Source organism: Orbicella faveolata, unplaced genomic scaffold (assembly GCF_042242905.1).
Source record: "Orbicella faveolata isolate gen_17 unplaced genomic scaffold, um_ofav_v1 contig_15, whole genome shotgun sequence".
NCBI classification, from domain to species: domain Eukaryota; kingdom Metazoa; phylum Cnidaria; class Anthozoa; order Scleractinia; family Merulinidae; genus Orbicella; species Orbicella faveolata.
In genome coordinates this window covers 7,311,725-7,433,620 of record NW_028301542.1, presented here as the reverse complement: position 1 = coordinate 7,433,620, position 121,896 = coordinate 7,311,725, and the positions used below count along the sequence as shown (strand labels likewise).

Here is a 121,896-nt window from a genome sequence, read left to right as displayed (position 1 = left end):
GAAGAATGGCAGAATAATTAGCATAAATTGGCATTCGCGTAAATGTCATTGCGTAAGTAGTAAAGACTATATCTTGGGGAAGAAAGAAACTAATTTGACAGGAGGTAAAGGTAAGGTAAAGTCTGCATACGAGCCAAGTGGCCCATCAGGCCGGAGCCTATCCCGGTTTCTGTAGCATGAAGCGATTAGGAGTATTTCTACTCCCCCCTGGATGGGATGCTACTCCATCGCAGGGTTACCCCCAGCATTAAGATCGCTGGTACCCATTTATACACCTGGGTGGAGAGAGGCACTGTGCGAGTAAAGTGTCTTGCCCAAGAACACAACACAATGTCCCCGGCCAGGGCTCGAACCCGGACCGCTCGATCCGGATACGAGCGCACTAACCATGAGGCCACCGTGCCTCCCAAAAAACAACAAAATTGACAGGAGAAGTATCCGAAACTTTGTTTATGCCTACGTTTTGGTTCTAGATGATATTTCTTGCTACGAGAAAACATATTCTTTGATAAGGTTTCGCCACAGTCCCAGCAAATCGAAAATCGAGTTTCACTTCATAATTACAAACCAACTATTCGAGTAGTATATAGGGTATTAGTCAAATACCGTTTTGAAGCATATTCAATTTTTTTTCCTGTTTTAAGCCTCCCAGCGTTAACAACCATCGCAAGCTCGGTTGTTAACGCTGGGAGGCTTAAAACAGGAAAAAAATTGAATATGTTTCAAAACAGTATTTGACTAATACCCTATATACAACTACGGGGAAGGGGGGAAGGGGAGGGATTCCTATTAGATAGAAACGACCCCGCTGTTATACCGCTCGAACAGCGGCAATGGTTCGAGGAACAAACAAGTGTGCGTGGTTGATGCGGAGCCGGAAAGAAAACTGCGGAAAGAGCTGTGTCGGCGCTTATTGCAGGCAGCACAACTACCAACTCAAGAAAGGAATGAAAATTCCTGCCCCGTGTGGCAGCTGTGGAGTTGGGGTTTTGTGTGATTACTGTCTTTGCATTTCTTGCGGCGGGAGCGCGCTAAAACACCGGCTAATCCGCAAACACAAAAAAGCAAAGAAAACTTTTGAACTTGTTTTGCTTGAGTTCAAGTCAACCGTATTAGAGAAATGAGCACCTTAAGTTATATCGTTGATGTCATGTCTGATGTTGCCCAAAAACTTGAAGAAATTCTGAAAGAAGAGTTTGCAAAATTTGATCCAGCAACGTTGCAGTATTTAGAGCAATTACTTTCAGAAAACGAGCCAGCTGTTAGAAAGATTGTTCAGAACGTGCTGGATGAACCTATTTCCCAAGAAACGGAGAAGCGTTTGCAAAAACCTTTACTTCCAAAACCTTACCAACCAAGACCCCCTCCCCGGCAAAGAAAGGTGAAAAAAAGCAAGAGCTTCTGAGGGAGTACGACCCTTATCCTGCACAGAACATCCGAACAGTGACAGACTACCAGAATGAGATTCTGGGCCTGTTCGATGATGCAAGACATGAGGGGGAAGAGAGTAAAGGATGGCGTTATATTCGATGGCGCTTCATCAGAGGTCTGGAAAAAGACCTAACAACAAACTTTATGGAAAAAAATCGAGAAAATGTTGACACATCGTTTTACCTGAGGCATGTTTTCTCGTATCAGTTGCGCAACATTGAAGATTGAACGGTGATTCTGTACTACACAAACCACGGCTCACGTTGGATAAACAGACTGGCAGAGGCAAAAGAATGGCTGAGTGAAGAAGAGACGAAACGCCTGGACCATGACAAAATCGAAAGACCATCAACAAAGTGGGAGTTTGTAAGCTTTTTTAATGTTGACCTGAAGGTTGTGATTGACCGTCAGCCGTTGTTGGGCGCAGGCTCTTTGCCGGACTGGCTGCGCAACCTTGCCCATGGCGGGTCAATGGTGGCTTTGGACACGTATAAAGACAACTTGTGTCTTTGGCGTTGTATCGCTGTGCACCGAGGAGCGCGTGTCGATCGAAGCACAAAAGCAGCCCGCGGTCTAGCCAAGAGTTTCTTCAAACTCAAAACCATGCCGACCGACTGCCCAAAAACGTCTCTGGATGAATTAGACAAGATTGAAAGGCATCTGAATCAAGGTACAGCTTTTTCGGACTGGCTCGGCATCCGGGTGTATGAGCCCGAGAGTGGGGAAGAAGTGGTATGGCACCTTAGACGAAACCCATCAGCTAGTTTGAAGAACATTCTGACAATCGGTATCTACGAAGGGCACGCTTTCGTCATCAAAGATATTGCCAGGTTGGCCAAAATTTATGCATGCACGCATTGCAGAGCGAGATTCATACAAGTTTGCAGTCTCCAACGTCATTTCCAAACCTGCAGTGAAGGAAAAACGGTAATCGATTGCCCGGGGGAAAGGGTCGAAGCCCCGCAGACAGCTTTCGAGAAAGCTTTCTATCCGGTGGCTTGATCGAGAAGCCAAGCGGCGGAAAATCCACATTCACCACGCAAAGTGCAGGCATGGCGGCGAACGTTGGGTTGAGCGCGCGCCTGTCGACGGGTACAACCACGCAACGAAGACTGTATTTCAATACCATGGCTGCCACTGGCACGGGGGTCGAAAATGTTACCCGCAAGATCGCGACAAAATCATTGACGCAGCAACCAAACGCGCGAAGATAGGTACCAAGCCACAATGAAACGCACAAGATTCCTGCAAGAGGCCGGGTACCAAGTTATCGAGGCATGGGCGTGCGAAGTTGGGAAAATCGTCGCTGATCCACCGCGGGCCGAAACAAAAAGCTACCCGCGCGCGATCTTGTACGATTTCGAGGCGTATGGCGATAATAATCATCGGAAGGAGCCGACGCCCGCGCTCACGATAGAAAACGCGCACGTGCCAATTTCGGCGAGCGTTGGCGACACCCTTGAAAGAGAGCCCACCCACATCTGTGAAAGAGACCCCGCGGAGTTGGTCCGCAAGTTTATGGAAGAGCTGGAGAGACGCGGAAAAAACACCCGGGCTCAGGTGCGAGCGGAGTTTGTACCAGAAGACGTGTACCTGCTTCCAAAAGCGCAGCGACAAAAAATCGAGGAATAGTGCAACCAGGTTCCTGTCGTCGGGTTCAACTCAGGCAGTTACGATCTGAATCTGATCAAAAACCACTTCGCTGGCCGCCTTGCGGAAAAATCGCCCAAAGTCAGAGTGGCAAAAAACGGGAACAAAACCATGTTCTTGCTCGCATGGGGATTCCGTTTCCTTGATATCATCAACTACCTTGGGCCGGGGACGAGCTACGAGAAATGGGTGAAAGCCTAGAATGTAAGACAGTGAAATCCTGGTTTCCATACGAATGGTTTCACACCCCCGAAAAGCTCGATTTCCCTGCGCTCCCAAAATACGAGGAGTGGTATTCGAAGCTAAAGGGCGAATACGTTCTCACGCGGAATGAATGGGAGGGGTGTCAGCGATTGTTCAAAGAAAAGGGCATGCGTACCTTCTCAGACTGGCTGCGTTACTACAACAATCTTGATGTGGCTCCCGACCTTGAGGCTCTGGAAAAGATGAGAAACTTCTACACCGAGAAAGGAATCGACATTCTGAAAGACGCTGTCAGCATCCCAGGCTTGAGTTTGCATTACTTGCTCCGGGGAGCGGTTGAGCGTGGCGCGGAGCCTTACAGCCCGGGCAAAGAAGCGTATGAGATGCTGAAAGAAGCTGTTGTCGGGGGCTCGAGCCTTGTTTTCACAAGGTACAGCGAAGTTGATGTCACAGAGATAAGGTCTCATCGAATATCAGAACCGCGTCTTTGCAAAAATATCCATGGTTATGACGCCAACGCCCTCTATCTTTCGACCATGCTCAGAGAAATGCCTTGCGGGAAGGAAAGGGTCGTGCACTACAGCGGCGAGTTCCAGGCGGAGGCGGCTCCTGTACTAACGCACAGGCTCAAAGAAGGAAGCTGGTTTGGATTTGCCGAAGCCGATATAGAGATTCCGGAGCGCTTGCGTCCAAACTTTGAGGAGATGTGTCCTTTCTTTTACAACAAAAAAGGTACCTATCGAGGTTCTACCGAAACATATGCGCGATTACTTAACTCGAACCGGCAGAAAGCGCGGAGACGGAAAAAAACTTGTGGGGGCGCTGTCTGCAGAAGGGTTGTTGGTGTACGCCCCTCTGCTGCTGTGGTACGTGAACCACGAGGCGGTAGTCACAAAGGATTACAGAACAATCGACTACCAACCGGCCAAGATCTTCCCCTGGTTCGTGGAGCAGGTGACGGAGACGCGTCGGAAAGGAGACGTGGATAAAAGCAAGGCGCTGCTCGCTGAAGTGTTCAAACTGCTAGGAAACAGCGCGTACGGGAAGCTCATTGAAGCTTTGTAGCGGCAAACAAACGTGATTTACACCAAAGACGAGAAGGTAGTCGACAGAGCCTTGCGAAGCGCGTATTACTCTGATCTTAACGAGATCGGGCAGGCGCATGAGTTGGAAAGCCGGAAGCCTCAGATCACAATCAGACGACGGCCGTTTCAAGTTGGAATCGCTGTCTATCTGCTGGCAAAGCTGCGGATGCTGGAGTTCTATTACGACTTTCTTGACAGGTATTTCGACAGAAGAGATTTTGAGCTGATCCAGATGGACACGGACAGTAACTACATGGCTATCTCTGCAAAACGTCTCGAGGACATTGTTCGGCCGGATCTGAAGCCAGAATTCGAGGTGCAAAAAAAGTGTTGGCTGGCTTGGGATAAGTGGAGCGGCCGCACCCCAGGTCTCTTCAAGCTTGAGTGCGAGGGCAGCCGGATGATCGCGCTCTGCTCGAAGTGTTATTACGTCGACGAAGCAGGAGGTGAAAAAAAGAAGTTTAGCACGAAGGGGGTGACGAACAAGCAAAACGAGATCACGTGGCAGCGTTTTAAGGCAGCGCTGGAAGGCAGCAAAGATATGGCAACCAACAGAGGTTTCAGGATGCGGGACGGGCAAATGATCACATACGAGCAGAAGAAGCTGGGGCTGAGCGCTTATTACGACAAGCGGTGGGTGCTACCCGATGGGATACACACCGAACCAATCGAATTTCACATTTAGTTCACGTCAGCCGGAGGAAGAGTAGTGTTTGGAGGGACAACCACCAGTTCTTCACGCACGAAGCCGCGCTTGGGACCGTCGTGCAAATAGTAGAGAACTGGTTGATTCTGTTTGGTAAAAGATCTTTCAATGCTGAAAACTTTCAAAGACCACATTGGATCCGTGGCTCTTTTTACACCGCCTTCAAGCTCTCCGGGCTGGTAGAGATAACGAACTTGGACAAGGGAGGGGAGTATTTTTTCGCTTTTTCCAACAGGCCTTGAATAAGATGTCGATGGCCTTGCATAAGCAGCTTTTTCTTTGATGGTAACGGCAGGTTTCTTGCCGATAAGGCTTGTTACCTCGTTGTTCAAAGCCGAAACAACTTCTGGAAGTCTTTTGACCCAGGAAGTGGACCGCTGGCCCTCAGGGAGTCGCATTTCCGCGGCGTACTGGTGCCCGAACAAGCGCTCAGCCAGGGTGCGATTGAAACGTTCAACAATGGCCTGGTCGCGGTGAATGTCAACGCGCCCGCGCCGGATATATGTTTTGTGCTTGTCCATCTCTTTTGTGACAGCGCCCATGAATTCGCGCCCGGGGTCAACCTGCAGCATTTCAGGCCATTTCAGAGGCGCGCGCTTGTAAATCTTCTGAAAGGCCTGGGCGACCTCAGCAGAATTTTTCGAAGTCAAGGATTTGGCCTCTTCGTAGCGGCTGACCACGTCGACAACGGTCAGCGCGTATTTGAAAACTTTGCGCCCACGGGGCAGTTTGTCGTGCGGCAGAAAAAGAAGGTCCGCCTGGTGGACCGCGTTGGGTGTGGGAACGTCGAATTTCCGCCGAGGAATTCGCCTCGGCGCGGGGAGGAATATCTGCCAGAGCGCTTGCTTGATCAGCCACCTTTTTGCGGTTTCTTCAGGTACCTTGGCGGCCTCGGCTGATTTTTTGAACGCGGCGATACCTTTCCAGTAGCCCCCCCCCCGGGCCGTAGTATATCTTTGCGAGTTTGTCATCCATCGCTTTACTATAAGAAGGAGTTTAAAGTTTAAAGGAACCGGAAGGCTGCATAGCCCAGAGCGAGCGCCCCGGCGCCCACGAACATGAGTTCACCATTTTTCTGCTGCTCGCTTGGCTAATAGAAATCTGAGAACTTGGGCTCTTTGGGAGGTATCATTCATTCGTCAGGATGCGCCTGGTTGTAGAGTTTGAAGGCATGGTCAGTGTTGGTGAAGTTCTGCTTGGCCTCCGCCTTTATTTGTGCGTTGGTCGCAATCCAGTCGAGAAGATGGGTGCGGTCGCGCGTGTATTTGGCGTAAGCCGCTTGATAGGCCTCGAGAGCTTTGTCATGGCGCTTTTTTCTTCAAGTGCAGCTTTGTCGGCCCCGCCAAGCGCCCTCGCCAGATAATTGCCTCCGATAAAAGCCGTGGCGTTCAACACAGCCCCCCCCAACCATAATCGCGATGCTTGCCATGGTGTTATATAGCAGAGTCTTTTTTAAATAATTAATTTCAAACTCTGGTGGGGATGATTTTTTTGTCCTCGAGGTACTCTTTGAGCGCAATGCTGCCCGCCTTCACGGCGGTGAACTTCACGTAATTCATAGCGCTGTCGCTGGGATCAGAAATAAATTTCTCTTTTGTAACCTTTTTGCGGCCCAGCCTATGCCAGCTACCAAGCCAGTGAGAGTAGCGGCGTCAATGACGGTCTTAACAAGCTTGTTGTCGTCTGACATAGTAACCTTTGATATTAAGAAAAAAATTAACAAAAGTTTAAAACAAAATTAATTTATGTCGAACTGTTTTTAATAAATTCTCTTAAGACTTGGGCAAGGTTTTTTATGTTGGCTTGCCCAACTCTTTCTACATCTTCTGGATCTTCCGCGTCTTCTGCGTTTTCTGCGTCTAATTCTCGAGAAAGAATGTGAAAAAGATCTACAATTTTTGCGGCTTTTACGTTTTCTACGGTTTGGGGGATATTGTAGTTTTCCTGAAAACTGCGAAAATTCCTATACATAATTTCAAAAGTTTCTTCATTCATGTTTGGGAAAGTTTCACCAAAGACAACTTGAAAACCTTTTTTGGTATTTTCTCTATACTTATCGCGGAACGCACTTTTCCGAGAGAGAAAAAAGCAACATCAAAGGAATTGACAAGAACTTCTTGGACCATGGTTGGTTATAACAAGGAAAGAACAAAAGTTTAAAAGGAAATTAATTTATATCTTCTTCTTCTTCTTCTTCCACGTTTTCTGCGGCCTTGTCGTCATGCAATGTTGCACTCAAAAGATCGCGGACTGTATTAAAAACCTTTACGTTGAAGTCGTACCATACCAGCGCGATGCCAAAAATGGCGGAGAAAGAGATAAGAATTTGGGGAACGTCAACTTTCTTCATGTCAATATATTACACGCGGAAATGTTTAATCCATTTGTCTTAAATCTTTTGGACGTGTCGCGCGAGCAGGTTCTGGCTCAACACGCGCGGGCTCAGGCGTTTTTTTGTCGAATACGGCCTTAAGCTCTTCACGTTTGTAATAAATCCCGACCAGTGAAACGACTAAGCTGCCAACAGCAAGCCATTGGTTGGTGTTGAGGCTGCTATTTTTTTTCTCCACTGCACTTTGGGCTTTCGCCTTCTGTAGTCGTGGCTGGCTCGAGGGCCGCTGTGGTGGCTTCCGCCTTGTTGTTCGCAATATAAGCCTCAGCGGCTTTTTTCTGTTGTTCCCGGGCCAGCCGCGTTCTTTCAGCAACCAATTTGCCAGCAGCCACACGCTTGGGATTTTTTACGCGCGTAGTTGCAGTTGGAGTTGTCGCTTGCTGTGTGATATCGACGGCAGGTGTTGTCTGGGTCTCGCCCTGAGAATGCGCCGTGACGGCAGGTGCGCTCTCGGATTGTTCTGTAGACATTCTGAAGCAAATATAATAATGCTTAGAAAAAGTCACTCAGTATTTGTGTGCAATCCCTCCGCAGTTGTTGAGGATTGCTACGGAATTTCTTCCAATTTTGCTTCGTCCTTTCTCTCCAAATGCGAGTTAAAATCAATATGTTTTGTGGTGATCAGCGCCGCGTTGGCCGCAGCAAGAAACCGGCCGCACTTCGAAGCAAGGTTGCCGGCCAGATTGGAGAGCTCTTTATTTAAGATGTAGTCGTTTCTGAGTTCTTTTTTATAAGCGTCGATGTCTTTGATTTTGACGGACATTCCGACCGCTTTGGTTGCAAGAAAAATGAAGCTGTCGATCAAACTTTCTGTTGTCTTTGAGCCCACGTACGTCTCGTAGCGTTTGGTGTATTTCTCGACATCTTTGTCGCTCAGGCGCTTCACCTGCTCGTGGGTTAACTGCACTCCGATGGCCTCTTTGGCTTTTCCTGTAGATATCAGCACGGCCAGCTGCTCACGAAGAGCAGGAATGTTAGGTCCGGGGGCGGTTGACACTATACCACCAGCTGGCCCACTCGACAGCTCGGCTTCCAGCTCGGCTTCCACTAGTTTTAAAACATCTTCTGTCACGACGTTCTCTTCTCCAGCCATTGTGCAACAATATATACAGCTTTTATTTTTTTTATTCAAAATAACTTTACCCCGTAGGGGTGACGAAGCGAAAATACAAGATAAGAGAACTTTCGCTGAAATCAGACCTTTGTACTCATCCTGAGAGAGTTCGCCAGCGTAATCATCAAAAATGGCTTTCGTGGTCTTGGCCGAGGGGGTGTAAAAGAGAACGATCGCCGCCACATTCTCCCGGAAGGAAGCTGTTATGCCGGTCATCTTCTGAGTCAGCACCCAAACGCTGATGCCCATATGTCGAGCAGAAAAGGCGAGATTCACCAGCTCGCCTGTACGCCCTTTCACATCTTTGGAGGCTGTGCAGTCATCAAGTATTATGAGCGTGTTGGCGCCCTCGAAAAGCCATCTCACTAGCTTCAACCATTTTTCCACGTCGTGCTGCTCGCGTACTATCACATTCATTCTTGGATCGTTTTCACCAATTCTGTGGTAGGTCTTGTTGTGCGCGAATGTTGGGCAGATTAGAACGATGAAGTCGAACTTGAAGCGGAAAGTGCCGTAGATCTGGTCCACCACAAACATTGATTTGCCTGAATTAATCGGCCCCACAATGAGAGCGTTGAAGGGTATCTTGCTTGGGTCCATGTTCATATTCAATTCTGCAAAGAATCAAACTGTCTGTCCATAATGTTGAACTGGGAGTCGGAGATTACGAATATGTGGCATTTCACGTCGCCTGAGCCTTCGGCTTTCCGCTCAATTTCCAGCTGGACACCGTCTGTACTGTCCACAATGCGCGTGCCGCTTCCGTGCATCGACTGATCCACCATGGAGCCCGTATTAATCAAAAGCCCGAACTTATCATCGGTGTAAAACTTTGTCGCATTCATGTGCTCGATTTTATTTTTCTCTTTCACAGAGAAGCGGTGGGCCTCTTCCCACATGTCATTGCCTTCGATGCCGTCGTTGAAAATCATGTTGGGCGAGCCGTTGATCGTGACGCTGACTTTCGTCAGATCCGGGAAGATGTATTTTTCTGAATCTCTGGTGCCCTCACTATGCGGCTCTATGAACAGTAGGAGGATGGCTTTTAGTGACCTTCTTTGGGCGTCGACTTTGATGTTAAGCCTCGTGTCAGTTTCTTTTTTGAAAGACACCATTTTAAGGCGTTGCACGTGGTCATAAGCCAACCAGAGTCTTGCTGCGGATAATTTCGTACTCGAGCCGGATGTTGGTCAGCTTGTATTTCAGCTCGGTTTTTTTAGAGCCTTTGACCACCTGTGAGGCTGGTGCAAGGGTTACAACGAACGTGAGGTTGTTGTAAAGGGCCTGGGGGTAGAATATGCCGTGGTCAGTTACGATCTGATGATCGAGACGGATGCGGTATTTTTTCCCGTATACCTCGTTCAGCTTGTTTTCAGCGTTGACGCCCGAGGTTTTCTTGTCTCCCGCACCTGAGCGGATCTTGCATAGATCCTCGCTCTGAATCCCTTCGAGAAACATGCCGTCTCGCTTTTCCAGCGAAAGGAAAAGGTCTTCAAAGACTTTGTAGATGTCGTAGCCAACCGTGTCTTGCAGGATAGTGCCTCCAAACTTCACGACCAGCTTGTCAACGAGCGCCCGCGTGACGTTTTGGACAAGGAAGTTGTCGGCGTGCCCTCCAGAAAGGTCGATGTCAAAGACAAGCGCTAGCGAGCCCGGCACCAGAACCTTGTTCTCGTTCAGCTTGGGCACTGAAACATACAGCTTATCGCTAGGGTTGGCTTCAGTGCATCCAAAGGTGATTCGATTGACCTCGCGCTTGGCCTTCAAGGCGTTTAATGTCTTTTTGTTGTACGTTGGGAGAAGGTTCTCTGGCACTGACATTGTATAATACACCGGCGATTTTTTTCTAATTTAAAATAACAGGATTGAAATATATTGCTATGGCGGAAGGCGGGGGCGAATTTGGTTAAGAAGACCCGGACCTTTACAATCAGCTTGACCACCACGATGACGGACAAGAGGCTGAAAGAACCCAACCGTTTCAACCAGGTGCGGCATCCACTCCCTACCAACCTGGCGCCCCCTACCACGGGGGTGAACAAACGGAAATGCATACTATGCAGCACGAGCAGTCCGGCCTGCCTGACACTTCTTTTCTGGAAGATATCCCTTTGCTCGGTGATTTCATACATCCCGATGACAAACCGGCCACGATTGAAAGTGCAAAAGAAAAAATCAGAAGATGGTTCCCGAAGGTAGACTTCAAAAAATTGGGCCCAATTGGTTTCAGCAAAAAAGGTAATGAATCTGAGATCGTTTCATTTTACCCCAGGGGGGGGGGGGGGGGGGTGAGTCCAAAATTTTCAAGATTGGCGACGAAGGGTTACAAAAAACTTTCACAGACGCAAAAAAAGCAGCGCTGGGGCCAAGAGCTGAAGACATCATAGATGAAGACCGCGATACTATCAGAGAAACCCGCCAAAGTTTAAGAGGGGCAGAGATCCAAATACAACAGGCGGAAAGACTCTATTCGCAAAGAGAAGAAGAAAAGAAAGAAGTGGAAGTTCTGAGACGTAAAATCGAGCAAACTAATGCTCAGATTGATGATATTCAGGATAAACAAGGTTCGAATCTTGAAAGTGAAGCAGAGCTGCGTAGGCTGAAACAACTGAAAAAGAACTATCAAACCGATCTTGAAAACAAGAAAAAAGAATTGGACTCGCTTACAAAACAAGCAAGAAACAGAGAAAAAGAACAAGCCAAGGTTGACAGACTCAGGGCCAGCCTCGCAGCAAAAGAAAGTGAAACAAACGCCATGGAAGAAAGGCTCAAGCAAACAAAACCGTTGGACGACCTGAAAGAGCGCGAAAGCGGTCTGCAACGCCAAAACGAGGAAGACCAGGCAATCATCCAAGATGAGTATGCCTCGCCCTCCGACATAGAAGCCGCAAGAGAGAGAGTGGAAGAAAGAAACGAAGAGCTCGCGCGTTTGCAAACTCAGATTGCGGAAAGAGAAAGGACGCGGCCTCTCTTGGAAAGAATCAAAGAGATCTTCAAAAAATATGGCGTGACATTGACCGCGATTCTTCTCGCCGCGGGGGCCACAATAGGGGTTGTCGTCGGTTCAGTCACTAATGCTTTGAAAGCCACCGGAAAAGCTTTGGGAAAAGGCCTAAAAGATATTGGCGCGAAACTTGGTTCTCTGCTGCCCGGGCTAATTGGATCGATTGTGAATTTTCTATTCAAAGCTGCGGGCCAAGTCGTCGGGTTTCTGGCCGAGCACACCTGGCTGCTTATTCTTGCCGTGGTGGCCTTTTTGTTCGAAAAATATTTTTAAGAAGCAGCGGTAGCTTACCGCCAAGCCATGAACAGCAAAGCCGATAATCCTACTCCACCGGTTGTGCTTGTTGAGTTTCGGTCGAAGCTTATTTCCTTGATTCGGCTGTTGCGGCTTTGAGTATCGGGTTGGAAGGATGGCTGTTGGGAGGGTCAATTTTTGACGGGCCGCCTGCCATTAGTTTGAGCGCAGCTTTTTTTGTCTCCGGGTTTACCTCGTTGTTTACCCCCAGTTTCATCCCAGAGACCGCCTGTTTCAGCTTGTTGTTGTAACCGATTGTACTTTCGGTGTTGATTATCATTTGCGCGGGCATAAGCCAGGTCATAAGGGCTACAGCAAGATTGAGCCTAACCTTCGCTTGATCCACCGCGAGCTGGTACCTTTGCACGCTCTCGGCCAGGTCGGGCTGTCTGATCGCGTCTTCCACCAGAACAAGAAACTCGTTCTGGGCTTCTTTTGCTCTCCCTCCTTCGCCAAGAATACTGCTGCGCACGTTCACCTGCGCGCCCAGGATGCAATAAACGAAAGCCTCGATTGACTGATTAATTCTCGACAACCCGGCCTGCGTCAAACCAGATGCTGTGTTTGGCGCGAACCAGTCCGCTTGATCATTCCCAGAAGCACCCGGCTCGATGTAATAAATCAGGTTTCCTTGAATCGCTTTCCCGCCTTCATCACTGAATTTGTTCCATCCCGGGTATAGGTAGTCAGTTTTCGATGCGCCGCCCGCATAGACGTAGACACTTCCAAGCCCGTGGTTTGCTCCGTGTGTGAAGCGAAAATCGCTCGAGGGGTCTATGCCGAACTCGCTGCATAGCCTTTTGTATGAAGCAACGTCATAATGATTATTGAATTGGCTGAAAGACGGATCTCCGGGCAAAGCGCTCATGCTCTGAATTCCTCCTAGCTGGTACAAAATGCGTCTGACAGTGAAATACACGTGGAAGTTATAAAAAGCTCTTATCTGCGGTGGCAGATTTATTCCGTTGTCAAAGATGTCGCGAGAAATTCCACAACCTTGTGTCGCGCAGAAAACAGCGAAGTTGAGCTGTTGCGGCCAATATTTCATGTCAGGCCCTCCTAACCAGTGTTTTGATTCGGCTCCAGAAGTATGCCTGAGTTTGGTTTTTTGAAATATTTCTCGGAATTTTGTCGTGAAATATTGCCCAGGCGTGACGTAGATTTTGATTTCGGCGTTGAATATTTTCTTCAAGCTTGGCGCTTTTCCGTCGAAAGTTTCCGCGGGGATGGGCAAGGAAACTTTTGAACCAAGTGGCGACAATTCATAAGGAAAACCGCCACTGTCTACCAAACCTAGCGCTTGTTTCATTTCCGCACTCCAATACCGCCTGTCTGAGCCGACGACGCTTTGTAACGAGCCTTCACTTTCTTTGAAAAACACTTCTGCGGTTGCGTTATTTTTCTCGTCGATGCTTTCTTGTGAAACGAACCGGCCTTTTTCCGCTTTTGGAAAGTGGTTTAAAAAATTTGTCCACGCCTTTTCCTTTGCGATTGCTGCTTTTTTCACAAACCCCTCAGGATCTTCCCACAAATTCGCCATTGTATTTGAACACAAATTTGTTTGTTAAATGTAACATGGTTGTTCTCACTATTGTCACACAAGAGAACGTACAGACTATCTATTTTGAAGACCCGATTCCGAAAGTACATTTCATGAAACTCATTTCTTGTAGTTTATTCAACAGCTGGGACACTTTGAAAAAAGAAAGTTTAGCCTCCTTGGGAGATAAAGACAAAGATAGAACTTTATCAATTAGTAAATTACCCCCAGGACATTATAATTTAGAAAACTTGGCAAAAGAAATAGACGGTCTGTTCGCAAAATATAAATATGCCCTTGAAACAGAAATAAATCAACCTGTTGGCAAGCTTGTAATCAAAAATTTTGGGTTAAAACCGATTGAACTTGATCGCGATTTAGCCGATTTGCTTGGTATTGGGCGAAAGTTGCTGCCTATAACATTCGTAAAACGGCTTACATCTCCAACGACATATTTTATTCATTGTGATTTGATCGACGAAGAAAAGAATCTGTTCAATAGCAAAAAGTCAGATGTCTTAGCCCTGTGTGATATAAAAGGGAAGCCTTTTGAAAAGGTAAGCTACCATGGCTCTCCATAACAGGTTTTGCGTGACTGCTCTACAGACAAGTTTATAAATAGCATCACTATTAGCGTCAAACATGAAAATGGCGAACTCTTTGATTTCAAGGGCTTCCTGCTTCTTTTTGAATTAGAGTTAAATTAGATTTTCTTTTATATACACAATGTCTTCAGCAAATGTGTTACCAAGCGCGCCGCCTGCCGTGCCTCTCTATCCTGTACTGGCGGCGCCTTCTGAAAATTTCCGCTTGCAAAAGATCAACGAGATTGCCAACACTTTGGACCATGAGGTCGGCCACTATCGCCTCGTTGCTAAAAAATACAAACGGGCAAGGAAATTCGTTAATTGGAGTGCTGCCGACTCCAGTGTTCTCTCGGCAGCGTTTTCCAGCGCTAGTTTTGGCTCCGCTCTGTCTGTGGTTGGCCTGCCGGCAACGGTTCCTTTAGGCGGCGCTGGGGGGTGTTTCGCTCTCGTTTCTTCGGGGCTGATAATCGCCAGCAAAAAACTTGATTCGAAAATAAAAAAAAAACGTCAAGAGATTACCACGCTCGCCGTTGCCAAGCGCGATACAATCAACAGATTGCTCTCCAAAGCTTTGAATAACAACGAAGTGTCTTCCCACGAGTTTGACACCATCCTTTTCGAGTTTCAACAGTATAACTCACTGAAGGAACAAGTCCGAGCAAAGATGCTTCGCCAACCATCAAAGAGAAAGCTTGCTGATGTTGATGTTCAGAAACTGGAGAAAGACATCCGCGGCAGACTTGAAGCTGAACTGATAAAAAAAAATAACAGACCCCTCCGCTTCGAACTGACTTTTAGAAACAGACGGTTTTATTTGCATATTATAAAAACACGCTCGTCAGTTTCCACTTGATTGTGTTTCTCACCCACGAATATTTCACTCCTGAGTGGCAAAAAAATGTTGGCGATATTGCGCGCGATATCGTTGCTGCTATGCTAGAGGCGAATTCCTTTTTTCTCACACTTGTGATGCTTGCTTTTCGCTAACGCTCCCTGACAAAAAGGAGCCACTCGTGCCAATCATAACCATTCCAGGAGCATACTTTTAAAAAATTCTTGCAGTGCTGCTTTCTATCAGAGGTATTAACTCCATCGGCGGGCTTACCCTTGTGAGATAACTTTAAGAATTCCTAGGAATTCCTAGGAATTTCCTAAGAATTCCTAGGAAAAAATTCCTAGGAATTCCTAAGAATTCCTAGGAATTCCTAGGAATCTAAGGTGTGAATTTTCACGGTAATTCGGACTCGGAATTCCTAGGAATTCCTAGGAATTCCAACCGAAATGTACTTACCTTGAAAATTCCTTAAAATTCCCAAAAATTCCTAGGAATTTCTGAGAATAACTTGGAATTTGTAGGATTTTTTGAGAATAGGTTGGAATTTTTGGGAAAATCTGAGAAAAACTGGGAATTTTGTATCATTTGTAGGCCAGACAAAATTTTGATGATAAATGCCCAGCATTAAAATAACAAATAAAGTCACTGATATCACATCAAACAGGTTTTAAATGAATGGTTTATTACATTGGCTCTCATGAATTTAACCATAAGAATAATCATCCTGTTTCTTTTTCATTACATCAAGAATCAAAAGTAAAACTGAAAACAGATATGAAGGTCAAACTTTTACATGTTTGATAAAAAGAGAACTTTTTCAGATAATTTACTTACTTTTTTAGTTTACAAATCCAACAATTTTCCATACACAACATTTTACCTTAAATTATTGTTATTGTGTGGAACATATCTGGATTTTCATGATTGTAAGGAATCAATGATAAGAACAAAACTGAGACATTCCTTAAAATTAAAAAAAGGCTGAGTTTGGGCAAACTTAGCTGCTGTTCAGTTATTTGTGTTGATTCTGCAGCTAGCCTCTTCATCTTCATCTTTGTTGTATAACACCTAAAACAAAATTTAAAAAAATACATTACACTGCGATATATATGAGGTACTGTAAGACTGAGATCCAAATATCTATGTGCTCACAGTTTAATACATGCAGCTAATTAAGGCCTGACTATAAGCTGGTTGAAATGTTGATAATTGTGAAGGTGCTTGTATACTATTGATAAATATGTTACATAAATCTTGAGCTTACAGTAGACTAAATCAAGGTTTTCCTTCTTCTATAAGTGTATCAACAACCCTCGAATTGGAGGATATATATCACGGTTTTTAGCCAAATTTAGACATTAGAAATATTAAAAAAGACACTTAAAACATTAAAGGAACATTTAAATAATAGAGTAAACGCAAAAGAATATACGGATGGACAAAAATTGAAGATCAACACGGATTGCCATACAGTCAGGCTGAAACACACAGGAGACCTATCAAACTCATGCAGACTGTGGCTGCCTCGTTGGAGTTTTTGTCAAGAACTTTGACTGGGATCAGCGAGAACTGCTATATTTGTTTCGTTTGAACAAGTGTGGCGAGAGAAACGACTTGTTATTCGCAAATCAAATTGTTTAGGCATGCCCTCTGGGCAACCTAAATTGTTTCAACCTTGCTTTAGCCAGAATTCATTTCATGCCATGACTGAGTGACCCGCTCGTGTATGATTCGTGATGACAAAGTTCATTCAAAAGCTTTTGTCTAACTAATAGAAGTTACTTTGTATAATATAGGGTTACTTGAATTCGATTACTCACCAAATAGTTTTGTATACAGCTAATCTGCCCTTTGAATTCTTCCCCGTTGCAACATCCACTGTAAGACTTTCTTTTAGCTCCAAATCTTCGCCAAGAATAACATGTTTCTCGTTAATGACACTCACGCTGTTTTCTTCTAGTCACAGGACCACAGCAAAAACCATTTTGATATAATTTTGGAAGTGAAATCTACTAATACGCACGAGTGATCAACCGTTACGCTGAATTCAAAGATGGGCGCCAAAAGAGAATGACTAACGCGATCTTTGTCACGTTCAGTCACGAGGATAGTCACGTGAAAATTTGCGTGCTGTGATTGGTTCAGTTGATCAGTTGAGGAGAGAATGGAAACTGGAGAAGAAGGAGAGAGAGACTGGCAACGAGGTTGCCAGACCAGTCGCTTTCGATGGCAAGTCTGCTTCCCTTTCCACGCTGTTTTGGTGGTCTTTTGAAAGATGGGTCGTGCTTCAAAAGGAAAAAACTACACAAACTTTTTACGAAGAAATCGAGGAAAATGGAACGTACTTTAACTGGTTGATCTGTTCCCGACGGTTGTCAAGATAACAAAGGATCGTGAGGCACTTAAATCAAGTTCACTGCAAAGGTAAGGAATCCAATTTTATAGGGATTTTCTGTTATGAGAAGCTATAATTCTAAATAAATCAAACTAAGCAATGCATTGTGTGCTCTTTGAAAACCCCAAAAGCCCAAATTCACCTAAAAGGTTTCAGATTGACCTGAGAAAACGAGATAAATTCTGCGAAATAAGCTTAAGCTTGTTGTAAGTCCACCAAATCTATTTTGAGAGCCCACGTGTTTCAACACCCAGTCAGCACAATGCAGCAAGTAGAAATTCATTTCCTTTGAATTATTTATAAGGATTAACATTATATGAGATCTATAGTCTTTTCAATACATCAAGATGTAGGTTTTTTTTAATTTGTCATTTATTTATGTCAGTTATTTATTTGTTTCCCACTGACTCATAATCTTTTTTATTCTTTTGATTTTGTTGTGCCATGAATTAAAGTGACCGCAAGGACAAGGAAATACAAGAAACATATTGATGATCCCACTATACCCATACCAAAATCTACAAGATTTGACCACATAAATTGCTTAAAGCAGTCTTCCCAGGGCAGTTGATGTCATCTCCCTCTCTTGCATCACTTTTTCCTGGAGATCATTTCCAGCACCATGAACAGAACACCTCAGAGTTTTCGGCTCGCCTGAGTGAGATGGCTGTTGGCAGAAATGTTGTGGATGACTTTGATGGACTATGGAGTCAACCTTTATGTAAGAATTGAAGCTTCACAGAAGCATTTGATGAAATTGAGTTGCCTATACACTGTACCTGAAAAGACTACAGAAATACCAATTGATGTAATACACACAACAGTTCAGATTTGTCCTCAGACAGTGATTCAGATAATGATGTTGAAGTTTCTAGTTCTGACTCCTCTGAAGAAATTGAGAACTCTGACACTGACGGCCATTCACTGGACTCCTCTGATGAAAGTGAAACTAATTGTTCACAAGAAAAAAACATTTTCTGCCAAAGAATATGCCTGTATGGCTATTCTGGCCTTAATTTCAAGACATTGTATGACAATGAGAGGCTGCTAAAGATATCCTTGTTTTAATGAAACTACAGGTAATTTGTCCAGAGAATGTCACAGTACAGTTTTACAAATGTACAGCAAGTGTGTGGAAACTCACTCTGACATCTGTGAGAGATGTCTTCCTCTTTTTCCTAAAGTCATAAAGGATCAAGTCAAAAATTGTTCAACAGTGGGCTGTGATGGGTATGTGTGTGAATCTACAATTACATTAAATATATACATGCATATGTATACTTTTGGTTTTATCAAAATTGTAAATAATATATATATACATTTATGCTGACAAGAATTTTTTGCTCAATCTATTTATCAAATCTGAGAGCATCCATTTTTCTATCAGTTAAACTCTGGGTGTTTGATTTAAGGGTCCATACGGGCACATATACACTAACAAATCAGGTTGGATCTAAAAAGCAATGTTATGAGTGCTATAGTTTTATGTCGAGTTGTCAGACTTAAACTGGAATTAATGTAGTAACATTTGTTTGTAAATAATTACCTTGGAGCTTGACAACAATAAAAAGGTATGGAACTGCAGGGAAATGATCCTGTTGATTTTTACTAATTCACAGAAACTGATTCATGCACTGAGTTCATCTTTAATTTTGACATTTTGGGAAATTTATAGAAATTTCAAATACAATATTTCATGTGTTTTAGCTGTTCCCAAAAATTGCTAGATATTCCAAACACATTTTTTAAAACAGTCTGGGAAATAATAGGACTTCCTAGGAATTCCCAATAATTCCCAGTCATACTTTTCACTATTCCCAAATATTCCCAGAAATTCCAAGGTCTTGGATTAAATATAATTTGCATGGCTTGGAATAACTTGGAATTCCTAGGAATTCCCAATAATTCCCAGTCATACTTCCACTATTCCCAAATATTCCCAGAAATTCCAAGGTCTTGGATAAAGCATAATTTGCATGTCTTGGAATAACTTAGAATTCCTAAGAATTCCTAGGAATTCCTAGGAATTCCCAGACTACTGGGAATTTATTTCGCAGGGGTAGCGATACTTTATGAAGAGTTCCCTCCCTTTCGGAACAGGGGAAACAACAACCCTCGAAATAGCAGTCCGGATATTCAAAGCAAATTATCATTGGCACAATCTGCTGCATGAATTGACAGAAAGGCAGTTTGAAATATGCTCGTGTACCTTGTCCCAGCCCAAATCCGCTCGCTGGCAAAGCTTTGTGGCGATATACGCCTTCAGGGTTTTCTCACGAAGCTCTGGAGGGAGGTTTTGAATGGCCTCGGGAAGTTGACAGTTGCTTGATTGTTCGGCACACTTGTTTGTTCCTCGAACCATTGCCGCTGTTCGAGCGGTATAACAGCTGGGTCGTTTCTATCTAATAGGAATCTCTCCCCTTCCCCCCTTCCCCGTAGTAGTATATAGGGTATTAGTCAAATACTGTTTTGAAACATATTCAATTTTTTTCTTGTTTTAAGCCTCCCAGCGTTAACAACCGAGCTTGCGATGGTTGTTAACGCTGGGAGGCTTAAAACAGGAAAAAAAAATTGAATATGCTTCAAAACAGTATTTGACTAATACCCCATATACTACTATTCGATATGTGGCCATTGTTCAATCGGGCTCGTTTTTTTGGCTATAACGTGTCTAAGTGTTCTCCTTATACATCATGCGAAAACTAGTCTGGGTTTTTAAGCGAGCGCTTTATAAAACGTCTTCGAAAATTGAGTAATTTCACTGAAATTTGAACTAATTAGCATATTCCCAACACTTGACACTTCAGTGCAAAAATGTATTCGAAGCCGAAAACGCAGGTTTTAAATGAAATTATCGCGCTGAACTCCGCTTCACAGCTATAAAAAGGATGACTTACTTTTACAAGTCGTACAGCTATTCTCCATTTTATGCTGCGGTCCAGATTTTGTTGAGGAAAGTAACTTACCGGTAGTTCATTCGGTCAAAGGTCACGACTTAAAGTCACGGTAACGTCAGTCCGTGACGCTCCTTCACAAACGGCTGTAACGCACACCGATGGAAATGAAATTATCCAGATCAGGAAATGTATTCTAATACCACAACAAATTTATTTCATCTATCCTTACAATTTGTGGCCACTAGGGAAACTCGGATTAAACAGTTGGATTGATGTGTTTTTGTTCTCTACTTATTCAATGGCGGCTATTTCAATGGCAGCTATTAATGTGTGAACATAAGTTAATACAGGATCATAATTTCTTGGCAGGATTATAATCTCTTGGTTAATGTCGTTAAGTTGGTAGGGAAGGGCTTAAATATAGCCCGAACCCGGGAGATTTTTTAAGGGTGAAATATGTCGATTACAGCTAGGCAAAGGAATAATTTCCACAGACTCCGGCAGTGATATACCATGGTCCCAGAGGTTTTTCTTGATTTTTCTCCGTATGAGAGAGCTGCAAGAAAGCCGCGAAGCGGTGTTCGCCGCTTCGCGAAAAGAAGAAAAATCAAGAAAAACCTCTGGGACCAGGGTAGCAGTGATATCTTTCGTATCGGAACAGCAATAGCCGCCAACTATGGTGAGAAACGCCATCACCTTGTGACCTTTGTAGAGTCTCAGCACTATGGTCTCAGCGATTTACTTAAATCTTGCGTTCAAGTGATGTAACACAATCGTAATCCAGTTTGTATCGATAATTTTTTGGAAGGATTTCCCTTCCCCCCCCCCCCCCCCCCACCCCCTCCCGCCCATAACAGAGGCAAATTACATCATGGGCGCATGCACACAGTCTTGTATTCGCCGTATAGATTCGAATTGTGTATGATTTCTGCAAAGCTGCATTTATTTTGACCCGCTAGCCTTCGACAACAAGTAACCAAAGCCTGTGTCATCAGGAAAGAATGTTTCGTGGCTCGGCGACGACAAATGGCCATGAGTTGTGGTAAGAAAACAAATCATCCATGTAGCCCGCAAATGGCCATGATGACCCTCAGGGTCCGGTTGTTCAAAACCGCGATTAAACTAACCTCCGATTAAGCCTAGTCGTTGATTAAATTTCCTAATCGTGGGTTAGCTAATCGGGGTTTAGAAAACGGTTGCTCAAAAGGAGATAAATCCGCCGATTAACTAATCCGTGATTAAGCGTAAAGTGGATTATTTTAATTGATTATAATGTATTCTCACGCTGTTTTACGTCACAGAATTGCGCGAAACTTTTGTTTTGAAATGGCTTCCTTGGCCAAAAAAACTGCCCGTGAAACTGTGGCCTTGTTTACTCCAACTGTATCGCTGATATCTTGAAGAAAGTTGTCACTAGCATAAAATCTTAGTGTTAGCAGCACTTTGTCTATTGGTTCAAGAGCATGGCTACGCTTCGGTTTTCTCCGCAAATCCGCCTCTATGAGGTTTGTGATGTATTCAATGGACGCTCTCCCGAAGCTCTAATGAGCCCGAAGCTCACTCGCTATAAGCGAGTATGTTATGATTACATCGATAACATTTGTCCAACGCGAGGGAGATAAAACAACAAGGTGGACATTTTTCTTCAAGTTTAATCGGCAGATTAGGGAGTTAATCCTCCTCCGGAGATGTACTAAATTTAACCCGCCGATCAGAGTTGGATTATCACTAATCGGGCTTTGAGCAAAGCAATCTAATCGCAGATTAAATTTTAGTCGTCGGTTAAACAATTTAATCCCCGATTAGCGCTCATCGCGGTTTTGAACAGTCCGGCCCAGATCTGTGTTCAGAAAATAAATTTTCCTATGTGTAGCTCGGGAAATCCGTTGTGCCCATAATTGGTTGAAAGAAAATAAACTTTCCGTCCTGTGTAACTCGGCAAAAGGCACTGTTTTGTGGTCAGAATGGTTAATTTACGTTTTTCATTTGTGAAAGCTAGATGTAAGTTCGAGCAATGTAAACAAATGCAAACACTGAAAAAATTCAAAAACATTTGGCAACACACTGCCTTGCAGGGTCGCTGGTCAAAACTTTATTTTCTCAAGGAATGCTTACTACAAGTGTTGGCGATCTGAAATTGAATTCTAAGTGTCGCCAACAGTTCAAATCCCTTTCCAGGAAAATGTTTTGTCCAGTACAAGTTAGTACTTAATTAATTAAAAACACTTTTACCGCAGGCTTCAACTTCACGTGCAGATCGTTATCTGTCATTCGATCAAACTTAGTTTTCTATCACGCCATAGTAGACCAACTGACAAGCAAAGTACTCACGTGAACGCACTGCTCTAATCTTTGATCACTACTAGTTTTGTATAATATACTCCTTTATCACCACATCCATCGTAGAATCAGAATAACAGAATTAAAAACCTTAAATCAATTGCTATTGGAAGCGGATTGTTTGAAGCAACAGTTAAAAAAAAAACAAAACAAAACAAAACAAAAAAACAGTTAAACGCTCACCTGTCAGTGTTTCTTTACCGTGACAATATGCAAATTAGTTGGAATTTCAAAGAAAATTCTCAGATTTTGGTGGCGTTTTTCAAAACGCCCGCTGAAAAACCCAAGCAAATGTTTATATCTCGAGCAAGAAGCATATTTCGACACTTTATAGCCATAAAGTGAGCTCGATTCGAGCTCGGCCACATAACGAAAAGTCTTTTTGCAATTATAGACGAAAACTTGCTTTACAACGGCTTCATCAAAGGATGTGTTTTTCACAGTGACAGTTATCATCTGCAACCGAAAAACAGACAAATACAGCGTGCCAAACCCTTCTTCTTTTAATATTAATATCTAATTCCCGAAGACATAATTTTAACTATTAATGCGAGGACGTTTTTGCAACGCTATTTTTTGCCAATTTACTCGGCCATTTTTGGACCAGAAAGAGCGTGAAATCCATTTTCCCAAATATTCCTGAAAGTAGGCCGTATTTAGAAAAATGAACCCTGAAACCTTTGAAAACTCATAAATACCTCTCTATAAACTCGAAAAAAAGGTAAGTTAAATTTTGACCGTGGCCACGCTTTGCTCGATTTTTCTGTGCATTTGCTCTTAAAAGGCACGGTTGTCGGGACGGGTTTGTCCTGCTCCAACGTAGTGTTCCCAGACACGACAGCAGGTTCGTCGGAGGTTAGAACCGCGATCACATGGCGAAGCAGCACTCTGTGGCCTACGGAGAGCTCCAGGTCGGCGATATCACGCTCAGATAGACCAACGACAATCTCCTCACAAGTTATGTCGTGTTCTTTCAAAACCTCGAGCAAGCTATCGGGGAGATCATTCTCCGATCCGAATGAAGAGAGCCAGGGGCTTGGTCCACTTGCCTTCTTGGTGGATTTCTTACTTTTAGCGGGCATAGTGAAAGGTGAAAAAGACTAAAGAAAAACTGAACAATAAATAACTAAGCTAGAAAGCTGTCTGAATTCAGCTTTTCGGGGTTAAATTTCACGTGTAGTTTCACGTGACTTATGATGTAAACAAACCGGGAAAGTTCGGACACTTTAGTCAAGAACGCATTACTAGTGTACGAAGTTTTCAACTTCGTCAACTTCCCGTCACTACTAATATATATTTCTCTCTGCTTCAAGAATAGTTTCAGCTTCAAAATGGCAGAAAAAAACAACAAAAGCGACTTCAACGCCATGAATGTGGCAGAACTTAAAAGATATTTGCAGGAACGTGGAGTTTCAGTAAGCGAATAATTGAAAAGTTCGCTCGAGGAAATCGCTTCCGCAGTCGAAAGAATGGTTGTGCCAGTGGATCCAAACTTCGAAAAAGATCAAACCACTGATGCTGACAAATTACTAATTCATGATATGCTAATTCCCAGGCCATTTTCCCTGAAGACCGTGAACAACTTCAACTCGTCGCCCAGTCGTTTGGGTTGTACGACAGTTTTAATTATTTGATTTACCACTCAACCGATTACGATAAGCAAGGACTCGCCGCTTACAAGTCATTTGAAGATTATCGCGTATTCGCGGATGGTTACGTGGAATCTTTACTAATTAAATGCTCGGTTGAATCAAGAGGGTGTTCATGTATATGTAGCCAAAGTGCGACCTTTCATGAACATCAAAACGGATGAAGGAAAGGAGCACTACGATCTCTAGTTTATTCTCGAGGGTAGAGCTACAAACCGAGGCAGCGTTCTTCAGGCACGATGCAAGTGTGAAGGTGGTAGAGATGGGGGATACAAGCACATAGCGGCCGCCGTGTACTTTTTCATCAGTCTTTCTGTTGATTTGAGACTCGATCGGTTCAGCAAACTCGTCGGTTCGCTCTTCCGGTTCGAATTTCTCAGCGGCACCCAACGACCGTTTTCTCTCAAATGCATTTTAACGCTGTCTTAGGCTATCTGGAGTACTTTTAAAGCTCTGTAGGTTAATTTTAGGTTGCGCGAAAAAAAATTTTATCTGTTCGGTTATTCTAGGGGAACTTGAGTATTCTCGAATTTTTTAGGGCTTTTTTGTCCATTCCCCGAAAACCTTAGGTCTTATCACCTTTCCGAAAATGATAGCTGACCTTTTTTCGGTGCCCAAAACGACATTTTTAACAATCCGAAAACAACAGGCATTGAATTTCTCATATCACGAACGTTCGAGGCGACAATTTTCTTCAGAAAATCAAAGGGGAATAAAGGCCTTCCGAATAGATAATTTACCGAAACGATCCGTTGGGTGCTCCTGATTTCTGCATGCTTTCCTCATCAGGCTCTCCTGAACTCGCCGCTGGCTCTGAGCTCAGATCTAAAAGAGTCATGGCGGCGGCACGTTCTTCTTTAGATTTGCCAGTATGGCAATTAAGTGTCAGTAGGGTTTTAGCCACTGATCGTTCAAGACAAATTTCTTGCTTCTCGCTTTGTCTGCCTCCCGTTCACAAGATGCCTTTCGTTTGCGATTTAGTCACGACACCTAGGCACGGTATAAAATACTAATTCAAACGACAAAAAATGTTATGAAAGCACATATTGATGAACGCACCCTTTCTTTGCTGACAACGACAGATATAGGATCAGGATCCTCTTTTGTTGGACCATTTCCACCGACAAAATGTAGACTACAAATGTAACCGTCTTTCGTGCACACGAACGAGTCACCGCGGTGACATGCTTTTAGCCACTTTTTGCCTTCTCTCGTTTTGTCTAACTGCGCTAAGAAAATGGAAGAACTTCACTGGATCGCGGTTTGGGTGTCTTTTCCACGATTCAGGGTATCGGGAATCGTTTTTACCTGTAACAAAAGCAAATCTTCTAGTCCTGACCATTCTGTTAGAAGACTACTTATCGAACTCGTGTGGTTGACTAGACTGTCCGAACTTTGCCGGTTTGTTTACATCATAAGTCACGTGACACTACACGTGAAATCTAACGCCGAAAAGGTGAATAGAACTGATGGGCTATCATATGATCAAGCATTTATGTCCATGAGCGAGTTAATGATTTACCTACTTCATAAATTATACGCCTATTGGACAAATCCAATACCATACATAACGCTGCTTTCAGGAAACGGTTTACTGTTTTGTTTTCTTTTGTCCACCAATCTGAGAATGAAAAAGATTGTTTATTACCATATTTAAGAGATGGCCCGTAAATACACTTGACAGTTTCTTTCCAAGCTTTCAGCGTCTTCACTTTCCTTGAGATCTGGGCTCAGAACTTTTCTTTCCGAAAGAAGGCATTCCTGCTCGCCCATCCTTTTTGTAATATATGGCGACGCAATTCGTAATTCGCATACTTCTTACGGTAAATCACTATCACCGATATCCGGTGTGGTCATCCTGGCCAAAGCAAACCAAGCGCTCTGGAAAAGATCGAAAGACTAGAAAAACTAGAAAGGATCGGGGGGCCAAGACTAATGACGCAAGCGTCGAAAATGTTGGAAATGGACAGATGTCATTGACGTCAGAAGTCAAAACAAATCGCAATCAATAGAAAAAGGACTCAAAGACGCAATACGGTCTCATGGTACTAACGTAGTCAAGCGATAATGGATACGTTTGACAAAACCTGACAGGGTACAGAACTGTTGCTATTCATTTCTTGAAACCCGACACAGCTTTACGAACGTCTCTGCCAGCTTGTGGTTTTTGCGCTGGTCAATAACAATTTATGAGGTCATGTAAGAATTGAAATCCCGTATCCCGCTATGTTCCCCTTACGAATCCCGCATCACAACCCTATAAAAACACGAAATCCCGCACCTGCTTGTAACTGTATTTCCCGCTTCCCGCTCAAATCCCAAATATCACGGTGAAAAAAAAAAAAAAAAAAACCAAATCCCGCATCCCGCCAAACCTATTGGGGACCCTCATGATATCGTGTGGTTTTGCTCCGGGCAAAAGCTCTGAATTTAGAAGTTCCTCCTATGATTGTTCATACAGACCCATGTTGTGGTCGTCATTGCTTTTATTTGCGACGATGTCAGGTTTTCTTGAGACTGTTAATAGTCCCTCTTTTGTTAGGAGGTTCGTAATCTTGTCGTTCAGGCAATACCGCGATTTCGATCCCTCTAGATGTTAGTAATTTGTTTATATAATAGTAGTTTTCACCTAAGTAATTTTATGGCTAATGTTGGTACAGGAAAATTACGATCAACAAGCACAGTTGTTAGAGAAATACTACAAAAAAAAGGCTATGAATTGGGCTGTACTGCGCAAGATTGTTATCCTGCTACTAAGGAAATTATTGTTCCGCTTCGGGAATGTCCTGGAAATGTCCTTGGAGGCAGCCTGGCCGAGTGGCCATCGCGTCGGACTCGCAATCCAGCGGTCCCGGGTTCGCGTCCCGGTCTGACCACTACCTGGATTTGTTTCATTATCACGGTAGCCAACTGGTTATGTTCAATTCGAATTATTTGTTTCATTTATTTGCCTGGCCCCACTAGTCTTTGTGATATTAACACTGCCGAGTGTAAATAAAGGTTACATCCACATGTCTTTCGTGATTCAAATTGAACTCCAAGACGACGAAACGTGACCATTCAAACAGCTCACGAACTCGGATGCTGCCAAATTAATTCTAGTTACATTTAATGCTAATACGATAATTGCTGCACAAATATTGGCATCGAAATTTTGCCTAATTATCGTTCACGCACATGTACATGTAGCAGTGAGGTATCACTTTTGGTTACCAGATGAAACAATTCTTTCCTATTAACAGATGGCTTGCCTCTTTGAAATAAATCAACAACAATAAATCAATCGTTGAACACAAAATTGAGTTACAAATTCCAAGACTTCCTTGCCTTGAACTTTGAAATTGCGCATTCTTAGCCATATTTTTCTAGGCTTCTTAATCTTTAAATGATGACAACTATTTATTGAGGGAACAAACTTGTGAGGGCTAGCGAAAAAAGTGTCAAGACCGCTTGAAAAACCGTTACATTCGATTTCCCAATTTTAAGTTTAATGCCAGTGGTGAAAATTGCGGTCAAAAAGAGCTCCGATCCAGTTTATACAAAAGGCGACTAAGTAGGGTCAATAGCGGTTTTATCCTAACTTTGTCATAGACCATTCACTGAAAAAAAATGTGGAGAAATTAAAAAAAATAAATAAATAAAAGAGGAAAATAAATTAATTAGAAGGGCAGAAAAGTACTTTTTTTCCTGGCTCACCCCATTCGACTTGAACTACGGGTGGCATCAGAAATAATATAAACTACATTTCTTGCATACAAAACAATATGGCCATGCCACAAAAAGTTATTTAAATTTTAAAAGTACGTATCAAGAGAATTGTTAGGGAGTTTTTGTTTAATTTAGACTGATTTTTGTTTTTGGGGCAGACAACTGACTTTCGTTAACAGCTCAAATGGTACTGAGACGATTTGACAGCATCACAGTTTTCATGGAGATTGGAATTCCATTTAGTCTTGATTATTTTTCAAGCTTTGTTTCTGCAACTGAAATAGTACTGGGTCATGATAGCATGCATAAATAGATTGCATGCGATTGCAAAAACTATAGAAATTCGAATCGCACCCAAGTCAAAGTATGAACTTGTTTTTAATAGCTGGATACTTTAAGTACTTTTACAGAAAAGGATCGACAAGTTTTGATTCTCATTATCACGCGAACGCAAATTATGTTCAGATTTCTTAATTTTCAGTCTTTGCGATCGGCCATTTTGGAAACCATCAGGGGGGGGGGGGGGAACGTTTTATGTCGGTTTTCTCGAATTGAAAGCTCGTTGAGCTCAAAAAAACTATATCGCATTTCATATCCGTGTAAGGCCTACTTCTGCCGCCAAATTTTAATTTCGCTCTATTTTTGCCTTTATTTGCTCTTTATTTTATTCATATAAAAAGTCAATTTCGAGAGAAAATCCGATACTTCTCGTTGAGAAATTTCCGTCTCTTACAAGACGTAACAAATATACTGATTTTTCTTAGAAAGTTTTAGTATTTTGTCATACTGTCGCTTGCAGTATGACAGGGTTGTCGCAACCAGAGGATCGACTGTATTTATTGAATTAAAAACATAAGACTCCTGCATTACCGTTGTCCGATTTTCAAATCGTACGGGTGATTATACAGACCCCATTTGATTCCAGTCAGTCTCCTTACCATTACTTATATCAGTATTGATAGTTAGAAAGGTGCAAATAATTAAAGACTTATGCAAAGAGCCGGCTAGGTTATTAGAAAATACGCCCGTGTCTTCAGGAGAAAAAAAAAATCCGAACATTTTACGATTGATAATGTGATAGGGATTAAAAGTAATGAAGAGGGTGAGGAGGATGTTAAGAGCCACTGCCCGTAAATATGGAGAATCCGACGACAGGTCGGAAAATTATTGCGTCAAAAAGACCCTTTTGGTGAAGTATTTTCAGAAATATGCTTTCAAAGTTCCAGCAAATTCATATTTTTGTGGAATCTAGGAAAGTTCGAAATACCGCTCAATCAACCAAGATGGCCGATGGAATTTATGCAAAATTGCACAGTTACAACAGGCCAGTACAGAAAGAAGGGAACTTGCCTGGATTTCATGTTCACACAGGTTGTAATTTACACTTTGATCCTTCCTCTAAGCTAAAAGTCATCTTGAAGTAGATATGTTTTGTCTACTTCTTGGTCGCTTGAAAAATACAACTATCGCAATTTAATTTACATGTAAAATTTCAACTGATTTTAGAGGGTCATAACTCTTCTAGTTTACGAATCTCTCAACAAATAAAAGGTTCTAAAGGAAGAGCTATGCTATAGGTATATCATATCTAAATGGCTACTTTGGCTTGTGAAAATTAAGCGCGCTAGACGAAAAACCAATTGCGCCTTTTTTGGACGAGCGAGCAAGAACTTCGATTTCGCAGTCATCTTTATGAACATAATTCGACATGTTTCATAACACAAATTAATCGTAGACATCGTGTATTGTAGACTTAAGCAATACTTCAAATAATACCTCAGTATAAGCCTTGGTTCTAGATGACACAGTCCTGTGGAAATCAGCCGCCCAAGCAGACGATTTTGGCAAAATACCAGCCCTCAAGGTGGAACGGTGGTCCTGCGTTCAAAACTTGAGCACCTTTGGCGAATAAATGGGGAAAAGGCATCGCTACTTCTTCCTTGGTTTTAGAAGTTCTCTCTTTTTATTTTTAAGAAAAAGGGGAACCAATCCCGACTGCAACGATTAACAGAACGTTTGCTCGGAACGAAACGCAAGTGTTTATGTGACGTTTGAGTACACAACATGAATATGCAAATTGTTCTCCCTGTCACGGTGTCACGCCATGCAATTCACCACGACTACATATCTAACAACACTGGCTGACCAGTCACAGTCTTAAACCGCTGCATTTGAACTTTTCCCTCTAGATTGTTTTAGACAAAGATACATAGGGAAAATAGCCAAAAGGAAGTAGCGAACGTTTCTCGGCTTTATCTGTCAAATTTATGGCGATTTTGGATTGTGAAACCCCCGTTCATGGGATAAAACATGTCGAATTATGTTCATAAAGATGACTGCGAAATCGAAGTTCTCGCTCGCTCATCGAAAAATGGCGCAATTGGTCAAAATACCCTTTAGAGTTTTTCGTCTAGCGCGCTTAATTTTCACAAGCCAAAGTAGCCATTTAAATATGATATACCTATAGCATAGCTCTTCCTTTAGAACCTTTTATTTGTTGAGAGATCCGTGTACCAGAAGAGTTATGACCCTCTAAAATCAGTTGAAATTTTACATGTAAATTAAATTGCGATAGTTGTATTTTTTAAACGGCCAAGAAGTAGACAAAACATATCTACTTCAAGATGACCTTTAGCTTAGAGGAATGATCAAAGTGTAAATTACAAACTGTGTGAATATGAAATCCAGGCAAGTTCCCTTCTTTCTGTATTGGCCTGTTGAAAATGTGCAATTTTTGCATAAATTCCATCGGCCAATTTGGTTGATTCACCCTACATGCAGAGCCTTTTCTTGCGCTACATATGCTTTGTACCGTTTTCCGTCTCCTGTCTGCTCAAAAAAGCGATAAAAGAGGCTCTGCTCGCAGTGTGGGTTGATTGAGTGGTATTTCAAACTTTGCTAAATTTCACAAAAATGTGAAGTCGCTGGAACTTTGAAAGTATATTTCTGAAATTACTTCACCAAAAGGGTCTTTTTGACACAATAAAAGACAATTAGAATTTTCCGACCTGTCGTCGAGTCTCCATATTTTCAGTCAGTGGCTGTTAAATATTGGCAGCCGAGATTTTTGCATATGGTTTAAATTTAGATTTGGCTCCTCTCCGCACTCAGTATGGAGCTCGTTATGGGAGTTTGAAGGCACATTAACACGGGTAAGGCACATTAACACTGGTATAAGTTCAGTTTTCAATTAGACTAGCTGCATCTTATGACAATTTTGGATCCAGTTTTCTGTGACATTCTCGGCATCTCTTTATTGCCCTAACCTTCCCACAATGCAATTCCAATGCAAGACCAATCAAAGCAAAGCTTATCAAACAAACAGTCAAACTGCTTTTTAAACCCCTTTTATTGCCGTACTACTTCTACAATTAGTTCTTCTTGCATGTGTTCAGTTAACATTAACCCAAGTATCTACTAAACTACAACTGAAGCCGATTTCCTTGTCCAGGAAAGGAATCTGCATTCATTTTCGGCCGTTCAATTGATATCCAACAGCAACATTCCCTGAGTTGGTTCCTTGTTGGCCAACGTTACCAGCAGTGTTGCCAAACGACATACCGCCACCGTAGTACTGTGGATCGTTCAGTCGCGTTTCTGAAAGAAAAAAAAAAACATAGTACAATTGAACAAGAGAAGATCAAGGTAAATCCCCCATGTAAGCCTTATACCCAAGGTTATCTCTAAATGTGATACCCAGTTCTTCTGCGTGTGTTACTCTCGCGAACAGTGCTGGACCCAGGCAAACTTTCTCGAAAACAACATTGGTACCGGTATGGCCAAACGACATATCATGTGAGTTGTTTAGCCGTGTTTCTAAAAAAGAAAAGGCATAGTAGAACTAAGTAAAACCCGTAGTTGTCGTTATTATCGGTGGGTATTTACTCTATTTTTGATGTCCGACGGCGACACTTCTAGCATTGGTTCACTGCATGTTGACCATAAGTGCTCGAGTCTATGACTGAAAACTGTAAACACGCGGAGAAACCTTTTCATCCTGTATTGAGAGCCTACTAAAAGAAATTAACTTATATATTCTGTAGGTTATACCTAGATTTATTATTAATTTCTCGTACATTTGCATGTACAAGAAGCAGAACTAACCTCGTCGGCCATATCCGAGGTGAAACTGATGTCCGACAGCAACATTCCCTGAGTTGGTTCCTTGTTGGCCAACGTTACCAGCAGTGTTGCCAAACGACATACCGCCACCGTAGTACTGTGGGTCGTTCAGTCGCGTTTCTGAAAGAAAAAAAAAACAGAGTACAATTAAACAAGAGAAGATCAAGGTAAATCCCCCATGTAAGCCTTATACCCAAGGTTATCTCTAAATGTGATACCCAGTTCTTCTGCGTATGTTACTCTCGCGAACAGTGCTGGACCCAGGCAAACTTTCTCGAAAACAACATTGCTACCGGTACGGCCAAACGACATATCATGTGAGTTGTTTAGCCGTGTTTCTAAAAAAGAAAAGGCATAGTAGAACTAAGTAAAACCCGTAGTTGTCGTTATTATCGGTGGGTATTTACTCTATTTTTGATGTCCGACGGCGACATTTCTAGCATTGGTTCACTGCATGTTGACCATAAGTGCTCGAGTCTATGACTGAAAACTGTAAACACGCGGAGAAACCTTTTCATCCTGTATTGAGAGCCTACTAAAAGAAATTAACTTATATATTCTGTAGGTTATACCTAGATTTATTATTAATTTCTCGTACATTTGCATGTACAAGAAGCAGAACTAACCTCGTCGGCCATATCCGAGGTGAAACTGATGTCCGACAGCAACATTCCCTGAGTTGGTTCCTTGTTGGCCAACGTTACCAGCAGTGTTGCCAAACGACATACCGCCACCGTAGTACTGTGGGTCGTTCAGTCGCGTTTCTGAAAGAAAAAAAAAAACAGAGTACAATTAAACAAGAGAAGATCAAGGTAAATCCCCCATGTAAGCCTTATACCCAAGGTTATCTCTAAATGTGATACCCAGTTCTTCTGCGTATGTTACTCTCGCGAACAGTGCTGGACCCAGGCAAACTTTCTCGAAAACAACATTGCTACCGGTACGGCCAAACGACATATCATGTGAGTTGTTTAGCCGTGTTTCTAAAAAAGAAAAGGCATAGTAGAACTAAGTAAAACCCGTAGTTGTCGTTATTATCGGTGGGTATTTACTCTATTTTTGATGTCCGACGGCGACATTTCTAGCATTGGTTCACTGCATGTTGACCATAAGTGCTCGAGTCTATGACTGAAAACTGTAAACACGCGGAGAAACCTTTTCATCCTGTATTGAGAGCCTACTAAAAGAAATTAACTTATATATTCTGTAGGTTATACCTAGATTTATTATTAATTTCTCGTACATTTGCATGTACAAGAAGCAGAACTAACCTCGTCGGCCATATCCGAGGTGAAACTGATGTCCGACAGCAACATTCCCTGAGTTGGTTCCTTGTTGGCCAACGTTACCAGCAGTGTTGCCAAACGACATACCGCCACCGTAGTACTGTGGGTCGTTCAGTCGCGTTTCTGAAAGAAAAAAAAAACAGAGTACAATTAAACAAGAGAAGATCAAGGTAAATCCCCCATGTAAGCCTTATACCCAAGGTTATCTCTAAATGTGATACCCAGTTCTTCTGCGTATGTTACTCTCGCGAACAGTGCTGGACCCAGGCAAACTTTCTCGAAAACAACATTGGTACCGGTATGGCCAAACGACATATCATGTGAGTCGTTTAGCCGTGTTTCTAAAAAAGAAAAGGCATAGTAGAACTAAGTAAAACCCGTAGTTGTCGTTATTATCGGTGGGTATTTACTCTATTTTTGATGTCCGACGGCGACACTTCTAGCATTGGTTCACTGCATGTTGACCATAAGTGCTCGAGTTTATGACTGAAAACTGTAAACACGCTGAAAAAGGGTTTGGCAACATTTTCAAGATCCACGTGTGATGGCGTCACCTATTTGTCTGTGGTCTTGTTGACGATGAGGGGTAGAAATGAGCAGCTGGCGAGAAATTAAATAGTAATATTGAATCTGAAAATGCTAAAAGAAACCTAGTCGTACACTAACCAGGATCTTTGTCCTTGCCTTGATTTTCATCCTGATAAAGAAAAACGTAATAATCATATGTGGGAAACAAGAACAATTACTTAAAAAAAAAAAGATGTACAGAGGTAGAGAGGTATGAAGATATCGTGTTTACCTGAGCTTGTTTATCGAGAGGGAATGACGCCACCAAGGACCAAGTTATTAGGAAGAAAATGAAGCACTTCATATTCCTTGACAAATAAAGAAATAAAATATGTAGGTTATATAAACTAGCTTAGTGTTTAGACATGTTAGAGCTGCACATAGTTGATTTCAAGCATCAGTGTGACACTTATGGTTCCCGCGCACGGATCCTTAACTGATGTACAATAATTAAGTCACCATATAAAAAGTAAGTAACGACGACTTGTGGAACTTCATGTGGATTCAAGTCATGGTATCCAACCAGATGCCTTCTTTGGTCCATTTGCTTGCATTTCTTGTCCTTTCGAGTACGTCCCAAAAAAACCATCAAATTAAATGACATGCAACTAATCAAATTCAGTAAACAATGTTAAAAGGTTCCGTTCAGTAGTGTTATGGCTGCCTTCGCATCTATCATCATGTCTAATGTTAAAAGCCCTTAAAAATGCCGTGTCTTAACTTCATGCCCACCCCCAGTCCCTATTTCCCTACTCTGAATATCTCGGTCAATAGTCTGCGAGGTCTCTATGACAGGCAAAGATTCCTTATAAAACCATATGTTGTAATATCGGGGCTGACGAACTGACTTGCTCTTGGACAGACGACTCAAGAAATGAATCGAAAAGAATAATCATAGCTACAAGTAAATTCGCGCATCTACTGTGGTACAAGAGAGATGATAGTAATATCTGTCCAGGTGGGTTTGTTATAATAAGACAAAAAAAAATTATTTTCCATTCAGATAGCCCTGAACTTTCCCTACGTGCATAAACTCTTTAGAACCTCACTCAAAGCTTATTTCAGTCTGGCGTAGCTTCAGTCAAAGGTCTCTGTGCATAACTTAAAATACTGCAGTAAGAGGATCAATCAATATTCTAGCTTTACCTTTTCCTTGGAGTTTGCAACAAGTTAAAACGCAATGTCAAGTACCACCTTCCTCAAGAACTGACAACGAATGGTTGAAGACGTTATTTTTATACCTTAATAGGCCCTCTATAATTCATGCTTTTGCGTGATGTGAATTTAATGAATTACATCCAAGTCAAAGAAAAACAGGAAACGAAATAATCAACTTCAGGAAACGGAAATCTAATTTTAGAAAACCTTGGAAAATATTTGTTGCGGCCTCTGTTTTCCACACTGTGGTAGGCGTGGAAGCCTAATTGTTGGTGCACTGGACTTCATATGCTTAGCATAACGCTCTTTGATACCCGTATTTCGAAATTTTTCAAGGCTTTCCGACAAAGCAAAACAGTTTATCTCTGTTGAGTCCTCTGTGGACATTCAAGGGTTGCGACCGAGTCAAGAGAACTGAACCCGAGAGCTCAAGTACCATTGTTTTTTTGTCTCGAACTACCTTTGTCTCTATTTCTTTTGTGAAACACCACCAGTCAACTAAGATTTTCGTGCAAGAACCGATCAAAAAATGCCATAATTTATCTTTAGTCCATGTAACTTGCTTGAGATAATTCAAGCATAATGTACAGTAGGGCACATGAGATTAATCGGGTGCAAAAAACACGGGAAGGAGACACGAACAACTAACGGAAACGAACTGAACGGTTTCGGAAACGGAAATAGACAATTTCAGGAAACGGAAAACAATTAAGATTCAATGACGCTTTTTTTTTCTATTTGTATGAACTGCGTAAGTGAATTGATTGGGTTTATTTCTTGGTCTGTTGGGACAAAACTATTGTGGCTTTACATTGGAAGCCAGATATAACGAAGGGCCAAAAGATTAAATTCAACGTTTGTTATAACGGGAGCTCGTGATATATGAAACTCCGTTGTATCGAATTCGTGTTAAAACGACCAAAATCGTTGTGTCTGGGTTTGAGTTAATTAGTAATGCTCAGCGATGCATTCTTTCGCTGTCCTTGTACCCCCTACCGCTTCCCCCCATCCCCGCCTCGTCGCTGCTTTAGCGGAGGTATCCGTACATAATCGAATCTTGGCAAAACAGTAAGTTGCAAAAATTCTATAGATCACATCCACATGGTCAAAATTAGGAACCAAAAGTGAGGAAATTTAATACAAAATTCGCCATCGGCCTTGCGATTAATTAGATTATTGCCGGGAGGCAGCTTGGTTGAGTGGTTAGGGCGCTGAACTTGAAATCCGGAGGTGGCATATTCAATTCTCTCCCTGACAGCTGGAGTTGTTTCACGACCCGAGTTAGCTCCTTGGCTACGTTTGTACATAGTTAACAGGTTTGCCTACTTCGAGTTAGGGGTTTTTACCATATTACGTTTAATTTCTTGATCAAGAATCATTTCTTAAAACATAAGCAGGCGAATATTAACGTTAAAAGCCAACGTTTCGGCGTTATCGTGACACCATTCTCAAAGCAAAGTGAATAAATAATGCGAGGATTTCATTTCTATGCAGTCTCTACAAATTAGCATTGTTAACCAACAATACCTAGTTTATAAATTTCAATTTAACCTGTGTGATGCAGGATATGTTGGTTACACTCGCGGCCACCTCCACGAACGCGTTAATAGACACAAACATAAATCGTTGTCAATTTGTAAAAATTATCTGTATTTGAGCGAACATAACTCGAACGTACCTCCTTGTCTTTCAGAACAATTTCACGTGCTTACTAAATGTTCTACCAAATTGGATTGCCTAATTAAGAAGATCCTTTTTATAAGAAAACTTAAACCATTCCTAAACGTGCAAACAGACTCAATTCACGCAAAGGTATTCACTTGAAAAACTTGTGATCATTTGTTATTAATGCTGGAAGATTTGTAAAATTTTAGTTATTAATTATTGTTGTGATGCGCTTTTGAATATTTTATAGAAAAGGCGCAATACAAATAATAAATGTTGTTATTGTTAATGCTAATTTGTGGAGACTGTATAGAAATCAAATCTTCGCATTATTTATTCACTTTGCCTTGAGAATGGTGTCACGATGACGCCGAAACGTCGGCTTTTAACGTTAATATTCTCCTGCTTACGTTTAATTTTGAACTATTTATTCCTGGAATTGAGTTGCTCGGTCTTACTAACCTTTGGCTATAAACAATGAACGAGGTTAAATGAAGGCTATCTATTTACTTATCGCTTGGTGAAGCACATCGACCCACAAGTCGACGAGTGGCGCGCGACAATCTCGCGGAACCGTTTACAGAAATTGTTTTCTGGGGTGCTCGCCGCCCGATATAAAACACGACATGATTCCATGCCTAACTTAAAATCCTGATCAAGTTTTGATTCTTGTTAAAACGACTGTATAATCTGAAACCGAAAACTGGCGCAAGAGTACTGTGCTAAAACATGTACATGATGATGAAATTGAACTCGGTGGGAAGGACCTGTTGTTCTTAGATTACCGGTATGTTATTTTTAAGGGGACCGAACATGACTAAGAACATTAAATAACTGAATTTTCAAAAGCGATTTTTTTGTTGCCTAAATCATGAAAATCTAAGGCAACGAATTCAGACAAAATCTCTGAAGACGCGTCAAAGTTCGTGAGTGCATCGATTCCTTTTGTTGCATCTTTTTTAGTTCTACATTATCTCAAGAAGTTTTCCTCTAGAATGGAAATGCTCCTGCAATATGCCCATTAGACTTGCCACAAGTCGACCTTTTCTTAATCCTTGACTTATTTATCTCCCTCAAGCGAAGTGAGAGGGTAATCTTTGGGCGACGAAGTCGCGAGGGCAAGTACGAGCAACGTAAGTCGCGAGAGGTCGACTAGTTTCACTTGCGTCAATGTGAATCAGAGCGTAAATTTTTGGCGTAAAAAAACATGATTGACATTTCGCACTTTTCATGCGCTCCGCGCGCGATCGTCGATCATTAAAACGTTTACGAGTACTGCTCCCTAACTCAAATGAAACAGTTTATCTCTGCTGAGTCCTCTGTGGACATTTAGGGGTTGCGACCGAGTCAAGAGCACTGAGCCCGAAAGCTGGTCTCTTTTCAATTTTATCTCGAACTACCTTTGTCTCTATTTATTTCTTTTCTGAAACACGACCAGTCAACTAAGATTTTCGTGCAAGAACCGATCAAAAAATGCTATAATTTATCATTAGTCGCTCTAACGTGCTTGAGATAATTCGAGCATAATGTACCGTAGGGCACATGAGCTTAATCAGGCGCAAAAAAACAAGAAGGAGACACGAACAACTAACGGAAACGAACTGAAAGGTTTCGGAAACGGAAATAAAACAACTTCAGGAAACGGAAAACAATTAAGATTCAATGACGCTTTTCCTATTGGTATGAACTGCGTAAGTGAATTGATTGGGTTTATTTCTTGGTCTGTTGGGACAAACCTATTTTGGGTTTACATTAGAAGCCAGATATAACGAAGGGCCAAAAGATTAACTTTAATGTTTGTTTTAACGGGAGCTCGTTATAGATGAAACTCCGTTGTATCGAATTTGTGTTAAAACGACCAAAATCGTTGTGTCTGGGTTAGAGTTAATTAGTAATGCTCAGCGATGCATTCTTTCGCTGTCCTTGTACTCCCTACTGCTTGACCCATCCCCGCCTCGTCGGTGTTTTTAGCGGAGGTATCCGTTCATAAACGAATCTTGGCAAAACCGTAAGTTGCAAAAATTCTGTAGATCATATCGACATGGTCAAAATTAGGAACTAAAAGCTAGGAAATTTTATGCAAAATTCGCCATCAGCCTTGGCGATTAATTAGATTATTGCCGGGAGGCAACTTGGTTGAGTAGTTAGGGCGCTGAACTTGAAATCCGGAGGTTGCATGTTCAATTCTCTCCCTGACAGCTGGAGTTGTTTCACGACCCGAGTTAATTCCTTGGCTACGTTTGTACATAGTCAACGGGTTTGCCTACTTCGAGTTAGGGGTTTTTACCATATTACGTTTAATTTCCTCATCAATAATGATTTCTTAAAACATAAGCAGGCGAATATTAACGTTGAAAGCCAACGTTTCGGCGTTATCGGGACACCATTCTCAAGGCAAAGTGAATAGATAATGCGAAGATTTGATTTCTATACAGTCTCTACAAATTAGCATTGTTAACCAACAATGTCTAGTTTATAAATTTCAATGTAACCTGTGTGATGCAGGATATGTTGGTTACACTCGCGGCCACCTCCACGAACGCGTTGACAGACACAAACATAAATCGTCGTAAATTTGTAAACATTACGTGTATTTGAGCGAACATAACCCGAACGTACCTCCTTGTCTTTCAGAACAATTTCACGTGCTATCTAAATGTTCTAACAAATATGATTGCCTAATAGACCAATTTTGATATATTAAAATTCAGCCTTAAACAATTGATCTCAGCACGAGGCTCTGGGGAATAACTACAGTGTTTGTGGGGTTGATTTCCCAGAGATTCGTGCTGACGTCTATTGTGTTAGACTGAATTTTAATATATCGAAATTGGTCTATTAAGAAGATCATTTTGATAAGAAAACTTAAACCATTCCCAAACGTGCAAACGGACTCGTTTCGCGCAAAGGTATTCACTTGAAGAACTTGTGATGCTTTGTTATTATGCCAATTTGTAGAGATCGTATAGAAATCAAATCTTCGCATTATTTTTTCACTTTGCCTTGAGAATGGTGTCACGATGACGCCGAAACGTCGGCTTTTAACGTTAATATTCGCCTGCTTATGTTTAATTTGAACTATTTATTCCTGAAATTGAGTTGCTCGGTCTCACTAACCTTTGGCTATAACGAACTATGACCGAGGGTAATGAAGGCTATCTATTTACCTATGGTTGGTGAAGCACATTGACATAAGCCGACAAGTGGCGCGCGACAGTCTCGCGGAACCGTTTACAAAAAGTGTTGAAACGACTGTATTATCTGAGACCTAAAACTGGCGCAAGAGTACTGTGCTAAAACATGTACATGATGGTGAAATTGAACTCGGTGGGAAGGACCTGTTGTTCTTAGATTACCGGTATGTTATTTTTAAGGGGACCGTACATGACTAAGAACATTAAATAACTGAATTTTCAAAAGCTAAGCGAGTTCTTTGTTGCCTAAATCATGAAAATCTAAGGCGACGAATTCAGACAAAATCTCTGAACACGTCTTAAAGTTCGTGAGGGCATCGATTCCTTTTGTTGCATCTTTTTTAGATCTATATTGTCTCAAGAAGTTTTCCTCTAGAATGGAAATGCTCCTGCAATATGCCCATTAGACTTGCCACAAGTCGACCTTTTCTTAATCCTTGACCTATCCATATCCCTCGAGTGAAGTGAGAGGGTAATATTCGAGCAACGAAGTCGCGAGGGCAAGTGCGAGCGACATAAGTCGCGATTGGTCAACTAATTTCACTTGCATGAATGTGAATCAGAGCGTAATTTTTTGGCGCGAAAAACATGATTGACATTTCGCACTTTTCATGTGCTCCGCGCGCGATCGTCGCGGGAGCAGAAAATGATTTCCATCAAAACGTTTACGAGTTCTCTTCCCTAACTCAAATGAATTTATTTGTGTACAGTGCAGTATGTAGTCAGCAATATTGACAAAAGGTAAAAGCTGTGGCATTGAGTAACGCCTCCTGATAAGACAAAATCGTGTTCAAACCGATCGGGAATTATTTGTTTTAGTCTAGATTATCCAGCGATCGACCAGAGAGCTGCCTGACAAATGTTTTAAACTTATGTTGATCAAGCTTGTATCGACAAGAATCCGAACAAACTAAAGAAGACGGAATTAGTCAGGGAGAAATTAAATTCTGTAAAGCTCTCTTGATTGAATAACGCTGAGATTCGAAGTGTCAACGAACGGCAGAGAATAAAAGCCGGTTATTCCCAAAAGTCCTTCATCGATCGACGACTGCTTTCAACACGGTTAAGTCGGTAAAACGGCCGATTCAAATTTGGCGCGATGCCCTTTCTTTGTAGAAAAGAAACTTGGTCATTCATTAAATCAACTAAAAGAGCACCAATTACACAAACTGCAGGAACGGCTCTGGCTCCACTAGGCAAGTTTGTCATCTTATCTCAGGGAAATTTAATACCCTGATAGTTTGGAAATGTTTTCTGTGGAAGTCGAGCTCCAAATTAAACGGACAAAACATGACCATTACTAAGCAATTAAAACACTGCGAAAACTGATATTTTTACATTATAGTGACATCTCAAGCAAACATGTTATCAATACGTACAAATTGGTATCCAAATAATGCTTAAATATTGTTCGTTCAAACGTCTATAAGCTGAAACGTCGTTCAAATACATACGTGCTGACTAAAGATAAAAGCTGATATTTTCACACTATAGTGACATCTCAACCAAACATGTTATTAATACGCACAAACTGGTATCCAAACACAGGCAGCCCAAGCTCTCTCTATGAACCACACAAGCAACACAACATGGCATCGAATTATAAGGGTTTATATGGGATTTTCTACAAGATATCCTTGGAGGTAGTTAAAAGTGAAAATTCTCAATAAAAATCGCTTACCTTGTTCCATACATGTGTTGTTTGCTCCTGGTGTGGTTATTTTACCGATTGAACTTGATTTAAGCGACTTTTTTGAATTCCGATTTTCCCTTTATAAAGAGAGGACAAGGCGAAACACCTCAGTCGGAACAGCCTGCCGAACGAAGTCAAAAATCCCAGGCTAAAATGTGCCCATGGTCATAAATCCACCGTAGAATTCAAGGGCAAAGGTTGATCTTTCATTTCAATCCTCTAGCCACACAATTGCAGTCCTGCGAGCGACGCCAGGTGGCTGTTCGTGTCCCCAGTGAAACGATAAAACTATGGAAGAGCTCCGTGTCGTTTGATCCGCGACTCAACGACCGTTGAAATCGGCTTGATAACCTCGTCATGTTGGCAAACCAAGACTCGCGGGGGTACTAGAGCGCAATTTGTCAAATTTGTCAAACGTAAGATCAACGGCGAAAGCTCCGTAGAAACTGAGGAGATCATTTTTGAAGTGGAAGTCATGGTAAGTTTTCACGTTTACGCACCTTTGAGTTACTTGGTCCTCGCCTTACCAATTTAACTTCATCTCCCCATAATTCGTTAAGAATTCTCCCGAGCAAAACAGAGTTCAATTTGCTTACGGCAATTTCTTTCTCTTCGTATGTTCTAGACAAAATTTTGCTGGCTTCCATTACAGTTTCCTCACAATATTCGTAATTCCACAATACCCTAAGAGAAGCAAATTTAGTTTATCAGCTCGGGAATATTTCATACAAACAAATCAAAAGTGCATAAACGAGAAAACTTACCACGACTTCCACTTCAAAGATGATTGTATCTCCTCAGTTTCTACGGAGCTTTCGCCGTTGATCTTAAGTTTCTTTGGTTTTGAAGCCATTTTGCAAAAGCGTCTGTACGATTTTTATTTTGTATTGTAAATTCGACCTGAGGGGATTACAAGACGTTTAGTTGACAAATTGCGGTCTAGTACCCCCGCGAGTCTTGGTTTGCCAACATGACGAGGTTACCAAGCCGATTTCAACGGTCGTTGGGTCGCGGATCAAACGACACGGAGCTCTTCCATAGTTCTATCGTTTCACTGGAGACACGAACAGCCGCCTGGCGTCGCTCGCAGGGCTGCAATTGTGTGGCTAGAGGATTGAAATGAAAGATCAACCTTTGCCCTTAAATTCTGCGGTAGATTTATGGCCGTGGGTACATTTTAGCCTGGGATTTTTGACTTCGTTCGGCAGGCTGTTCCGACTGAGGTGTTTCGCCTTGTCCTCTCTTTATAGAGGAAAAATCGGAGTTCAAAAAAGTCGCTTAAATCAAGTTCAATCGGTAAAATAACCACACCAGGAGCGAACAACACACGTCTGGAATAAGGTAAGCGATTTTTATTGAGAATTTTCACTTTTAACTACCTTCATGGATATCTTGTAGAAAATCCCATATAAACCCTTATAATTCGATGCCATGTTGTGTTGCTTGTGTGGTTCATAGAGAGAGCTTGGGCTGCCTGTGATCCAAATAGTGCTTTATTACCGTTCATTCAAGCGTCTATGAGCTTGAGGCTCGGTCAAATTCATGCGTGCTAACTTAAGATGAAAACGTATATAGAAAAGTAGAAAAAAAAAAAACTATTTATAAAATGAAATAGGCCACTACCGAGATTGATTAATAACTTTATTTGTACGCGGAAAAATTTCCTCAGCACAATTTCAAGTATAAAATATCTAAAGCTGCCTAGTCAAAAACTAACTAATAATTAATATAAGAATAAAAACCGTACATGTATCACGTAGGAAAAACTTCTCTTTAAATAACTGGTGCGGGGCTTTAATGGAAAAGCCAGTTTATGCTAAGAATCCCCCAGTCGATATGAAGAATATCATTTCGAGATAAGAATCGACTTAAAAACAAAAAGACTTCTTGCGAAACCATTCTTATGAAAAGGTGTTCCCGCTAGATGTTTATTTTCATGCAAATCAAACTCAATTTTATTCTAAAAGTTTTGCATGGAGGCTCTTTTTGAAACAGAACCACAAGGTAACTCGGAAATGGCCTATTAATCTAATTCGGTGAGACTGACATTAGGAATGCAAGAATGGTTGTTAATCTTAACTTGATATTCTCCGAGCTGAACTTACATGTTTCTTCGAATTTCTATTATGAGCACCACTTTGCAGTTATTCTCTCTCGATGATTTTTTTTGCTCATTAAAGAAGACTGCACTAAACACATGTGGAAGCTGCGCATGCGCTGTTTTCAAGTTCAATACGTACAGCCGGGTACGTCTTGGGAACTGAAAACTGGGCTTCAATAATACTTCTTTTTGAATGATACACTGTTCAATAATTACAAAATTAGGGCGGCTTTTAGAGCACACAAAGCATCATATCAGTTTCATTCCTTTTTGACTTTTTCAAATAAGACTTATTAACTTCCGTTATTGCAAAGGTTTTTATTTTCGCATCTCAATTTCTTAAAAGTGGCCGATTTATTTCAAAGAATCAAGCCGTTTGTTAGAAGGAAAGTGGTTATTTCAGGTAACCCAATGACCAGTAATGAAAATATACGTAATAGAAGCTCAAGTTACAACTGCCAATACCTGTCGGCACTTGGAGAGACTGAAGAACAGCGCATGCTCACATTGGTTTGTTTGGGATACGCTTCGTAATATTTACTTAACGAAAAATTTTCATCGAGCAGGAAAAACTTAAAATTCGTCTTTACGCTAGAAACTTAAGATCATCCAAAAGTAACGTCAAGACTAAAGCTGGGTAGTCTTCCTTTCCTTATGTCAATTTTAAGGCTAACGTTATTTGGAAGAATTACGATCAAAGATTACAGTTGTAAACAAAAGATGGCAAAAATGAGTGAGAGTAGGCTCGACTAGACAAGTTAACCATCTTCTCTCGAGAGAATTTAATACCTTCTTAGTTTAGAACTGTTTTCAGTGAGAATCGAGCTTCAATTTAGGTGGACAAAACATAAGGATTAAGGACGTTCGCGGGAAAATTTTCCAGTCGATAGACTTTTTCTTTAAAATTTTTTGCTGCAGTCAGATAATGAGTTACTTGTGTCAGAAATGAAAAAAAAAAAAAATTGGGGGGTCACCGACTTCGTTTCAGAGATTAAGCGCGTAAAAAACTACCCTGATTTTGAAAAATTGACGCACGTAATTCAGCATGGTCTACAAGGGTTTATAGTTAGAAAGGTGAGTCGACCGAGGCAAACGATCTTAGTCATATTTTGTAGAAGTGGGTCTGTTGAGTAAATAATTCTAAATGTTACCAACGTTTTAACAAAACTTAACCCTTCAGGAGGCATTTGAAACCGTCGCACAGGTAAACGAAGAGCTAACTGAAAAGAACGGAATTCGATGATGCAGTTTTGCAAAAAAATCAAACTTCTAGTAGATAGATTTTCTCCATTTTTTCGCTAAACGTAGAAAATCGGTAGAGAAAACGATCCATCAAAATAAAAATAGGGGTCACCGAACGTCCAAGATTGTTAATTGCAGGAAAAGCTATAGCAGAAACCATTTGCCCTATCATTGTTCGTTTCATTCCTTAGCGCGCGCGCTCATGCATGACGTGGAGTGTGAATTTGCGTGATATTTTTACATTATAGTGACATCTCAAGCAAAGATGTTATTAACACGCACAAATTGGTATCCAAATAACGCTTAATTATCGTTCTTTCAAAAACGGTCTGTGATCTAAAGGCTCGTTTAAACGCATACGTTCTAGCTAAAGATGAAAAAGAATGTAATCAGAAAAACCTATTTATAAAATGAAATAAACCACTTTCGAGTTGCCTTTTCTCTCTGCAACAAATCGACTGTTCAAGCGAAACCATTCATATGAAAATACGTTCCATCTAGATGTTTATTTTCATGCAAAAAAATAAATGAATAAATAAATAAATAAATAAATAAAAAGATAAATTTCAAAGGTTTTACATAAAGACTTGTTTTGAGAAAGAGGTACAAGGTAACTCGGAAATGACTTAATAATAAAATTCTGTGAGACGGACATTAAGAACGTAAGAATGGCTGTCAGTCTTAGTTTGACATTCTCCTAGCTGGCTTTATACCTTTCTTAAATTCTTTATCATCAGGTCCTTCCAGTTATTCTGTCTCGACGATTTCTTTTCTCATGAAAGAAGGTAAAGTCTGCATGCGAGCCAAGTGGCCCATCAGGCCTGAGCTTATTCCGGTTTCTGTTGCATGAAGCGACTAGGAGTATTTCTACTCCCCACTGGATGGGATGCTAGTCCATTGCAGGGTTACCCCCAGCACTAAGTTCGCCGGTACCCATTTATACACCTGGGCGGAGAGAGGCACTGTGAGAGTAAAGTGTCTTGCCCAAGAACACAACACAATGTCCCCGGCCAGGGTTCGAACCCAGACCACTCGATCCGAAGACGAGCGCACTAACCATGAAGCCACCGCGCCTCCCACTTTCTCATGAAAGAAGCCTCCCCTAAACAAATGTAGAAGCTACGCTTGCGCCGTTTTCAAGTGCAATACGCGCAGGTACGTCTTGGGAACTGTAAAGTGAGCTTCGATAATACTTGTTTCAGTGAGCCGATGTTCAATAATTAGAAAATGAGGGCGGCTTTGGAGCACATATATCTATGTAAATATTCAACTTAGTGATAACAATGGGGTGACAGGCCTTCACAACTCCTAACCACGTGTAATAGCCGCTTTGAAAGTTTTGCTCGAACTAGTATATCTTTAAGGATCTGCCCTTTTGTATGGTACGATAGGGGGATCTTTGAATGCTTTGCTAAGCAATAATCCTGTGTTTTTAGGAGGACATTTCACCAGAGTAGAGCCGTTAGAGGCTTAGGTCTGTGTGGTTTCCGCTGTTATCCGCGTGTAACTCGTAGAGTTTGATACCTCTGTTTTTTGCCACGTGCTGGTTTTTTTCCTTGGCTTATTTGTACAGCAAGATATGCTTTAAGCTCTCTCAATATTAGCTCTGAGGGGACAGAGTTTAAAATGTTCCCTGAACATGTTGTTTACTTGCATTTTGTATTATTACGCCGGGCCTGGCTGTTTGATAAACTGTTGTAAGTTATGCCGCTTCCTATCACGGGTGTCATATTTATCTTTGTCCGGCTTCGCCAGAGATAGCTGTAGCTTTCCTTCTTAGGCCCAGGTCAGACGCCGAACTTTTCATGAACCGAACCTAATACGTTGAATTAAGTACATGAAAAGTTCGGCGTCTGAATCAGTTAAGAACGGCTATTCGAATTTGGAACGGCTCAGCCGTTCTTCCCGCCTAGCTCAGCCGGGAATTTCGGCTTTGGAACGGCTTTGATTCAGACGTCGACCTTTTCATGTGCCGAACCTAATGCATACACCTTGCCTGAAAACCGCTAATGCTTCGATGAGTTTTGGTTCAAACTAAATTAAGTTCGGTGAATTAAGTTTGACGTCTGAATCAACAGGCGTACTTTTAATAATTTGGGTCGGTCCAAATTCGAATTTAGTTCGGCTCATGAAAAGTTCGGCGTCTGAACTGGGCCTTAGAGCCGTTCTTATGTTTCTTGCATCGATTTCATCGAGCTTTTTGTTCTTCCAGTTTGTTCGTTCTGGCACTGTAAATGTGGATGATCACGCGCAAGTCTGTGGACTGTTTTGCGTGTTGTTTATGATATTGTGTGGTTTTGTGCAGGCAAAAGCTCTGAATTTAGAAGTTCTTCCGATCCTATGATTTTTCATCCAGACCGATCTTGTGGTCGTCATTGCTTTTATCTGCGATGATGTCATGTTTTCTTGGGACTGTTAATAGTCCCTCTTTTGTTAGGAGGCTCGTAGACTTGTCGTTCAAGCAATACCGCGATTTCGATCCCTCTAGATCTTAGTAATTTTTTTTTTTAATAATAGTAGTTTTCACTTAAGTAATTTTATGGCTAATGTTGGTACAAGAAAATTACGATCAACGAGCACAGTTGTTAGAGAAATACTACAAAAAAAAGGCAATGAAGTAGGCAGTACTGCGCAAGTTTGTTATCCTGCTACTAAGGAAATTATTGTTCCGCCTCGGGAATATCCTAGAAATGTCCTTGGAGGCAGCCTGGCCGAGAAGCCATCGTGTCGGACTCGCAATCCAGCGGTTTTGGGTTAGTGTCCCGCTCTGACCACTACCTGGATTTGTTTCATGATCACGGTAGCCCCGAGTTCAAATCCTCGGCCACGCTTGTAAATAGCCAACTGGTTATGTTCAATTTGAATTTTTTGTTTCATTTATTTGCTTGGCCCCACTAGTCTTTGTGCTATAAACACTGCCGAGGGTAAATAAATGTTACATCCACATGTCTTTCGTGATTCAAATTGAACTCCAAGACGACGAAACGTGACTATTCAAACAGCTCGCGAACTCGGATACTGTCAAATTCTAGTTACATTTGATGCTAATACGAAAACTGCTGCATAGATATTGGTATCGAAATTTTGCGCAATTATCGTTCACGCACATGTACATGTAGCAGTGAGGTATCACTCTTGGTTACCAGCTGAAACAATTCTTTCCTATTAACAGATGGCTTGCCCCTTTAAAATAGATCAACAACAACAAATCAAATCGTTGAACACAAAATTGAGTTACAATTTCCAAGACTTCCTTGCATTGAACTTTGAAATTGCGCATTCGTAGCCATATTTTTCTAGGCTTCTTAATCTTTAAATGATGACAACTATTTACTGGGGGAACAAACTTGTGAAGGCTAGCGAAAAAAGTGTCAAGACCGCTTGAAAAACCATTACATCCGATTTCCCAATTTTAAGTGCCAGTGGTGAAAATTGCGGTCAAAAAGATCTCCCATCCAGTTTAGACAAAATGCGACTGGGTAGGGTCAATGGCGGTTTTATCCTAATTTTGTCATTGACCATTCACTGAAAAAAAATGTGGAGAAAGAAAAAAAAAAAAAAAAAAAGGAAAATAAGTTAATTAGAAGGGCAGAAAAATACTTCTTTTTCTGGCTCACCCCATACGACTTGAACTACGGGTGGCATCAGAAATAATATAAACTACATTTCTTGCATCAAAACAATATGGCCATGCCACAAAAAGTTATTTAAATCTTAACAGTACGTATCAAGAGAATTTTTAGGGTGACTTTGTTTAGACTGATTTTTGTTTTGGGGACAGACAAGTGACTTTCGTTAACAGCTCAAATGGTACTAGAGACGATTTGACAGCATCACAGTTTTCATGGAAATTGGAATTCAAGTTAGTCCTGATTATTTTTTAAGCTTTGTTTCTGCAACTGAAATAGTACTGGGTCATAGTAGCATGCATAAATAGATTGCGATTGCAAAAACTATAGAAATTCGAATCGCACCTAAGTCAAAGTATAACTTGTTTTTAATAGTTGGATACTTTAGGGACTTTTACAAAAAAGGATCGACAAGTTTTGATTCTCATTATCACGCGAACACAAATTATGTTCAGATTTCTTAATTTTCAGTCTTTGCGATGGGCAATTTTGGAAACCATTAGGGAGGTGGGGGGTGGGGGGGGGGGAACGTTTTCTGTCGGTTTTCTCGAATTGAAGGCTCGTTGAGCTCAAAAAAACTATATCACATTTCATATCCGTGTAAGGCCTACTTCTGCCGCCAAATTTTAATTTTGCTCTATTTTTGCCTTCATTTGCTGTTTATTTTATCCATATAAAAAGTCAATTTCGAGAGAAAATCTGGTACTTCTCGTTGAGAAATTTCCGTCTCTTACAAGAGGTAACAAATATACTGATTTTTCTTGGAAAGTTTTAGTATTTTGTCATACTGTCGCTTGCAGTATGACAGGGTTGTCGCAACCAGAGGTTCGACTGTATTTATTGAATTAAAAATGTGAGACTCCTGAATTACCGTTGTCCGATTTGCAAATCGTACGGGTGATTATACAGACCGCATTTGATTCCAGTCAGTCTCCTTACCATTACTTATATCAGTACTGATACTTAGAAAGATGCAAATAATTAAAGGCCTATACAAAAAGCTGGCTAGGCTATTAGAAAATACACGTGTCCTTAAGAGAAAATTAAACCCAAAATTTTACGAGGGATAATGGGATAGGGATTAAGAGTAGTAAGGAAGTGAGAAGGATGTTACGAGCCACTGCCTGTAAATATGGAGAATCCGACGACAGGTCGGAAAATTCGGATTGTCTTTTATTGCGTCAAAAAGACCCTTTTGGTGGAGTATTTACAGAAACAGTATACTTTCAAAGTTCCAGCGACTTCACATTTTTGTAAAATCTAGGAAAGTTTGAAATACCGCTCAATCAACCAAGATGGCCGATGGAATTTATGCAAAATTGCAAATTTTCAACAGGCCAGTACAGAAAGAAGGGTCCTTGCCTAAATTTCATATTTGCACAATTTCTAATTTACGCTTTGATCATTCCTGTAATGTTTTTTGTCTACTTCTTGGCCGTTTGAAAAATACAACTATCGCAATTTTATTTACATGTAAAATTTCAACTAATTTTAGAAGGTCATAAATCTTCTAGTATACGAATCTCTCAATAAATTATAAAGAATAATTTGTGTAATGAAACATGTCGAATTACGTGCATAAAGATGACTCCGAAATCGAAGGTCTTGCTCGCTCGTCCAAAAAAGGCGCAATTAGTCAAAATGCCCTTTAACGCCTTCCAAACTAAAATGTGGCATTCCAATTTGGAAAAATTCCGAAGGGTACTGGTATTTGATGCCGAAAAAGTTTGTGTTTCCGAAAGGTTTTGGCTTATTGGAAGGAGAAAAAGAAGTGTTCAGTTGAGTCCGCCAGGGACAATACATCCAATTTCACCAAAATGTACAATTTAATGTAAAAAAGATCGTGCACCCATCGCGCTTTCGTTTTTTGAGAGATTCAGATTTTCTGATCTCCCGGCCCACAACTTATCAGAATAAAACGGTCATCTATCTATGATTCTAAAAGGATTCAGAATTTCTGATCACCCAAGGATTTAATAGATTCAAAAACTGATCCCCAGTCCACAACCCGTCAGAGCAAAACAGTCATCTACTTATAATTCTAAATACATTCAGAATTTCTGATCCCCATCACCTCACGGGAGAAAAACGGCTATCTGTTCATGGTTCTAAAAGTATTGCGAATTTCTGATCCCCCTCCCCCACCAAATCTGCTAACATGATAGAAAGAGCTGTTGATTTATAATTCTACAACAATTCAGAATTTCTGATCCCACATGACTTAAAGGGATTTAAAAATTCTGATCCCCCAGTGCATAACTTATCAGAACAAAACGGTCATATACCTATAATTCTTAAAAGGATTCAGAATTTCTGATCCCCCTTATCAGGTGACAGGACAGAAATAGCCGTCTATTTATAATTCACAAGAATGTCTGATAGCTAAAAAGTAACGATTGGATAGTAACTTTAAGCACATTACAGACAAAATGGATCACAGAGCAAAGGGCATCAGAAAAGTACACAAATGAAATATTCACAGATAGGTCATTATTAATAACGATTTGAAACCACGCCAAAGGATAGAGACAAAAATTGCAGTTTCATGCCGGACAGTGAAAGGTTTTATTTCAATTCAAAAAGATGTAAGTTTAGGCTCCAGAATTACAAGCTGTTATTTAAAGTTCACATCAAAGATAACAAGAATTTTAATCAGTACTCAGCTGCCGTCTGCGCCACCTCCGTTTTCTGCTTTAATGTGTTCGTTTCGGATTGACGGCCGCTATTCTTGCCTTTTTTTTTTCCCCTCTGCTCTGCAATGAAACAATAGAAGCTAAATATTTTTATAAATAGCGATAGAATTAACACTGTTTTTCATTAATCAATTGATCGGGAGTGTATTCTTTTGTAAAGAATAATGAACAGTATGTAAGCAATGTGGGAGTGAAGTGTATCGAGCGTGATCTGTAGCTTCAAATCAATTCAGTTTAAACTTTAAGTTACCTCTTCAAAAAGCACACTAACAAGCTATTATGCAAGCATTTCATACATAATAAATGCGTGCGAATACTTTCTTCGTTACGCGTGCTAATAAAATCAGGAGAACAAACGTTTTCCTTATGTTTCAGTGATCGCAAAATAAATATAACAACGAAATTTCTTCAGCCACAACATTGATTTCGATTCAAAGATTGAGCAGCTAGCTGTAATGTTGAGCAACAATTATGATACACTTGCTTTTCTGCGACTTGCCTTTCTTTCATCGAAGCAATCAAGATACTCATTTGAACTTGGACAAATCATTCCATGCTTCTTGCTGCTATTGACAATGTTGGATTCGAAATTGCGCGCAAATAACCGACTCCTTTGGAAAGGGAATCTGCTGGTCAAAAGTATTCATTTATCAGATTCACCGAAGGATTATGGGATCGGACGGAAACACTAAAATGGCGGGTAAAGGTCGTGGTCAATGCATATGTTGTTAGGATTCGATAACAAAGCTCTCTGTTATTTTATAGCCTTGTTCTACGTTGGAAAGCAGTCACAAATTGTTTACAGACGTCCGTTGTTATTCCAGTTGAGTCAGATCCCAGTAAAGGTGGAAAAGTATGAACGTTCGTTGGCAAAACAGCGTGGCAATCAAACTATTTGCCAGAAGCTGGCGGTTTCTCTTACACTCGTCAGGTTTACAAAAAGCTTATGGTTCCTGCAGCTTTCCAAGGTAAACTGATTTTCTTGCATAATTTGTGAAGGTTCTTGAAATACTGGAAACGTTCTGGCCGGGTTAATTGATCGTGGAAGATTACAGAAGATGCAGATGCTTTAACACACTGTTAAGTCTTGTTGATTTCGTGAATGCAAATGTTCATTTCCTAAAGGAGTTATGAAAGTAACTGCATTCAACATAACAATATACGAACAATTTCGTGTTGGGAAAATCATTCATTGTAAAAGTACAATAAGTGCAATAAATGTGAGCTCTCTCATGTGGTTTCCATATACTTCATATAGCTAGTGTATATCTTGTCTAGGATCAAGTGGGCATACATGTATGTATTATACAACACATAAAACACAAAATATCAAAAAGCAACATCCTTCGCCTTTTTGATTTTCAGGTTGATGGTGGTGCTCTTGAGGTTATGTTAGATATGCATATTACATTATCAAGACCTTTTGTTTGCCACTTATTACTTGAGTTGCAAAAGACTGATGTTATTTTCATTAGGGTGGTTGAAGTTCTCTTTAATTGGGCAGTATTTCAAAGGTTTTTTTACAATTTGGCATTTCATTATGCAAATAGAGGTTATTTAGAACAGCAGATATAATTCACAGCTAGGTTACGGAAAATTACTTTTCACCACTTCCAGAAATTTGTACATAAGGCTTACCATAATTTGAAAAACACATGATTCATGGATGAAATTAATTGAAAAAAATACTTTCATGAAGAAATTAATGTAATTGAAATTTGAAATTCATGTCAAGAATATTTTGTGCTTTTCCAGTCATGAAATCTGTTTACATTTCATGAAAATTTACTGAAGAATGTAAACATTTACTAGACTCCAATTTAAGTAGCTGAGAAGTGTTTCAAACAGGATTTTAGAAAGATATATGTTAAATTTAAGTATGTTTTGTAATAAATCGCAACATAATGGAAACTCATTTCCAGCCAGATTTTGTCCTCCTTTTGCATGTGGATGTGCCTGGTTTTTGGTATTTAATTTTAATGTACAAATGTAGCAGGTTTCGATAAAGCTATGAGTTATTTATACATTTTCCTATGTAAATACAGAGATTTCACTTAGGTTTAGGATTTGAAGAGCAGTTATTAAAGTTCCGTATAAAATGAGAAATGAAGAGTTTTCAATAGTTAGGTATATTTTCACCACCTGTGACTAAGAAAGCTTTTGGTTAGGTTAATATTAAAGTGCTACATGTACATGAGTGATGGATAATTTTTAGATCTCTGGCTCAGTTAGCTTTTGGGTAGGTTATCACAGTGCGATATGAGTGATGGGTAGTTTTCAGATAGGCTATCTTTTTACCAACTACAGCAGAGGTAGGTTTCAGATAGGATAGTGTTTTATTGTTCAATATATGGACTAGTCTTCAGATAGCCTAGGTTTTGGCTTACTACATTAGTGGTGGTTTTTGGATAGACAAGTTAGTGGATAGGTAGGCCATCTAAGTATCTGTTGACTGTCTACACAGGAAGCTAGTTTTTAGCTAGTCTATCTATTGCCTAACTATCTGATGGATTGATATTAGTTAGCTTTAAGCCATGCCAAAGATAGCTATCCTCTATCTACAAAACCTCTTGGATAGAAAAAAGATAGAGATTTTCATCCGTCAACCAGGAATGAGATAGTTACAAGTAGCATCAAGTTAGTAATAAACTAGTTATTAGATATGATCGTTTTTGGGAGGGCTTCTTTAACTGAGGACAGCAAACTATTGCCAGCTACCGGGAAACATCTCCAAGATGAGTATGCCAAATTAAAAAAGAAAGAATACAATTGTTTGTAGCACTAGCTACAATACTTGCATCCATATCTGTCAGGTCTTTATAAAAACAATTTTGCCCACACTCTTCTCCTTTGAGCATGGTTAAACTGGTTGCTTAACTGAAGTGTGAATGAACTGGTAGCCCACTCAAAAAGTTAAATTGAAGATGTAAAAACGTGTTGGGCAAAGCTTAAGTCCATGGCCTCTGCTACATGACAACAAGTTTTTGGAGGACACTGTATACATGTATGTAGAATACAATGACCCACTTAAATGTATCAACTGCAAATTTAAATGTACATGTAAATTGCAGTCTTTAATTGTCATCCCTGTAATGTGCTGTAGTGTTCCTGAACGCTCTGTTTGTTATATAACAGTCAGGTGCCTTGTTTCCATGTTAAACAGAAATTCTTAGAAATTTTTCCTTCATATAAGCTGGGCTAATTCTGACTGAGAAAGTGGAGTCTGCATTTATGCCTACAGTTGTGCAGTTTGAGTAATCTTACTGTTTTGGTCAATTCTGAACTTTCCTATCCTCTTAGGTACTGTTTGCTATTGTTTTTTTAAACTTACAGCTACTGTAATTTTAAGTGCATAGATCATTGTATTACAATGTGTGATGTTCACTGTTACTAATATTAATAGACTGCTGTGAAGAAACTTGTTCTTCATCACTCTCTCAGTATAATCTGAGTGTATGGAATCTGTTAAGAATTATGCTATTTGTATAAAATTTCTAATTGAATATTGTTATCAAGAAAAAATATTTTGATTAGACATTGTTCAGGCAGGCAGCAAGATCTAAACCCTGTCTTCAATGTTATGATTTAATGTGGCTACATTGGATGTAACACTGGCTTTGCAGGGGATCAGAAATTCTGAATTCTCTCCTGTGTTCTTTGGGGGATCAGAAATTCTGAACCCTTTCTGGTGTTCTTTGGGGGATCTGAGAAATTCTGAACCTTTTCTAATTTTCTTTGGGAGATCAGAAATTCTGAACCCTTTCTAGTGTTGTTTGGGGGATCAGAAATTTTGAATCGTTTTCTATGGAGGTACCTCTCGAGACAAGAAATGCAAAAAATCATTCGGTTTCTTATGCGTGACTTAAACATTACATTTCAGTTCAAATAAAGAATAGGATATTGCTTGAAAGAATTTTTTCATTCCTTCCAAATTGGGAAACTTTTCCTCTGAGTTTTAAAACCAGTTTAAGATTCTTAGTGTATTGCAAAAATCGTCTTTGGAATTAAATGGCAATAATGGATTTCCGTATAAGCTCTACGTGTCACTTTAGGTCAATTTTGCACTCATTTCCAATGGAACTTCCAAGACTGCAACGTATAAATCACTTTTCTCCGAGACAGGTTTCTATTTTACACCGAAAAAGTAGCCGTTTTTGAAATGGTTCTTAGTATTTATTCTGAATTTTATCAAATTGGAACATCACATTTTAGTTTGGAAGGCGTTCTTTAGAGTTTTTCGTCTAGCGCGCTTAATTTTCACAGGCCAAACTAGCCATTTAGATATGGTATACCTATAGCACAGTTCTTCCTTTAGAATCTTTTATTTGTTGAGATGTTCGTATACTAGAAGAGTTATGACCTTTTAAAATCAGTTGAAATTTTACATGTAAATTAAATTGCGATAGTCGTATTTTTTAAACGGCCAAGAAGTAGACAAAACACATTTACTTCAAGATGACTTTTAGCTTAGAGGAATGATCAAGGCGTAAATTACAAACTGTGCAAATATGAAATTTAGGCAAGGACCCTTCTTTCTGTACTGGCCTGTTGAATATGTACAATTTTGCATAAATTCCATCGGCCATCTTGGTTGATTGAGCGGTATTTCAAACTTTCCTAGATTTCATAAAAATGTGAAGTCGCTGGAACTTTGAAAGTATACTGTTTCTGTAAATACTTCACCAAAAGGGTCTTTTTGACGCAATAAAAGACAATCCGAATTTTCCGACCTGTCGTCGGATTCTCCATATTTACAGGCAGTGGCTCGTAAATATTAGCGGCCGAGATTTTTGCATTTGGTTTAATTTTAGAGTTGGTTGATACTTAGTATGGAGAGGAGCTCGTTACGGGAGTTTTAAGGCTCATTAACACGAGTTAGGCACATTAACATTGGTATAAATTTAGTTTTCAATTAGACTAGCTGCATCTTGTGACACTTTTGGATTCAGTTTTCTGTAGCATTCTCGGCATCTTTTTCTTGTCATAACCTTCCCACAATGCAATACCAATGCAAAACCAATCAAAGCAAAGCTCATCAGACAAACAGTCAAACTGCTTTTTAAACCCCTTTTATTGCCGTACTACTTTTACAATTAGTTCTTCCTGCATGTGTTCAGCTAACATTAACCCAAATATCTACTAAACTACAACTGCAGCCGTTTTGCATGTCCAGGAAAGGAATGCGCATTCATTTTCGGCCGTTCAATTGATGTCCAACAGCTACATTCCCTGCGTTGGTTCCTTGTTGGCCAACATTACCAGCGGTGTTGCCAAAGTACATCTGACGTTTGCCGTTCCATTGGTGTCCAACAGCAACATTCCCTGAGTTGGTTCCCTGTTGGCCAACATTGCCAGCGGTGGCCCCAAACGTCATCTGACGTTTGTAATACGGGATATATGGCTCTGGGATGGCTGGGATGTATGGCTGCGGGATTTCCGGGATGTATGGTTCCGGAAGGTAAAGTGAGCGTGCCTCTGTTAAATAAAAAGGCATTCATTACAATTGAACAATAGCCCGTAGTTTTCTATAAACATAAGCGGGTTTTATATATTTCGCGCACTAAGCAGACAAAACAAGAAGATTGATCATGAACATGACAACAGATCACAGACACTTCCTGTGCACAGAAATAGTGGCCAAATAGCTTGAAGAAAACTTATTGATTACACTGATATTTACCAGTTGCAGTACCCCACCTAGTTCTCGTCGGCCGTTCCATTGATGTCCGACAGCAACATTCCCTGAGTTGGTTCCCTGTTGGCCAACATTGCCACCGGTGGCCCCAAACGACATCTGACGTTTGCCAATATACGGGATATAAGGGATGTATGGAAGGTACTGTGGGTCGTTCAGTCGTGTTTCTATGAAAAAGGCATAATATAATTTACTAAAACCCGTAGTTCTCGTTATTATCGGTGGTTTTATATACTACGCTTGTCAGATCGGCAAAAATGACTTTTCATGGACTTAACCCATAGGCCTTATACTAAAGGTGATCCTTCATAAGTTATTTTTAGACATGGTACCCAGTTCTTCCGAGGATGTTACTCGCGCGATGGGTGGACAACGGAAGCGACTTTCTCGAAACTACCTGAGACAAAATAGCGGGAATTAATGTTATTGTATATGCGCTCTCAGCCCTTTCTTTTTGTTCGGCTCGGCTTTCGTTTGTTTTGTACGCGTGCTTTGTACTGTTCATTGTTTGGCCGTTGACTCGGTTTTAGGGAGTTTAATTAAGCAAACTTTAACGGCAACGGAAACGAGTACAATGGCTGAGTAAGCCTGCATTATAATTCTTTGCTCAATTCTTTGCCGTTGTTTACAAAAGGTCACAAAACAACAAAGTGAGATTACCACATTCTGCATATTTGAGAGAACGTGAACTATACGACGATCAATTTTTAAAATTTCTTTTTCGAATTTTGAAGCTGTCTCACATATTCTGTCTGGGATATTTCTCACATATAGACAAACTAAATGAATCTTTATTCTCGCGAGATTCGTGGGTTGAAAATAAAGTCGTTTTTTGATCGACGTTGCCTTTGGCGTCGTTGCCATTGCTGTTTAAACCTCTTGCTACTTGGGCGGCGAGCGTCTGCCTGCACTTTCGACCATCTGTTTGTTCGGTTGCCTAGCTAAGAAGTAGAACCCACCTCGCCGGCCATAAAATCCGGCGTTCCATTGATGCCCGACAGCAACATTCCCCGAGTTGCTTCCTTGTTGGCCAACGTTAGAGAAGAGTTAGAGAAGATCAAGGTAAGAAAGTAAATCCCCCATATAGGCCTTATACACAAGGTAATATCTCGACGTGATACCCAGTTCTTCCGCGGATTTTGCTTGCACGATTCGTGGACAGCCCAAGCAAACTTTCTCGGAACCAACATTGCTACCGCTATGGCAAAACGACATATAATGTGGGTCGTTTAGTCGTGTTTTCATATGAAAAATGGACATAATAGAACTAAGTAAAACCCGTAGTTCTCGTTATTATCGGTGGGTATTTACACTATTCTAGATGTCCGACAGCGACATTTCCAGCATTGGTTCACTGTTGACCAACATTGTCAGTTGTGTTGCCAAACAACATATAACTTCGGCGGCCTACCGAAATTTGATGGAACAAATGCTATCATATTTATGTCTATCAAGACTTCTTTTGTTAGCTGCTTAGAATTGATCATTGTTTTAAGTTTCTGATCCGAGGTAAACAAACCCCTTTTACCTTTACGGTTAATATTACGGTCAGGAGCTCCGCTATTAGGCTTGGCGAAATCTTTATACTATAAAACAAATAGATTCCATGTTGCCATGCGTCTGTTCAGTAATAGATTACAGAGGATATCAAAATGCATGTGGTAAGAACAACAGTGACACACTCAGCTATCGCTTCGTGTGCCACGGTTTTGTTCAAAAGCTGGATATAAATCCCAAGACCGGAGCATAAAAACCTTTTCATGCTCTATTCATCGCTTACCGAAATAAAATAAGCTATATATTACGGCAAGTTATGCCGAGATCTTTATCTCAGTTTCGATACATTTACATGTACAAGAAGTAGAACCCACCTCGTCGGCCATAATGTCCGGCGTTCCATTGATGCCCGACAGCAACATTCCCTGAGTTGGTTCCTTGTTGGCCAACGTTACCAGCAGTGTTTCCAAACGACATACCGCCACCGTAGTACTGTGGGTCGTTCAGTCGTGTTTCTGAACAAAAGAGCATAGTACAATTGAGCAAGAGTTAGAGAGGATCAAGGTAAGAAAGTAAATCCCCCATGTAGGCCTTATACACAAGGTGATATTTCAGTATGATAGCCAGTTCTTCCACGGATGTTACTCGCGCGATTCGTGGACAGCCCAAGCAAACTTTCCCGAAACCAACATTTATTTGTTTTTTATTTATTATTTTACTTAACTTTATTTATACACGGGTAAAACATCAGGACTTAAAGTAAATACTCAAATTGCATTAATTACATTGTTAAGATACTAATCTACTACTAATTAAATCTAATAATAACAAAAATAAAAAGAATAACAAAGTGCCTGCTTTCCATGAATGCCGTGTGATTAATTAACTTATTCATTATCAAGAAGGAAGCCCCTTGCAGCCGGATTTAAAACTAGTAAGAGTTTGCGCTTGCCGCAGATTGGTAGGTAGGCTGTTCCACAGTACTGCACCACTTTAGCTGAAACTGTTTTTTAGAAAATTGGTACGGGGTTATGGAACAGCTAGTTTGCCCTCACAATTCCTAAGAGAATAGCTAGATATTGCACTCCGATCAGTAAACATTGATTTCAGATAATCAGGGGCGAGAGCATTAAGAGATAGATTTATAGACCATAGTCGCTGTTCTATCAGCAGTATTGGTTAACACACTGTGTTGATATCAGGTTGCGGAGAAGCCTAATTACATTGCTACCGGTAAGGCCAAACGACATATAATATAGTGCATGTGTCAAAGGAACCGAAGAATCCACTCCCAGGGTGGATTCTTCGGTTCCTTTGACCCACCATGATCCGAGAGATCTTGGATTGATCTGTTTAGTAAAGAAACGCAAAATTCGTTTTTGGATTCTTTAGGATTTAAGAATCCAATCTTGCATTTTTTTTTTTTTTTTTTTTTTTTTAAAGAAACGCACCCTAAGTAAAACCCGTAGTTCTCGTTATTATCGGTGGGTATTTACACTCTTCTTGATGTCCGACAGCGACATTTCCAGCATTGCTTCACTTAGTGTTGACCAAAAGTGCCAGCGGTGTTTACAAACTTCATATAACTTCGGCAGCCTTGCGAAATTTGATGGAACAAATGTTATCATATCTATCTCTGTCGAGACTTGTTTTGTCACCTTTAGATCAAATAACATCGCAGTACAATAAGATTATAAATTTTACTCGAGCTTCATTAAATCGATAGTAACGAAAAATAAGTTGCCTAACATTTTTTTCTACGATTTTGTTGAGTTTCTCTTGGAACCGACAACACTAAACACGCTTTAAAAGGGTGATGGCGTCATCTATTTGTGTGACCTCTTGTTGACTGACCATCAGGGTAAGCTCACGAGCCGCTAACCAGAAATATAATTTGACAGTTCTTGGAAATAGTGACATTGAATTTAAAAATGCTAAAAGAAACCGACTGGTGCACTAACCAGTATCTTTGTCTTTGCCTTGATCTTCATCCTGTTAAAGAAAAAAAAAATCATGTGTGTGAAAATACTGCGAGCAACAATTCCTTACTACAGATGTTGCCCTTGCAAGAATTAAACCCGACAAACTACACAAGTATAAATATATTGTATTTACCTGAGCTTGTTTATCGAGAGGGAATGACGCTACCAAGGCCCAAGTTGCTATGAAGAAAACGAAGCACTTCATATTCCTTGAAAAATAAACAAATGAAATATGCAGGTTAAATAAAGTTGCCTAAAGCGGAGTTATGTTAAAGCGACACGAGACTGATTTGCAATCTCATTGTGACACTAAAGGCTGGTTTTCACTAGCGACGGGGTTAGAGTCATAGTCGTAGTTGGAGTCATAAGCTAAGAGCGCTTACGACCTAGTGAAAGTCGCCTATTTTCCAGTGAAAACTATAGACTGTCGGGAGTCGGAAGCAGAAGCTGAAGAACCAACCAATCACAAGCTCCGGAATCGAACACTGGGATTGGTTTATTCTTTTGCTTCCCGGACAGACGACGCAAGAAATGAATGGAAAACAAAACTCAGAGCTACAAGCAAATTTACACATCACTCATCTTTACACCACCAATTTTTGTCTACCATCTCCGACTTCAAACTTCTCTCAGAACTTCCAATTAGTTGAAAATTGACTTAAAATCATAATAGAAGAAGGTAGTAATTCCGCAGTGCTGTTCAAAGAGGTGGAACTATGAGGATTTCTTTCTAAAATACTCTCATTGCAGTTTGAAACAACACTGGCACTCTCAAACAAAGCCCCAAAATTAAACGGTCGATAAATCAAAAACTTCTGAGAGTGTTAAAGGAACAGACATCGGAAGTTAAAGGAGCAAAAGTATCATCCCACCTTGCGACCCCATCAATGTGTCCGAGTTAACTCTCGACGAAAAAAGCGTTCCTATAATCATCGCTTCCGTGCCCTTATCCGTGTAACGATACATCTATTTAATAAAATGTGTTTTGGTAATTCCTGTGAATAAATGTTTCCACATTATCATCATATAACTGACTTGAAAAGAGAGCCAATTTTTTTTTAACTCTGTTGTTTTTTCAAAGTCCAACAAACAGCTTTCTAAAATCTTGGCTGCATTATCACAATGAAAAGTTTTCGGCCTATCTTTTATCTCACTTCCGAAACCGAAACGAATTCACGAAACACGTGTATACCATGAGAATGTGGAAAAACCGTAAGGGAAACAAAGCATCAAATTGCACATCCTTCATTGAAATACGGTAATGAGTTTTCACAACTACATGTACGTGAAAACTGAAAGAAGATTTCTAATATGCCATAGGGATTTGGCGGGACTTGCCTAAAAATTTGATGGTATAAAATCCTCGCCTTTCATCGGTCAATTTCAAGGACTTTATCAATAACAGAAAACTTACTGCGCTAGAGTCTTCTCTTTTGATATTGTCCTCTAAGACCAACCTTCTTCCAAGATCAGCAAAACCTTCCTAACAGGCTAGCTCTCTATGGAGAACTGAATTGATTGTAACCTGTGACTTTCCCTCCTTTTAAGAAGTTCTGAACATTTAGCAAATACATCTGAAATTGACAGCCGTAAATTGGAAAACATTTTCATTGCAGTTCAGTTGACAAATGCCGGGACTTGCTTGCACCTGTGAAGCTTGGGAACAGCGCATGCCCAGCAACATTTGCCTAGGTAGCCTTCTAAATATTTACTTAATGAAAAATTTCCCCGAGTGAGAAAAACGCTAAAATCCTTCTAAGAATAGAAATTTTGAGAGCCTTAAGGTGCATCAAAACTAATTTCTTAACCAAAAACTGTTCTTGCATTCCCAGACCCAAGATTAAGGCTAATATTATGGACAAAAATTGCGACCGACACACCATGCTTTTAAACAAAAGAGGACAAAAGGCTACGCAGTGAGTCAGATTTGTCAAGTGTTACTAAGGGAGTTGCCATTTCGGTTCAGTAATTCTCTTACTGAAAAACCGCCCTTAATTTTTGCCCATTGTTTTGTGGTATTAGCTAGGTTCCATCTAATAATAGATTGATTGACGGAAATACACGGAAAACTGGCATGACCAAATTGGCCTTTGAAAAACATCACTTCCCGTACAATGGTCACAATAAGTCCCGTTTCCAATCTCTGAACGACGTATCTTCCACCAAGGAATTTAATCATTTTTGTTTGCTAAATCTGACGTTAAAAAGACATGAACTTGAGTTGTAAGCTTGTGTGTTCGTCCAATGCTTAATAACTAAATCTTCCCGCGATAAGGTATCACTATTGGTTACCTAAAATAACTACTTTCCATACTAGAATGTTTGGTTCTTGAGAGTAAAATACAGTGGCATAAAGTTGTCCTCTTGAAACGATTACTTTCTGGTGCCATGACAGCAAAAGGTTTTTTGTTAATAATGTATTTGGGGAAAAGAACACTTTTTCTATCAAAGAATCTAATTATTTTTCTTTGCAGTTTCTGAAGGACAAAAGTTCTCACAATTGAGCTATGTATGCACACGCTCTTCTGTTGTTTAGTCATTACTTGTCACGTGTAAGTAACGATAAGATATCACTATTGGTTACCTGAAATAACCTTTTTCCAGCTAAGAATGCATCGGTCACTAAGATGAAACTAAACAAAATTTGCCTTTTGAAACACATTAGGTCCCTGTAATACAGACAATAACTGTTTGAAGTCACCACTCTGGAAGTAACAACATATCGTTTACCAAAGAATTTAATTATTGTTGTTTGAAGATTGAGCTGTGACTGCACACGCTCCTCCGTTGTCTATTTATTACCTCCAACGTGTAAGTAACGATACGGAATCGGCACTACTGGTAACCTGAACTAAGTCCCTTCAGCCAAAAAATGGATCGGTTCTTGGAGATACAAATGAAACTGGCAAGAAACTGGCATTTGGGCACATTTTTTTTTTCCTGTGTAATGATGAAAAGAACCTGTTTAAAATGGCCATTTCGAGGGTAATAACATGTCGTACCCCAAGGAATTTAATTATTTCTTATTTGAAGAAGTTGGAAAGGCATAGAATTCAGCTGTTTCTAATTTTGCAACTGCTAAACATGAAATTGACAGCTGTGTAGTTGACAAGTATTATATACCTTGGCGCACGATGATAAGTCACTATTTTTCATTTAGGCTGTTGTTACCATTTCGAAAGAGATCATTGTTTTCAACGGTCAATTTTTTACTATGTTTAATGTATTTTACGGAACCAATCTATTGATTGTTGGACACTGGTCATTTCACGTAGCCAACAGTGATATCCAAACGCTACTTACATAAGGAAAGAAACAATATAACTACAATAATAGAGAGGAAGCTACATCAACCTTTGCTGGTTTTCATGTGCGTTCTCCAATCTGCTTAAATTGGAATTTGGAGATTTGAGAAACTCGGCCCACGTATGGCACCGAGCCGAAATCGGAACCAGGCCACACTGGTGGGAGGTGTGCGTTCTGACCACTGCCCCATCTCGAATACCCAAACTATTATATAGTAGGACTGAGGAGTATACAAGTATACGAGTATGATTGCGGGGCACAAAGTTCAGTTACCAATAATCGCAATTGCAACCATAATAAAATTGGAAAAAAAAAAAGTAACAGAAAAATGTGGGCACCTTAATTGTTATATCGGGGACTAACTTCACTCATGCAAAACATTTTCTTAAATATTTTGAACGTCACTCGGGTGAATAGAATGTTCCTCAAGATCCAATCAAACATTTCGAACGCACTATTGTTTTACCATAGGTACATGAATGTCTTGCAGCCCACAAGAAATGAATGTAATCTATTTTTCAAGCCAGCTCGTCTAGATTGCTTTTACAGACATTGTCTCTTAAATTTGGTATCATAAAGAAACATTTTCACAGCAATATTGGAGCCCTGTAGAAGACATATAATAGGGGCAAATGGCAGCAACAGATGTCTTGACAGTTCTGGGGCAGGCTTCAGAAATGCTTGTCCACTACACAGCTGTCAATTTCATGTTCAACAGTTGTTCATGTTCAACAGCTCAATTCCATGTCTTTCCAACTTCTTCAAATAAGAAATAATTAAATTCCTCGGAGGACAACGCGTTATTACCTTCGAAATGGCTACTTATAATCATTACACAGTAAAAAAAAAAAAAAAAGAAAAAGAAAAAAGAAAAAGAAAGAAAGAAAGAAAGAAAGAAAGAGACAAGACCGTGGGATGATACTTTTGCTTTTGTTTCCCATTGTCTGTTCATCTAACTCTCTCAGAAACTTTGATGTATTTACCGCTTTGGGGCTTTGTTTGAGAGTGCGATTTTTTTTTTTTTTTTTCGCATGTCTGTGTTTTCTGTTTTGGTTTTGTTTTTGTTTGTTTGTTTGTTTTGTTTTTTGTTCATTTATTACTTTATTTTATCAATTTACAAACACAATATAAATAGGAAAAAACTAAACAAAATAATAAGAGGAAAATAGTAATATTACAACATAATACTTACTCACAGTACAATATGCTAGTTAAGACTATTACATCGTTTAGTTTATATAAGCTAAAACAATACAGTTTGTAAATGTCCATGGAATGCCACTGTTATTTCAAACTGCTATGAGAGTATTTTTAATAGAATTCCTCATATTTCCAACTCTTTAAACAGCACTAATGAATTGGTACCTTCCTCCACTATGATTTTATGTCAACTTTCTGTTAATTTACGTTATATTTTGGCATCCTGAGAAAAGTTTGAAATTGGAGGTGGCAAACTAAAAAATGTTGGATTGAAATTGTGTAAATTTGCTTGTATCTCTGATTGTTGTTTTCGATTCATTTCTTACGTCGTCTGTCCTGGAAGCAGAATTAAGGATAAACCAATCACATTGTTCGATTCCGGGGCTTGTGACTGGTTGGCTCTTTACAATCCTGCTTCCGACTCCGGCAGTCTAGTTTTCACCGGATCATAAACGACGAGCTTATGACCCCGCTTACAATTTCGATTTTCGACTCTCACGAGGTCGTAATCGTTTTTAACTTATGACTCCAACTGCGACTATGACTCCAACCCCGTCGCTAGTGGAAACCAGCCTTTAGTGTCACAATGAGGTTTCCAATCAGTCTCATGTCGCTTTAAAATAACTTCGCTATAAGCAAATTTATTTAACCTGCATATTTCATTTGTTTATTTTTCAAGGAATATGAAGTGCTTTGTTCAGGTGAACATGCACAATATCTTTATATCTGTGAAATTTATCGGGTTTCTTACAAGGGCAACATCTGTAGTAAGGAATTGTTTCGCGGGGAATTTTCAAACACATATTTTTTTGTTGTTGTTATTTAACAGGATGAAGATCAAGGCAAAGACAAAGGTCCTGGTTAGTGCACAAGTGGTTTTTTTTGTTGTTGTTGTTAGCATTTTCAGATTCAATATCATTAATTGTGAAAACTGTCAAATTAGACTTCTCGTCAGCGGCTCCTGAGCTTACCCTTATGGTGGGTTAGCCACAAGAGTTCAGAAAAAAAAATGACGCCATGCCCTTTTACAGCATGTTTAGTGTTGTCAGTTCCAGACGCTAGCGACCGATTTGTCCTAAATTGAATTCTTATAGAGAAACTCGTCAAAATCGAAGAAAAAATTGTTACACAACTCATTTTTTCGTTACTATCGATTTAATGAAGCTCAAGTACAATTTATGATGCTAGTGCGATGTTATATAATCTAAAGCTAACAAGACAAGTCTCGACAGAGATAGATATGATAAAATCTGTTCCATTATATTTCGCAAGGCTGCCGAAGTTATATGTCGTTTGGCAACACCCCGGGCACTTATGGTCAACATGCAGTGAACCAATGCTGGAAATGTCGCCGTCGGACAACCAAAATAATGTAAATACCCACCGAAAATAACGAGAACTACGAGTTTTATTTAGTTCTATTATGTCTTTTCTTTTTCTAGAAACACGACTAAACGACCCACATAATATGTCGTTTGGCCATACCGGTAGCAATGTTCGTTTCGAGAAAGTTTGCCTGGGCCGTGCACTGTTCGTGAGAGTAACATACGGAGAAGATCTGGGTATCACATTTAGAGATAACCTTGGGTATAAGGCCTACATGGAGGATTTACTATTTTACCTTGATCTTCTCTTGTTCAACTGTACTATGTTTTTTTTTTCTTTCAGAAACGCGACTGGACGACCCACAGTACTACGGTGGCGGTATGTCGTTTGGCAACACTGGTGGTAACGTTGGCCAACAAGGAACCAACTCAGGGAATGTTGCTGTTGGACATCAGTTTAACCTCGGATATGGCCGACGAGGTTAGTTCTGCTTCTTGTACATGCGAATGTACGAGATGTTAATAATAAATCTAGGTGTAACTTGCCGAATATATAACTTAATTTCTTTTGGCAGGCTCTCAATACAGCATGGAAAGGTTTCTCCGCTCCGGTCTTGGGATTTATACCCAGCTTTTGAAAAAAAAAAAAAAAAAAAAAAAGTGGCACACCAGGCGATAGCTGAGTGTGTCATTATTGCTCTTACCACATTTTGATGTCTTCTGTAATGTCATTATTACTGAGCAGACGCACGGCAACATGGTTGATTGCAATAATTAACCATAAAGGGAAAAGATGATTTGTTTTTCTTGTATCAGAAACTAGAAATATATATATATATATATATATATATATATATATATATATATATATATATATATATATATATATATCAATTGTGAGCATGTAATTGTTCAGCGTGTGGTTTAACTATTTTTGCACGTTAAATTTTCACAAACTATACCCAATAAGCGTAACCAGGTTTGTAGAAATTAAACACGCAATATACATATGTCGTTGCCGGCTGGGAGCTAGGTCTTAATAGTAAAAAACTAAGACCAGTATCGGTCTTAGAGATTCTAACCGAGGCCGCAGGCCGCCGAGGTCAGCACTTTCAAGCCCGAGGTCACGATTTTTCACTTTACCGACCGATCCTAATCCGGCCAATAACAATGTTTTCTTTGTTTTTTTTTTCCTTGCGGTAAATTGGGTTACAAATGATTTTGTTTACGCAGCTTTGTCATTAAATCGGCTTATATACAGTCTATAACCCTTTCGTAAAAAAATCTTTGTATCGAGCGTATAACTCAGATACAGATTTCTTCCGAACTACTTTATGTTAGTTGCATTTAGTTCACCAGTTAAGGTCTCCAAAAGTGTTTCTTCGGTGTGAAATTTTGAGCAAAGTTCGAAGTTGTACTACAAAAACAATCTCTGTCAGTTGTTGCCTTATCTCGGTTTCTTTTGATTAGCCAGCCTAATGGCTTGGATTATTGTTTTAGGCCAGTAATTAAAAATAGTTCCAAGTTACCTGATCCTCGTTACTTTTACCTTAATTAGCGTTTAGTTGCTTTTGTTCAACGAACAAGGCAAAAAAAAAAAAAGTTCTTCATATTTCTTTCTTGTTAAGTCCATCATAAATCGTTTTTCCCGATCTGATAAGCGTAGTATATTAACGTATCGATAATGAGGAGAACTACGGGTTTTAGTGAATAATATTATGTCCTTTTCATAGAAACACGACTGAACGACCCACAGTACCCTCCATACATCCCTTATATCGCGTATATTGGCAAACGTCAGATGACGTTTGGGGCCACCGGTGGCAATGTTGGCCAATAGGGAACCAATTCAGGGAATGTTGCTGTCGAACATCAATGGAACGGTCGAAAATGAATGTAGATTCCTTTTAAGGGCACGGAAAACGGCTTCAGTTACAGTTTAGTAAATATTTGGGTTAATATTGACTGAGCACATGCAGGAAGAACTAATTGTAGAAGTAGTAAGGTAATAAAATGGGTTTAAAAAGCAGTTTTACTGATTGTTTGATGAGCTTTGCTTTGATTGGTCTTGCCTTGGTATTGCATTGTGGGAAGGTTAGGACAAGAAAAAGATGCCGAGAATGTTACAGAAAATTGGATCCAAAATTGTCGAAACATGCAGCTAGTCTAATTGAAAACGGAATTTATACCAATGTTAATGTGCCTTAAAACTCCCATAACGAGCAGCTCTCCGTACTGAGTATCAACCAACTCAAAAATGAAACCAAACGCAAAAATCTCGGCTGCTAATATTTAACATCCTCCCCACTCCCCTCACTACTTTTAATCCCTATCACATTATCCCTCCTTAAAATTTTGTTTTTTTTTTTTTTTGAGGGCACGTGCGTATTTTCTAATAACTTTTTGCATAGGCCTTTGATTATTTGCCCCTTTCTAAGTATCAGTACTGATATAAATAATGGTAAGGAGGCTGAGTGGAATCTAATGCGGTCTGTATAATCACCCGTACGATTCGCAAATCGTACAAATTAAGTCCGGGAGTCTGATTTTTTTACTCGGGCTTAGCGCGAGTCTTAAAATGCCAGCGTTTTGGTCGCCAAAAGGGGGCTCATGGTCCCAGGCGTTCCATGCGTTGACCATGGAAACTGGGGGCGAAAAACGCGACATTGCTCGCTATTCGTGATAGAATGCGGTCTTTTGGGAAGAAAGTTTTGGCAAGAATCACACCTTATACGTTCATCTCACACGCAAAGATGTCGATCGTATTCAGAAAGGGTCGGTCCACGAATTACATTGCTTGAAAGCCAGCCAGGTAAGCAAAGTTCACGCTCGAAACGTTCTCGTGAGATGACAACTGAGCCGACTGCGGTGTGAGTTCAATCTACGAGAACACTGGCAAAAAATAGGCAGTCAATGACGGTATGTGGCTACTGCTGGTATTATTTAGAACATTGCAGTAAAACAAATCATATTGCAGTAAAACGAGGTAAATACAAAAACGTTTTTGGACTCGTAGCTCATTAAAAACATGCGACTTGTTTCTTGCACCGCGCAAAATATGTCGATCTCCAAAGTTGTAAAGATAAGACTTTCGGTGACTTGGATTAAATTTCTTACCTCCAACTTAGTTGGCTTTCTAATAGTGTGGAGGAAAAAAAAAATAACGTGTGATTTTGGAGGCACATTGTGCGGGAGAACTAAACCTTCGATTGTGCGGGGCATTGTGCGGGATTATTGACGAACCAATGTTCTTGCCAAGTCCTAAGGAAAATCTGCATTGACGATAGGCAGTTATTTCACTAGTACTTTAAATATATTTAGCGGTCTTAGCAATCGCCAATTCTTTTAGAAAACTGTGTCTGACTGCAAAAGAAAATCATGTTGCGTGACATGAACTAGACGAGCATGAAACCAAAATAAATAGCAAAACAGAATGCCGCATCTTCCCTCATAAATGAGAGTCCTCTTTAAAAATATTTCTGCCTTGATTCAATAAATATACGTAGCTTGAATATTTCTTCATGAACTGCGTTAAAGGTCGCAAATTCTTGGAAGTTATCCGTAAAATACACAACTTGAAAGTTTATGCAAATTATATGCAATGCAATTTGAGCCTAGTCACAGGACTGTTGTTTTCGCGAAGGAGTTTATCATGATTCGTTTTGTCTCTCTCGAAAGGGATTATTCGCTCTCCAAAGGAGAAACGACTCTTGAAAAGGGTTTAAGATCGCAACACGGCAAAGATGTTCAGCTACACAATTTACTCGGATCGCCACGACCAGTACAATTTCTGCTAGTATGTACAAAGTAATCGCCATAAGTTGTAAAAAGACCTCGAAAAGTCTTTGCAAACAACTTCTCCATCGCTGCGTAGACAACTGTGCTTCATTCTTGAACCAAAATGGATTAAACTTACAACTTGCGATAGGATGAGGAGGATAATCAACAAAGCAACCTGAATAGTAAATATCGAAGCGGAACTCTTGTGCTAAAATATCCTGATTCTTTAATTTGCTTTTATTGTGTCCAATACGCGTTTTCGTAAAGTACGATTTGATACTATGATACAAAGCCCGAGTAAACGCTCTTAGAGCGTCTAGTTAAATCAATAAATGTAGTCGAACCTCTGGTTGCCACAACCCTGTTATACTGCAAGCAACAGTATAACGCCTTCCAAACTAAAATGTGGTGTTCCAATTTGATAAAATTCAGAGTAAATACCAAGAACCACTTCAAAAATGGCTACTTTTTCGGTGTAAAATAGAAACCTGTCTCGGAGAAAAGTTATTTTTACGTTGCAGGCTTGGAAGTTCCGTTGGAAATGAGTGCAAAATTGGCCTAAAGTGAAACGTGGAGCTTAGACGGAAGTCTATGATTGCCATTTAATTCCAAAGACGATTTTTGCAATATACTAAGAATCTTAAACTGGTGTTAAAACTCAGAGGAAAAGTTTCCCTGTTTGCAAGGAATTAAAAAATTCTTCCAAGCAATTTCCTATTCTTTATTTGAACTGAAATGTAATGTTTAAGTCACGCATAAGACACCAAATGATTTTTTTGAATTTCTCGTCTCGAGAGGTACCTCCATAGAAAACGATTCAAAATTTCTGATCCCCAAACAACACAAGAGAGGATTCAAAATTTCAAATCCCCCAAAGAACACTAGAAAGGGTTCAGAATTTCTGATCTCCCAAAGAACATTAGAAAAGGTTCAGAATTTCTGATCCCCCGAAGAACACTAAAAAAGGTTCAGAATTTCTGATCCCCCAAAGAACACTAGAAAGGGTTCAGAATTTCTGATCCCCCAAAGAACACTAGAAAGGGTTCAGAATTTCTGATCCCCCAAAGAACACTAGAAAGGGTTCAGAATTTCTGATCTCTCAAAGAACATTAGAAAAGGTTCAGAATTTCTGATCCCCCGAAGAACACTAAAAAGGGTTCAGAATTTCTGATCCCCCAAAGAACACTAGAAAGGGTTCAGAATTTCTGATCCCCCAAAGAACACTAGAAAGGGTTCAGAATTTCTGATCCCCTAAAGAACTCTAGAAAGGGTTCAGAATTTCTGATCCCCCAAAGAACACAGGAGAAGATTCAGAATTTCTGATCCCCTGCAGCAAAGCCAGTGTTACATCCAATGTAGCCACATTAAATCATAACATTGAAGACAGGGTTCAGATCTTGCTGCCTGCCTGAACAATGTCTAATCAAAATATTTTTTCTTGATAACAATATTCAATTAGAAATTTTATACAAATATAGCATAATTCTTAACAGATTCCATACACAGTCTCAGATTATACTGAGAGAGTGATGAAGAACAAGTTTCTTCACCGCAGTCCATTAATATAAGTAACTGTAAACATCACACATTGTATTACAATGATCTATGCACTTCAAAATTACAGTAGCTGTAAGTCTAAAAAAACAATATCAAACAGTACCTAAGAGGATAGGAAAGTTCAGAATTGACCAAAAAAGTGAGATTACTCAAACTGCACAACTGTAGGCATAAATGCAGACTCCACGTCCTCTGGCAGAATTAGCTCATCTTGTGTGAAGGAAAAATTTCTAACAATTTCTGTTTAACATGGAAACAAGGCACCTGACTGTTATCAAACAAAAAGAGCGTTCAGGAACACTGCAGTGCATTACAGGGATGACAATTAAAGACTGCAATTTACATGTACATTTAAATTTGCAGTTGATACATTTAAGTGGGTCAATGTACTCTACATACATGTATACAGTGTCCTCCAAAAACCTGTTGTCATATAGCAGCGGCCATGGACTTTAGCTTTGCCCAACATGTTTTTACATCTTCAGTCTAACTTTTTGAGTGGGCTACCAGTTCATTCAAAATTCAGTTACGCAACCAGTTTAACCATGCTCAAAGGAGAAGGGTGTGGGTAAAATTGTTTTTATAAAGACCTGACAGATATGGATGCAAGTATTGCAGCTAATGCTACAAGCAATTCTATTCTTTCTTTTTTAATTTGGCACACTCATCTTGGAGATGTTTCCTGGTAGCTGGCAATAGTTTGCTGTCCTCAGTTAAAGAAACCCTCCCAAAAACGATCATATCTTATTACTAGTTTATTACTAACTTCATGCTACTTGCAACTATCTCATTCCTGGTTGACGGATGAAAATCTCTATCTTTTTCTATCCAAGAGGTTTTGTAGATAGAGGATAGCTATCTTTGGCATGGCTTAAAGTTAACTAATATCTATCCATCAGATAGTTAGGAAATAGATAGACTAGCTAAAAACTAGCTTCCTGTATAGATATTCAACAGATACTTAGATGGCCTAGCTATCCACTAACTTGTCTATCCAAAAACCACCACTACTGTAGTAAGCCAAAAACTATCTGAAGTCTAGTCCTTATATTGAACAATAAAACACTATCCCATCTGAAACCTACCTCTGCTGTAGTTAGTAAAAAGATAGCCTATCTGAAAACTACCCATCACTCATATCGCACTGTGATAAGCTACCCAAAAGCCAGAGATAGTAAAAAGATAGCAGCCAATCTAAAAATTATCCATCACTCATGTACACGTAGCACTTTAATATTAACCTAGCCAAAAGCTTTCTTAGTCACAGGTGGTGAATATATAGCTAACTATTGAAAACTCTTCATTACTCATTTTATATTGAACTTTGATACCTGCTCTTCAAATCCTAAACCTGAGTGAAATCTCTGTATTTACATAGGAAAATGTATAAATAACTCATAGTTTTATTTAAACCTGCTACAGTTGTACATTAAAATTTAATACCAAAAACCAGGCACATCCAGATGCAAAAGGAGGACAAAATCTGCCTGAAAATGAGTTTCCATTATGTTGCGATTTATCACAAAACTTACTTAAATTTAATATATATCTTTCAAAAATCCTGTTTGAAACACTTCTCAGCTACTTAAATTGGAGTCTAGTAAATGTTTACATTCTTCAGTAAATTTTCATGAAATGTAAACAGATTTCGTGACCGGAAAAGCACAAAATATTCTTGAAATGAATTTCAAATTTCAATTACATTAATTTCTTCATGAAAGTATTTTTTTCAATTAATTTTATCCATGAATCATGTGTTTTCTAAATTATGGTAAGCCTTATGTACAAATTTCTGGAAGTGGTGAAAAGTAATTTTCCGTAACCTAGCTGTGAATTATATCTGCTGTTCTAAATAACCTCTATTTGCATAATGAAATGCCAAATTGTAAAAAAACCTTTGAAATACTGCCCAATTAAAGAGAACTTCAACCACCCTAATGAAAATAACATCAGTCTTTTGCAACTCAAGTAATAAGTGGCAAACAAAAGGTCTTGATAATGTAATATGCACATCTAACATAACCTCAAGAGCACCACCATCAACCTGAAAATCAAAAAGGTGAAGGATGTTGCTTTTTGATATCTTGTGTTTTAGTTGTTGTATAATAAATACATGTATGCCCACTTGATCCTAGACAAGATATACACTAGCTATATGAAGTATATGTAAACTACATGAGAGAGCTCACATTTATTGCACTTATTGTACTTTTACAATGAATGATTTTCCCAACGCGAAATTGTTTGTATATTGTTGTGTTGAATACAGTTGCTTTCATAACTCCTTTAGGAAATGAACATTTGCATTCACGAAATCAACAAGACTTAACAGTGTGTTAAAGCATCTGCATCTTCTGTAATCTTCCACGATCAATTTAACCGGCCAGAACGTTTCCAGTATTTCAAGAACCTTCACAAATTATGCAAGAAAATCAGTTTACCTTGGAAAGCTGCAGGGACCATAAGCTTTCTGTAAACCTGACGAGTGTAAGAGAAACCGCCAGCTGCTGGCAAATAGTTTGATTGCCACACTGTTTTGCCGACGAAACTTCATACTTTTCCACCTTTACTGGGATTTGACTCAACTGGAATAACAACGGACATCTGTAAACAATTTGTGACTGCTTTCCAACGTAGAGCAAGGCTATAAAATAACAGAGCTTTGTTATCGAATCCTAACAACATTCACCACGATCTTCGCCCGCCATTTTGGTGTTTCCGGCCGATCCCATAATCCTTCGGTCAATCTGATAAATGAATACTTTTGACCAGCAGATTCCCTTTCTAAAGGAGTCGGTTATTTGCGCGCAATTTCGAATCCAACATTGTCAATAGCAGCAAGAAACATGGAATGATTTGTCCAAGTTCAAATGAGTATCTTGATTGCTTCGGTGAAAGAAAGGCAAGTCGCAGAAAAGTAAGTATATCATAATTGTTGCTCAACATTATAGTTAGCTGCTCAATCTTTGAATCGAAATCAATGTTGTGGCTGAAGAAATTTCGTTGTTATATTTATTTCGCGATCACTGAAACACAAGAAAAACGTTTGTTCTCCTGATTTTATTAGCACCCGTAACAAGGAAATTATTCACACGCATTTCCTATGTATGAAATGCTTGCATAATAGCTTGTTAGTGTGCTTTTTGAAGAGGTAACTTAAAGTTTACACTGAATTGATTTGAAGCTACAGATCACGCTCGATACACTTCACTACCGCATTGCCTACATACTGCTCTTTATTCTTTACAAAAGAATACACTCCCGATCAATTGATTAATGAAAAATAATGTTAATTCTATCGCTATTTATAAAAATATTTAGCTTCAATTGCTTCATTGCAGAGCAGAGGGAAAAAAAAGGCAAGAATAGCGGCCGTCAATCCGAAACGAACACATTAAAGCAGAAACGGAGGTGGCGCAGACGGCAGCTGAGTCCTGATTAAAATTCTTGTTATCTTTGATGTGAACTTTAAATAACATCTTGTAATTCTGGAGCCTAAATTCATATCTTTTTGAATTGAAAATAAAACCTTTCACTGTCCGGCATGAAACTGCAATTTTTGTCTCGATCCTTTGGCGTGGTTTTAAATCGTTATAAATAATGACCTATCTGTGAATATTTCATTTTTGTACTTTTCTGATGCCCTTTGCTCTGTGATCCATTTTGTCTGTAATGTGTTTAAAGTTACTATCCAATCGTTACTTTTTAGCTATCAGACATCTAGTTAATTTCTTGTGAATTATAAATAGACGGCTATTTCTGTCCTGTCACCTGATAAGGGGGATCAGAAATTCTGAATCCTTTTAAGAATTATAGGTAGATGACCGTTTTGTTCTGATAAGTTATGCAGTGGGGGATCAGAATTTTTGAATCCCTTTAAGTCATGTGGGATCAGAAATTCTGAATTGTTGTAGAATTATAAATCGACAGCTCTTTCTATCGTGTTGGCAGATTTGGTGGGGGAGGGGTATCAGAAATTCGCAATACTTTTAGAACCATGAACAGATAGCCGTTTTTGTCCCGTGAAGTGATGGGGATCAGAAATTCTGAATGCTTTTAGAATTATAAGTAGATGACTGTTTTGCTCTGACGGGTTGTGGACTGGGGATCAGTTTTTTGAATCTATTAAAGTCTTGGGGGATCAGAAATTCTGAATCCTTTTAGAATCATAGATAGATGACCGTTTTATTCTGATAAGTTGTGGGCCGGGAGATCAGAAAATCTGAATCTCTAAAAAAGGAAAGCGCGATGGGTGCACGATCTTTTTTACATTAAATTGTACATTTTGGTGAAATTGGATGTATTGTCCCTGGCGGACTCAACTGAACACTTCTTTTTCTCCTTCCAATAAGCCAAAACCAATCGGAAACACAAACTTTTTCGGCATCAAATACCAGTACCCTTCGGAATTGTTCCAAATTGGAATGCCACATTTTAGTTTGGAAGGCGTTGTATGACAATATACTAAAACTTTCCTAGGAAAATCAGTATATTTGGTACCTCTTGAAAGAGAGGAAATTTCTCAATGAGAAGTACCGGATGTTATCTCGAAATTAACTTTTCATATGAAGACAAAAATCGAGTAAAATTAAAATGTGGCGGCAGAAGTAACCCTTACGTAGTACGCTGGACAAAACTGTTGTGGATCGACGTTTCACAACAAAAAGCTACAAGAAACAAAGTGACACATATAATTTTGCACTTGGAACAAATTTGGTAACTGAGTCACAAAAGTATGCAAAATCACGTGATTTCTAAAAAAAAAAAGAGTCAAATTTGGAGTGTTATTTTCGTCAAGATTTGACAAGAAAGCATGAGAAAGACTTACAACTTATTTGGGGAAACACGATACTGTCTTCAGAAAGTAATCTTCTTTGAAGTCTTTAAACTGTTCTTGCCACAAGATCGGTTTTTCACCTGTTTTGAAGATGGCTGCCTTTAGCTGACGTTTCGCACAAGCCAAAAGTGTTTTGTTAAAGTGTTGTTAGCCAAGAACTTCAGACACTGCTATTTGTGCTTTTAGAAACGTTTCCAGACCTGTCTCTACCCGGAGCTTGCATTTTTCTCGCATTTTCTTGCACAACAGCAAGAAATATAACTTTGTTTGGTTTGCCCTATAGCCCTTCAGGGGTAGCATCACAACTTGAATCTTTGATTCTTTAAACCGCTGATGTATCACAGGATTGTAGTGCACTTAAGATGGAATATGGCTCATTCCTCATGCCCTCTCGTCTAACTCACGAAAAAAATCCACAAACATATAACGATTTTCTTGGCACAACAACACTAGTCCGACATTACGATGTTCATGTAAACCATAACGTATTTTCTCTCGGAAATGGCGCAAGTTTCCGAAATTTTGTGATTCAGTCCGCAAATTTAGATCAACCGTAACGCAACTTTTCCTTGCGAGATCTATATGAAAATAACTTTCCATGTGTGGAATTTAATAGGGTAAATTTAAGACAATCAAAAAATTATTTCCATCGTTTTGCTTGCTTTAACTCTTTGTCTATCCAGAACAGTTTTGTCCAGCGTAGATATGAAATGCAATATAGTTTTTTTTTTTTTTGTGCGCTCGATGAACTTTAAATTCGAGAAAACCAACAAAAACGATTTTCGCCCCTACGGTTTCCAAAATGGCCGATCGCAAAGACTGAAAATTAAGAAATCTGAACATAATTTCTGTTCGCGTGTTAATGAGAATCAAAACTTGTCGATCCTTTTTCTTGAAAGCACGTTAAGTACTCAGCTATTAAAAACAAGTTGTACTTTGACTTGAGTCCAATTCGAATTTCTTGTTTTTGGAATCGCATTTTAGTTATGCATGCTACTATGACCCTACTATCTCAGTTGCAGAAACAAAGCTTGCGTTGAGTTAGAAAATGGTTTACGTAGAGCACACAAATACTTTTCCCACCCAATCCCCACTACTTCCTTGCCTCTAGACTAATTAACTATTTCAAATTAATTAATCAAACAAGCATTAAAGTTTACACCTTATCGCCTTAGTAATTTAGGGCTTCATAGTGCCTTAGCCAATGTTAGCCCCCCAAAACCATCCCAATAGTGAAGTGTTCACTAAAAAAGTGCAAAACAACACCGTGCAAGACTTCACATAGTTCACAATAAGATATTGAATTAACGAACAAAAAATAGACGAATCGGTACCAAGACAACAAGAACAAAAAAACAGAGAGGCAGAATTCATTTCGATCGCTGTTTAAAACTACTCTAGGAAAATACTCGTAGAGATTTTCAAGGGCCGAGAATTTACACAGTTCAAAAAAAAAAAAACATTAGAAAAACTGAACGATATATATAAACGAACCTGTGCAAAAAATTGATATATACTGACTTGAAAAAAGGCGAAAAAGATGTCACTGAATTGGGTTTGAAAAATCGAAAATCCGTAAACTTTGACTAAAAAACGCTGTGAGGGAGGAAGCTAGAACTATGATACGCCTATCTATATTGAACAGAACAAATAACAGAAAAATCACATGCCACAAGCGGGATTCGAATCCACGATCGACATACCGATCTTATGGACGGCGATCTGACCACCGAGCTCCCGAGACAACTACAGTGGAGTGAGTCGAATATCACCTACAAAAGAAACACCGATTGTAAAGCATTTGCTCCCAGGCCTCTCGAACTGGGGATTACTTCTGTAGATCTTTAAGAGTCCCTGTCCATAAAAATGGAAAATAACTCGGCAGGGGTCGAAAATTCGATTTCGCTCATATTTTCATGGTAGATAGGCTAGGGCATGACAAAAACTACTGGATAGTTTTTTGGCAAAATATCCTTTTATTTCAAAGAAATATGCAAATTGCCAAATTCCGTTAAAATCGTCATTTGACGCACCATTTTATTAAGCAAGTTTGATACCCTCGCATGCAAAACCACATCATTCTTCCGTCTTTAAAACACTCAAATATTTTTGTACAATGTTTAAATGTGTACTGGGTTGATTTTAGGGAATGTTGCGTTGTCTTTTTGGGTGCAAAATAATTAAATTTCGAAGACATGTATTTCATTCACTTAAAAGTACTTCGTGAATACAATTAATTTTCACCATGTGCGAAACCTTCAAATGGATTAAGTTTCTGGTGGTTGAATCGCAGAAGGATGGTCTACAGATTCCTGTGAAAATTTCCTTGGACAAATGATTGTGAGCGACGCGAGAGCTTTTCAAAGTACGTCAAAAATGCAATTATTTGACCATCCGTCGTCAAATTTCAATTTACGGGTTAGACATATATTTCAGCATGCGGCACCTGACTTGACCTATGTTAAGTTGAAATAGACACCGAGCTGATAATTTCGAAATGTTCTAACCTCAGTTGCTGTAAAAGGCAGATCCAAAGCCGATTTGACATGTTTCTCTCACCATTCGTCGCACATAAAGCAGAAGTTTGCTTAAAATCACTAAAATTCGCTTCCCCAAAATTCTTAATTATGCACCCTTTTTCAATCGACAAATTCGCTACCCGGTAAAACACTGAAACACCTAGGTTTCTGACATTTCGAAAGAAGAAACGTCAGTGTAAAACCTGGTATGAATATTATTTTTGGGCTTTTCATCAGCGCTGAGTACTAACGCGCTCAAAATCGTGATAATCACAACACTAACCTGCTAGAAACGAAAACAATAGGCAAGTGGCTGTGACCAGATAATCAAAGGGAACGTAAAAATATCTTCTTGCATTTGATTTCCTGGGTATTTGGACTTAAACTATGACAGAAAAGTCATGTTTAGCTCACCTTATGTAAGATATTACGTTCAAGTATGAAGTACTGGTGTATTCAGAATCCTAGACGATAACGGATAACCATTGCGACACGTGGAGTTCGGCAAAGTACATCATCTTCTCAATGACATTCAACTAATGACTCCGCGATAATCCACCACATTCCTATCCCTTGTTCTCAAACAGCAATCCATAAAACTAGTGAAGCCTTCCAGCGTCAGTCCCTTGCTTGCTAAAGCGAAAAGCTTATGTTCTGTACTCCTCGCTCATTCTGCATGCTGAAATGTAAATATGGGTCCGATATGGACTTTCTGTCACGTAATGGTCAATTGATAGGAATTTGTCACGTGTTGCCAAAAACTGAATGGAAAGATTTAATAAGAGCATGTGAGTAGTTGTAGGATATGGATTATATCACATTCTGAACTCAGAACTCCGGCACTGAAACATGAGACCCGAAAATAATGTAACCAGACGCTTTGCTGCGTGTACCCAGGCAGTCGTTATACTAAGAAGCACTAGCTATATTGCAATTGAGCTAAATGTTCTGCATTTGAAGTTGTACGAAATTCAATCGAATGGATGTGCTTAAGCTCTTCTGCTTTTGATTGCGTTTCTTGTAATCGATTAACAGCTTATTACACGTTTGGAGGTCTTTAGGGCGTGAAAAGAGTCAACGCCTTTATATCCGCCTATAAACGTTTCAGTCTATTTTCCTCAGCCTTTGTCGTTGTTATTTGCGTTTCTCAAGCAAGCGAGACATTTTGATTATCCGAGTTATGGCGGTGCGTGACCTACGAACGCGTTTCTCGAAAAACATATACTTATGTCGTGATTTTAGCCCAATCAGCAGTTAAAGTACTAGGAAAAGTGCTTATGTAAATGCTTGTTTGTTCAGTACAGATAATCAGCCGCCTAGATAGCCAAAGTAAGCTCCAGATGTTTACACTATTTTTCGGCCGCAATGTTGGCGTACCGCGGAGGTACTGGTCTCTGTAAATTTGTGCAAAATATTTCGACGAATATCTGAGCTTGGGAAAACGCACAGACGTAAAAATTAGCGAAGTGTCATCTTTATTAATTTCCTATAACATCGCAATTTCTTGATTTATTCCACTAAATGGTTATCGAATAAAGTTTTTATCGCGTCAGGATTGCGTGACAGTGAAAGCCAAGAATTGTTTTCCTGGGGTCAACATACATGTACATTAGTTTCTTTCAGCTTAAATATACAATAATTCGCTACATGGGTTTCACTCTTGTAAAGACACAACTCTGTTACAAGAAAATAACGAGAGAATATCATATAGTTCGAGATTTTATCTTTATTATACTTTACGAAGTTTCTCAGAGCGTTTTACTTAGGTGTACTAGTGGGCAGACAAATTTTATTATTGTTTTAAATTAAGGGACATATATATTTTCTATTCATGTAGTTCAGCAGTTTCAAACAGGTGCCACATTTTTAAAACGTGCCTTCAAAGTATGGCTATTTTCGCGTTTGGTTCAAAACTCGATTTAACAGTGTTTAGTAATGGTCATGTTTTGTCCGTTTAATTTGGAGCTCGACTTTCACAGAAAACATTTCCGAACTATCAGGGTATTGCTGGTTTTCAGTGTCACGCAAGTCGAAATAGATCAAAATAAAAATCAAAACCTGTCAATAGATAAAGTCCAGAATCTAGGAAATAAAAGAAGATAAATATGCAAAGACTCTCGCCAAAATTGTGGTCACAGCAATTTTTCTTATGCGAGATATGCGGAGAAATGTTTTACCCAAATTTATAGAGATTTGTATGGAGACGCCATGCTGGTGCCTATCCGTATGGGCACCAACATGGCGGCCAGAAACCAACAGAAACATCTATCACTGAGTTTTGCTACAAAAGCGTGAATTTATCCCTCGAGGAACTCTAAAACATTAAAATAAGACTTTTTTTAAGACATGAACTGTTAAGATAGCCAAGTGCCCCGAAATGAGTCACTTTTTTAACCATCATGACAGCTCTCTAGGCCGTCATGTAAATGCTGCGTCACGCAAAAGCTTAGAAATTCGAGCGTCGTGTATCACAAAACCAAGAACCCATTCGGAGCGAAAATGTGTATGAATAATAGTTTTCAGCTGCTCTTATACATCATTTAAGTAAAATCTCAGGAAGATCAATAGTTTTGTAGTTCGGATTTTAGTGACGTTATGTGAAAACCAGCTATCAAATTTCCCTGAGAGAAGATGACAAACTTGCTTAGTCGGCCCTACTTTCTCACATTTTTTGTAATCTTTTGTTTATAACATTACTGTGATCGTTGATCGTAATTTTCGCACACAAAATTTGTCTTTAAATTAACATTAGGAATGCAAGACTGCGTGTTAGTCTTTAAATTAATTAATTCCGGGATGATCTTGAGTTTCTTAACGTTTCTAGCATAAGGACGAACATTCAGCTTTTCTCGCTGGAAACTACAAAGCCTGCCCCAGACGCATGCGCTTTCTTTCAGTCTCTTCAAGTGCCGGCAGGTATTGGCAGTTGTAACTTGAGCCTCCATAATATGCCAGTTTCGTGTAATAATTTCATTATTAGGCCTTCTTAAGTTAAAGTAAAGCAAAAGACAACATTCAGTTCTCCACAGAGAGCGAAGCAGTTGAAAAGACTTGGATCTCAGAAGAGTAATTTAAACAAAGTCATTCAAGGAGAAGATTCTTACGCAGTAAGTATTTTAAGTTACATTTTAAATTTGCCCTCAATCCCTTGTTACCAGCTTAAGAAAAACTGAAGGAATCATAAGTTTCTTTTCGAAGCTCATTCCCTTTGCTTTTGCAGAGTACGATAAGCTCGAGCGAAACATTTTAAAGGACTGCTATTGCTCTTGGCTTCTGTGTTAACATTTCTGTAGATTCCGTGTCTCGGAGACGCTTTCGATCTTAAGAGGACAGTTTCGTACAAACAAGGGGGAAGAATTTACACCGATTAACATCATTTTTGCAACTTCCAGCTCTATTTGAACAAGAAAACCAAACATCACTATCGTATTATTAGTTGCATATTGTAGCCACCTTTTTACTGGGTGTGAAACAATATAACATTAAGATGCCTGGCCAAGTTGATTCAGTTACTTTTGTCTTCTTTTCGAATACAGTTAATAGTCTTTTGAAGTAAATTCTCTGTCACTGGTACATGCAAGAATGGATCAACCGAGGAGTCCCATCTCAAAAATACAGCGTTTGTATGAGGTAACCAGTTAATGGAGTTTCATACCGCTCTCAGGAAAGAAATATGTCCGTAATGTCATCGATTTGAAAAATGAACCATTACGGTTATGACAAATAAGTCGTAAAAGAAATACCCAACCGATCAATTCATCGATCGAGAGTTCCGCAAATGTTTTCTTTGGTTTTTAAATTTCTTATTTGATATTTGATATTTTATTATACTTTTGAATTTTACCTTTATTACAATGATCGTTTCAGAGATACATTAAAAACTTTTTTTTTCTAAATCATTGACAAATCAATTCAAGTGGAGGTACCATAAATTAGACAAAATACTAACTACGTGACGTCGTATCTTCGTCGTATCTTGCATGGAGAAAATTTGTACCTATGTTGATCACAATATGATCAACATCGACGAGAAAATAATTACGACAAGAAACCGGATTTCTAGAATTTAGCCGAGGAATCGAAGAGATTTTATTTCCGTTTGAATCATAATATGACACGTTTGTTTTAATAAGTCTAGTTTTTCTAGCGTTATTCTCTTCGTTACCTGTCTTTCAAATTTGCTGTTCATAACATTGGTAGAAAAATCAACGTTTCATCACCAATGCCGTGTTGTAGCTACGCCGGCCCCTCTTGGTTAAAAAGATCGGGGCATTTTTGCTTCGTAAGGTGATTCCTGAGAAATAAAAGTTGTCGACCGATTCTTTAATGTTGGAACTTTTTTGAATGTTCCAAAAGTGGAACTAAAGGACAGGTCATCGTTGTAAGCCTACGCGTAGCTCTATCCACCCTCCCCACCCGGGGAAAAAAAGGGGGATGGGTACTGCTACATGTAAGATACATTGTGCTCGAAAAAGAGATATGATTGGCCATTTTCATTTATTCCTGTACTGGTTGTAATCAGGTGCGTTATTTCATCGATTTACGTTGCATTTTGCGGTAGAACAATACTGGTATGTTTAATACACATATCTAGAACAATCATAAATTTATATTTTTACCATTTTGGAAATAGGATTCCCTTTCTGATGCTTTGACTTTTTTTGGCAGTTCATTTATTTCTCTCAGACATGTCTAACGTGTCGACCGTTTTGGGGCGCTGTTTGAGACCGCCATGGTGGTTTCAAACTGCTATGACAGTCATTTTGATAGCATTCCTCATTCTTTTTCAACAACACTGCAGAATTAGTACCTTCTTTATCTTCCATTACGTGTATTTAAATCAATTTTCAATCAATTAGATATTTACGTTATTTCCTTAGAGATCCTGAGAAACGTTTGAAATCGTAGGTGCTGGGTAAGAGAGAGAAAATAACGGTTCAAAGATGAGAGATGTTATTTTGTAGGGAAAGTTCAGGGCTTTCTGAGCGGAAAATAGTTTTTTTTGTTTTGGGTTTTCTTTTGGGGGGGGGGGTTTGTTTTGTTTTTGTTTTGCTTTTGTTTTGTTTGTTTTGTTTTGTTTTTTTGTTTTTTTTAATGTCTTATTAAAACAAACCCCCTTGACAGATTATACTATCGTCTCCCTTGTACCACAGTAGATGCGCGAATTTACTTGTAGCTATGATTATTGTTTTCGATTTCATTTCTTGAGTTGTCTGTCCAAAAGCAAGTCAGTCCGTTAGCCCTGATATTGCAACATATGGTTTTATAAGGAATCTTTGCCTGTCATAGAGAACTCGCAGACTATTAACCGAGATATTCAGAGCTCGGAAAGGGGGTGGGGGTGGGTATAAAGTGAACACATGGCATTTTTAAGGGCTCTTAACATTAGACATGATGATAGATGCGAATGCAGCCATGACTCTACCGAACGGAACCTAATTTTAACATTGTTTACTGAATTTGATTATTTGGGTGTCATTTATTTTGGTGTTTTTCGGACGTACTTGAAAAGACAAGAAATGCAAGCAAGTGGACGGAAGAGGGCATCTGTTTGGATACCATGATTTGAATCCACATGAAGTTCGACCAGTCGTCTTGCTTATTTTTTTGGTGACTTAATTACTGCACATGAGTTAAGGAACCGCGCGAGAATTATAAGTGTCACACTGATGCTTGAAATCAGCCTTGTGCAGCACTAACATGTCTAAACTTGAAGCTACTTTATATAACCTACATATTTTATTCTTTATTTCTCAAGGAATATGAAGTGCTTTATTTTCTTCCTAATAACTTGGTCCTTGGTGGCGTCATTCCCTCTCGATAAACGAGCTCAGGTAAACACGATATCTTCATACCTCTCTACTTCTGTACATCTTTTGTAAGTAATTGTTCTCGTTTCCCATGTGTGATTATTATTTTTCTTTATCAGGATGAAGATCGAGGCAAAGACAAAGACCCTGGTTAGTGTACCACTAGGTTTCTTTTAACATTTTCAGCTTCAAATTATCACTATGTAATATTCTCACCTGCTGCTCATTTCTATCACTTGTCGTCATCAAGACCACAAACAAATAGATTACTCCGTCACACGTGGATCTTAGAAATGTTGCCAAACCCTTTAATTTTTCAGCGTGTTTACAGTTTTCGTTTCCAGATTCAAGCAACCGATCGGTTTTAAATTGAATTTTCAAAGAGAGGCCCATCATATGTCGTTTGTCAACACCGCTGGCAATGTTGGCCAAAAGGCAACCAAAACTGGAAATGTCGCTGTCGGACAGCAAGAACAGTGTAGATACCCAAGGATAAGAACGAGAAATATAGGTTTTACTTAGATCTATTATGTCCTTCCTTTATATAGAAACACGACTAATCGCCCCACATTATCCAGGTGATCTGTGATGTCATTGCGGGAGCCTGAGGAAAGAAATTTTCTTGCCGTATCCCATAAACCAACGCGCGCACCAATTCAATCTGTTTTCGAATCATGGCGGCTGGTCGGTTACCATGCGGGAAGGTCTGCGACATAGAAATCGTTCCATGGAAGAGAGATATCTATTCTAAATTAGACTGAAAGTGAAAGGTCAAAAGCTTACTCACCAGGATGTCTTCTGTGAGTCGAATCCTCGTATAATTCTTTCGGATTTCGTCAGCGCTCGATTCCTTCCCGTGGAAGAGTGTTGAATTTACATGTACATCCAATCAGTGAGTACATTTTGACAACGTACTCAGGTTTATTCTGCGGTGGAAGTGTTGTCAACAGATCTAAACAAGCTAGCTGTCCGGCTCTGACGAGAGTCGGATCTTTCAGGACCGGATATCTTTCCTCGGGATTTCCATGGACGTGCGAACTTGGTGGGTAAGTTGCCTGTAGACATCCATCGACTGCTCGCTTCAAGGTTGGAAATTTTAGTAGCAGCTCTTTCAATTGGCTGAATTTTGACTCTCTTTGACGCATCAGTCCCACCGTAATGCGGTATGGTGGTTTGTCAGTAGCCAGAATACATTGCTCTGTCCATTTACCACTCGATTTCTGGTTGACGTCTGCTTCAATGATAGAACTCTGCGTAGCCAAGTGCCTGCAAACCTTCCTCTCCATCTTTTGTAGTGACTTGACATCCAGAACTATGGACTCTTCATCTTCCAAACCAAGAACGTCAGAGGCTTTCATAACTATGCAGGATTTTTAGTGTACCGGTAGCCTTCTTTTTATTTCTAAATAGCCTAAAAAGGGTGCAAACTTGTGAAAGACGTGCACATTATTTCCTAATTTTTAAAGTACTTTGACGATTTTTGAAAATGGCACTTTATGCTTTGGTTTTTGTTATTCGTAATGTGTAGTTCTAGGAAAAATCCATAACCATCCTACAGATCTTTACCTCCATTGTTTCAACGAAAATAAAGCTAGAGAAAAAATTTTGGTGTCCTGGTGGGTTTAAACCAAAAAATCTTCTCTGGGGAAGATGTGGATATTTTCTGGCACAATACAATCACTTTCAGTGTAAACTAGTTTGAAAAAGCACATTTTACCTGCTGCAATTTTGCAATTCGCAAACATAGCGTTTCAGCTGACCAAATGCCAAGGTGAGCAGTACCAGGGTAGTACTCAGAAAGGGGTGTACCATTCAAATTTTTACGCCCAGTGTTCCCAAGATTTTGTTTAGCAAACTCTCTGTGCTTTTCTTTGGTGGGGGCTTTTCCACACAGTTAAGTCTCAATTTTTTTTCTGGCAACTCTCTGCATCTGAAACTGTCCAAAATGGTTCTGGACAGATGATCTTCATTTTGCCCAGTTGGATCTGGTGCTCTGGGGCTTCTGGGATTGGATAAGTGGATTTGGCAGATGAACTGCCAGTAGATAACCTCCTCTCCTTACCATCCACCACATGTTCATCCAATAATTTTAATTTCTTGCCCAGTCAGTGGGTGTTAAATTGTTTTGAGCTCTTTAAGTTGTTTGTAAAAAGCTTGACCACATTTTCTTGTTGTCTCATAGTCATCATTCCCCAACCAAAGGGCACCAGTTAAAACTGTACTTAGTAAATTGTGAGGCTCAGCTAGTTTCACTCTTACACTGGTTTCTCCTGTCAAATGACGAGACCATTTTAGCCAAGGAAAGCCATCAGTGTAATCCATTAGTATCAGACAATTATTGGCTGTATTGATTACACTCTAAGTACCAGGTTGGGTAAGAAACAATGAAATGTACTTTTCAATGTCAACATGACCTAAAACTACTTCTCCAAATTCATTGAATTCAAGTAAGACCAATTTGTTTTAGTAATTCTTGGCAGGTGTCATTCAGATGACCAAAAATCTCATCCTTACTTAAAATTGGATTGATGCCAATGGGCCCTTCCAATTTTTTCCCCCACTCTTTTCTCAGTACATTTTGTGTTTTTTTTTGTCCAATCGTAAGTAACCTCACAATTCCACAAGAAAATTCCGTAAATGCTGAGTGCTGTTTTCTAAAAACACGAGGGATAAAAACTTCCTTGAAAAAAGAACCATTGTCAATTTCGAGGAGCTAGTCGCAAGAATAAGGTTGGTTCTTTTGAACTATTTCAGTTAACACTTGCCTCTGATTATAGAAACCAGTGCTTGATGAGGGCTCTTGACAAAACAGCGCTTGAAGTTCTGGGTAGTGCAGGGACAGTTCATTTCTGAACTTGCATAATTTGCTGTGAAAATCGCGAGTTCCAACAGTTCCGTGTAGTACAAAGTCGACGGGTGGCACAATTTTGGCAATCCTTGGTAAAACTAGATCCACAAGTTCTTCATCGTTCAGACAGTTCAGCAGCTCGCTGACCCTTTGCTTCCTTGAATAAGGATTACTCTCGTCCAGAAATTTTTCTGCGCATTGTCTAAATGAAACCCGTTTCCGGGAGGCTGGCAAGCTACCCGGTTTGTGCTCCGGATAAAGACGAATGTGTTCGTTTAAACTCTTTTTGTTTTTGTAAAATTTACCAGTTTTGAAATGGGCAATGAAGACGGATTACTGACTCGGTGTTAAGCACATTTTCCTTAGCTCGACAAGACATCCAGACAAACAATAAAAAGCCATAATAAAAACAATTAGCCGGCAAAAGAAGCAATACTTAAGTACTTGCCGCGCCAAAATGCCCACAAGACTTGTGCCACCCGCGACAATGGAACTGACTTCGAGAGAGCAACGAAGGCTCCATCGAAACTACTTTAAAATCAGCACATAAAAAATAAACTTAAGACAAACACACCATTTCCAAAAACCAATAACAGCTTTAGTACGAGTAACATTTACTGTTGATAAAGCCAATGTCCAGTACATAACAAAGAAATAAAAAAGCCATATTCATACAACGCAGGAGAACACCGAGCTTACCTTTGGATGGTCTGTAATGCTTCTCGCCAAAAGTTGTCAAAGCATTCAACAACGCAGAGTTTCTCTTCTTGGCAATAACTGCATTGTACAAGCTGCCCAGTGACAAGTCTTCTCACTCATTGATGGCGAAGTATTTTTAAAACATCGAGCTCACATAACGCCGACCAGCCGCCATGATTCGAAAACAGATTGAATTGGTGCGCGTATTGGTTTATGGGATACGGCATTAAAATTTCTTTCCCCAGGCCCCCGCAATGACGTCACAGATCACCTGGATATGTCGTTTGGCCATGTTGGTTTCGAGAAAGTTTGCCGGCTTGGGCTGTCCACGAATCGCGCGAGTAACATCCGCTGAAGAACTGGGTATCACGTTGAGAGATTACCTTGAGTATAAGGCCAACATTGGGGATTTACTTCCTTACCTTGATCTTCGCTTCTCAATTATACTATGCTCTTTTTTGCTTTTTTTTTTTTTTTTTTTTTTTTTTTTTTTAAAGAAATACGACTTATATAGGAAATACGACAAATTATAACTTAATTTCTCTTGGTAGGCTCTGAAGAAAGCACGAAAAGGTTTTTCTGCTCCGGTCTGGGGATTTATGCCCAGCTTTTGAGCAAAAAAGTGGCACACGAGGCGAACGCTGAATGTGTCACTGTTGTTCTTATATCACATTTTGATGTCTTCTGTGATCTATCACTGAACAGACGAACGGCAACATGGAATCTATTTGTTTTGTGATTTATAGATTTAGCCAAGCCTAAAAGCGAAGCCTTTGTTTGCAACAATTAAACAAAAAGGTTAAAGGGGATTTGTTTTTCTTGGATCAGAAACTTAAAAAAAAATTATCAATTTTGAGCAGCTAAAAAAAGAATTCGGTTTGTTAGGGTGTTGCTGTGAATTCATTGGTTGGTTACCTTTGCTGTGTTTGTTTTGATTGGTCAGCCGATTTGCTTGGATAAAAATAATTAAAAATAGTTCAAAATTTTCTAATCCTCATTACTTTTACTTTTCTTTACTTTAAGTTGCTTTTGTTCAACCAGAGGCAAAAACAGAAATTGTGTATTATTAAACCCACGGATAATAACTATTATGCTCTTTTTTATAGAAACACGACTGAATGACCCACAGTACTATCCATTCTGGCCATATGGCCGACGAGGTGGGTTCCTACTTCTTGCACATGTAAATTTATGCGAATCTATTAGTATAGCAAGACATCTTTTTTACCTTGATTTTAAGGCGACGTATATACTGTAATATACAAGTTATTTTCTTTTAAATGACTTTGAATAGATCAAGAAAACATTTATCTGCTGTGGTCTTGCGATTTATACCAAAACTTCAACTTGTCAATGGGAATAATTTAAACCTCTTAAGTTTTGACAACCAATTCGTTACATGATTTCGGGGCTGCTTAGAATTCATTCTTTAGTTCTCTTATCTGCATTTGTTTTGATTAGTCAGCCGATTTATTTCTGATCCTCATTACCTTTACTTTTTTCTTTTTTCTTTTTGCTTTTAGTTGCTTTTGTTCATCGACCAAGGCGTACACAAAAATTGTGTATATACCTCTTTTGTTAAATGTATGATAAATTATTTTGCCCGATCTGACAAGCGTAGCATATAATTAAACCCACCGATGATAACGAGAGCTACGGGTTTTAGTGAATTATGTTATGCTCTTTTCATAGAAACACGACTTTTTTTCATTAGCACCTAACATTTTTGTTTTGTTTTTATAACAATAGCTGAATAAGTCCAAAGTCCCAAGGGTCCAAACCAAGGTTCAAATCTTGAGACCCTTTTACCATCTAATCAGTTTAGCTTTTTTTGTTTTAATATGTGTTTAAAATGTCTATTTAGTGAGTGTACGTGTTATTGCTTCTATGTATACTGCGTAGAGTTTTCTTTTGGAGCTGCCAGTTTGGAAACAGCTCTTTTGAGTCAAATAATAATTATACAATGGCAAGCAAAAAGGAGAATGTGAATTTTAAACTTCTTTCGCTTAACGGACGTGGAATCCGTTCGCTTGAAAAAAGGAAAGCTTTGTTTATCTGGTTGAATAAGCAAAAAGCAGACATTATTTTCCTCCAAGAAACGTACAGTTCAGTAGAAATCGAGAATATATGGAGAACCCAATGGAATGGGAAAATGTTTTTCGCGCATGGATCAAATCACAGTTGCGGCGTTATAACACTCGTTAGAAATGATTTAGATTTTGAAGAAGAATCCTGCAAGTTCGACCAAAACGGTAGATTTATAATTTTGAATGCGTCTGTGCAAGTAGTTAAACATGTCTTTGCCAACATCTATGCACCAAATAAGGTACGTCATCAATGTACTTACTTTAAAGATTTATATGAAAAATTGGACGACATCATAACAAGCGCTGAACAAAACGTTATCATTGGAGGTGACTTGAACGTCACTTTTGATTCAAGTCTGGACTGTTTGGGTGGTTCACCAGCAAAAAAAGAATCGGTTAAGACTCTTGAAGAAATCTGTTTGGATCTGGATTTGATCGATATCTGGAGAGTAAGAAATCCGAAAGAGAGGCTGTTTACTTGGAAGTAAACCAAACCTTTGATCCAAAGAAGAGTAGATTTTTGGCTGATTAGGGACACCTGCCAAGACGAAGTCGAAGAAGTTAAAATTATACCTTCTATAAAGTCAGATCATTTAGCAATTGCATTAATTTTTAATGGCATAGAAGGACAAAAGCATGGTCCATCTCACTGGAAATTCAACTCTAGTTTGACTAAGGATGATGAGTATGTAAAACTTATTAGTGAAAGTGTACTCGTTTGGATTGAGGAATTTAAAGAGGTCAATGACAAAAGAGTGCTCTGGGATCTTATAAAATATAGAATCCGACAGGTTTCTATAAAATATAGTAAAGGGAAAGCACGACTAAGAAAAGACAAATTGCTAGAAATAGAAACACTTCTTAAAGTGTACCAGGAAAAGTGCTCTACTGATCCGTCAGCAGAAAATATTGAGCAGCTTGAAATTCTTCAAAGTAAGTACGATGCGCATTTCGATTACCTTTCGAAAGGAGCTATTATTCGTTCGAGAGCGTCCTGGTACGAGAAGGGTGAAAAAAATAATAAGTACTTTCTAAGCTTAGAATCTCATAAAAAGGCCAAAAGTTGTGTCCGTAAAGTTTTTACTAAAAAAGGAACTTTAAGTTCAGACCTAAAGAAAATTATGAATGAGATTGAATATTTTTACACAGATTTATACGGTCTCGAGAGTAACCTACCAGAATTTGCAGATTCCTTTTTTCAACATTCTGCAGTTCCTAAACTCTCACCAGATAGAGCAGCAACTTGTGAAGGAAAGCTACCGGTGGAAGAATGTTTTAAAAGCCTACAATCCTTTAAAGAAAACAAATCACCAGGAAATGATGGACTTACGGTAAAATTTTATAAAACATTCTGGGGTGTTCTGGGTAATCTTCTAGTAGAAAGTCTCAATTGTGCTTTTGACTACGGTAAGTCATCAAATTCACAAAAGCAAGCGATTATAACTTTGATAGAAAAGAAAGGAAAAGACAGAAGACATATTTCCAATTGGAGACCAATCTCGTTAATAAATGTGGATGCAAAGATTGGATCAAAAGCAAGAAGACTTCAGGAGGTTTTACCTGATATAATACATCATAATCAAAATGCTTATGTTAAAGGAAAGTCTATCTTCGACGCAGTTAGAAGTATTTGACGATATTTTAGGATTTACTGAACGGAAAAAGATCAAAGGCTTTATGCTAGCAATTGATTTTAAAAAAGCGTTTGATTCGCTTAACAGAAGTTTTATGTCGAGGAAAAGGTTGTTGTTATTCATCGTGGTAGATGCAATAATAAAGTGTATTATCGTTTGTCTCACGATGTAGTCACTTGAGATGTAGATCGCGACGTTTCGACTGCTTACTGCTAGTCTTCTTCAGGCGATAATGTCGACTGATTGCACGGTATCATTTATATCACAAAGGTCGGCTGTGATTGGTGCATTTCGATCCTCCTATTGTTCCATTGTTCCGGCGAGTAGCTGTTCCCTCAGTGGTCCGCTGTTGTACCGTTCTCCTGTTGTTGTGTTTCTTGATCGTGGGTATCCATGCTTCAGGAATTTCAATTCCACTATCCCTGTTGATGTTGTTAGAGTGAAGTCTTATGTGAATAGCTTCCTTGACCCTACGTGTGTACCAGTGAGGATCTCGATCAATAAACTTGACCTCATTCCAGATAGGATAGTGGCCGGTCTCGTGGGTGTGTTCAGAAACGGCGGAGGTCTGGGTACGGGCGAGTCGTATATCCCTGTCGTGTTCTTTGATCCTCTCCTGCATAGATCTCCCTGTTTCCCCAATGTAGACTTTGCCGCACTCACAGGGAATCCTGTAGACAACACCATCTTGTTTAGTGAAGTGTCTGTACGACCGGGCTAAACGTCTCGTCACCAAACCATCAGTAATCGCTGGAGAGAAGAAACATCTGTCATCTGTACTTGTTTCTAACGGATATCCGTCCTCTTTTGTACAGAAGATCACAAAGGCACGAACAACCCCAAGAAGAGAGCCTGTCACGGAATTTAAATCTACCGCCGTTTTACCTTATGTCCAAGGAGTTTCGGAGTCTCTCCGCCGCTGCCTAGAACAACAAGGCATTCGCACCGTCTTTAAGTCTGACACGACACTTCGGTCACACTTAGTGCGACCAAAGGACACCGTTAACCCGGCTAAACAAGATGGTGTTGTCTACAGGATTCCCTGTGAGTGCGGCAAAGTCTACATTGGGGAAACAGGGAGATCTATGCAGGAGAGGATCAAAGAACACGACAGGGATATACGACTCGCCCGTACCCAGACCTCCGCCGTTTCTGAACACACCCACGAGACCGGCCACTATCCTATCTGGAATGAGGTCAAGTTTATTGATCGAGATCCTCACTGGTACACACGTAGGGTCAAGGAAGCTATTCACATAAGACTTCACTCTAACAACATCAACAGGGATAGTGGAATTGAAATTCCTGAAGCATGGATACCCACGATCAAGAAACACAACAACAGGAGAACGGTACAACAGCGGACCACTGAGGGAACAGCTACTCGCCGGAACAATGGAACAATAGGAGGATCGAAATGCACCAATCACAGCCGACCTTTGTGATATAAATGATACCGTGCAATCAGTCGACATTATCGCCTGAAGAAGACTTGAAACGCTGTTAACTTTTAACTCTGGCCCTTCCTTCGTGCGTTGGATTAGGACTTTTTATCAAAATATAACAAGTTCAGTTATGAATAATGGTTTTTCGACGGGCCCATTCAACGTACGGAGAGGTGTTAGACAAGGTGACCCCCTATCAGCGTATTTGTTTATTATCTGTCTTGAAATTCTTATTATCTCCGTGCGTGAAAATAACAATATCCAAGGGATTCAAGTCGATAAGGAAGAAATTAAACTTGAAATGTTTGCCGACGATGTTACAGCCTTTGTAAGAAACAGGAGATCTCTCGAAGCCCTTCTCTGCACTACTGACTTGTTTAGTAAGTGCTCTGGACTTGAAATCAACTCCGAAAAAACTGAATGTATGCTTTTGGGTAATCAAGTCTCCTTGGCAGCAATGGATGTCATTTCCTCCAAAAACATCCGAATTAAAGACACGGTTAAAATTTTAGGTGTTTACTTTACTTACAATGAAAGTCAAAGAAAAAAGTTAAATTTTGATGAAATTCTTAAATCCATTACACTGGAAAAGTTGAAAATTTACAGAGTATGTAAATAACATGTAATTAACATGTAAATAACCAAAAAAAGACTGTAAAGAATAATTTACATGATTTTTCCCCTTTTACATGTTTTGCAGGTTTCATGTAAATAACATGTAAATATTCTAAGTGAAACATGTAAATAATGAAGAAAACACTGTAAATGTTTCAAAGCAAAGGGCTAAGATGATGTAAATAACATGTAAACTGTTCCTGCAAATACTGTAAATAGCCTGTAAATTTCTTGTGATTCAACCTGGAAACCCGTAAATAACATGTAAATTTAATACAGGGAGGGTGCCACAATACTGTAAAAAACATGTAAATAAAAAAGGGGAGGCTGTAAACAACATGTAAATAAAAAAAGGGAGGCTGTAAATAACATGGAAAATGAAAACAGGAGCCTGTAAATAACATGTAAATCGAAGAAGGGAGCCTGTAAATAACATGTAAATCGAAAAAGGGAGTCTGTAAATAACGTGTAAATCGAAAAAGGGAGTCTGTAACTAACACGGAAATCAAAAAAGGAGCCCATAAAGAACATGTAAATCGAAAAAGAGAGCCTGCAAATAACATGTAAATCAAAAAAGGGAGCCTGTATATAACATGTAAATGGAAAAAGGGAGCCTGTAAATAACATGTAAATCGAAGATGGGAGCCTGTAAATAACATATAAATGGAAAAAGGGAGCCTGTAAATAACATGTAAATGGAAAAAGGGAGCCTGTAAATAACATGTAAATGGAAAAAGGGAGCCTGTAAATAACATGTAAATGGAAAAAGGGAGCCTGTAAATAACATGGAAATCGAAAAAGGGAGCCTGTAAATAGCATGTAAATGGAAAAAGGGAGCCTGTAAATAACATGGAAATCGAAAAAGGGAACCTGTAAATAACATGTAAATTGAAAAGGGGAGCCTGTAAATAACCTGTAAATTGAGAAATGGAGCCTGCAAATAACCTGTAAATTGAAAAAGGGAGCCTGTAAATAACCTGTAAATTGAAAAAAGGGAGCCTGTAAATAACATGGAAATCGAAAAAGGGAGGCAGAAACCCTGTACGATAAATGACTTGTAAATAATAACTTGAAGAAAAATGCATGGAATGTACTGTTTTATTGTAATCAAATCTGTTGACCTTAATTACAATAGTAGAAAATATGCAAATTTATACAGAATCAGAAATTTATTGCAATCAGAACAAACTCAGTAAAATTCAAATAGTTTTTATATGCCATGAATAAGGTTTACAATGTATACATTGCAACAAAAAAAACATGTTTTCTTTTCTATCTATCCATAACAAGACGACTTAAATGTAATTTTGTGCATGGCCAAAATATTTTAAAATACCATGACTGAGCTCCTTTAACCGAATTCAAGCACTTTTCAAGAAGACTACTAAAATTCAAGACCTTTTCAAGATTGTGCGAAACCATGTCATATTGAGCCCTATTTAATTCATAAATAATAAAATGATTAAGAACTATACTGTTGTCAGCTACAACTAGTGAAAATTTTGCAATTTAGGTGTATTACTAAATTAAAATTGTTTGCAAATGGATACCTGTCTTAAATATATACTAAATCTACAGAGTCAAATGCAACATAATGATAATACCTTTGTCATAAAATGAATGAATAAACTGTTTTTTTTTACTAAGTAATTAATGTAGAATTAAATTGGCCTTAATAATGAGAAATGGGGGAGGTATGATGGCCTCGTAGTTACATGTAGTGCGCTCAACTCCTGATTGAGCGATCCGGGTTCAAGCTCTAGGCAGGTATGTTCTGTTGTGTTGTTGAGCAACACACTTTACTCTCAGTGCCTCTCCACCCAGGTGTATAAGTGGATAGCAGCGAATTTACTGGTGGGGTAACCCTGCAATGGACTGGCATCTCATCCAGGGGGAGCAGAAATAGTCCTAGTCGCTTCCTGCTACAGAAAGCAGGATAAGCTCCAGTCTGTTGGGCCACGTGGCTCATGTGCAGACTTTACCTTTACCTTATAATGAAAATTACTGTAATGTAAGTGTGAAGTATTGATCAACTTTTTTCATAGAGTGAATTGTTCCTTTGAAATAACAGAAAATAGGGAGAAAAAACATTTACCACAAGATAGAGATTGACATTTTAAATTCATCATAAAAACATTCATGCCAAAGGAATACTACATTGCATAACATAAAACAAGGCTTCTGACATCTTTTAGGCTATGTTTACAAAGTCACAGTTTCCTTCTTTTTCCAAAACTGTCCGGAATCCAAACAGTACACACATTTTGGACCCCTGACAAAACATTCACTGTAAACAATATTCAAAATTGTACTTTTTCTTTTTGTGATAAAAAAACTGTACTGTAAAAAAAAAATTCATAGGGGCCTGTTGAAATTGAAAGGCCTATCTAGTACCATAGTTCCCATGACACATCATAAGTTAATAAATTATTGATCTGGTACTACATGTATGTAAACATAGCCTTTTCTTTTTATGATGAAATCTTATAGCTGCTGTATTGAACAATAAGTATCAACCTAGCAATCTGAGATATTTAAATTTGATGCTAATTCACTAACACAGGTACAGTGTAGGTGATACTTCAAAGCATTAAAAAATGTTTAAAGTGGTTGAATTTAAACCAGAAAGCTGCCAGAGCATATCAAAGTGTTGAAGGTCACCATGTTAGACTGTAATGCACCAGGGGCCCATTTCTCAAAGGTTCCAAAAAGTTTTCGCACCCAGAAAGCCATACCAAAATCTGAAATCTTATGCTTACAGAGCTGTTTTAATCACTTATTCTCAATATGAACAGAGGTTTCCTTCACACAAGAAGTTTCAGGCATATACAGCTCTTAGCTTTTAGACACAGCTCAATTAAAGATGGCTTTGTGGGCCCGAAAAGTTTCCAGGGCCTTCAAGAAATGGGCCTTGGACCCCTTATAGAGTCATAAGTACTGTAGACTTCTCAGTGGCTGATTTTTTCCTGATCAAGCATCAATGCCAAGGAGTATGCATGTATTGACCACTCTCAATTTTACTTCATCCTACAAGTAACATAAAACATTTCATTAAATAAGATAAGTTATGTCTGAGTATGAATCAGCAAATTCTGTGTATATCAATCAGTGAATTTTACACTGGAGTTATTATTTTGTTTCTTATCATTCCAATTTATACTGTGACCTTTGAAATCAGACTGTAGCCAGTCATGTTGACTGGCCAAAGTAATTTTAGCTCTGTCACGTCTCGTTTCTGACCGGTCAGGATATTTATGCAAAAATCAAGTACATGTAATGTGAGCCAAATTAAACCCACAAATAGAGTTTGTTTGTTCCAGTCACTGCTAGACCATTTAAAAATTGGCTTAATATTTTTCTGAACGGATTTAACCCCAGTCACTCGAATGGCATTCGTATTGATCTTGAAGGCATGACAAACAGCAAGCGAATGGTCTTTAGCCGTTCGAACAGATACATGTACATGTATGCATTGGTGTATGTTTTCATTAGAGGTCATAATAAAAAAGAGATTTAAAACTCTCAGATTTACAGTTGGGGATTTGATTGTTTATTCAAGAATGAACAACGTGACCGTCTCAACATGACCTGACTGGTCAACATGACCGGCAAGTGACGTTTTTGGCCAGTCAAGTCACCATTCTGGCCAGACATTGCCCGTTGACCGGCAATTATTTTGAGCCCTGAATATTCATCAATCAAACAGATCTTACATCTACATCTGTAGCTACTGTGTGACAAAAACTTTGTATCTCTGATTGGAAGGCACTGAATGTCAGAGGATGTAGAAGAACTAAACTCAAAATGTGTGGCAGTAAATATTCAATGTTCACTATCTTCTACATCGTAATATTCATGCACAATAAATCAAACTCCTATCAAACAATGTTTAAATAATAAGTCAAGTTATTTGCAGGCACAATTTGATTGTTTCTTACATGCACTTATGCTCTATTGGTGGACAAAGGTACAGCTGATGTCATAAATGTTTGTTTTTGTTTCTTTGTTATGTATTACGAAGCAGATAGATTCTACGTTGTCACGCATCTGTTCAGTAATAGATCACAGAAGACATCAAAATGTGGTAAGAACATCAGTAACACGCGCCTGAAAAATTCACAGATTCTGTGACACACTCTGGTAATGGCTTATGTGAATATTTTTTGTTTTTACCACATTTTGGTGTTATCTGTGATCTACTCAGGGCAGGAAAAAACCAGGTCTGATTTCGTCAGCCAAGTAAATTTTGTTCTTGGGCAAGTGAAAATAGAAATTCAGTGGCCCGGTGGGCAAGTGAAATTACCATGTAGCCTCAGTAGTCTTGTGAGTCTGACTAAAAATGCCAGCTTGATAAATGATAATTTCCAGTCATTCCATTTCAAAACTTAAGACCTAAAGATTAGTTAATTATTAGGTTGAAAGCAAGAAGTAGTTAGGAATCCGAGCGTACTTCATTCGCATTTGTCCTCTGATTTCCTTACTGGCCATCATACTGGCAACCAATATTTAAATGGGGGCAAGTGAAAACTGAAATTGACTGGCCCAGTGGGCAAGTGACTTACAATTTTTTTTCCTGCCCTGCTACAGATGAATGAACAGATGCATGACACATGAAACCTGCATGTATTTGGTAAGAGCCCAATTTCGTACAAGTAAAATGTACAGCTGTAACAGGTCTCTAAAATGCTGTCTGGTCATCCCACGGTAAGGCAATCGATTGAAATTGATCCATAAATTGATATAAATCAATAAATTGAAATTAATGTAAGTGTTATCAGTGCTATCAATCAATTGAAAAAAATTCATACTCACATGCTAGAGAAGTTTCAAATTATCAATTTGATTTTACCAAATTTATCAGTCATTAGAGAATCAATTGAAAGTTGGCCTCTCTTTGTTAGTTCACATAAACTGTAGAAAAATTGTGTCCCTCAACACAATGTTTGATTGTAACTTTTTTATGTAGATTTCAAAGGCACTACCAAAGACCCCCAAAACATAGTCCCCGATACATGTATGCCAGCAAAATATTCTGTTTACAAGATACAATGTTATGTTTTTATGCAATTGTATTCATGATTTCATATTTCACTTTATATCTTTTTTTCATTTCTTCCTTATTAAATGTTGCTTAAAAGATAAGCTAGTATCAGCAAAATTGATAATGCTTATTGAAAATTTGATCACAATCGATTACTCATGACGAATTCTTTTATTGATTTCTGATATCATTGACTAATTCCTATTGATTGTTATGAAATAATCGATTGACTATACTGTGTCGTCCAAGACAAGTAGATTTTCCTGCCTGGGCAAGTTACTCTTCCTTTTTTTCAAGTCCTGTGTAGTTTTCATGACAGTTTGAGGTACATGTATACCTCTTTATAAAGTATCGTGGTGTTTTTTTTGTGAAAGAAAATTTCACAACATTTAGCTTACTATCAGCACCAGTGGGTGCAATGTCCATGTACAGTTGTTTAGCATATTGTAACTTGCATGTAAGTACAACTGTAGATACTTGAGTAACTTCAGAATACTTACACTAGCATAAAAGAAATTTCTCTGCTGAAGATGGCACATTACATTTTAGCTTACTAGCATTCACATCAGAGGGCAACATAACCTTACAAGAGAATGCATCAGCCAACAAGCCAATAACAAATGTCGCATGCTCATACTCGGCTATCGAGAACAGATAATAACAGATAATAAAGCCCTTTATGCACAGCAGGTAAACATCAACAAAGTCGATTCCACAAGCAATGTAACTTCTCCTTGATAATGACACATTCACAACCAAAGGCAAAACGAAATGTATACGTATCATGACGTTACTTTACTCTATTCGTTCAATTTATGCAAAACTTGCTTACCTGTTGTTGTTGCCTGTGATCGCTATCTTCAGCTTCTGGGTAAGGGAAAACTTTGCCTTGAAACAGTGCACGATGACGAAGCGAAGGTAGAGTGGATTTTGGCCCCTAAAACAGAGCTCGAGTTCGATGCAGGTTCCAACGAACTGCCAAACATGGCGGGAGAACCGAGAGAACCTGGTACCTAACATGAAGACCGCTGATTCCTGTTTGTTGGAGATCGGGCACTCACAAGGCTGGTATGCTCTTATAAAGGGACTGGGATAACAGTGGCGGCAATGAAAGCACAGAACGGTAGAAATCACCAAAAAAAAAAAAAAGACACAAAACAAAACAAAAAAACAAAATGTCATTTTGGGTACCGAAAAAAAGTCAGCTATCATTTTCGGAAAGGCGATAAGTCCTAACGTTTTCGGGAAATGGACAAAAAAGCCTTAATAAGTACGAGATACACAAGCTCCTCCAGAATAACCGAACAGATAAATTTTTTTTGCGCAACCTAAAATTAACCTACAGAGCTTTGAAAGTACACCAGATAGCCTAAAACAGCGTTTCAAAGCATTAGAGAGAAAACGGTCGTTGGGCCGGCTGTGTCCCTTATGGTTCCCTGCCTAACCTAACTCGCGTCAGTTCAAACTCGGTCACCGGGGCTCTTTCCGTATTGAGCTCACACAACACGTGACGCTTTCATGGTCCTTCATGAATAAATACGTACGTGTCCGAGAATTAATTTTTCTCTTTTCTAGAGACGTAAGCTTGGGACGCCTGCATGTGCAGTAACAATTCTAGTTTTATTTTGTCGTTGTGGATGCGCGGAAAGTTCACAAGAAGACAGGTTAGTGCGGTGTCGATCAATGCAGCGATTTAGTTTGGTGCATACCTTCTAACCCAACTTCAATTTAAAGCAAACTATAGCACACACTTGGATTTTAGAGAAGTTCAAATGCTTCAACGTAAAAGGCACCTTAATGGAGGCTTCACGGTAGGTTTACGGAGCTTTAGGGCGGTGTTACATTTTAACTTTACGCGCCTTTAAAAGGTCCCATTTATATGTTCTCGGTTACCCGAGACAACTCTTCCTCTCCCCCCCCCCCCCCCCCCGTCCCCCCAAGTTTAACCTGGCCGGGGTAACTTTTCATTTATTTCTTTGCAAAATCCAACCAACCGTTTACAAGAGGATAGCGAACCTGTCGGTAACTTGGAATTTACATCATTTCAACAGTCTCCGTTGGTTGAACCGTTACACCAGAGTTATATTAAATAAGCCCACTTTTCCGTTACATGGTTTTTGCAGGGTTTAGGCAGGCCTTCTCTTAAATTTAGATCTTTTTGTTCTAAGAGTCTCCATTTTACATTAACGTGGTCTTAACAGTTTTTCGAAAAGCCCCCATTATCTCATTTAGATTGTTTTCACAGCCTTTGTAAGGTCCCCCTTTTTAATTTACATGTTTTTAACAGGCTATTTACAGCCCCCCACTGCACCCGTGCAACTTCTAGGTTTTCCATTTACATGGTTCTTACATGTTTCTTACAGGCCCCCTTTTTTTCATTGACATGGTTTTTATATGTTTCTTACAGGCCCCCTTTTTTCATTGACATGGTTTTTACATGTTTCTTACAGGCCCCCTTTTTTCATTGACATGGTTTTTACATGTTTCTTACAGGCCCCCTTTTTTCATTTACATGGTTTTTAAATGTTTCTTACAGGCCCCCTTTTTTCATTTACATGGTTTTTAAATGTTTCTTACAGGCCCCCTTTTTTCATTTACATGGTTCTTACATGTTTCTTACAGGCCCCTTTTTTTCATTTACATGGTTTTTACATGTTTCTTACAGGCCCCCTTTTTTCATTTACATGGTTTTTACAGGGTTACAAACATAACATTTCCAGACTTTTTACAGCATTCGCTTGAATTATTTACACGTTTCTTACATGGTTTAGCAAAGCAATTTACATGTTTTTTACAAAGGCAGATACTGTAAAAGTGCGTAAAATATTTTACAGGTTTTTACATGTTCTTCAAATGATCATTGTCGACAAAAACAATGTAAATCACTATTTACAGAACATTTACATGCTGTACTAAAAGCTGTAAATTTCCTGTAAATTTATTTTACAAAACCCTAACATGTAAATTGTAATTTACAAAGAATGTAAATCAATATTTACATGCTGTAAATTAAAATTGACATGTCCATGTAAATTTTCAACTTTTCCAGTGTTAAAGAAAAGTTGCAAAGGTGGAAGTGGAGGGACCTTACCATTCTAGGAAGAATTCAGATTGTAAAGACGTTTGTGATACCATTGTTCATGTACCGAGCCAGTTTAATTTGTGTGCAAAAAGATACCGTAATGGAAGTCAACAGATTACTCTTCCAGTTCATCTGGAAAGGAAAAGATAAAGTCAAACGTTTATCACTTGTAAGTGATATCGATAAAGGTGGAATAAAAGCGCCTCATGTAGAATCGATTATTAAAAGCCAAAGGATCATGTGTTGCAAGAAATTTGCTAATGATCAACAAAGTAATTGGAAGATTATTCTTTCCCATTACCTAAAAAATATGGGGTCGAAACTACTTCTGCGCTGTGCTTTTGACTTAAAGAAATTGCCTATTAAATTACCGATTTATTATGAAGAATATCTGCGATGTTTTGCAGAATAGTCATGCGCGAGTGGAATAACTGAGCAAGCACTTTGTCAAGAAATACACAATACAGTGATTTGGAACAACAAGTTTATTTGTATACAAGGTAGGTCCATTTTCTACGAAGAGTTATTTAGGAAAGGAATTATTACACTTGGGGATCTTACGACTAAAGAAAATGCAGTATTCACAGGGTTTCAAATTATTACAAGCTCTTCGCTTACATCCAAAGAAAAGTTTCAGCTAATGGCGATCATGGACGCATTACCTGCACAGTGGCGAAAACATTTAAAAATCTGCAATAATTTTTCAAAAAACTCTACGTTTTCCAGTAACGCACGGTTACACCTAAATGGCCACAATGTAAACTGGGATAAGGTCATATCCAAGAGCATTTATAACGAAGTTCGCTGAAAGAACGAGAGTGTACCAACTGCACAGCTAAGGTATACAGAGACATACAGCGAGACACTGGAATGGGAAGAGATATACCGAATTCCCTTCAAAGTAGCTATTGATTCTAGATCCCGTGAATTCCAATACAAGATATTACATAGATATTTAGCGACAAACAAGTTTCTCCACAAAATTGGCCTAGCACCTTCGCCTCTGTGCACTTTCTGCAAAAAAGAAAGTAGGTCTATCGAACATCTAATAAAATGTGAATATTCCGACAGTTTCTGGAGAGAACTAATTAACTGCCTAAATACGATAGAAATAAAAATCGAAGAACTATCAGATGTTGACAAAATGTTTGGACTTTGGAACAGACAAGTAGACTTTTATCTCCTCAACCATCTGTTGATCTTAGCAAAACAACACATTTACTCCTGTCGAAATAAAGAATTTCCTCCGTCATTAAAGATCTTTCTCGCAAAAGTTTCCTCAGTATATCAAATCGAAACGATTATTTCTGATTCTAATGGCAAGCGAACATTTCATGACGCCAAGTGGAAGAAATTTATTACAAATAATTGTATTTAGGCCGGCAGCCTAAAAAATGTAACAATTGACGTAGTTTTATTAATATATTAGTAAGTATTTTGGTATATTAGTATTTTCCTTACAAGTAGTGTTATTAGTAACAGTATTTCTTGTTTTGTTTTGTTTTGTTTTGTTTTGTTTTTTTTCATCTATACTAGCGTTAGTCTATGTAGTTTCTTCTAAAAAAGGTAAAAATTAGCGTAGTTTTTTATTCATTAATATAAATAGTTAGTAAGTATTTTGGGTGTATTAGTATTTTCCTCTTAAGTAGTGTTATTAGTAATAGTATTCCTCGTTTTTTTTTCCAACTGTACTCACGTTAGTTTATTTAGTTTTTCTTTCTTTTATCTGCAAATGTAATTTCAATTGTTATTGTCACTCTTATTTGTAAACTTATATAAATATCAATAAAATACAAAAAAAAAAGAAAGAAAAAAAAAGAAACACGACTGAACGACCCACCGTACCTCCCATACTTTCCTTATATCTCGTATATTGGCAAACGTCACATGTCATTTGGGGCCACTGGTAACAATTCTGGCCAACAAGGAACCAACTCAGGCAATATTGCTGTTGGACATCAATTGAACGGCTGAAAATGAATGCAGATTCCTTTCCAGGGCATGGAAAACGGCTTCAGTTGTAGTTTAGGGATATTAATTAGGGTTAATGCTAACTAAGCACATCCAGGAAGAACTAGTTTTAGAATTAGTAAGACAATAAAGGATTTAAAATGCAGTTTTACTGTTTGCTTGATGAGCTTTGCTTTGATTGGTCTTGCATTGGAATTACATTGTGGGAATGTCAGGACGAGAAAGAGATGCCGAGAATGTTACAGAAAACTGGATCCAAAAGTGTCACATGAGGAAGGTAGTCTAATTGAAATCTTAACCTATACCAGTGTTTATTTTTATCTGCCTTATAACTGCCACGACGAGCTCCTCTTCGTTCTAATTAAATATCAGCCACCTCCAAAGTTAAACCAAATGCAAACACCAGCCTGCGGATATTAAAGGTGTCTTACTAGAGACTTGATGGACTATAAAAGCCCAACTTTAATTTGAACTCATGCAGCCAGAACTAGCGGTCAAAGGATCTTTCAATATAAAGCGACCTCTCTGTGGAATGAGTTTAGCCTACGCCCAAATTTAGCGCATCCGTGACGGATTTCAAGCGCCTACTCATGCAGGTGAAAGCTTCTTAAAGGAGAAGGTCACTCCAAAAACCGTGTATTTTTTTTTCCATCACCAATAAAAAGTTCACATTGAGTTGAGTTTCTCACCGTTGTTTCAGCTTCTGAAGTGGATGCGATCCCAATGAAAAAGAGGTGAAAAGTTAGACACTGGGAGCCGCCATGTTGAAAGGATCTTGAAGGCCAGGCCGCATATCCGTGACGTCATTCCGTCCGAGAGTGTGTTTCTTCTTTTGAGCTTAAGTATGGCTGCTCTTGAAGCCAGAACGTGCTAGTGATTCCGCGGGAGATAATAATCAAGTTGAATTGAATGATCGGTTGGAAAATGCTCTGTGGTGTACTTGTGAGAGATGTGCAACCATACCCACGCAAACAGAATGTGTTTGTTGCCGAGAACAGCCGGAGTAGGTCACCAAGATGGAAGGTGCATTTTGCAGTACAATTGCAATGGACGCAGTTAGTGGAAGATGTTTATTTTTAATTGTAAATTGCTCTCAGAGTTGAACTGGTGGCTTAAATAAATCCCCAGTTTAGTGCTTTTGATCTGATTTGTCTTCATTTTCATGTTACTGGCGGTTCAATGCGGAGGGAGTTCTGGTATCACAGAAACTGACAAGTTTTCAATGGTGTGTTGATGCTTTCCACTTCACAAGTCTGTGTTTTTACTTATAAGATTTGGATACGTTTTGCTCGTGTTCGTACGTGTTTGCCTAGATTTCTTTACACGTATGGACTACGTGGACTCTTGTGAAATACGTAGTGACTTTACATTTAAGATGCGAAGTGAAATCGACGTCTTTGAATCGAAATGTGAAATTGACGACATTCCTTATCAGTACCTAAGATTTTTTGTGAGAATTGTAATTTGTATTGTTGGAAAGCCAAGCATATGTAATAAATTTTGGATAGAGGAAAATAGTATATACAACTTTTACATGCGTAAACCAGCGGAAGGAAAATTGACTCTGCAAGTGTGTTTTCCGTATCGCATGTGTCGTGTTTACTGGCAGCGTTACTTGACAAAGCATGCAGTAATAATACAGTTTCATTTTTCATCGTAACGCTGCTTTTATTGCCATAGTAATTCCCAAAAATAAATTGAATGAAAAAAAAAAAAAAAAAAAAAAAAACCGTCCTTAAGTAATGATGAATTGTGTTGATAAAATTGTAAACAAATTGCAACACATTTCCGACAAAATATTATTTACATGGGGATATGGGATTTCGCTATAGCAGGACTTGTTATCGGTTAATTGTCGATAAATAGATAGGACTGATGTACAATTAACCACTTCTTCCGATGTATTTCAAATCACATTAGACAGCATTTAAAATTTGAAGTATTTTAACGTATCTCTGGCTGTCAAGGCCGATTATTAAACACGCTCTGAGTTTTTGGATCACATAAAAGATTTATAGATCGAAAATATGCTTTTTCGATAAAAGAAAACCGAGGTGGGTTATTCTGACATGTAATTTTAAAGAAATCTGCAGGGCATTTGAAGTTCCCACGGTACCCTAAGAAATTTAATAAATTCACCCCAAAAAAATGCGTGCAGTCGCTGTGCATCAATGAACACGAAAACACGAAAAACCTTGCCCCAGTCTAGGAAAAATATTGAATCAAAGCTTGCAACATGGAAGCTTTTTTTTTATAAATACTGGTAAGACTGGTAAATGAAGAATAGAATTTCATTCAGCCATTTCCCCTGTTATTATAGGCAAAAAGTGGCAAACTGATATATACATGCAAAACCCGTGATTCACGCCGTTTTAGCGTCTTTTCGTGAAAATATATTAAGCCTGAAGGGTTGAAAATTTTTGGCGACTGAAATACTTGTGCTGGTGACCAAACCTGAAAATTTAGGGGCCAGCTGGCCCCAAGGTTTTTTTCTTGAAATTCAAGTCCCCGTCCAGCGAGGAGCTTCAATTTCTTGCGCAAAAATAATATTTACCAAATCAAGTCAACGACAGTTCTGCCGGACAAAAATATTTTTAAAAAATTAAAAGTATAGCTGATAGCTACCTCTTTTCGTTCCTTGCGATGCGCCGTTCGCTTGCAATGCGTGCCTTTACAAGAGCCTCCCGTTAAAAAAAATTGTCGGAAAGCATTTTTCAGTGACCTACTTCTTGTGTTTCCACCCACAAGCTCAAATCGGTATTCAGTTTTGAAACAGTCGCCTGTGAAATGCTCGTTGCACACATACACATTTTTGAGTTTTTTTCGCCTGAATCTCTCATCCCGACGTAGCTGTTCGAACCGCTTTTAGCAATTTTTTGTTCTTTGCAGTCAAATCAAGGAAAGTCACCCCTCTTTCCCTATCCTTTTCGGTTCGGGTTTTACAGCCCGGGGCCGAACATTTAGCTCACAACTGAATAAACGAATTTGGAGCAGAAAGGAAGCCTTTGAGCTTCGCGCCAATTCGGACGGAATGACGTCACGAATATGCGGCCTGGCCTGCAAGATCCTTTCAAAATGGCGGCTCCCGGTGTCGATTTTTTCACTTCTTTTTCATTGGGATCGCATCTAGTTCAGAAGCTAAAACAACGGTGAGTAACTCAACTCAATGTGAACTTTTTATTGGTGATGGAAAAAAATACACAGTTTTTGGAGTGACCTTCTCCTTTAATGACTGTTTTACGTAATTTTATTAAACCTTTGTTTTCTTTTTACGTTATCATTGTCATGTGTTAAGCTTTCTTCGTATGTCATACTAGTCGATTAAGTTTTTTCCTTCGTCTCTCTTGCAACCAATGAGTGTCGACCGACTTGGAATGCAATTAGGTGAGCGTCTGTATAGCAATAGGGACTCCTGATCGAATCATACAACAGGTGTTTTTTTTTTAGAAAATAATACAAGCCTTTCATATACCTTTGCAGACAATGGTAATGTTTTCTTATACCTTAGTTTGTTTCATTAAGTAAAAGTAGCAACCCAATTAGGATTTTATCAAAGTTTTACTAAAATCTTTGGACACTTTTAACATAACCGTCAACATCAGCAAAAAACTTTGAGCAGTGTGTGATTGTTTTATACTCTCATGAAAGTATAGAAGTCAAACCCGGGGGGGGGGGGGATTCCCTGGTTGATAGACAGATGACAAGAATGAAATTCTTCAAAACTGCTATTGAGAAATACAAACACGTTTTTGTTTTAAATTGGCGTGACAAGATTTAAATTGTACGTAGCTAATAAAGTAACTAAAGCTTGAAAAACTGAACAGAGTCTGATAGCTTATAATTTTCCAGTAAATGGTTGAAAACTCAACGCAGCTGTTTCATTATAATTTTCAAATTTCATGTTTGCTTCTAATTGGAGCAACGTGCAGCCATATATCTTATATGTAATAACTGACATAGCAAGATAAAAGTAGATTCCATTTTGAAAAGAACATTTAAGAAGAACTGAAACAGCTATGCAACGTTCTGTCTGATGGAATTTTCAACTCTGTATTCCACTTTTTCCATGACACACTCTGGAGCATTAGCCCCTCGGCTGCCAAATCCCCTCTACAACCTACTTATCAAATAAAGTTTACTTCTAGGGATAAGACAGAACAATCGTAATGTTGAGAGCAATTTTAATGCTTAATCTCAACACAGAAATTGAAATAATGTTGAAGAATGCAACAGAAACGACAACGTTGGATAAGACAAATTAAAGTTCAAAACACGCAAAACTCCAGGAGCAATCGACAAACTTTACATCTAATTTTCTGGTCTTGTTAAAGGCCATTTTTTATATAAATGCACATATCGTTTCGTTTCGATTCGATGCGTTGCGTTGCGCTGAGCTTATGCGTTGCGTTTCGTTTCGTTTCGGTTGTTTAATTTTGGTTTGGTTTGGTTTCATTTTATTTCATTTCACACCTCGAGGTGTCTCCTAACAAAGCATTGGCACAATTCCGTAGCTGCCCGTGATTCTGGAAAACTGCACATTTCACAAGTCCGCTCTAAAATGGGCCATAGAGTACCTAGAAGAGAACCTACAAGACGAAGACCACACGGCATATATATCACCTAACAGGACGTTTCTTTACTATGACAACGACATAATCAAAGGCGCTTATAAAGACTTTAAACTCCCAACCAAACAGAGGCTGTTGTACTTCACGAAGGTTATAAAAGAGCTGGAGAGTGCTGACAATGGGAGCCGGGCATACTTCCAGGTAAAGTAAATGCAAGAGAATATGAAGAGCATTAGAGCTAATCTTTGTTCCCAAAGTAATTCTTCTCCAGTTGTTTTAAGACATAGTACCCAGTTTTTCCGAGGTTAATTCTAAAACGCTTGTTGCGTGGATGTTTTCGAGTAGGGTAAAATTGCGTGCAAAGCCGTTTGACATGTCCATGCGAGCAAGATGCGTGCCACAAGATTGGCTATTTCTAGGCCATTTACTGGCAGCGGTCTAAAAATAACTTGGGGGAGATTACTCTTGGAATAAGTCTATATGGGAGGTATCTGTCTTACCCTTCATGCTCTCTAGGTACGTGTTAATCTCTAAATGTTTGAAATAATCCCGCTAAAAAATGTTAACTTGCATGCGCAGTCGACGCTATTGCACGCATAAGAACCAGAGTTGCAGAGGAGGTTTGTTTCGAAAGTTTGCTCTCGTGTTCTCGTGTCCTGAGTCACGCGTACATTTGTGTGACCTTACATGATATGAATGCGACATCATGCCCGCTATTCGCTGGATCCGCTATTGTTGGGATTGCTGACAGTTAAACATGAACCGTTTAATTAATGGTAATTTTCTTCTCACAGTCATTGTTGGTCCTTCAAGAGGGTGTGAGCTCATCAGCGCTGGAAGACATTGATTCATTTAATTACACGTGGCTTCTGGACCTTGTAAAGCGCATGGAGTGGAGCAATGAAGTCACTAACATGCTATTGGTTGGAATGCATGATGTTGTCACTCCTACGCACACGACGCCTCGGAAAATCTTTATGTTCAGGTCAGCACAAAAGGCTCTAGAAAAACGTACACACATCTTATTCATGCCGTGGAGCATTAGTTAAGGCTAAATAATATATTTTGTTAGTTTTCTGCAGCTAACAGCTATCTTTAGAAGAAACAAAACACAAACCGCGGTGATAAACATGGAACCAAAACGCATGTTAAACAAAGTTAATCTCCTTGACGTTTCGTATGTACAACATACATCTTCAGAAGTGACCGTTAACTAGATTACAATCGAAATTAAACGCGAAGAAAAAGAAAAAGACTGGTATCTAATAATATGTAACAAGACTAATGGTTAATAACAAACAGATGAGTCTGCGGGAGAGAAAAAAAATACCATAATAATAATAACAATACAAAATGTTAGTAAAGAAAAGGTTTCTCACTGCCAACGTTTTCATTCAAGGCTGGCTTTAAATCACGAATTAACAATATTTCCTTAATTTTACAATGTATATCTGACCTACCAGTTGCTAAGATATCAAAATTGTGCCATTTAATATTATGACCCGTGGAAGTAACGTGATCCGCAATGGCTGAGGTGTGACCGCTTTTAGCAAGAGCCTTAAAATGTTCAGTTTTTCTATCATGTCGTCGACGCTTTGTTTTTCCTATGTAAAAATCATCACAGTCCCAGCAGCTTGCCTTGTAAACCACCTTAGACATCTGAGAACGGCTGAACCTGTCCTTGTAGGGGAAAAAAGACTTAATTCGGCGGGTGTTTCGGAAAATTATTTTAACGTTAAAACAACCATAAAAGTTATAGATACAAGATTTAAGTTGCTGGGTAATTACTTTACTTTGGAACCCTGAAAATGGTAAAACAATGAAGATTTCTCTCTGGGGAACTGTAGTGATAGGGTCTTTAAGTTTGTTTTGATGTCTATTCACTACATCGTTCATGTTGTACGTGATGATACCACGGGGATAACCATTGCGTGACAATAGCTTCCTGAGATCATCCAAGGCAGACTGTAATGATGAAGACGATGAACAGATGCGAAGTCAACGATAAGTAAGGGTGCGGATGAGGTTTAGCTTGTACTTGCGAGGTGTGAAGGAGTCCCATTTCGTGTAAAGGCCAGTGAAAGTTTTCTTACGGTAAATGGATGTTGAGAATGAATTGTTATGGTGTTTGACAAGAACATCAAGGAATGGAAGTTCGTGATCCTGTTCAAATTCAATGGTAAATTTGATGTTGACATGTCGGTCGTTGAGATAAGAGAGAAATTTAACAGCAGCGTCCTTATTGTCAAATAAGGTGAAGGTGTCAACGTATCTGCACCAAATGGTAGGAGGAGCACTGTTATTCATCACCCACTTCTCCACAAAATGACACATAAAAATATTGGCCAAGACAGGACCCAAAGGGGAACCCATGGCAACACCATCAATTTGACAGCTATCTTTTTAGAGACTTATCTCTATCTCGGCCTCATAGATTTAAGATTGTCCTAACGAGGGAAGCTCTGTTACAATATTTGCCTCGTTGACATGAGCAGTTCAGCTTATGAACGAGCTACAAAAATATCAGTTCTGAATATTACAAGGGAATAGCGCCGTTAACTGTCTCTAGGAATTTGAGCACGATTTTTTGGATAGTATTTGTGCGGCGTTGGCAGGTTAAAAAACCTAAAACTTTCCAAAGAATATATGAGCTCATAAGGGTTTTTGCAACCCAGAAATGTTGCAGTTTTTAAATCCAATTTCGCGTTGAATATTACACCCAAAGAGAGCTAGAAGCTTCGCTGATTTTACCAAGTTGCACACGTTTTTAAACGTTTGTAGTCAATTCGTATCTAGCATAGTGCGTAAAGCAGTATGTTTATCGGTGGAAAAATATAAACAATGATGACCACAACGAGCACTCCATTGGGCTCAGCCATCTTGGGTAATCATTTCAGGTTCCACTGACAGCGATGCAAATATCTCTAATTCAAAAATTTCCACTCTCTCTGTATTCTGTTTAACTGCGCGAAAATTAGGGCGAAAGCTAAAAATTCCTCTCAATGCATAGTTTCATGAAGGTTTTCACCGCATCACTATCAAACTTTATCTGACATTGATCGATGTTAGTAACCTCAATAAATGATATATACAATAAGAATTTTTTTTTCTTGCTGGACGCAGTGGGAGATTGCGAGCGGCCAAGCGAGTCTGATCTTGATTCATCAGTTCCACTCCCAGGTTAGTCATATTTCTTTTTTATTTGCATCGCAGATTTTTGGACGAAAACGTGTGATACTATTCAGCCCGAATTATTTTCGTTCGCTGTATCCTTTTCCTATTGGGCATTCCCATGATCGGCAAAGCCAGGTGAGATTCAGTGATGTGAAGTGATAGTTACGTAAATTCCGGGGGGGGGGGTACTCCCAGAAAAATTGGGTAGGGGTGTGCAGCCCGCTTCCTAAAACCATTACCCTATTTATGACCAAAATCTGCGATATTCCCTACCCTATTTATGACCTGACTAAAAATTCGAAACCCTACTTATGACCTTTAAATCGAAACCCTGTTTCAGACCTGCGTTATAATTAGTTACCTAGTTCAGACCAATGTTAAATTACCGTAAACGTAATTTATGAAGGGCTTTTGTTGATTTTCTTTTCGATAATGACGAAAAAGTAGCTTCTTCTTAAAAACATATTCATATCAAGGTTAGAGTGCAAAAGTCATACCCTGTTTATGACCAAAATGGCCAAAATTCCTTAAAATCGATACCCCATTTATGACCAAAACGGCTGAAAAACCATACCTTTCGGGGCCGCACATACCTACATAGCTCATATAAGGGAGTACCCCCCCCCCCCCCCGGAGTAATAGTCGATTATCACTACCTCTTGTTCCAAGGGGGTTTTTGCTTTGTTTTTTTTTTTTTTTGCTTGGTTTTTTCTTTAGTTGATGTTGTTGATGATGGTTTATTATTTTGTCTTTTACTGTTAAACTAACTAGACCTTCCAAGAGTATAAATGCATACCAATGAATTGTTAGGTTAACTTGACGCAATGCTGAGTAGGAACCTGAGATGACTGGCATCCAATGGCATCTATTGGCGGGTTGGGGTGGGGTTAAGGCTAGTAACCCTTCTATCGGAGGGGAATGGGTAGTAATTCTTTTAGCCGCCCTATGCTACAAAATCGGTGATAAAAGCCGAGAGCTATGAGCCAGTTAGCATTGAGAGTCCCTGTCCATAAAAATGGAAAATAACTCGGCAAGGGTCGAAAATTCGATTTCGCTCATATTTTTGTGGTAGATAGGCTAGGGCATGACAAAAACTATTGAATAGCTTTTTGGCAAAATATCCTTTTAATTCAGAGAAATATGCAAATTGCCAAATTCCGCTAAAATCGTCATTTGACGCACAATTTATTAAATAAATTTTAGAGCCTCGCATGCAAAACCACGTCATTCTCCCGTCTTTAAAACACTCAAATATTTTTGTGCAATGTTTAAATGTGTGCTGGGTTACTTTTAGGAAATGTTGCGTTGTCTTTTTGGGCGCAAAATAATTAAATTTCGAAGACATGTATTTCATTCACTTAAAAGTACTTCGTGTATATAATTAATTTACACCATGTGCGAAACCTTCAAATGGATTAAGCTTCTGGTGGTTTAATTGCAGAAGGATGATCTACAGATTCCTGTAAAAATTTCTTTGGGCAAATGATTGTGAGCGACGCGAGAGCTTTTCAAAGTACGTTAAAAATGCAAATATTTGACCAATTCCTCGTCAAGTTTCAATTTACGGGTTAGACGTATATTTTAGCATGGGCCACATGACTTGACCTATAATAGTTTGAAATAGACACAGAGCTGATAATTTCGAAATGTTCTAACCTCATTTGCTGTAAAAGGCAGGTCCAAAGCCGATTTGACGTGTTTCTCTCACCATTCGTCGCACATAAAGCAGAAGTTTACTTTTTTTTACATAACGTCCGATGTACATCGCCAACTGTCAACTTATTTAATGGTCGAATACCATGAATCTGTGACCCTCTTTCGACACATATGATCACCACTGCATCTAAGTCAAAAACGGCTAAGTCATTTGTAGATAGTTGCTTGCTTTGCACTACACCAAAATATTACGTTTGATCATCATGGTTTGATGGCTTGAATCCTTGCTTGCAGCGGTTCCTTGTTCGTCACGCAATACTGTCATCCCATTTTAGGGGGTAGGGGTAGGACAATTTCTATCCTAATACATAAGGCTCCGTAAGGCTGGGAACCACTGGGAGCACACAATCGTGTTGAGTAGGAAGAGAGTAAATTAAGAAATGAGAAGAATGAATAGTTTACCATTGCCCCTGTTGTTATCTTTCACTCGATCACCGCTACCTACATGCCCTGCGTAACACTGTAACGCTAAACTCATACCTAGGTCTTTTGGCGCTGTGCAATTATGTTTGGTTTACATGTAACACAGTGGGCTACCCCCCGGGGGGTACTGCCATATATGGGCTATATAGGTATGTGCCGCTGTGAAGGGTATGGTTTTCAAGCAGTTTAATCTAGCATAGGGTATATAAATCAGAGCGTTTGGGTCTAGAATAGGGTATCATTTTTCACGAAACTGACTAGTTGGTTGAAGATTTCATCTAAACTAAGGAAACCAGGAATTGCCACTCAAAAATATGAAAAAATGAAATCGGCAAGTTTAAATTTTTGTAACTCAACCTCAACATCGTCGATAGATGACTATCGTAAAACACTACTGGATATTATTAACTGTCAAAAATCGGGATTCAGACGGAAATCGGCGGTTTTAATACTGGTTACCCTAGTATAGGGTAGCAAAATTCAGCTGAACTAGCTCTAGTATAGGTTAAGGGTTCCAGGGTCCCAACGGCACATCCCCACCCAGAAATTCCTAAAGTACCCCCCCCCCGGGGGGGGGGCTACCCACGGGGAAATGGGTGATGACCGCAATTTGGGCTAGCTGCTTAAATAGAGGTTGGTGTACCTTAAATATTTAATTTTTCACTATCGGGTTATAAATTTCTTTGTGAACATGGAGTCAATTCAAGACAATCATGATTGACGTGTATTTGAATTATCACTCGTCATGCACCTTCAATTTCAGACTCTTATCTGCCATCGCCCTTTCCAAAACAAAGTGTTTAAATTTTGGGTGGGCGCTGAATAGGGGTAAAGACAATAATGAAACCCTTATCGGAACGACCAAATAATAATCATAATCATAAATAAATATTTATATAGCGCCTATCCATGCTTGCTCTAGGCGCTGTACAATTCGCCAAAATGAGCTGTACTAATCTTAATAATTAAAAATGTGCATTTAAGAAAGTAATAAAAAGTAAAAATCGCTAAGAATAATAAGTTTTCTTAACAAGATGAGTTTTGAGTTTAGATTGAAAAGAACTTAGATTGTCACATGAGCGGAAACAGCAAAAGCTCGAGAACCATACGTCTTCAGGTGAAAATTCGTGGGGTTAAGAAGTAGTAAGTGTGATGATCGGAGGATTCTGGAAGGTTGGTAGTACGTTACTAGATCTTGAATGTAGACAGGAGATTGTTGATGAAGAGCCTTAAAGGTAAGTAATATAATCTTGAATTTAATGCGTTCAGAAACAGGAAGCCAGTGTAATTCTTTCAGTATTGGAGTGATGTCGTCGTACTTTCGGGAACAGGTGATAAGTCGGGCATTTGCGTTCTGAACAGACTGGAGCTTTTTTAACGCACACTTCGGTACATTGTACAAAAGAGAGTTGCGGTGGTCGAGTTTGGAAGACACAAAAGCATGGACCAGGATCTCGGTGGTTTTCGTAGATAAGAATTTCCTTACCCGGGAGATGTTGCGCAGATGATAAGAAGCTGACCAAATGGTGCCGCGGAGGTAACCGGTCGATAGGTGGTTTATTTACAATATTTTACTGACAATAATTTTGGACTGTATTGACAACAGTCCTCTATTTTCTGTTACAAACATACCAACGCCTCGCCACTAGGCAAACAAAATACGCCAAATAAAATGGCATGGCCAGGGCTATTTACTCACATAATTACTAATTAAATTTAGTCTGTTTTTCTCATGAATTAGACACGTTGTGATTTCCTATTTTTATTTCAGCTAGTTCTTGCTTCATTGATCTATAATTTGTTTCATGGCGACTTTTTTAAAATTCTAGTGAGTACAGGCACTAGCTTTATCAGCTATTGTCTAAAACATCAAAACGTACAACAAACGTGATTTGGACCGAGGCCACGTACACTATAGAATACGATTATAAATACAGTCATATTATTATATATATGAACAAACTGATGAACAATGATTAAATTGTTTCATTTATCCTGAGAGTGCTCTATACAAAATGGATCAAACTGTGCAACATATGCCGTGACAGCATTGCGTGACGAACAAATAACGGCTGTAAAATTGTGCTGCGCAGACACGCTTATCAGCAATGGTCAGCAATGGCGCAGTGCAAAGCAAGCAGCTATCTACAAATGACTCAGCCGTTTTTGACTTAGATGCAGTGATGTTCAGATGCGCAGAAAGATGGTCACAGATTCATGGTATTCGACCAATAATAGGTTGACAGTTGGCGATGTACATCGGACGTTAACCTTGTGTAAACACAAGGTTACACATGTGCGACGAATGGTGAGAGATCGACTAGAAACTCGTCAAATCGGCTTTGGACCTGCCTCTCGCAACAAATAAGGTTAGAAAATTTCGAAATTATCAGCTCTGTGTCTATTTCAAACTATTATAGGTCAAGTCATATGGCGCATGCTAAAATATACGGGTCTAACCCGTAAATTGAAACTTGACGACGAATGGTCAAATATTTGCATTTTTGACGTACTTTGAAAAGCTCTCGCGTCGCTCACAATCATCTGCCCAAAGACATTTTTACAGGAATCTGTAGATCATCCTTCTGCAATTCAACCACCAGAAGCTTAATCCATTTGAAGGTTTCGCACATGGTGTCGGCACGAAGTACCTTTAAGTGAATGAAATACATGTCTTCGAAATTTAATGATTTTGCACCCAAAAAGACAACGCAACATTCCCTAAAACCAACCCAGTGCACATTTAAACATTGCACAAAAATATTTGAGTGTTTTAAAGACGGAAAAATGATGTGGTTTTGCATGCGAGGCTCTCAAACTTGTTAATAAAATGGTGCGTCAAATGACAATTTTAACGGAATTTGGCAATTTGCAGATTTCTTTGAAATAAAAGAATATTTTGCCAAAAAAAACTATCCAGTAGTTTTTGTAATGCCCTAGCCTGTCTAGCATAAGAATATGAGCGAAATCGAATTTTCGACCCTTGCCGCGAAATTAAGAATTTGTCTGATTTTTACAGGCAGGCACTCTTAAGAGGTTTACTTTAAGCATCTCGTAACTTCTACGCCATTCTGCTTGTTTCTTTCTTGTTAAAGGTGGACTTCAAAAACCCGGATCTAGACAGGTTTCCCAGGTTTAGCGAGATAGGAGGAATGGAGGTGGCTATGGAGCCTGGAGAAGTGCTTTATATTCCACATTACTGGTGGCATTACATTGAAAGTGAAATGCACAGGTAATCATAATCCTTCTACTCGTGAAGTGGCTAAAGGCTCGAAAATTGAGACTCACAGCTGCAGCACTTGACAGTTAAGGCTATTAACATTCAGTCTCGCTTTAGGGTTTTATCTGCAAAGGTTGAACTTAGAATAGCATAATGAACAGTACCGCGGCATCAGTTTCTCAATGGCGTCTTCTCACTGAAGGATCACAAACCGGTCTTAGAAGTTAACCACCATGCCGGATAACAGACAGTACCGCATAAGAGCTCTGCTCATTAGCTTTACTTGGATGGATACACGCCGCCAGAGTTTAATCCTTAAAGTTTTAAAGCTAGAATTCCCCGGTACAACTGAAGCACCAGTACATACAGTACTTACAACATAATGTTAATTTCAATGGTCAGAAAGTAGGGTTGTAGCTAGTGGGTTGAAACGTAGAAGAAAAAAAAAAAAAAAAAACAGAAGTAAAGCTTCCATTTCCATTAGTTTTACGTGTATGGACGCCCGCCAGAGTTTCAGTGATTCACAAAGTTCTACAGGTAATACAGAAACACCAGTACATACAGTACTTACAACATAATACTCATAGCAATGGTCAGATATTAGGGATGTATCTACAAGGTTGAAACTTAGAGCAGCTCAGTTAATAGAAGTAAAGCTCATGATTAGTAGCCTTAATTCATTTACAAAGTCACACGCTGGGCGGATTTCATTCAACTAGAGTACTGATTTTTGGCGATTTATATTCCCTTTTTAGCAACACTATATCAGTAAATTTCTGGTTTGAACCAAAAAACACGACGACTATGAATGATGTCGTTAAAGATCCAGAAGAGTCAGACAATAAAAGTGCTGAAGCCCTGACGGAGAAAGGCCTTGAAAGTGAAAAACCACAAGAGTACGAGAACAACCCTCTAGTTGAATCCGAGCAAACCGTGAAGAAAGATTTACTAACGGGTAGCGATGGAAAACAACCTAACGAGCACAATGACGAAGAGGAAAAAGATCAAGTTAAAGTTGTTATAAGCGAGGAGGGAGAGAAAGTTGAAACGGAGGCAATAAATGAAGAAAGTCAGGAGGACGAAGAAGCAGACATCGAGCGTTCCGCTGCGCAATACCTGGCCCTTTTGAGAGAGACGGAGACGTTACTTTTTCGTGCTACTCTAAATCTCGAAAAAGTTAGTCAACAAATAGTTTCTGGCTAAAAGAAAGCTCTGTAATTCTTACGAAGGGGAAGGATAGTTCAGCCAGGCCCACTGGTAGATGTAATGCGGTTACGCTGTACGCCTTTTATCTTGACCAAACTTTGGGAAGACTGGGTACCAGTGTAGCCCGATAAGAAGACTGCGATTGTTTGGGTGTGCTGTTTAATTAAGAAAGAGAAAACGTGCACTGTGTTTCTATCGAGCTACAGAAACACAAGTGGGAGTTTGGGAGAACTAGAAATGCTTTGGGAATATGAGCTAACAGGTGAGTGTTTTCACAGCTTTTTCGAGTTCTTCCAGACCTCTACGAGTGTTTCTATGACTCGAAAGAAACACAGAGAACATCGATTTTGTTTCTAAAGAAAACAGCCTGTTTACTTTGAACACCAAAATGTAAATTCTCTTTGCTCCGCCATCATTACGTCAACAGCTTGTGCTAGTTCTGTGTTTATATCAAGTTTTAGAAACACCAATTTTTAACCAATCAGCAAGCGTGTTTTCTTTCGGCAATTTTCTAGAAGTGCGCCGAATTTCCTACTTTTAAGTATCGTGTAGTGCGCTGGTAGACTTCACAATACATATAACGGCCGTGTGTTCGACTCAGGGGTAGATAGTCTTGATTCGTAGCTATATATAACGCTGGTGATAACAAAATTGTCCGTCCGATCAGTGGAAGTGACCAGAAGTGGTTGTATGGCATAATTTCCAGAGAGGGGGCAACCTGAAAACCTAAAATCGGGGTAAAAGTGTAAAGGTGCTCGCTCAGCTGTGTACTGTATTGTTACAAACCCAAAAAGGACTCTTTACTTGTGTCGCTGTTATAAGAGCGGTTAATCAAGGAAACTATCTGAAGAACCATGCAGAAATTGCCTTGGCCGTTATGCAGTTTCACAGTTTTTAATCGCTTGCCTCGAAAATTAAAGAGATTTTAGAGAACAAAACAGAAACAAAGAGAATAGAATCATATAAAATCTTGGTCTTCGGCCATCGTAAACAGAAAAACATCTGCAGGAGTTGCAGCCAGCATTGAATGCCGATGTCAGCAGTGAAAAGCTTTTACTTTACCAGGAGAGCTTCTCCGTTGTTCACTTTACAGACAGTTTCCGTTTGAAACGTCTTAAATTTATACTGCAGATGTTTTTCTGTCTAGGTTCCAGACCCCCATTGATACAGTATAAATAACTTTCCAAAAAATTTTAACGGTTATACTTTTGAAAATGTATGTTGACTAGCATACTAAACGTCAAGTTCATGTTTTTAAAGTGTTTATCACCGCTGTTTGTTTTATATTTTTAAAGAGAGCAGATTTTCGAGAGCAAAGAGAACACTAAAGAGACAAGGAGATTTTCCGCGCAGGAAGAAAGTTCCAATCTCCATACAGGGAAAAAGTACTTTCTATTTCCACCAAAACTTACTGACTCTACGGTTTGCCTATTAAATGCAGGCACCTCGGTTTATTGATAAATCACCTCCAAGAGCTAGAGGGGCGGACGGTCATTAACGCACTGCATTCGTCGATAAAACTGAGGACACTTGTAATAAGCCATTTCCGAGCTTATCTTATGCCTTTGTTTCAAAACGAGTCTGCGAGCAAAACCTTTCATATGAAAATGAGTTTGCATGAAAATGAGCCTGTAGGCTGAAGACATTACATACGAATGGTTTCGTGCGAAAACTCGTTCTGACACATACAGAGGCGAAAGGCAACTCGGGATTGACCTATTATTGTGCTATTTGTTATAACCGAACCTAAATGTCTGTCTTATTTTTGTCTCTTTACAGGTCAAGAAGATTTTAGACGAACTGCTGACAGGAAGATTTGATTATTTGTAATATTATTAATATCCAGCAATTAAATCAATAGCAAGTTAAACAAGTCAGCCAAACGACTGGGTAGATCGACTCCTTTTGAGTTTCGAGAGTAATCAATATTCCAACGAGTTCTAAAAACAGTACAAATATTCCATGATATTTATATTCAGTGCAGACCTGTTAAACAGGTTAGATTTAGTCCCAGTATTTCCCTCGACCACGCCCCTTTTGTTCTTCCTTTTTTGTTTCTTTTCTCCTTTTTTTCCCAAAAAAGCCTTATTCTTAGCATCACGCTGTTACTGGCCATCGCCTTACTCTGCGTGCTCGTCAATATTAAACAAGACTGTAAACAAACCCAGCGAAACTAAATGTCCAAAAAGTTGTACGCATTTTTTTCTCCTTTGTGTTTAAGCTAAGACAACAAATAATAGACATACACTTTGTATAAATGGCGTCGATATTTGAATAACAATACATCCTAAGCCTCACATTCATGTGAAAAATCATTTGTCTGGAAACATAAGTTCGAGGCTAAGGATGTACAAAGTATTCTTATTCAAATGTAGGCGCCATTCATACAATGTACTGCATGTGCATGTGAACTTGATTGCACTTGAAATAAGCTCACTCTGTTGTGGAAGTCAGTAAATCATAGAATTGTTCAGTAAGTCCGTTTATATAAATAATTGCGCTAAGAGGTAATCAGCGCGATAATGAATGAACGAAAAAAAAAAACGAAAGAACTGAAAAATAAAAGAGTTAAAATAACAAATAACTAAATGTTATGTACAAACAATGAGTAACTAAATAAAATTAATTAGTCATAAATGGATAAACAGCAAATAAGTGAGTCAATCATCAATCAATGAAATCAATCAATTAATTAATCGATCATTCCGTCAACACTCAGGTAGTCAAATCAATCATCCATTACATAGAAATATAAGCGTTATATTTAGGTAATTTGTTAATTAAAATTAATCAATGTCTATCTATAAATCATATATTAAATTTACGAAAATGCGCCCTTTTGTGCGGAACAGCTGTCACCTCTGTACTTAGTAAGGTTCTTTCCGAAGGAAGCTGTAAATGACACTCCCTCGAAAGCCATTTTATCCGGGGTGGGGCGGTACTTCCTCATATGGACTATATATGCGGCCCCAAAGGGGTTTGGTCTTTTCGCTATTTTTGTCAGAAATAGGGTACCGATTTTTGCCGTTTTGGCTTCAAATAGGGTAGGGAAAATCTCAGAATTTGGTCTTAAATAGGGTAACAGTTTTGGGATTTAGGTCGCACACCCCCACCCAATTTTTTCAAACTTCTTCTCGTCCTAATCTCCTAGCTAGAGGCGTGTCTTCCATTTAGGACTGCCAAAATGGCGGCTGTTTAAGACCATGATGTAATTCTTACGTCATATGGCAACATGCGTCGTCAAATTTTGCTGCCGCCTTTACAAGGAGTCAGTTGAAAAGCGAAATTTCATCCATCCCCTCTGCAAAATACCACTAAAACGCTATTAGGATTAACACATTTAACGTATTACAACTTATGGCAATTAACTAACAATGACCAATAATTTAAGTGCTGCTTAATTAAAGATGCAAAGGAATGATTTGTAAAAGAGTCTGAGACCCCATATAAAAACAAATTCACCATAATCAATTATAAT

The 121,896-nt window shown here is 39.2% G+C and overlaps 2 protein-coding genes, 6 long non-coding RNA genes and 4 pseudogenes across 13 annotated transcripts; 7 read left to right on the top strand and 5 right to left on the bottom strand.

Moving 5' to 3' along the window:
• Positions 1-3,245: 3,245 nt before the first annotated feature.
• Positions 3,246-5,868, top strand: LOC149113330 (uncharacterized; annotated as a pseudogene).
• A 4,594-nt stretch (positions 5,869-10,462) lies between these two features.
• LOC149113329 (uncharacterized) lies at positions 10,463-11,898 on the top strand (annotated as a pseudogene).
• A 49-nt stretch (positions 11,899-11,947) lies between these two features.
• On the bottom strand, positions 11,948-13,420 carry LOC149113328 (uncharacterized). Its single transcript, XM_089288512.1, has one exon. It carries the CDS (start codon positions 13,418-13,420, stop codon positions 11,948-11,950), a length of 1,473 nt encoding a protein of 490 aa, XP_089144638.1.
• A 2,083-nt stretch (positions 13,421-15,503) lies between these two features.
• Positions 15,504-16,746, bottom strand: LOC149113327 (uncharacterized). The gene is made up of 2 exons (XR_016206768.1): positions 16,663-16,746; positions 15,504-15,910 (listed from the first exon to the last, which is right to left on the bottom strand). It is a non-coding gene; the product is annotated as an uncharacterized LOC149113327 (long non-coding RNA).
• A 312-nt stretch (positions 16,747-17,058) lies between these two features.
• Positions 17,059-18,469, top strand: LOC149113326 (uncharacterized). The gene is made up of 2 exons (XR_016206767.1): positions 17,059-17,266; positions 17,693-18,469. It is a non-coding gene; the product is annotated as an uncharacterized LOC149113326 (long non-coding RNA).
• A 5,336-nt stretch (positions 18,470-23,805) lies between these two features.
• On the top strand, positions 23,806-24,552 carry LOC149113325 (uncharacterized; annotated as a pseudogene).
• Positions 24,553-31,162: 6,610 nt separating this feature from the next.
• On the bottom strand, positions 31,163-61,890 carry LOC149113324 (uncharacterized). 3 transcript variants are annotated; one of them, XM_089288240.1, is made up of 8 exons: positions 61,770-61,890; positions 60,489-60,564; positions 60,335-60,365; positions 58,748-58,888; positions 33,225-33,362; positions 32,580-32,717; positions 31,936-32,073; positions 31,163-31,428 (listed from the first exon to the last, which is right to left on the bottom strand). In XM_089288240.1, exons 2-8 carry the CDS (start codon positions 60,558-60,560, stop codon positions 31,298-31,300), a joined length of 789 nt encoding a protein of 262 aa, XP_089144366.1. In that variant the 5' UTR covers positions 60,561-60,564; positions 61,770-61,890; the 3' UTR covers positions 31,163-31,297. The 3 variants fall into 3 exon arrangements, with proteins under 3 accessions (XP_089144366.1, XP_089144368.1, XP_089144367.1); XM_089288242.1 differs by lacking the exons at positions 58,748-58,888; positions 60,335-60,365; positions 60,489-60,564; positions 61,770-61,890 and adding exons at positions 33,906-33,936; positions 34,039-34,114; positions 34,953-35,018; XM_089288241.1 differs by lacking the exons at positions 31,163-31,428; positions 31,936-32,073; positions 32,580-32,717; positions 33,225-33,362 and adding exons at positions 56,235-56,656; positions 56,879-57,043 and having other exon boundaries at positions 61,770-61,889.
• Positions 61,891-65,616: 3,726 nt separating this feature from the next.
• LOC149113320 (uncharacterized) lies at positions 65,617-104,254 on the top strand. 3 transcript variants are annotated; one of them, XR_016206771.1, is made up of 6 exons: positions 65,617-65,721; positions 66,530-66,667; positions 84,638-84,713; positions 84,809-84,839; positions 89,343-89,396; positions 102,548-104,254. It is a non-coding gene; the product is annotated as an uncharacterized LOC149113320 (long non-coding RNA). The 3 variants fall into 3 exon arrangements; XR_016206772.1 differs by lacking the exons at positions 84,638-84,713; positions 84,809-84,839; positions 89,343-89,396; positions 102,548-104,254 and adding an exon at positions 67,920-68,215 and having other exon boundaries at positions 65,621-65,721; XR_016206773.1 differs by lacking the exons at positions 65,617-65,721; positions 84,638-84,713; positions 84,809-84,839; positions 89,343-89,396; positions 102,548-104,254 and adding an exon at positions 67,920-68,215 and having other exon boundaries at positions 66,406-66,667.
• Positions 72,158-74,249, bottom strand: LOC149113323 (uncharacterized). The gene is made up of 2 exons (XR_016206766.1): positions 73,965-74,249; positions 72,158-73,567 (listed from the first exon to the last, which is right to left on the bottom strand). It is a non-coding gene; the product is annotated as an uncharacterized LOC149113323 (long non-coding RNA).
• Positions 74,296-75,079, top strand: LOC149113322 (uncharacterized). The gene is made up of 2 exons (XR_016206765.1): positions 74,296-74,440; positions 74,865-75,079. It is a non-coding gene; the product is annotated as an uncharacterized LOC149113322 (long non-coding RNA).
• LOC149113321 (uncharacterized) lies at positions 95,098-100,541 on the bottom strand. Its single transcript, XR_016206792.1, has 2 exons — positions 99,891-100,541; positions 95,098-97,044 (listed from the first exon to the last, which is right to left on the bottom strand). It is a non-coding gene; the product is annotated as an uncharacterized LOC149113321 (long non-coding RNA).
• A 65-nt stretch (positions 104,255-104,319) lies between the features above and the next one.
• LOC110044327 (hypoxia-inducible factor 1-alpha inhibitor-like) lies at positions 104,320-121,073 on the top strand (annotated as a pseudogene). The gene is made up of 7 exons (XR_016206865.1): positions 104,320-104,388; positions 108,623-108,880; positions 109,474-109,664; positions 111,893-111,988; positions 117,088-117,224; positions 117,968-118,388; positions 120,198-121,073. The product of XR_016206865.1 is annotated as a hypoxia-inducible factor 1-alpha inhibitor-like (transcript).
• The last annotated feature ends 823 nt before the right edge of the window (positions 121,074-121,896 follow it).

Bases quoted from the DNA above. Each gene is read 5' to 3' on its own strand.
- LOC149113328 (XM_089288512.1), bottom strand. From the start codon at position 13,420: ATGGCGAATTTGTGGGAAGATCCTGAGGGGTTTGTGAAAAAAGCAGCA.
- LOC149113324 (XM_089288240.1), bottom strand. From the start codon at position 60,560: ATGAAGTGCTTCGTTTTCTTCATAGCAACTTGGGCCTTGGTAGCGTCA. The intron at 33,363-58,747 runs GTGGGTTCTACT...TTTTTCTTTCAG, and splicing joins CGGACATTATGGCCGACGAG to AAACGCGACTGAACGACCCA. The intron at 31,429-31,935 runs GTTAGTTCTGCT...TTTTTCTTTCAG, and splicing joins CCTCGGATATGGCCGACGAG to AAACGCGACTGAACGATCCA.